The 144,179-nt window shown below is 40.7% G+C and overlaps 2 protein-coding genes across 2 annotated transcripts; one reads left to right on the forward strand and one right to left on the reverse strand.

Annotated features, from left to right (window-relative positions):
* Window positions 1–5,312: 5,312 nt before the first annotated feature.
* LOC139153114 (probable acyl-CoA dehydrogenase 6) lies at window positions 5,313–78,144 on the forward strand. Its single transcript, XM_070726699.1, is given in 11 exon segments — window positions 5,313–5,556; window positions 17,322–17,442; window positions 38,750–38,879; window positions 52,831–52,849; window positions 52,851–52,938; window positions 57,181–57,348; window positions 64,796–64,969; window positions 69,261–69,422; window positions 69,523–69,673; window positions 74,216–74,302; window positions 76,710–78,144. Coding segments are annotated over 11 exon segments (1,329 nt in total). The 5' UTR covers window positions 5,313–5,343; the 3' UTR covers window positions 76,726–78,144.
* Window positions 76,263–104,272, reverse strand: BET1 (Bet1 golgi vesicular membrane trafficking protein). Its single transcript, XM_070726704.1, has 4 exons — window positions 104,046–104,272; window positions 90,058–90,173; window positions 83,126–83,182; window positions 76,263–78,621 (listed from the first exon to the last, which is right to left on the reverse strand). The coding sequence occupies exons 1-4, from the start codon at window positions 104,062–104,064 to the stop codon at window positions 78,466–78,468; spliced, it is 348 nt and encodes a 115-aa protein (XP_070582805.1). The 5' UTR covers window positions 104,065–104,272; the 3' UTR covers window positions 76,263–78,465.
* Between the last annotated feature and the right edge of the window lie 39,907 nt (window positions 104,273–144,179).

Consider the following 144,179-nt stretch of genomic DNA (forward strand, 5'->3'; position numbering starts at 1 on the left):
CCAGAGCATGATGCCATGGTCTTTCGAGACTGAAGAATGCCAATGCATTAGCATACATTCAAAGTGACAATAAAGTTATTCTAAGTCAAAATCTCTAAGTCAAAGGTGGTTAATCTCCAACACTCATTGGCCTTTATGATTGGTCCTGCATAATCTAATACAGCCTCCCCTTACAATTTTTTCTAAATAAGAACCGAATGTTCAAAACTTTTTTGCCTCTTCTCAAGATCCATTTTCCACTTACACACCTGAGCCTCCGAAACAGTAACCGGAAAAGGCAGGGAGAAGCCTCTGTGGGGCCTATCTAGGAATCTCCTGGGAGGAAACAGGGCCGGGAAAGGTGGGGAGAAGCTTCCAGGGGCCTATCTAGGAATCTCCTGTGGTTTCCCCAATCACACGCATTATTTACTTTTACATTGATTCCTATGGGAAAAATTGCTTTTTCTTACAAACTTTTCTACTTAAGAACCTGGTCACAGAATGAATTAAGTCTGTAAGTAGAGGTACCACTGTACATCAAAACATGGAAGATCAGTGATGGGCTCCTCCGGGAACAGGCAGGAACGCAGTTCCGGTAGCAAAATTTGGAGCTTCACTCCAATTTGCACTGAAAGATGTTGAAACAAAATGCATAAGCCACGGCCACAGTGTGGTAGTAAAAATTTTGGTATCCCATCACTGTGGAAGATCTTAGATTTCTGTTATTCCTAAAACAAGTCCTCAACTTACAACCATTGTTTAACAACTGTTGCAACAGCACTAAAAGTGATTTACAACCAATCTGGTCCATCCTTATAACCATTACAGCATTTTCCTAGTTACCAGATCAAAATTCCAATAGCATATACTGTATCAGTGATGGCGAATCTGTAGCTACAGGTGGCAGGTGGAGCCATATCTGAGGGCACGTGAGGTGTTATCCTATCTCAGCTCCAACCCATATGTGCGCGCTGGCCAGCTTATTTTTGGCCTTCTTTTCAGTCCTTTTTGCCCTCCCCAAGCTTCAGGAAAGCCTCTTGAACCCTGGGGATGGCGAAAAAGGGCCCAACAAACTTCCGGTTGCCCCATTGGGTTGTCTTTTGCCATCCCCAGGTTTCAGGAGTCTGGAGGCTTCAGTAAAGCCTGTGCAGGATGGGGGGGTGTTGCATTTATATAGTTTTATGTATGGTATGCTTGTGTTGTATGGTTTTAAATGACGGGTTTTTAGATTTTTTTAGATATTAGATTTGTTACATTGTCACATTGTTATTATTATTTTTGTGAACCGCCCCGAGTCTGCGAAGGGGGGCGGCATACAAATCTAATAAAGTATTATTATTATTATTATTATTATTATTATTATTATTACTATTACTATTACTATTACTATTACTATTACTATTATTATTATTATTATTATTATTATTATTATTATTATTATTATTATTATTATTATATATGCAGGGGGGACAGGGGGGGCAGCAGGCAGGATGGGGTGGAACGCAGTTCCACCAGTGAAAATTTATTTATTTATTGGATTTCAATGCCGCCCCTCTCCAAGAACTCGGGGCAGCTCACAACATAAATGAAGCTGCATGCCCAGTTCCAGCTGACCATCCCCCCTCCCATCCTCCTCCTCGGAAAGTGGCAGGGACACCAGCACCGGCAGGAGTTGCAGGGGGCTCTTTTCCTCCCCCATCTATTCTCAACAGCTGATTGTCACCCGTTCACCTAGCTACGCAGCCTGAGGCAGGGAGTGACCCAGGAAGGAGAGCACGGGAAACGCAAAGCAAATTGTCACTCCAGAGAGCGACACTGGTGAGGTTGTAAGTTGAGGATTAACTCGTTCAAGCCACTCTCACTTGGTCACATGGTCGGCAAGCCACTCCTACCCAATCACATGCCCATCAAGCCACACCCACAAAACAATCCAAGATGTATTCTGACCATGATGGAGACTAGCGTTATTCTTAAAAAAGCAGCAAGTATACCAAGGGAGACTCTAAAACCTACCTAATGAAGTTATTTTAAGCAGGGGTCCCCAACATTTTGAACCTTTGGGACCAGCAAGACCATAATTTTAATCCCACAGATCATTAATAGGATTTTTTTTTAAAAAAAGATAAATACATTTGTAAAATAATGATCACAGAGCTTCCATTTTATTAATATGAAATGCACCTATTTAACATAACATAAGATATAATAATGCTAATTTAATCATAACAAAATCTTTAAAGGTTGTTTAATTGTAACAAAATTATTAAAATGTAGCTGTAGCCCCTTCCTTCCCAACTTTCCTTTCTTCTCCTTTCCTTTCTTTTCCTTCCCTTCCCTCTCTTCTCCTCTTCTTCCTTCCCTTTCTCCTTCTTCCTTTCCTTTCCTTGTCTTTCCTTTCCTTTCTTCTCTTTTCCTTTTCCTTCCCTTCCCTTCCCTTCCCTTCCCTCTCCTCTCTTCTTCTTCCTTTCCTTTCCTTTCCTCTCCTTTCCTTCATTCCTTTACTCTTCCTTTTCTCTTTTTGCTTTCCTTTCCTTTTCTTTCTTCTTCCTGGACTGGATTAATTGCTCTCTGCCATATCTGACCCAGGGGCCAAGATTTCTCCATAGACCACCAAAACCTTTTCGTCCATGGACCACAGGTTGGTGATCTGTGTTTTAGAGTCCTTCCAATGAGATATTAATTTTGTAGGACATTTATTTATTTATTTATTTATTTATTATTTATTTATTTATTTATTTATTTATTTATTATTTGGATTTGTATGCCGCCCCTCTCCGAAGACTCGGGGCGGCTCACAACAAGTGAAAAAACAATCCAATACATAATCCAATTAATTAAAATATTAAAAGTTTTTTTAAAAAACCCTATATTAACATACACACACACAAGCATACCATGCATAAATTCAGCGGGCCCAGGGGGAGATGTTCAGTTTCCCCATGCCTGACGGCAAAGGTGGGTTTTGAGAAGTTTACGGAAGGCAGGAAGAGTAGGGGCAGTTCTGATCTCCGGGGGGAGTTGGTTCCAGAGAGTCGGTGCCGCCACAGAGAAGGCTCTCCCCCTGGGGCCCGCCAACCAACATTGTTTAGTTGACGGGACCCGGAGGAGGCCCACTCTGTGGGACCTAATCGGTCGCTTGGATTCGTGCGGCAGAAGGCGGTCTCGGAGATATTCTGGTCCGATGCCATGAAGGGCTTTAAAGGTCATAACCAACACTTTGAATTGTGACCGGAAACTGATCGGCAGCCAATGCAGACTGCGGAGTGATGGTGAAACATGGGCGTACCTGGGTAAGTCCATGACTGCTCTCGCAGCTGCATTCTGCACGATCTGAAGTTTCCGAACACTTTTCAAAGGTAGCCCCATGTAGAGAGCATTACAGTAGTCGAACCTCGAGGTGATGAGGGCATGAGTGACTGTGAGCAATGAGTCCCGGTCCAGATAGGGCCGCAACTGGTGCACCAGGCGAACCTGGGCAAACGCCCCCCTTGCCACAGCTGAGAGATGGTTTTCTAATGTGAGCTGTGGATCGAGGAGGACGCCCAAGTTGCGGACCCTCTCTGAGGGGGTCAATAATTCCCCCCCCCAGGGTAATGGACGGACAGATGGAATTGTCCTTGGGAGGCAAAACCCACAGCCACTCCATCTTATCCGGGTTGAGCTTGAGTCTGTTGACACCCATCCAGGCCCCAACAGCCTGCAGGCACCGGCACATCACTTCCACCACTTCGTTGACTGGGCATGGGGTGGAGATGTAAAGCTGGGTATCATCCGCATATTGATGATACCTCACCCCATGTCCTTGGATGATCTCGCCCAGCGGTTTCATGTAGATGTTGAATAGCAGGGGGGAGAGGACCGACCCCTGAGGCACCCCACAAGGGAGAAACCTAGGAGCCGACCTCTGACCCCCCACTAACACCGACTGCGACCGGCCAGAGAGGTAGGAGGAGAACCACTGGAGAACAGTGCCTCCCACCCCCAACCCCTCCAGCCGGTGCAGAAGGATACCATGGTCGATGGTATCGAAAGCCGCCGAGAGGTCAAGGAGCACCAGGACAGAGGATAAACCCCTGTCCCGGGCCCGCCAGAGATCATCCATCAACGCGACCAACGCGACATCTGGGGTAGCACATAGCTTTAAAATATATTAAGTGCAGGGCTTAGATTTAAAAGCTTGGTGGAATAGAGTGATTTTAGCTGCTTTGTTTTAAATACCAAGATGGAAGGATTGGATAGAAACCCGAAATCTACAGTTCCAAAACATGGGAGGTCACATCCCTTTAACCTCTGATTAAGAGAAATTGGTAATATTCCACCCCTCTCCAATTGTTCTCATCCCCTGGCAAGATAGTTATGTATATTTTACCCATGTGCAACACTCTCTGGTATTCATTTTATATGTATACAGAGAAAGAGAGAGAGAAAGAGAGAGAGAGTTTTATATCTATCTGACTATAACTCTCTCTGTGTCTCTCTGTCTCTGTGTGTGTGTGTGTGTGTGTGTGTGTGATTTCACAGAAACATCGCAAAGACACTCAAAATATTACACGGGGGAAAAAACCACACACACACAGACACAGACACAAAATTTTAGGCTTCTGAATTAAAATTATAGATGTAAAAATCAACATATATCATTGAGAGGAAGCAGCCAATTACTCCCATAGTATCCACCCTGGTTAGAATTTATAAACATTGTAGCATAACTGGAAGGCATCAGGCTGAGTAATATTGATTAACCCTTTTATAAATTCATTGTACATGTAATTAACTGCAGTGTTTAATTTGAACATTTTAAAAAACATTCTTTTTAATAGAATCCAAAGTTGGCAGATAGTTAATAAAGCCAGATATCCTGTAGAATTCTAAGAATGGAGACTGTCAAGAGATGTGAATTACGAGGAACTATGGGGTGGAGTTGAATCAAATTACAGTATTTAAACTTATTTAAAGCCAGTAGAGTACTCCAAGCTTTGGTTGAGCGATCCACATCCACTTTTCACGGCTTTTGGAAATATTAAAAACCCATTAACACCTTTCCAGAGAAAGCATTCAGGAAAATTCGAAAAGTTGCATCGTATATCGAGTCTTCGGAGAGGGGCGGCAAACAAATCTAATAATAATAATAAAAAATTATTATATTACTTCTTTCTAAGAGATGCTTATATAATTGGGTAATCCTCCGCTGTCAATGACTGTTCTGCATATTTCTACATAAGTAATTGGGGTGCATTTTAAAGACCTAGAGCAATATAAATCCTTTGTAAGTAGTAAAATAGCTGCAGGCGGGGATTACCCACTGTCACAAATTGTTGTTTTCGAACGATGACGCATGCGCCGGTCGTATAGTATCCAACGAGCATGGCGTTCTTGCGGGGCTGTCCTTTCAGTGGTAAAGCGCTAACAAACTTGTTAAAACTACCGCTGCGATGTTTTGTTGGGGTCTCAATCGCAGGCTTTCCAGAAAGTTGTTCGCTTAATCCGAACCTCCGCCCTTATAGTAGTGGAGCCCCGTCCGGAAATCACCTATTATACACTGCAGACCATTTTGCTTTAAGAGCGTCGCTGAAAAAGGTACTTGTTTATTAGATCTATGTGGAAAGCAAAACTAGCTTTTATCCCTTTACTCCAGAGGTCTTCAAAATTGGCAACTTGAAGACTTGTGGACTTCAACTCCCAGAATTCTCCAGCAAACATAGCTGGATGGAGAATTCTAGGAGTTGAAGTCCACAAGTCTTCAAGTTGCCAAGTTTGGGGACCCCTGCTTTACTCACTTCGTTGGTTAAAGGGAATTGGCAGGGGGCAGAGCCTGGAATTAGGTTTGTCCGTGGTCAGATCGCCTCAAGATCAATTGGTGGAAAAAGTTTTGAAGTTTGTCAACTCCTTGAATCACTCTGAGTTTTATCCCTGTTCCTTCGTATTGGTGGAGAGATTCAGATTTAAAAAGACAAAAGTGCTACTTATAGTACTACAGTGGAACCCCGACATAAGAGCTGCTCTACTTAAGAGCAACTCGAGATAAGAGCTGGGAGGGGAGAGATATTTTTGTTCTACTTACAAGCCCAAATTCGAGATACAAGCGCCAAGGAGCTGTCTCCTGAAGCCAAACGCTAACTTCCGCGTTTGGCTTCAGGAGACAGCTGCGAAGCGGCGCGCGTGTTTTAAAAGGTTGCAGCCGGCCTGGGGGGCTCGGGGGGTGCTTGCAGCTTTCTTTCTTGCTCTTTTTCTTTCTCTCTTTTACCTTCCCTTCTATTTCTTCTTTTCTTTCTCCTTCCCACCTTCTTCCCTCCCTCCCTCCCTTCACTCATTCCTCTCTTACTCTCCCCTTTCATAAGTTTCCTTGCTTCCTTCCTCTGTTCCTGTCCCTTCCCCCTTTCTTTCTTTCTTTCTTTCTTTCTTTCTTTCTTTCTTTCTTGCTCTTTTTCTTTCTCTCTTTTACCTTCCCTTCCTCTATTTCTTCTTTTCTTTCTCCTTCCCACCTTCTTCCCTCCCTCCCTTCACTCATTCCTCTCTTACTCTCCCCTTTCATAAGTTTCCTTGCTTCCTTCCTCTGTTCCTGTCCCTTCCCCCTTTCTTTCTTTCTTGCTTTCTTTCTTTCTTTCTTGCTCTTTTTCTTTCTCTCTTTTACCTTCCATTCCTCTATTTCTTCTTTTCTTTCTCCTTCCCACCTTCTTCCCTCCCTCCCTCCCTTCACTCATTCCTCTCTTACTCTCCCCTTTCATAAGTTTCCTTGCTTCCTTCCTCTGTTCCTGTCCCTTCCCCCTTTCTTTCTTTCTTTCTTTCTTTCTTTCTTTCTTTCTTTCTTTCTTTCTTTCTTTCTTGCTTGCTTGCTTGCTTGCTTGCTTGCTTTCTTGCTCTTTTTCTTTCTCTCTTTTACCTTCCCTTCCTCTATTTCTTCTTTTCTTTCTCCTTCCCACCTTCTTCCCTCCCTCCCTCCCTTCACTCATTCCTCTCTTACTCTCCCCTTTCATAAGTTTCCTTGCTTCCTTCCTCTGTTCCTGTCCCTTCCCTCTTTCCTTCCTTCCTTCCCACCCTCCGTCCATTCATTCACCCATTCCTCTCTTGATCGCTTAAAGCCGGTCCCTGGTGCAAAAAGGGTTGGGGACCTCTGTCCTACAGGATTGGGTGGCAGAGAAGTTGAACATATGTAAATTTAAAAGTTTAAGAAAGTTTACAAGTTAAGTGAAAGAAACTTCATTATTCATTTATATGTACATGTACATTTCTTCATTAAAAACATGTCTTTCTGCATAATTTAGACTAACTTTGTGAGTTTTTTGAGGGCTGGAACCAATTAAAATTATTTACATTAATTCCTATGAGGAAAAGTCGTTCGAGATAAGAGCTGCTCGACTTAAGAGCCCAGGTCCGGAACGAATTAAACTCGTATCTCGAGGTACCACTGTACTGTGTAGCAGTTCCTTTTATTCAACCCTCGCCCTTAAGAAGCTTTCAAGTACAGAAATGTCTTTTTGAGACACTGCAGAAGGCTATTTGAATCCCTGATATTTTAGTAATGCTTTATACGATTGTTACATTTATTTATTACATTATTTATTTATTTATTACATTATTAATTAATTAATTAATTAATACCTGTAATCTTGTACATGTTTGACAAATAAATAAATATAAATTTAAAATAAAATATTTTAAAATTAATTGGATTTATATGCCGCCCAATTCCCAAGAACAGTTCATACATACACTTTATATAGTAGATAATGTGCCTATGTGTGTAATATGTATGTACACATATGGCATACATACATAAAGAACATCAAAAGAGCCATGCTAAATCAGGCCAGAGCCCATCAAGTCCAGCATTCTGTGTCACACATGGCCCACCAATTGTCCTTGGGGATCTTGAACAGAAAGAGAAGGCAAGACCCTCCCTTTCCCCTGACCCCTAACAAATGGTACTCAAGGGAATCCTGCCTGCCTCAACCAACATAGAGGCGGCACATAGACATCTGTGTTTCAATAACCATTGGCATCCATGAATCTGTCTAATCCTGCCTTAATGCTATCAAGGCTGACAGCTGTCACGACCTCTTCTGGAAGTAAATTCCATAAACCAATGACCCTCTGGGTGAAGAAATATTTCCCTTGATTTGTCCTCACTTTCTTACCTATGAGCTTTAGGGAGTGCCCCCTTGTCCTAGTATCGTGTGATAGAGAAAATAATTTTTCTCTATCCACCTTTTCTATCCCATGCATGATTTTATACACTTCGATCAAGTCACTCCTTAAACACAGTCTTTCAAGGCTGAAGAGACCAAGGCATTGTAACCTGGTATCATAACGGAGGTGCTCCATTTCCTTCTTCTCTTTGCAGCTTTTAATACTTGGTTTAACACTCAAATATTAAAACCGGGTTTAGTCCTCAAAAGTAATTGCAATCATTTTTCACTCAGGGCTATAGTTTATAATTAGGATCATTTGTAAGCCACTTTTATTTTATTTATTTATTTTGTCCAATACATAATACACATTGAAGAGAATAGATATGTAATAATATAAATAAAGAAAAGAATAGAAGAAAAAAATATAAAAGTACAGTATAGGTGAACATATTTGAAAGGAAGAAAAGGTAAATGAGATAAGGAGAGACAATTGGACAGGGGACGGAAGGCACACTGGTGCACTTCTGCATGCCCCTTACTGACCTCTAAGGAACCTGGAGAGGTCAATCATGGATAGTCTAAGGGAAAAATGTTGGGGGCTAGGGGTTGACACTACTGAGTTCCACGCTTCGACAACTCAGTTGCTGAAGTCATATTTTTTACAGTCAAGTTTGGAGCGGTTAATATTAAGTTTGAATATGTTGCGTGCTCTTGTGTTGTTGCCATTGAAGCTGAAGTAGTCATTGACAGATAGAACGTTGCAGCATATGATCTTGTGGGCAATACTTAGACCGTGTTTTAGGTGATGTAGTTCTAAGCTTTCTAGACCTAGGATTGATAGTCTGCTTTCGTAGGGCATTCTGTTTCGAGTGGAAGAGTGAAGGGCACTTCTGGTGAAGTATCTTTGGACATTTTCAAGGGTGTTGATGTCCGAGATGTGGTATGGGTTCCAGACAGATGAACTGTATTCAAGGATGGGTCTGGCAAAAGTTTTGTAGGCTCTTGTGAGTAGTGTGAGATTGCCAGAACAGAAGCTGCGTAGGATCAGGTTAACGACTCTAGAAGCCTTTTTGGTGATATTGTTGCAGTGGGCTTTGGCGCTTAGATCATTTGATATTAGTATTCCAATGTCTTTTACTGAGTGGGGGTTGGCTGTGAGATTTTGTTTATTCAGTTTATATATGAGGTTCGGATTCTGTTTGCCGATGTGGAGGGTAGAACATTTGCTGGTTGATATTTGAAGTTGCCATGTGTTAGACCAATGTGAGACAAAGTCGAGGTCTTTTTGGAGAGTAGATCTGTTGTCTGTGGTGTTGAAAAGTTTTACATTGTCGGCGAAAAGAACACAGTTGCTTGTGATATGATCGCAGAGGTCGTTGATGTAGAGAATGAATAGAGTAGGTCCTAGTACGCTGCCTTGGGGAATGCCACTTTTAACTGGGACCGGGGTGGAAATGGCGCTTCCAATTTTGACAACTTGCTGCCTGTTTGACAGGAATGCAGTAATCCAGCTGTGGAGGAATCCTGAGATGCCATAGGATTTGAGTTTTAGGAGTAGCTTGTCATGGACCACTGAATCGAAGGCTTTGCAAAAGTCAACTTTAGAGTTTTTGAGAAAAAATATCTTTAATTATGTGGCTGTTTTAGATGTTCTCTCTTTGTGGGAGAGGGGCTTGGGATTAAAGGTAGAGGGGAAATGCTATTGGCCTAGGCTGGTTCACCCAAAGCAGTATTAAAAAATACTACCAGTTGGACCAAAGGCTATCGATTCGGACTGGTTTGTCCAAGCCAGTATTAAAAAATGCTACCAGTTCAGCCAAATCAGTATGTCCACTAATCTAAATCATGCAGCACAGCTGATTCAATACACACACTTACCTTTGCAGACTCTGATGCAGTCTTGGGTTCCTACCTGGACAGAGGGGGGATAGCATTCCAGTAGCAAAAATAGAGCTGCGAGCACAACTCTGGGTGACCAGCGGGTGGGAGGGAAGCGAAATTTGCTTTCTGCGCATGTGCAAGAAGCAAAATCTTGCAGAGGATGCACGGGCGCATGAGATCTCAACAATTTTTGGTGATTTTCAGCCAAAAAAATTGCTGAAATCTCATGCACCCGTGCATCATTTTGCAAGATTTGCTTCTTGTGCATGCACAGAAGCCAAAATCTTGCTGCAACATGCGCCCCCACCCACCGGTCATGCAGAGCTCCCCGCACATCGACACCAGTAGCAGAGGTAAGTTGCACCCCATCTGCTCTGATGTCTTCAAAATGCTCCTTTTTCAGCACTGCCTGTGGCGCGCATACATGCACAAAGCAAACTGATAGCAGATTTTCAGAGGATTTCAGCTCTGATTAAGGGTCTGCGCTTTTCTTTTTTCTTTATAGATTTCACAAGGGAACCGAAGCTTGGAGTTAATTCAGACCAGACACATTATTTATAGAGTATAAACTCTATTTTATGATAGAAGAAGAAAAGTATTGTTTGGAGTGGATTACATTTATCCCCCATAGCCTTGCTAAGTGGCTTGGATAAACATTTGAGAGTTATACATTTTGAAGTGGTTTAAAGGACAAAATGGCTTCCTTAAGGCACCCATTTCTCCTCGTAACATTTCTGAAACTTTTTCCTAGAATAAGTCCTAATCCTGCCCTAGATTGTTTTTAGAATAATGGGTTTTAGTTACAGTTTTAATTATTGGATTTGTATCTGCATTGTTTTATTGTTGTTGTGAGCTGCCCCAAGTCTTCGGAGAGGAACAGCATAAAAGTCTAATAAATTATTATTATTATTATTATTATTATTATTAGTAGTAGTAGTATTAGTAGTATTATTAATTATGACCCTTGATGTCTCACATAAGCCATTACAGTGGTACCTCGAGATACGAGTTTAATTCGTTCCGGACCTGGGCTCTTAAGTCGAGCAGCTCTTATCTCGAACGACTTTTCCCCATAGGAATTAATGTAAATAATTTTAATTGGTTCCAGCCCTCAAAAAACTCACAAAGTTAGTCTAAATTATGCAGAAAGACATGTTTTTAATGAAGAAATGTACATCTACATATAAATGAATAATGAAGTTTCTTTCACTTAACTTGTAAACTTTCTTAAACTTTTAAATTTACATATGTTCAACTTCTCTGCCACCCAATCCTGTAGGACAGAGGTCCCCAACCCTTTTTGCACCAGGGACCGGCTTTAAGCGATCAAGAGAGGAATGGGTGAATGAATGGACGGAGGGTGGGAAGGAAGGAAGGAAAGAGGGAAGGGACAGGAACAGAGGAAGGAAGCAAGGAAACTTATGAAAGGGGAGAGTAAGAGAGGAATGAGTGAAGGGAGGGAGGGAGGGAAGAAGGTGGGAAGGAGAAAGAAAAGAAGAAATAGAGGAAGGGAAGGTAAAAGAGAGAAAGAAAAAGAGCAAGAAAGAAAGAAAGAAAGGGGGAAGGGACAGGAACAGAGGAAGGAAGCAAGGAAACTTATGAAAGGGGAGAGTAAGAGAGGAATGAGTGAAGGGAGGGAGGGAGGGAAGAAGGTGGGAAGGAGAAAGAAAAGAAGAAATAGAGGAAGGGAAGGTAAAAGAGAGAAAGAAAAAGAGCAAGAAAGAAAGCTGCAAGCACCCCCCCGAGCCCCCCAGGCCGGCTGCAACCTTTTAAAACACGCGCGCCGCTTCGCAGCTGTCTCCTGAAGCCGAACGCGGAAGTTAGCGTTTGGCTTCAGGAGACAGCTCCTTGGCGCTTGTATCTCGAATTTGGGCTTGTAAGTAGAACAAAAATATCTCTCCCCTCCCAGCTCTTATCTCGAGTTGCTCTTAAGTAGAGCAGCTCTTATGTCGGGGTTCCACTGTAGATGTTATACAACTGGGATGAAGAAGAAGAAGAAGAGAAACATTTTGCTAACTCAGAGGCTTCCTAGAAAGAAACTGAGAATAAGAGACTGCGCAGTCCCAGGTTGAATAGAGGAAGAGAAAGAACCTCACCAATAGCCACACCCTAGACTTCTCAAAATATATTTAGTGGGCTAAATTTTTATAGTTTTAGTTTGGAAAGATTTTGTCCACTAGGTGTAAGCAAATTTGACCTCTAAGACAATCATTAAGTGTTGTACCACATGATTCTTGACAAATGTATCTTTTTATTTTATGTACGCTGAGAGCATATGCACCAAGACAAATTCCTTGTGTGTCGAATCACACTTGGCCAATAAAAATAAAAATTCTATAAATCAAACATGTCTCATTGCCTCATCTCTGGTCATGGGCATGACAGTTGATTTATGATTTGGCAAACTATTTGAAGTAAACTATAATGAAAAAGCAACTAGTTTAGAATGGTGTCTTAACTAGGCAGTGTCTAAGGCCATGATGGCAAACCTATGAAAAGGGATCGTCAATCTGAGTATTGCATTGGCAGTTCTGTGTTAGCAAAAACTTCAGAAGAGAAGGATTTAGGGGTAGTGATTTCTGACAGTCTCAAAATGGGTGAGTAGTGTGGTCGGGCAGTAGGAAAAGCAAGTAGGATGCTTGGCTGCATAGCTAGAGGTATAACAAGCAGGAAGAGGGAGATTGTGATCCCCTTATATAGAGCGCTGGTGAGACCACATTTGGAATACTGTGTTCAGTTCTGGAGACCTCACCTACAAAAAGATATTGACAAAATTGAACGGGTCCAAAAACGGGCTACAAGAATGGTGGAAGGTCTTAAGCATAAAACGTATCAGGAAAGACTTAATGAACTCAATCTGTATAGTCTGGAGGACAGAAGGAAAAGGGGGGACATGATCGAAACATTTAAATATGTTGAAAGGTTTAAATAAGGTTCAGGAGGGAAGTGTTTTTAATAGGAAAGTGAACACAAGAACAAGGGGACACAATCTGAAGTTAGTTGGGGGAAAGATCAAAAGCAACGTGAGAAAATATTATTTCACTGAAAGAGTAGTAGATCCTTGGAACAAACTTCCAGCAGACCTGGTTGGTAAATCCACAGTAACTGAATTTAAACATGTCTGGGATAAACATATATCCATCCTAAGATAAAATACAGGAAATAGTATAAGGGTAGACTAGATGGACCATGAGGTCTTTTTCTGCTGTCAGTCTTCTATGTTTCTATGGCATGCATGCCACAGGTGGCACGTGGAGCCATATTGGAGAGCACGCAAGACGTTACCCTTTGTCAGCTCCAGCAAGCATCCGTGCATCGGCCAGCTGATTTTCAGCCTTGGGGGTGGCCATTTTGCCCTTCAGATGCTTCAGGGAAGCTTCCTGGAAGTCCTGGAGTACAAAAAGCAGCCCAACGGACAAACAGGAAGTTCGGAAAACACACTTCTGGTTTGCACACTGGGCTATTTTTTTGCACTTTGGGTTTGGGGCTTCAGGAACTTCCCTGAACCATTTGGAATGCATAAACAGCACAACAGACAAATTGGAAGTGTGCTTTCTGAATTTCCAGTTTGCCCATAGGGCTGTTTCTTGTACTCCTAGGCTTCAGGAAGCTTCCCTGAACCCTCCAGAATGTTAAAAAAAAAAAAAAAAAGCACAACTGGCAAACTGGAAATCTGGGGGGTTTTTTTGGACGTCTAGCACATTTTTTGCATGCAAAACAAAAAGGGTTGCCATCACTGGTCTATGGGGTTGTCCTCCTATGAGTTAAATAGTGCATTGCAAAGTTGAAGAATTTTACCCCTGTAATTTAACCATTTTACGTATGTGGATGTTTCAATGGATTTTAAAGGAAGGGGCCTCTCCGTATATAAATCCCTAGCTTCTCAGCAGCAATGCTATTTTTCCTGTTATTTTTAATAGAATGCTTTAATATAGATGATTTCATAATTGTCTTCGCCTGTTCCCCCATACTGTCAGTTATAGAAACTCATGATAACATTAACCATTAAGCTGCTAATTGAATTAGAAATATTAACACAATAACTGCACTTAGGATCATTCCCTGAGTTCATTAAAAAAATAAAACATTCTAAAGTGAAAATGTTAATAGAAGATCTTTTAAAAGTGGTTATTAGTATAAGTAATGAAAGAATGGGTAAGATATTTTGTATTGTTGCCTCTGCTCTATTATCATTCATTGATGTTAATTTTAGTTTTTACAAGGCTTTTTACATTATTCTCAAAGAACTCCAGTAGGATATGTTCTTTGTTATTTTTCACCCACAGATTATTTTGTCATAAAAAGAAATTAGCTTTCCAGACACAGAAGTACTCTAGTAGTAATATAACTTAAATGAGCTCTTATTTTTCTCAGGTAGTCAGATATAGTAAAACATGCGGACACACTGAATAATACAAAATATTGTACAGTGTTCCCTCGATTTTCACGGGGAATGCGTTCCGGGACCGCCTGCGAAAGTCGAATTTCCGCGAAGTAGAGATGCAGAAGTAAATACACCATTTTTGGCTATGAACAATATCACAAGCCTTCCCTTAACACTTTAAACCCCTAAATTACCATTTCCTATTCCCTTAACCATTTATTCACCATTATTACTGGTACTCACCATTGAATAAGACAATTAGTGATCCTGATATTTATAAACATAATTATTTATTAACAATAATTATTTTTTGGTTATTTATTTGCAAAAAGTATTCGTTTGGTGATGACGTATGACGTCATTGGGCGGGGAAAAATGTGGTATAGAAAAAAAACCTGTGAAGTATTTTTTAATTAATATTTTTTGAAAAACCGTGGTATAGGCTATTCGCGAAGTTCGAACCCGCGAAAATCGAGGGAACACTGTATTCTACAAATTCATTGGCCTCTTACTATACAGTTGCTAAAGTGGTATGCTCAATTGTGAATAGTGTCTGAGATATTTTTTAATAAAAATTCCCAACCATGTGGTCTTTAAATAAATCTTGCATATTGCTGCTGAGAATACAAGGTCTGAACTACAAGCATACAGTAAATATTCTTTACAATAAATGTCATCTATTTATAAATAAAAGGCTAAACTTGTAAGAAAATGTTTCCATTTTTGAAAAAAAACAGTATCAATTCTAACCTAAAATCTGACCACATATCATGGACTAGTTTCAGATCATGTATTTTAAAACCCCAAAGGAAGATTACTCCATATTTTGGGGGAAAGGAGGAAACATTTAATTGCGGTTTGTGGATATGTAAGAGAATTATTTGGGTTTCTTATAATTTGTGTCTTTTTATGTTATGTCCTCATTTCCTTTTTCTTTACTGTTTGGACATTCTAGAGTTGCAATTCCAATATATCTGGAGATAGATATATAGTTCATCTTGGAAAAGGCTGAGTTAGCTACCTAGAGATGTCCCCAAATGTGTCCCTAAACTTCAGAATCCAACACTGAATTCTTATCAGCTTTCTACATACAGCCACCTCCTGTTCAGACTCTTCAGATCATTAGTTTATGTATTTTTCTGTCTGTATTTCAGAGATGGGAAGTACATACTGTATTATAATGACACCAGGACACGAAACCAGTGTTGTTAGACTTTAGGAAAAAGGAAATCAGACATTAACTTTCTCTTTATGTGTAGTCTTTTATCTAAATCTCTCCTTAACAGCTTGTTCCTTCCTTCCTTCCTTCTCCTATTATGCACCTTTTATGTCTTCCCTAAAGTCAGCTCTCAGTTTGTTTACAGAGAGGACCAAAAGCACTACGGAATATCCACAAAGATGGATTGTGGCACATGGCACAGAAGAATACCATAGTTGGTAATATTAAAAGCTAACAAGAGGTTTAGAGAAATTAAAGGTAATACATATATGCTGGTCATTCCTGAATCTAGGGGGCGGTGCTCATCTCCATTTCAAAGTCGAAGAGCCAGCATTATCTGAAGCTATCTCTGTGGTTAGGTGGCTGGCATGACTAAATGCCAAAGGCATATGGAACGTTGTTACCTTCCCACCAAAGGTGGTTCCTATTTTTGTATTTGCATTTTTATGTGCTTTCAAACTGCTAGGTTGGCAGAAGTTGGGACAAATAACAGGAGCTCACCCCATTATGCGGCACTAGGGCAGCATAATCATGCAAACAAAGCACTTTTGATATCATGTCCTAGATAAAAATTCTGAAATAGGTTCCAGAAATCAAGTCAGGTAAATGTATCTAAAGTTGTGAAGCTGCTATTTTGTTGATCTTTCTTATTCAGACATGGAATATTTGTGATTGACCTATAATTAAACAAGATCTCTGGATCAAGGGAAGGATCTCATTTTCAATAGTGGTTTTACAACTTCCTCTTTAAAGCAGGCATGAACACATTCTGCATTTTAGAAATCATTAATTACTTTTCAAGAATGAACCTGTTCCTTAGATGATTTTGTTATATAAGAACAGGAGTTGATACTGTAATGTCTTTCAAAACAGACAGAAAAATTGAGCTGCTGTTTACTAAGCAATCTCAACATGGGCATTGAACTCATGACTTGAGAAAAAGGGATTGTTGTGCAGTTTGAACACTAATGTTTAACCTACATTGTCAGTTACACAAATGCAGTTACCAATGCTATACTCCAAACTGAGAGATGATTAAACAAAAATTCTGATTAGTGAGATGAAATTCCTACAGACTCTTGCTCACCTTCAAAAAGCAACCAACTGCATCATAAAGTAGCACAGTTAGGAGAGATTAGCCTCTCTTTTAGTTTGTCTCCACAATATCTCAGCACTTTCACCCACTATTAAATCATGGATAATAGACATTTTACCAACCGATGGTATAAATTATTTCTTGATTTGGTGCCAGCATCTTCTGAAATGAACTGATTCCTTTTTTTGTGTCTTGTACAACTTTGTAAATCATTTAAATATTAAACAATTTTTGAACAATTTGTGTCATTAAGTATCTATTTGAATGAAGAATTCAGAAAATTAAAACATAGTCAAACTTTTGTTGGCACTACAATATACTAATAGGTTGGTAACCAAATCTTCCATCCGGTTAACTCTAGTTTAAACTGGTTTTGAGTCAGTTTAAATTCATTAAATGTAATTAGAATTAGTAAACCCATTACTGCATTAATGCAGCATTCCATCATATGGTTTTAGATTTTGACTGCCTTGTATTGGCTGGAGATGATGGAAACCATAGATAGCTTCTGTCTAGGAAAGCATGGAATAAATTACTCCAATGCCTGCATTAGAATAATATTTGCCATATAGATGTAATTTTATTATTTAACATTTGTTCTACTTTCATCCTTCCCTTACTTTTCAAATGTAGATTATTGACAAAGAAATCAATCCATTCATGGACAAATGGGAACAAGAGGGACAATTTCCAGCACACCAAGTTTTTAAAACACTCGGGATGGCTGGGTTTCTTGGAATAGACAAGCCAACCGGTGAGAAAGGAATTTAATTTAATAATTGCCTGTGATTTAGAAAGCATATTTAATATTTGCCTGAAGCATTTAGAGGCTGGTCTTTTTAAATGCATACTAATTATAGCATTTTAACGTGAATGGGCTGGAATACAAAATCCGGCAAATACAATTCTTCTAAGAGCTAAAGCAGATTTTATGTGGAACATGTTTTGAATATAGTACTAGAACTTGTTTTTTACTTGATCTTTCCAACTCTATAATTCTTCATAACCTTCTTTAACAGATAATATTACTTGCTGTTTTAATTAATTGATTTAAATGCATTTATTTTTAACTTCAGTTATTCCTCTGCTATTCAATATTATATATTGTGGAAGTATGTTTTTAAAGTGACTAAAGACTGTTTGTTACTAACCTTTGCAAAGTGTGCAAGAAATAAAAGTCCTAAAGATATGCAAACTGAAAACTATTCTTATATTCAGATTCTGCAGCACTTAATAGACATCAGTTAACCTTACAGCCTGAAAATTGTACCAGCAAAATGTTAAACTGATGGTTGCATTTGTGTCCATTTTGTGGCTTTACTATCTCATTTGTATAATAGTATTTGCAGCCAAATAGCATATTGGATCATTAATGGGCTGTTCTGTGGAGATGTGTCTCTAATCAAATAATTTATGCAAATCTTAAACTACAGTACTGTCTTCCATTTACAGTTGGTTATACTACAAAGGAATGGTGTGGTTAATAATTCACATGCTCAGCAAAATTGGTGGTTTTATTGTTGAGCAGATCTTGAAGCATTAGAGCAGTGATAGCGAACCTTTTATTTCTAGGGTGCCGAAAGAGCGTGGATGTGCACTATTGCATATGTGCAAGTGCCCATACCCATAATTCCCCTGGACCCCAGAGGCCCTCTGGAGGCCGGAAATGGCCTTTTCCCCAACTTCTAGTGGGCCAAATAGGCTCGTGTTTTGCCCTCTCCAGGCTGGGCAAGGGTAAAAACGCCCTCCTCAATCCCCCTGGAGGCTCTCTGAAAGCCAAAAACGCCCTTCCAGAGTCTATGTAGGAGCCAAAGATCAGCTGGCTGGCACACATGTGCACATTGGAGCTGAGCTAGGGCAACAGCTTATGTGCCAGCAAATATGGCTCCACATGCCATCTGTAGCACCCGTGCCATAGGTTCGCCATCACTGCATTAGAGGGTGTGTTATCACCATGAAATTGGGTTTTTTGTACTTAAAATCAGCTAACTATAGAAGCCAGCTTAAGCATTTGGTTTCCTTACTAGAAGCTTTGAATGTGCAGTCTAATAGATTTTATGTACAGTTGTGTTGTTTGCGATTAAATTCAATTATATTAGATATTAACTTATTGTCAAATATTCGGCTGTCTTAAGTAGGAATCACAATTAAATTCAGAAAATAGCTAATAATTTTGAAATTTTGAATGCCACAAATGCTGAAAGATAGTTTTGGTCACTGAGAAATTATGGAATTCATTGAGAATTGTGAGCAAAGAAGACATGGATCAATCTTCAACTTTTATTTATTTATGTATGTTTATAGTCACTTTTAAGGAAGTTGAAGAGAGATGTTTGGAAGGAGGGCTTGGTTAAGGTTTTTTTTACAGGTTTGAATCTTTTGCTCTACTTTAAAATCTCTTCTTATGGACCGTTTACAGCAGGGGTCCCCAACCACCGGGCCGCGGACCAGTACCGGGCCGCGGGGCATGTTGCACCGGTCCGTGGAGTCAGCAGCTGCCTGCCCTCATGCCGCCACCCCCCTCCCTCCAGCGCTTCGCCTCCCGCCGGGCAAGAGGCCTCGGGAGGCAGGTTCTGCCGGCCACAGGACGATGGATGGGACAGAGGGGCGTGAAGGACCGAGAGGCTCAAGCCTCTTTTGGCTTCTGCTGTGGGGCGCTTTTGCGTTTTTGGCTGGGGGGAGGCAGGAGGGCCAGCCTGACCCCCTCTCTCCAGCGCTTAGCTCCCGCTGGGCAAGAGGGCTTGGGAGGCAGGTTCTGTCGGCCACAGGACAATGGCGGGAAAGAGGGGCGGGGAGGACCAGCACCCCCATGCTTAATCCCACCCCCAACCACGCCCCTTTCCGCCCCCACTGGGCCATAGAAAAATTGTCTTGCTGAAACTGGTCCCTGGTGGAAAAAACGTTGGGGACCACTGGTTTACAGTATTAAAAAAATTACTTTAGAGTTTTTTCATAAATATTCTTTTTCCTTATATCTAATGCTATATTAATGCAGCATCTTTGGAAATCAAATAGGGTTTAATTGCATACTTTAAATCTTGCTTTGAATTGTCAAAAGTGAGAATTTTTGTGAATGCATGTTATTAAATCATAGAACAAAATGGAACAAAAGCTAAGTAATAGTGTATTTTTGTCTCTTTTTTTCTGCCATTTTGGGAGGAAAGAGCTCCAGTTTTATATAACTTATTTTGAAAATATTCCACATCTTAATGAATTGCCATTGTGGTGTAGCCTTTATTTTCAAGTATAGTTCTCCTCACAGAATGGAATAGTTCAATATTTTATTCTTATACAGTATTCAGGTTCCGCAGCACTTAACATACATCAGTTAACTTAAAAAGGAAAAACTAAGCAAGGTCAAAAGTAAGTAGGAACTTTTAGGTCAAGCCAAGAAATGACCAAAAAAACAAAAATCAAATCAAGTTTCATTAATTATATTTAGTGTTGGGTGAAACAAACTCGCACAATTCGGAGGTGTCCATGGCATCATCGGGGAAGACCACGATAGATGATGATGAGACCCAGATCCCTGTTTCTGCAGCTTACTGCAATGTAGAGTCTGAGAAGGAGGCTAGCGGGGAGGAGTTGGTGGAAGAAGATGACGAGGTGCTAGATCCCACGTGGACCGAAGGCCGACAGAGTTCAGAGGATGAAGAGGCTGTGGTAGTCCCAGAACCCCAGGCAGCCAGCAGAAGCGGAGGGAGAAGGCTGCAAACCCTCAGTGCTGAGTCTGCTGGTACTACTGCCCACCGTGTCCAGGGGCCGAGCACGCCTCACGTGTCACAAAGAATCTCACCAGCATGGCATTTTTTCAAGCAGTTAACAGAAGACAAGAAAAAGGTCATTTGCAATCTCTGCCACAAGTCCCTGAAGTGAGGGAGAGATCTTAATAATCTCAGCACTAGCTGCATGACCAGGCATCTGATTTCAAAACATGACCTTCGGTGTAGACAATACCTTAAAAGTATTCAAACTCCTGGGTCTTCCTCTTCTGCTGTGGCTGCCTTGGCCACTGCCAATGCCCCCCCCCCAACAACGTCACCTGTCTTTCCCCAAGGGAACAATGATGGATCACCACCAACACCAACGGCAGCACCGGCAGCACCAACAGCAGCAGCACCATCAGAAGTACCACCACCACCATCGCCAAGCATGTCTACACTGTCCCAGGGAAGCATTCATCAGCTGTCCATCCCTCAAACTTTTGAGAGAAAGCGGAGGTTTGGCCCATCCCACCCATGAGCCCTGGCCCTAAATGCCAGCATTTCACAGCTGCTGGCATTTGAAATGCTACCCTACCACCTGCAAGAAAAATCCAATAGTGCTGTCTCTCAATTTAATTTGTGGGCAACCACAGGGCCGCCTTCTTTCTCTGCCTTTCCTTTTTCTATGCAAGAAAAAGCAACTAGCACTGTCTCTCAATTTAATTTGTGGGCAACCACAGGGCTGCCTTCTTTCTCTGCCTTTCCTTTTTCTATGCAAGAAAAAGCCACTAGCGCTGTCTCTCAATTTAATTTGTGGGCAACCACAGGGCTGTCTTCTTTCTCTGCCTTTCCTTTTTCTGTGTAATATGAAGCCTCAAGCTGTTACTACTGGTCACATCAGTGAGAGACCAATAGCGCCACAGAGTGCATGGCCTTCCATCACACAGGATTACTGTGAAAAAGGTGATGCCTGCCGCATATGGGATTGCTGGGCAAAAGCTGGTGGGTGGCTGCTGTTGCCTCCTCCTGCTACTCTGCGTCTTCATTCATCCTCTTGCAAATTTAATTTGTAGGCAACCACAGGGCTGCCTTCTGCTGCTCTATTTTTAAAAGTTTAAAAAGTTCAGGGTTTGGGTTCAGATTCGGGTTCAGGTTCAGTGACATCATCTGAATTTTTTGCAAAGTTCGTCCGAATCCGCCGAAACCGAACTTCGTTGGGTTCACCCATCACTAATTATATTCAGTATATGTATATGTTAATATAAGGGATTCAAATATAGAAACTTTGAAATTAAATACCAATAGTTCTCAGCTTACGACTGACTACAATTTGCATGGTTAATGAGGCAGTTAAGTGGGTTCACCTTATTTGACAAGACTTTAGCCATATTTCTTAAGTTATGTGAATCATGTGGTTGCTAAGCAAATCTGGCTTCCTCCATTGACTCTGCTTTAAAAGGTTACAGATTGTTGGGTTTATCCTAAAATCTTTTATGATGTATGAGCTTACTTCCTGACACATTCTTAATTCTTCAAAACTTGTTCTATTATTTCTTGTTAGGAAAAGAAAAATGGGAAAGATAGTAATTTCAAAAAAAAATTGAAAATTCCCAGATGCCCAGGAGTTTAATTCTCAATTCAAAATTCTTTCCTTTTTAATTTTTTTCCATGGTACTTAGAATATTTTTTTCTGTTAAGGATTAAAAATAAACTTTAGAATGCTGACGCACTATGAACCAAATAACTTGGAATACACACTTTAAAAATATTTGTCAGAAATGATATATAAAGGGTTGGGTTGAGTTGGGTTTGATGTGGTGTGGTTTCACCCAAAGATTTGACCCAAACTGTGTAATACAGAAATGCAAGCTTTAGCTCATTTCCTGGATTCAGCAGTGTGTTTGGATATTGTTTTGTTTTACAGCCACAATTTTATTATTCTGTGTAAATTGGCAGAACAAGTTTTTGCTAAAGGAAAGCCAAATGAAACAATTTACAGATATCATTGTCCATTGCCTATAGCCAGGTTTTTCTCCTGGTTTCAGTACCAGAAGTCAATAAGAAGCCATAAGTTAATTTTAATTCATGGTTCACAGATTTGAATATACAGTGATCCCCCGGGTATTGCGATCCCGATCATTGTGAAACGGCTATATGGCGATTTTTCAACCCGGAAGTCAAAACACCATCTGCGCATGCGCGCCCTTTTTTTCTATGGCCATGCATGCGTAGATGGCGCCGGGCAGATCAGCTGCTGGGCGGCTTCCCTGGGTCTTCCCCCTCTTGCTGGCGGGAGGGCGAGCGGCGGGCATCAGCGAGGAGTTTCCCCACCGCCCACGCAAACTCCTCGCTGCTGCCGCGCCCGCCGCTTGTCTTGTCTGCCGCCTGCCTGCCCGCGCGCCCGCCGCTCGCCCGCCCTTCGCCCGCCCACGCCGTTCGCTCGCACCGCTTCCCAGCTGAGTCCTGAAGCGAATTGGCTTCAGGACTCAGCTGGGAAGCGGCGCGAGCGAACGGCATGGGCGGGGTGAAGGGCGGGCGAGCGGCAGCGAGGAGTTTGCATGGGCGGTGGGGAAACCCCAATCTTCGGCTCCTCGCCGCTGCGGAAGTAAAAACACCATCTGCGCATGCGCAGATGGTGTTTTTACTTCCGCAGCGCTACTTCGCGAAAAACCGGTCATTGCGAGGGGTCCTGGAACGGAACCCTCGCAATGATCGGGGGACCACTGTACAGGCAGTCTTCACAAGACAGTGAGTTCCAATTGTAGGCAACACTAAGGGTCAAGTGCAGGCATATGATATACCTGCAAGATTTAATGTTCTCTTTTGGAATTGTCCATTTGCTCAGTTGGACAAGCCCTGATCTGGCCAGCTGTTGAATTCATGTGTTTATACTAGTTAAGTCCTGTAGCCTTATTTACTTAAACTCTTGGGGGGAGAATAACATTCGGCTATATAATTTGTTTTATTAATTCTTTTCTCCTATCTCTTTTCCTCCCTCCTTCCTCCCTCTCTTTATCTCTCTCCCTCTCCCTTCCTCTTCTTCTGAACTGCTATTTTTATTTCTCTTCTGCATCTTCAAGTATTTATTTTTTTCTGTAAAATGTACATCCAATTTTCAACATTTTTATTTATTCATGTGAGTGTAAAATAGTTTCTCTGCCTGTGAACTTTGATAAATGATAGACAGTTTTCAAGGAAACACTTGTGCATGGAAAGCAGTTTGAGATTCAACTGTGATGTGTTAGACGTGGCTCTTTCCAAAGGAACATTATTAACTTGTCAATCAAGATAACTTTGTTTTAAATACTTATGATTTTCCAACTTTCCACCAATTTAAAAAGTTTGAAAGTTCCCCGCTCCACCCATATACTTAAAAATTTCACAGGTATTTAAAAAAGCTTTGGACATTCAACTAACCAACCAACCAACCAACCAACCAACCAACCAACCAACCAACCATCAAATAAATAAATAAATGTAAGTTTTAATATACCAAGTACCTGGAATATCTTGCAGTATTAAATTAAATATATTTAATATAAATTCGTATTTCAAAAGACTTTAATAAATTTCTAGAAATATTAAGGTTGATACATCTTTTCATAGAATGTATGCATCTTAAAATGATTCTACACATACCATATCTTCTCCATCAGTATAATTCATTCTGCATTCTAAAACCATGCTACATTCTTGGTAGCTTAAGACAGATGTTTAAATTAAATAATGCTTGTCAACAGCTTTTTCCTTATGTGTATTTACTTTTCCACATAATCACAACATTCACTGGGTATTTCATGCAACAATGGACAAACTTCTTACAGTTGTTGTCAGTCTTATCAGCCTGATTCTGTTCACCCCTTCATTTGAGTTAAACAAATGCTGAAAAAAGTTTTCCTTCAGCTTTGGAAAAAGGTGAAAATTGCATTGTGCCAAGTTTTAACTACAGTATATGGCAGATGAAATAAGAGGATGAGGTCCGATTTTGTAATTGCCATTTGGGTAGCCTGAAAAGTGTGAGACCAGGTTTTAACACAATACAACAAATTTTCCTTTTTTGTGCTTCTTAATTCTGATTAACCATTGTTCAAAAGTTTTGAATATTTTAATTTAGCACTTTGAGTTGATAACAGCACTAGATTCATGGAAATCCATATGAATAGCAACTTTTGATTTAAAAAACTGGAACTGCTTTCCTCTGAATGATCTGATTGTCCTTAATTTATCATGTGAAACTTAACATGTGAAACTTAACAGTTGCTGTCATAGTTCACTCATTTCTTGATTACTCAAGTAAACTTTTTCCTGGCTTACGATCTTTATATTGTCAACAAAATAACAATCATAAGCAACCTGCATTGAGGGTAAACACGATGAACTTAAGTTGGAGGAACTATTTTCATAAGCAAAAATTCAGCCATTACATGTTGTTTACAGTACTGGATGCACTTTGTTCCATTTATGAATAGCAATACAATCTTTCCTCACAGTAACTTCCTACCAGCTGAAACGAAAGAACAGATGTTCAAGAACGCATCATAGTTTCTAGCATAGCAGAACTGCAATCTGTTAGTGACATGAGATTGAAAATATTATTTAATATTCAGTCTACATATAGACGCACAATCACAGATACATATGCACAAACTACACAAACACACACACTGTATATTGCATAATTAAACTTTTATATATATATATATATATATATATATATATATATATATATATATATATATATATATATATATAGTTTATAAACTTAGTTATACGAGCATTCATTAAGGTATTCCTTGACTTACAACCAGTCACTTAGCCACTGTTGAAAATTAAATATATCCGAGATACTTATAACCCAGTTCTGACAGATGCCCTTCAACACAATCACATAACAACATTCTGGACTGTTGCCAACCAGCCCAGATTTTTTCTGTTTTCAGCATTTATTTATTTAGTTTAGTTTAGTTTAATTAGATTTGCATGCTGCCCCTCTCCAAAGACTCGGGGCGGCTAACAACAATAAAGAAAACAATGTAACAAATCCAATATTAAATGTAACAAATCCAATATATATATATACATACATACATACATACATACATACATACATACATACATATATATATATTAGGTTTTGCCCTGTGTAATAAGATGAACAAAGATATAAACAGATAGAGGGAGCCCCCATGGGATCACCCCTCTCACCTGTCATCGCCAACCTCTATATGGAATATTTTGAAAATAATGCATTAGAGCAATCTAAACACAAACCTAAACTTTGGCTGAGATATGTTGATGATACTTTTGTAATTTGGCCACATGGAAGGGAAAAACTAGACAATTTCCTCACACATCTCAACAGCCTACACCCCAAAATACAATTTACTATGGAAACAGAAGTCAATGATCAACTTCCCTTTCTAGATGTACTAATCTATAAAAAACCCAATGGCACCCTAGGACACACCATCTACCAAAAGAAAACCCATACCAACCGTTATCTAAATGCACACTCCCACCACCACCCCGCACAAATCACCTCAGTAGCCAAAACTCTCATCACCAGAACCAAATGCCTAGCTGACCAGGAGCACTTAAAAACTGAATTGAACAAACTCAAAGATGTATTAATTTCTAATGGATTCGAAAGGAAAACAATCACAAACCTAATCAAAAAAGAGACACCCCCCAAAAATCAAGATCAAGAACTGGACAATGGTACCACCCTCCTCCCTTACATCAAGGGCACCACTGACAAAATTAGTAAAATCCTGCACAAACATAATATTAAAACTTCATTTGTCACTAACCAAAAAATATCAAACATCCTAAGGAACCCAAAAGATAAAATCCGACTAGAACACCAAGGAATCTATGAAATCCCTTGCAAAACATGTGCAGCCACATACATTGGACAAACCAATCGAAGAGTGAGCCAACGCATTGCAGAACATGTGAATGCAGTTAAAAAAGAAGAAAATACTTCCTCCCTTGTCCAGCACATTAAAAAAACAGGGCACGAAATTGACTTTGAAAAAACTAAATTACTTTCCAAAACAGAAAATGTATACAGAAGAATTACTAGAGAAGCTATAGAGATTGAGAAACGCCCCCTATGCATGAATAAAAGAGATGATACGTCCCGCCTACCAGAGATTTGGAAACCAGCCTTAAACAAAAAAACATATCAGAATAATCACCATATCAATCTTTCAAGTAAGTGTGGTTCCACCAACCAATCAAATCACTAAAACATAGTCACCCAATCTATTTGCTACATTCAAACCAAATCTCCACCCCCAACACTATATATAAGGAAGAAATTGCAGTTACAAACATTCCATATTTACAGCAACACAAAGCTTAAAACTTCAGCCTGATGATGGTGAATGTGATTTCACCGAAACGTCGCATAGACATGCAAAATATTACACAGGGCAAAACCCGAACTCAGAACAATCTACATACATATACCCGTGAAAATCTATGAAAACATATATATATATATATATATATATATATATATATATATATATATATATATTTATTTATTTGATTTATTTATTTGATTTATTTATTTGATTTATTTATTTATTAGATTTGTATGCTTTTATTTATTTATTAGATTTGTATACTTTTGGTTTTCAGCAAAAATGCCCCAAAGAGAACATACTGTTAGTGACCATGGAGTTTACTTAGCACCACACTCACTTAACCATAACAGCTTTCTTTTTAACAACTGCTGCAAAACTTGTAAAATCAGTTTAGCCATGTGATGATCATTTCATGACTGCCAGATCATGAGTAATTATGGTCACGAGTTCAGGACTACTGTACTTCTCCAAAAAGACGATCTGCCTTGAAAAGAAGCCCTATTGTGTTTTTGAGCGCAATGTGATCAATTAAGCCCCACCCACAAAATTAGCCCTACTTATGACCCACCCACTCCAGGATGCAAGGAGTGGAGTGAGGCACACAGATAAAAAAATAAGCTAGGGTGGGAATAGGGAGGTAGAGCTGTCCTATTTACCAGGCCTCACACACCCCGATATCTGCCTTGCCCTCTGCGGCTGCTTATTGCCACTTGCACACATGGCCCCGGCCTCCGTTACACCTTCAGATGCCTGCTGGGCAAAAATATCTCCAGGACCGCCTTCTGCCACACGAATCCCAGCGACCGGTTAGGTCCCACAGAGTTGGCCTTCTCCGGGTCCCATCGACTAAACAATGTCATCTGGCGGGACCCAGGGGAAGAGCCTTCTCTGTGGTGCCTCTGACCCTCTGGAACCAGCTCCCCCCAGAGATTAGGATTGCCCCCACCCTCCTTGCCTTTTGGAAACTCCTTAAAATCCACCTCTGCCATCAGGCATGGGGGAATTGAAACATCTCCCCCTTGCCCATGTAGTTTTTGTGTATGATTCGATTGTGTGCTTGTTTTTTATATATTGGGATTCTTTTGGATTTTTTAATTTAAAACTATAATTTAGATTGTGAAATATTAGATTTGTTACTATGTTTTGTTTACCATTGTTGTAAGCCGCCCCGAGTCTACGGAGAGGGACAGCATATAAATCCAATAAATTTAATCTAATCTAATAACAGAGTTCCGGATCGATCCGGGGCTCAGATACCTTCTAGCAGACATCTGAAGGTAAAATGGAGGTCGGGGCCATGTGTGTGAGTGGTGGCAAGTGTCCGCAGAAGAAGTGGACCAGCAGCAGTCTCCTGCTGGGTGGGGTTGTCAGTGCCACCACTCTGAAGTGAGTCAATAATTAGAACCCTCCAAAAACCCACACCGCATTTCGGACATGAACACTTTAAAAAATGTCCAGAGATACTTTACTAGAAGACCCCTCCACTCCTCCACTCACAACAGAATATCCTATGCAACCAGACTTACAATCCTAGGTTTAGAAAGCTTAGAATTACGTCACCTTAAACATAGCCCTTAAAATCATCTGCTACAATGTTTTCCTGTCAACGACTACTTCAGCTTCAATCACAACAACACACGAGCACACAGCGGATACAAACTTAAAGTAAACCGTTCCAAACTCGACTGCAGGAAATACAACTTTAGTAACTGAGTAGTTAATGCATGGAACTCACTACCTGACTCTATAGTATCACCAACTAACCCCCAAAACTTTACCCTTAGACTATGCACTGTTGACCTCTCCCGATTCCTAAGAGGTCAGTAAGGGGCGTGCGTAAGTGCACCAGTGTGCCTACCGTCCCCTCTCCTAATGTTTGTCTCTTACTTATCATGTATATAAACATTGTTATATTTTTGTATTCTACCAATGACAATAAATTAAATTAAATTAAATTAGCCAACCATTTTGGGGGAGTGAGGTGGAGGGTTCAAAAGAAAATAAGACCCTCTTTTTGGAGAGAGGAATAATTGTTCTTAACCTTTGTCATTTCTGCTATTTTAATTCTTTTAGTGTACAGCCTTTTAAAAAATGTAACATATAACTAAAAAGCGGATTATAGATTCTTTCGTAATTTATTTAATAAATAAATATGTTTCAATGAACAACTTATATTCTGCCTTGCCTTTTCTCTTTCCTTAAATTTTAAATTTATCTCTAACCTTTTAAATAAAAAGTCGGGGACATTTGTTTGACTCAGCATCCACTGTTCCAAACAAAACGAAGTCAGCATATACACATTGTCCTTTTTTTCAAAAAGAGCAATTTTTTCCTAATTGCCAGGAATTTTGTGTAACATAGGAAAGCCAAGATGAACTCTATAGTTTCCTTCAGATCTGGTCTTTCTAAGTATATATTGTTTTTCTGGGAATATGATGTGAAGAAAAGAGTTTATCAAACACTCAATAATATTTTTTAATGATCAAGAAGACCATGGCAAAACTATGGTGGAGTTGAGAAGAAACATATTTAATTAGAGGAAGAAACAAAAGTTATTAGACTGCCTTCCCAACTTCCTTCCACAAATTAAAGAATGGACTCAATGTTATTTCTTCTATTAGCTTTGTACATTGAATTCATTCCTGCTACAGCCCATTTACTAAGTTAAAGATATATACTTTGCAATTTTTTTTTAAATTCTGTTTTGTAAGATTGTTTATTTTGTTTATTTTTGTCCACCTCTACACAAACACAGAGTGAGTTTCTACTTTGTTTTATATGTGTTCTATATGTGTGTGTGTGTGTGTAGTCTCATGTCTGTATGCCCTGTTCGCCTTAGAACAAGGACAGAAACACCAGCCTGAAGATGATGAGTGGGACCTCATCGAAACGCCACCAGAAATGTCCAAATCTTACAGGGGAAGAAACCCGAATATTTTCAGAATGTTGTAAGAAGCTGCATTAATCTCTAGGGAGATATCTTTCAGAGGGTAAGAGCTGCAACAAAGTAAGCACATCTTCTGAGTCATTCAAAATCTCATTATTTTAAAGCAGAGATGTGGAATGTTGGCCTCTTTTTGACGTGTGGACGTCAACTCCCAGAATTGGCTGGCTCAGGAAGGCCATTGTACCTCACCCCTGGTTTAAAGGATCCAGAAGGCTCAGAAGGATTCTAGATATAGTCTGATACCCCGAGCCACAGGAGTTCTTAGACTTATATACCACTTCACAGTGCTTTGCAGCAATGAAGGGCTGCAATATTTTTTAATACTACCATGTGGGTGTGGCTTATTTTGTGGGTGTGGCTTGCCAGATATGTGACCAGTGATGGGCTACCAAAATTTTTACTACACACTGTGGGTGTGGCTTACGCAGGACGCCCTGCATTTTCTTTCAACATATTTCAGTGCAAATTGGGTGCTCTGGGGTGGACCTCCATTTTCGCTACCCCACTGCGTCCCCCCCCATCTGGGCAGCAGCCCACCCCTGCATGTGACCACGTGGTGGGCTGGCTTAAAGGTCATGTGAGTGGCTTAAAGGTAGCCAACTTGACGTCACTCATGTCAAAGGTTTGGGTTAGGGTTAGAGTGCTTGGCCTGTTCTTGCCTTAAAGAGATACAGTTTCCATATCTATTTACTATTACTGAATATCCAAAATATACTATTTAATTCTATGTATATATGCCATGTGTGTACATACATATTATTTAAATTTAAATTTATATTTATATTTATATGTATATGTATTTGTATTTGTATTTGTATTTGTATTTGTATTTGTATTTGTATTTGTATTTGTATTTGTATTTGTATGTATGCACACATACACATACACATTTGTTTTTGTATGCACACAAAACCACAAAAATTGTATGTGTATGTACACAAACACACACACGCACACATCTTCTAAAATTATAAACATTCAACCTCATTTACTGTGATAGGAAAAACATATCCAGAGCCCAGAAGGGGAAAAAAAACCCAAAATTTTTCTACTGGTTCTGCATAGTTGACCAAATTATACCGGTTCTATGTACCTGACTGTGCCTGTAAGAGCCCATCACTGCTTTACAGCTTCCTTAAGCAGTTTACAGAGTCAACATATTGCTTCCAACAATCTGAGTTCTCATTTTACTGACCTCAGAAGGATGGAATGCCTGAATTAACATTGAGTTTGTGAGAATCGAAGTAGCTTCCAGTACTGCATTCTAACCACTACGCCATCACTTGTATTTTTGTTTTGGTCACAAAGGGAAGTTTCACATGGATATTATCACTCTTTGATATAATTCTAAAAGAGTAACACTTCTCCCTTCCCCCTGCCTTAATCTTGTGATGTGGTCACCTTCAATGACTTGCCAACCCATTTCCTGCTTAAATCCTGCTCTGAGATATGTTAATTTTTGTCACTATAAAGTTAACATTCAAGTTTTCTTATTTTTCCCCTCAATCATCTGTATGCTGCACTTTTTGCATAAATCTAATCTAAAAGTTTTTAACTGCAGATATCTCAAAAATTGAGAAAAGTTGAAGTTCTCTACAGGAAAAATCTGCTATTGCTATCTTCAATCTCATTCAGAATAGAGCTGGAAGGGACCTTGGAAGTCTTCTGCTCCAACCCCTTGTTTTTAGAAACTTCTAATAAAATGCATAAAACTACAGTATAGCCATTTTCTAATAGCAAATAATCCTTGGATTTTGTACTCCAGGATTTTAAGGCAATAAAGACAACATATGCGTATAAGTGTTCCCATGTAGTGGCAAAGTGTTGCTTAAGTGTATCTATAAACATTTGCAAAGCCATTTATACTTTGCCATACAAATTTTATGCCAAATAGGAACAAAGTACAAAGCCGTGTCTCTTCTTTTTGAAAACATCTGCTTTGCCAAGAAACACACAATATGGTATAAAGTGCTATACCTGACATTATTTTTTTCAGCCTGTATAAAAATTATAGATGAAAATAGAGATTTCAGTGTGCCATTGCTAGCACTGATAAATCATTTTAAGTAAAATATTAAATGGACAATGCAAATTATTTTGAAGAGACTGTTGGTGACAAGTGAAATATAAAATTGTAAGCAAAACTGCAAATCTTTCTAAAGTAAAACTCTATGAGTATAATTTCAAAGAAATAAGCATACTTTTAATTTTCTCATAAGTATTAGTGCAATTCAGATTTGGTTGCTTAATTGGTTGAGAATAGACACTTCCTGTCCCCCAACAACAAACTTAAGCTAGTAATGTTAGCCAACTTTATTCCATATTCTGACAGCACTTTACAAACTGGCTCACTCAACACAGCATTAATATTATTCTTTATAAATCTAATTTCATTTGCATCTTTAAATTGCTTTCTTTACGAAGGAGCAACCCTGCAATTTGAATACCGGTTGTTCCTGAACCTCCAAAGAGAGAGTTTTATGCTACTTCACACATTCCTTTAAATTGATTTTCTAGTGTTTTGGTTACAATGCGGGCAAATAAGGCCCTAAATTTATTTACTGATGACATTTTCTAGGGTGATGAAATATCTACAGGCAAACAATGTGTTGTGATTCAGTCTGAGGCTCCTCAGGGAACGGCTGGAACTCTGCCGGCTCCATGCTCAGAGAGGGAGGACGAGGAACAGGAGGAGGAGGAGGACCAGGCAGACGGGGAAGAGGAATGTCAGGACGAGGAGGAGGGGGAACAGCCTGAGACCCCCGGGAGGGAGCTCTCCCCAGCGAGTAGCCTGGAGTCATTAGATGAGAACGCACAAGCCATCATAGATATGAGGCAGAGAAGGGCAGCACAAAGAAGGGGACAATTAGCCAGGTACTTCCATCCCTAATAGGCAACAGCTGGGTTTGGGTGTGGTTCTCCTCAGAAAGGTTGAAAAGGCAGGCCCGCCCTTCCTGTATTGTGGAGAGTTATCTTTTGGGAGTCCTGTGACCTTGCTTCGATCCTTGGCGTCTCTGATTCTGGCTTGTGGCCTCGAAGGCTGAAAACCTGGGGGAGGCGTGAGTTTTATTATCTACAGTGGTGTGTGTGCCAGCAAGAAGCCTGTTGTATTGTCTGGCCGTTGTGACTCTTCTGTGAAGCTTCACAGCATTCCAGTTTGTAAGAACAGTTTTTGTTATCTGTGTTTGTTTTCAAAGATATAAAATGACTTTGCTTTTTACCAGCGTGTCTGGCTACTCTTTTTAGTTGGTGTTGGCATCTGGGGGAACCCAGACAGAACACAATGAAGCTCAGAAAGCACCCAGGACTCCATAGCATTTCTTTTTCATAGTTTCCAGTGGGCATTATTAAACTATGGGGACACACAGGAGAGGTAATTTAATTTAGTTCGTAGTAAAACTATCTATCTATCTATCTATCTATCTATCTATCTATCTATCTATCTATCTATCTATCTATCTATCATCTATTAAATTTGTATGGCACCCAACTCCCGAAGGACTCTGGACTGCTCACAACAAAGATAAAAACATAATAAATATCAAGATTGTTAAAAACATCTATTAAAAACAATTTAAAAATACTGTATAAACATCTTTCATTCTGATATGATTTTATAAAGATATAATATTGAGATCAATGGCCCCAAGCCTGCCAGAAGAGTCAGGTCTTCACTGCATTACAGAAAGCCAATAGGGTAGGGGTAATCCTAATCTAGTGGGGCAGTGAATTCCAGAGCGTTGTGGTAACCATAGAGAAGGCTCTCCTCCACTGACCTGCCAGTTGGTATTGCTTAGTTGACAGAACTTCAAGGAGGTCGACTTTTTGGGATCCTACTGGTGATTGTGAGCTATGAATAGGAGGTGGTCCCGAAGAGAACCTGGCTCTGAGCCATGTAGGATTTTAACGGTAATAACCAACACTTTGAATTATATCTGTAGACTAACCGGAAGCCAATGCAGCTCACAGAGAATTGGTGAAATTTGGATGTATCTAGATTTACCTACAACAGCTTGTGCGGCTGCATTCTGTATGAACTGCAGTCTTTGAGCACTCTTCAAAGGTAGTCCCATGTAAAATGCATTTCAATAATCTAACCATGAGGTGACAAGGACATTGAGTGACTGAGGAGAGTCTCACAATCCAAATAGGGCCGCAATTGGTGTACCAGGTAAACCTATGCAAAGGTTCCCCTGGTTACAGCTGTTAGATGTTCTAATTTAAGCAGTGAGTACAGGAAGACCCCTAAATTTGGAACCTGTTCTAAGGGGGGAGGTAATTTCTTTCCCCCCCAGCACCAAGCATGGATGTAAACCTTTAACCTTAGACTATCTACAATTGATCTCTCCTCCTTTTTAAGAGGTCTGTAAGGGCATAAGCGCACCATTGTGCCTACCGTCCCTGTCCTATTGTCTACTTTTTATCATTACTTATCTAATGTTTTATATGCACAAACTATCACCCTATAATTGTTTGACAAATAAATAAATAAAGTAAATAAATAAATAAATAAAATAAATACAGTAATACCTCATGATACGAACTTAATTGGTGCAAGGAGGAGGTTCGTAAGACGAAAGGTTCGTAAGACGAAACATTGTTTCTCATAGGAAACAATGTAAAGTCAATTAATCCGTGCAACCAAACCCCCCCCCCAAAAAAAACGGCTTTCCGGCTGTTTTAAAAGGTCGCAGCTGGCCTGGGGGGCTTGCCAGCACCCCCCGCACCCGGGTTCGGGGTGCGGGGGGGTGCTGGCAAGCCCCTCAGGCCGGCTGCGACCTTTTAAAACACCCACGCTCTTCCCTCACCCCCGCCCCCGCAAGGCATCGCAGCGACAAGCGGGTTTTCCCGACGCGGGTCTTATGCGCCCGAGCCGCGTTTCCCCCCACGTCCGGGCCCACGCACCTGTTCCAGCAGGCTATTTTCCGCCGGTAGTAATGCAGCGCCTCCTGCCCATTGAGCAGCTTCTCGGCCGGCCTCTCGGGGGTGCTGTAGAGCGGGTGCACGAATAGCCGTATTCAATCCGGGTTGGGGAGACAAGGGATTTTTAGATCTTTTATTTCACCCGGACAATCACGAGATGCAAACAAACGCCCAACGTGTCCGAAAGCCAGAGACTTTGGCAAGCGGTCTCGCCGACGAGAACCGGAGCTCGTCGGAGAGACCTCTAGCCAAAGTCTCTGGCTTTCGGACACGTTGGGCGTTTGTTTGCATCTCGTGATTGTCCGGGTGAAATAAAAGATCTAAAAATCCCTTGTCTCCCCAACCCGGATTGAATACGGGTTGGGGAGACAAGGGATTTTTAGATCTTTTATTTCACCCGGTCAATCACGAGATGCAAACAAACGCCCAACGTGTCCGAAAGCCAGAGACTTTGGCAAGCGGTCTCTCCGACGAGCTCCGGTTGCTGAGCTGAGAAGGAGGGTAGTAGTAGGTGAGGCTGGTGGCGGCTCCCCTCCCTCCCTCCCTCTCCCACCCCGGACAGATTCATCCTTCCAGAGGCGGCACGGTCTGCCTACTCGGGAGAGGCCACCGGGCAAAGATGCAGCCGGTCGCCTCTTGGCCACAAGCGGGGCGCTGCCTGCTGCTTCCCCTGCCTCGGCTTCCCCCACCTGCTCCTGCGGCGGCAGCGGGGCAGAGGCCCTGCCGGGACTCGCCCGGGCTCTCGCGGCCAAACAGGCGCGTGGCTCGCCTTCCTTTCCCACCCACGGCCCGGCATCGCCCGTGCGCCGCTGCCTTCGCGCCCGGCCTGCTTCTTGCCCAGCCGCCGGCGCTGACCATGCTGGGGACCCGGCGCGACCGGCTGCTCATTCTGCTGCTTCTCGGGGCGCTGCTCAGCGCCGATTTCTACTTCCACCTCTGGCCCCAAATGAGGCGGCGCCTCGGTCCGGCCACGGAGACGGCTGAGCCCCGCTGCTCCTGCCCCGCCGAAGAAGCCACTGTCGCCGCCGGTCCAAAGCTCCGGACTCGGCCGCCCGCCAACCTGAGCAGCCAGGCCCCCCACACCAAGCTGAGGAGGCTATTCGTGCACCCGCTCTACAGCACCCCCGAGAGGCCGGCCGAGAAGCTGCTCAATGGGCAGGAGGCGCTGCGTTACTACCGGCGGAAAATAGCCCGCTGGAACAGGTGCGTGGGCCCGGACGTGGGGGGAAACGCGGCTCGGGCGCATAAGACCCGCGTCGGAAAAACCCGCTTGTCGCTGCTATGCCTTGCGGGGGCGGGGGTGAGGGAAGAGCGTGGGTGTTTTAAAAGGTCGCAGCCCGCCTGGGGGGCTTGCCAGCACCCCCCGCACCCGGGTTCGGGGTGCGGGGGTTGCTGGCAAGCCCCCCAGGCCAGCTGCGACCTTTTAAAACACCCGCGCCGCTTCCCATGTGTCTCCTGGAGCCGAATGCGGAAGTTCGGCTTTGCTGTTCAGCTTCAGGCTTTGCTGTTCGGCTCCGGGAGACAGCTGCGAAGCGGCGCGGGTGTTTTAAAAGGTCGCAGTCGGCCTGGGGGGCTTCCCAGCAACCTCCCGAACCGAACCCGGGGTTCAGCAAAATTTTGCCTCTTCTTAACGAGTTACGAACCGGCGTTCGGGAGGCTTCTGGGAAGCCCCGCCGCCCGGCTGTTACCTTTTAAAACAGCCGCGCGGCTTCCCAGCAGTCTCTGAACGCAGGTTCGTAACTCGAAAAAAGTTCGTAAGAAGAGGCATAATTTTTCTGAACCCCGGGTTCGTATCACGAGTTGTTCGTAAGACGAGGGGTTCGTATCTTAAGGTACCACTGTATAATCTTTTGGGGGCAAAACCCACAGCCACTCATTCTTGTCAGAGTTAAGTCTGAGCCTGTTTCCTCCCATCCAGACCCTCACAGCCTCAAAATACTGACATCATATCCACTGCTTCACTGAACTGACAAGGCGTGGAGATGTACAAACAGGTATCATTAGCATATCGCTAATGCTATGTGACTTTATCTGACAAAAACTGCACAAACTCCTCAGCTCTATCCTGTAAGGGCTCCTCTCCTCCCCCCACATCAAGGAGGGAATGTGTCACCTTAAATAGGGGGGCTGGGTGTGAATCAGTGGATGCAAATATATCACCACTAAATAAGACCTAATAAAGGCTCTTAAAAGTGTTTCAGTTGGACTTGGAGTTACTGGATCTCCAGCATCGCTCTAGATGTCTCTTCTGGTGCTTCATCTCCCAGAGCTCATCGGTAAACCAGAGAGCTTTCCTAGATCCATTGCCATAGAGAGGTCGCAAAGGCACAATTTGACCCAATGTCCCTGATGCTGCTTTATTCCAGGCAACCGGCCAGATTGTGGAGAGATAATAAGTCTCTTTATCTCTTAAAAGCTATAATACCAATAATACATGGGTCCTTCCAATTGGTCATTGCTTCCTTTATTAAGCAAGCATAATAAATCATTTGCTGGAAGTTATTGATTCTCCACATGTAGTGTTTGACAACAATGTTCAGTTTTTAGTCTTCAAGCATCAGTTTGATTCATTTGTTCATATATTCCCTCTGCCATATCAATGACTACCTTCTGGATCTAGATTTACCCTCTTGGAGTATGTGAGCAAATTTTTCTGTCCTCATTAACGTAGGGCAGAGATTTAGGTAACTGAATAAAAATAACTTAGGTTGTATATATAACGGGTTGGAATAATATGCTCTTGAGGTTTTTGTTAATAAAGTTTTTAATTATTGTAAAATGATTGCAGTGGTAGAGATTCTGCAATTCATGCTATTGCTCTAAGACAGGATCAGGGAGAGAAAAATGAAAAACAAGAGAGAGAGAGAGTGGGGATGGATAGACGGACGGATGAACAGATACACACACACAGCGACCTATTTCCTATGGAAAACATCCTAAGCCACGGGTAAGTGTAGCTCAGGCAGGTCATGTGACTGAGTGGAAGTGATGCTGAATTGGCCAAAACCCAGGTTTTGTGGCTCCCAGTGTTTTCTTTTCTGTGGGAAATGGATCTAAAATGGATCTTTCAGTGTTTAAGGTTGCAGACTCCTGCCTGAGATAGTAGGGGGTAGGAAGTAGTAGCAGCATACCTAGCTATTCACTTGTGCCTCTTACATAGAAACATAGAAGACTGACGGCAGAAAAAGACCTCATGGTCCATCTAGTCTGCCCTTATACTATTTCCTTAGGATGGATATATGTTTATCCCAGGCATGTTTAAATTCAGTTACTGTGGATTTACCAACCACGTCTGCTGGAAGTTTGTTCCAAGGATCTACTACTCTTTCAGTGAAATAATATTTCCTCACGTTGCTTTTGATCTTTCCCCCAACTAACTTCAGATTGTGTCCCCTTGTTCTTGTGTTCACTTTCCTATTAAAAACACTTCCCTCCTGAACCTTATTTAACCGTTTAACATATTTAAATGTTTCGATCATGTCCCCCCTTTTCCTTCTGTCCTCCAGACTATACAGATTGAGTTCATTAAGTCTTTCCTGATACGTTTTATGCTTAAGACCTTCCACCATTCTTGTAGCCCGTCTTTGGACCCGTTCAATTTTGTCAATATCTTTTTATAGGTGAGATCTCCAGAACTGAACACAGTATTCCAAATGTGGTATCACCAGCGCTCTATATAAGGGGATCACAATCTCCCTCTTCCTGCTTGTTTTACCTCTAGCTATGCAGCCAAGCAGCCTACTTGCTTTTCCTACTGTCCGACCACACTGCTTAAATATTCTTTGAACACTATCCAGCACCTCCTAAACTAATTAATGAGAAGAAGCAGAGAATTCCATCCTCTCATCAATGTTGAGATAAAAATGTTATCCAGGTCACCTTTAGGCGTTGGTCTGATGTGGTGTACTTAGTTGACAAAATGTCTTCAGCGTGCCTTGACCTTTCTCTGAAAGACCTATTGTGCTGTTGTTAATTCTGTAGGTGATAGCAGTAATTCATCAAGGTAATTCATTAAAATGGACATTGCATTATACAAAGAAGCTGTATAATGAATCTAGAATTCGTAACTTTTAATCAGTTTTGTAATGGTGATGTGTTTTCTTTCACTTTCAGAATATGGCGGCCTAAATTTGGATTTCTCCTACATCACTGCAGTGGCAGAAGAATTTGCAACAATTCGCTGTGGGGCTATTCCCATGGCTATTGGGCTACAGACCAGTATGGCTACACCATCTCTAGCAAGGTAAATTTGTGAAATCTTCTCTTTTTTTCTCCCATTGAGCTACAGAGATAGAGAATATTCAGGGCATTGTTCAATTTCCCACTTAGTTTTGTGAGTTTTTTAGATAATACTGACCCCCTCAGAGAAGGTTCGCAACTTGGGCGTCCTCCTCGATCCACAGCTCACATTAGAGAAACATCTTTCAGCTGTGGCGAGGGGGGCGTTCGCCCAGGTTCGCCTTGTGCACCAGTTGTGACCCTACTTGGACCAGGAGTCACTGCTCACAGTCACTCATGCCCTCATCACCTCAAGGCTTGTAATGTTCTCTACATGGGGCTACCTTTGTAGTACTGTAATGTTCTCTACATGGGGCTACCTTTGAAAAGTGTTCAGAAACTTCAGATCGTGCAGAATGCAGCTGCGAGAGCAATCATGGGCTTTCCCAAATATGCCCATGTTACACCAACACTCTGCAGTCTGCATTGGTTGCTGATCAGTTTCCGTTCACAATTCAAAGTGTTGGTTATGACCTATAAAGCCCTTCATGGCACCGGACCAGATTATCTCAGGGACCGCCCTCTGCTGCACGAATCCCAGCGACCAGTTAGGTCCCACAGAGTGGATCTTCTCCGGGTCCCGTCAACTAAAGACTGTCGCTTGGCGGGACCCAGGGGAAGAGCCTTCTCTGTGGCAGTCCCGGCCCTCTGGAACCAACTCCTCCCAGAGATTAGAATTGCCCCCACCCTCCTTGCCTTTCGTAAGCTACTTAAAACCCACCTCTGCCGTCAGGCATGGGGGAATTGAAACAACTCCCCCTTGCCCATGTTGTTTTGGTGTTTGATTGATTGTGTGCTTGTTTTTTATATATATTGGGGTTGTTTTTATGAACTTTTTAACTTAAAACTGTAATTAGATTGGTAAATATTAGATTTGTCATTATGTATTGTTTTTGTCATTTTTGTGAGCCGCCCCGAGTCTGCAGAGAGGGGCGGCATATAAATCCAATAAATCTAATCTAATCTAATCTAATCCTCTTTCCCCCTAAGCCTTTACAATTCTATGCATGGTATGTATGTATGTATGTTTGGTTTTTATATTAATGGGTTTTTAATCGTTTTTAGTATTGGATTACTACTGTACACTGTTTTATTGTTGCTGTTAGCTGCCCCGAGTCTCCGGAGAGGGGCAGCATACAAATCCAATAAATAAATAAATAAATGAATGAATAAATGAATGAATGAATGAATGAATGACAGCATAAGTGAAATAGTTTGAAATCTAGCTCTGATCAGAAGAGATTAAAAAAAAAATAAGTCTGCAGAGTAATTACGTTATCCTACATTTAATATTAGGATTGAAGTGTAACAAAATTCTAATTTTGGAGGTGTGCTTCTGGGTAATTCATCATTATTTACTTACTTGTATATTTATTTACTTATTTATCTTGCAATAAACTGCTGTATCAAATGAGGAAAAATAGTATCCTATCATCCTATCTCAGGCCAAGGAGACACAAAGAGAGAGAGAGAGATGGTTGCAACTTTCCTGATCAATTTTGTAACAAAAATGAATAAGTTTTGTAACAAAAATGAATAACCAAAAGCTGGTTTTTAAAAAAGAGCTCCTTATCCACAACAGTAGGCCCAAGAACGGTCAAACTTTAACTCTGCTGCGCTGTTCAAAACCACTATACACTTGTACTGTTTTCGAGTCTGTGTGACTTGCACCGAAAATTCTTTATTTTAAGTGCTGATATTTGGTCAATTTGAAAACTTCTTTCCCTTGGAAACTAGGTTGAACATTTCAGCACACAATGAAATGAAAATTGAAATAAAAAATAATGCTTATTGGTTTATTTTGCTCATAAAACCCGCCCCCCCATTTTTGTGAATTTTCTTTTTCAATTTATAGATAGTTTTGCCTGCAAACAACGTACAATTTTACTAAATTTGGTGTGGAATTACTAGTTTGAACATTTCTGAACATAATGGTATGAAAATTGAACTTTAAAAAATGATGCTTATTTGTTTATTTTGCTCATAAAAGTGCTGTGCCCCCCCCCATTTTTTCAAGCATGTCACTCTTTCTTTCTCTCTCTCCCTCCCTTTCTCTCTCTTTCCCTTCTCTCATTCCCTTCCTTTCTATCTCTCACTCTTTCTTTCTCTCCCTCCTTCATTCCCTCTTAATCTCCATTCCTTTCTCTCTCTTTCCTTTCTCTCATTCCCTCTTTCTCTCTATCCTTTCTATCTCTCAATCTTTCTTTCTCTCCCTCCCTTTCTGTCTCTTTCCTTTCTCTCATTCCCTCTTTCTCTCCTGGGGCTGCCTGTGCCTGCCCTGCACCCCCCACTGCGGAGGGAAAGCATTCGGCATCAGCACCCCCAACCCCCCCACTCCATGAGCAGCAAAAGCCTCAGCGTCGGTGCGCACCACTTGCCTTTTGGCATCGGTGCTCTCCCCTCCACGAGCAGCAAAAGCCTCAGTGGTGGGGTGCACCGCTTGCCTTTCGGCATCGGCGCCCCCCTCCACCAGCAGCAAAAGCCTTAGCGGTGGGGTGCACTGCTTGCCTTTTGGCATCAGCGCCCCCCTCCATGGGCAGCAAGAGGCTCGGTGGTGGGGCACGCCACTAGGCCGCTTGCCTTTTGGCAGCCCCTGGTCGGCACCCCCCCAGACGCTTAGAGGCCTAGTGGCGGGCCACCCCACTAGGCCTCTTAACTTTCCACGGCCCCCAGTCATGGCCCCCACCCCAGGGCCCCACCCCACGGATGCTTAGAGGAGAGGCCAGGCAGTGAGCTGCGCTGCCAGGCCCAGCCCCCCCCCCCCCCCCTGGACGATTTTCTTACCTTACCCGTCGGCTGCTAAACAACCATTTGACTGCCGGGGGGCAGGGATGAGAAAATCTGGGATTTAAGGGGCGGGGAAGAAAGCGGGCCTGCAATTGGCCCCTTTGTTTCCCACCTCTCCTTAAGGAACTGTTGCTGCCCTATGTTTGTAGAGCAGCAACACTTCTCATTTCAAATTCCAGCGCGGAGGTAAAAACCTCTGCGCCATAGCGCACTGTGCAGCTTAGAGGGAACTATGTCAGGGAACATGGAAAATATTTATAAAATACTATATAACTGACCCAAACCTATTTTTAATTCATTTTCTTGCTAGCCTATATTAGTATGGCAGATGGCATTCTTTTTTGGGGTGGGGTGGGTGGGGGGATATTGATGATTTTATTTTATTGAGGCAACGTCATGCTTGGATGAAAATGCAAAGAGCTACTATAGAAAATATCAGCAGAAGGGAGTGGGAATGATGAAACCATCCATGCATCAGAAAAGAACTTCTATTTATGGGAACTCATTTTTTTGATACAAGCTTTTAAAACCTGTATGTATCAAGGGAAGCTTTTAAAACCTGTATGGTTTTAAAACCTGTACAAGCTTTTAAAGCCTGTATGTATCAAGGGAAAAATTTGAACCCTTTAGATCTTTATCTTGTATTGTACAAGGTAAAATATTGTAGCTAAAGCTTCAAAAATCTGTCCTAATTTTTTCCTAATTTTTTATTAAATTAGACAAAAAGTTCATGTCTGTTTCACTCAGCCAGGTGCCATTCTTGTTGACATTGGACATCAATTTACATTTTATTTAGTTCATGTGCCAAATATCAAAATGTCTAAATGTCTAAAATCATTCATGATTGTCACCTCTCACAAAATTTCAGGTTTATTGTCTTGAAATTTCATAAAGATTCAGCATGCTTTACCGTAGTGGGGTAAACATTTCAGCATTCTTGTACTGATATGAGTTCTGTCTGTTTGCATTTGGATTCTCTGGGTGCAATCAAAAGGTGCTAATAATAGTGTGATGGCTATGGTCGGGCAGTAGGAAAAGCAAGTAGGATGCTTGGCTGCATAGCTAGAGGTATAACAAGCAGGAAGAGGGAGATTGTGATCCCCTTATATAGAGCGCTGGTGAGACCACATTTGGAATACCTTTATGGGGAAGGTTGTCGAGAAGGTGGTGGCACTCCAGCTCCAGCGATCCTTGGAAGAAGCTGATTATCTAGGTCCCCAGCAGTCGGGTTTCAGGCCCGGTTACAGCACGGAAACTGCTTTGGTCGCGTTGATGGATGATCTCTGGCGGGCCTGGGACAGGGGTTTATCCTCTGTCCTGGTGCTTCTTGACCTCTCAGCGGCTTTCGATACCATCGACCATGGTATCCTTCTGCACCGGCTGGAGGGGTTGGGGGTGGGAGGCACTGTTCTTCAGTGGTTCTCCTCCTACCTCTCCGGTCGGTCGCAGTCGGTGTTAGTGGGGGGTCAGAGGTCGACCCAGAGGTCTCTCCCTTGTGGGGTGCCTCAGGGGTCGGTCCTCTCCCCCCTGCTATTCAATATCTACATGAAACCGCTGGGTGAGATCATCCAAGGGCATGGGGTGAGGTATCATCAGTACGCTGATGATACTCAGCTTTACATCTCCACCCCTTGTCCAGTCAACGAAGCAGTGGAAGTGATGTGCCGGTGTCTGGAGGCTGTTGGGGCCTGGATGGGTGTCAACAGACTCAAACTCAACCCGGATAAGACGGAGTGGCTGTGGGCTTTGCCTCCCAAGGACAATTCCATCTGTCCTTCCATTACCCTGGGGGGGGAATTATTGACCCCCTCGGAGAGGGTCCGCAACTTGGGCGTCCTCCTCGATCCACAGCTCACATTAGAGAACCATCTTTCAGCTGTGGCGAGGGGGGCGTTTGCCCAGGTTCGCCTGGTGCACCAGTTGCGGCCCTATCTGGACCGGGACTCACTGCTCACAGTCACTCATGCCCTCATCACCTCGAGGTTCGACTACTGTAATGCTCTCTACATGGGGCTACCTTTGAAAAGTGTTCGGAAACTTCAGATCGTGCAGAATGCAGCTGCGAGAGCAGTCATGGGCCTACCTAGGTATGCCCATGTTTCACCAACACTCCGCAGTCTGCATTGGTTGCCGATCAACTTCCGGTCACAATTCAAAGTGTTGGTTATGACCTTTAAAGCCCTTCATGGCACTGGACCAGAATATCTCCGAGACCGCCTGCTGCCGCACGAATCCCATTGACCGATTAGGTCCCACAGAGTGGGCCTTCTCCGGGTCCCATCAACTAAACAATGTCGCTTGGCAGGCCCCAGAGGAAGAGCCTTCTCTGTGGCGGCCCCGACCCTCTGGAACCAACTCCCCCCGGAGATTAGAACTGCCCCTACTCTCCTTGCCTTTCGTAAGCTCCTTAAGACCCACCTGTGTCATCAGGCATGGGGGAACTGAGACATCTCCCCCGGGCATATACAATTTATGAATGGTATGTGTGTATGTATGTGTGTTTAGAAAATGGGGTTTTTAAAATGTTTTTAGTAGAAATTTAGATTTGTTATAAATTGTTTTTCACTTCTTGTGAGCCGCCCCGAGTCTGCGGAGAGGGGCGGCATATAAATCTAAATAAATAAATAAATAAATAAATAAATACTGTGTTCAGTTCTGGTGACCTCACCTCCAAAAAAATATTGACAAAATTGAAAGGGTCCAAAGACGGGCTACAAGAATGGTGGAAGGTCTTAAGCATAAAACGTATCAGGAAACACTTAATGAACTCAATCTGTATAGTCTGGAGGACAGAAGGAAAAGGGGGACATGATCGAAACATTTAAATATGTTAAAGGGTTATAAGGTTCAGGAGGGAATATGTTTAAATATGTTAAAGGGTTATAAGGTTCAGGAGGGAAGTGTTTTCAATAGGAAAGTGAACACAAGAACAAGGGGACACAATCTGAAGTTAGTTGGGGGAAAGATCAAAAGCAACGTGAGAAAATATTATTTCACTGAAAGAGTAGTAGATCCTTGGAACAAACTTCCAGCAGGCGTGGTTGGTAAATCCACAGTAACTGAATTTAAACATGCCTGGGATAAACATATATCCATTGTAAGATAAAATACAGGAAATAGTATAAGGGCAGACTAGATGGACCATGAGGTCTTTTTCTGCCGTCAGTCTTCTATGTTTCTATGCTTCTATAGTATAGCATCACTTTCCTGATCCTAAATGCAGTTTATAATTTGAAAGGGACAATCCCTTGTCTTTTTTGAAGCATATCATCTGATGAATCTGTATTCTTCATTTTAGGATTTGGGAATGTGTTATATTAACTAAACAAATTAGCTATTCAGTAATACCAGTAGGCTTGACATGATTATATTAAAAGTGATTTTGATGGTGATGTCTCACCTATGTAAGGTAGAAAGAAGCAATTGCTTATTTTGATCTTTGCACCATATTTCTGTTTATACAACCCAGGAATGAATTTTAATCTGCTTGTCCCAAGCTCAACAGAGGTTACCACATTTCCCTTGTATCCTCCTATGCTCAAAATATTCTTGGTGTAATTTACTGGTACATGCTGTATTTCACTCTGGTTTATCCAAGCTATTAAATATATATTTGGTTTATTTTCCTGTTTAGATAATAAATAGTACTTCCGACTTGACAGAAGCATTAACATGATTTAACAGTTACAATTAGAAAGATTAATGGTCCTAATTAAAATTGAGAAAGTCATGCATGAGAAGAAAATATTTATCATCCAGGTACGGAAATGAAAAACACTAGAGATTTGTTTATAAAAAGCATTTTTGAGAAAAAAGTAAGGATATAAGGAGAGATGTACATCAGACAAAAAACGTACATAGCTGAATATTCTCTGTGCAGCAATGTTATGATAATCTATAAATAAATCATGAGTTCAGTGACCCTTTACTAATAATGTATGCTATGAAAAATCACCTGAGAACTTGTATACTTTTTTACCTTGGAATGAAGACATGGCTGAATGAAAGAACAGATGCTTTTCATTGAAAAGATCTCACGTTCCATCATTAGCATTTCCAGGTAGGATATTCAAAAATTCTTATAGTTGACATTGCTTCATTGCAGAGGTTAATAAGCTCCTAACAGATTTTAAACTTTTTAAAATTAAGTTTTGGTTTGCTTGATAAAAGCGGTGTTTTGAAAAACCAATGGATTGCTGGGTTGTTTTCAATTTACCGTATTTTTGGTATATAAGACACACCTTTTTCCTCCCTAAAAGAGGCTGATAATTAGGGTGCGTCTTATACTCTGAATGTAGCTTTCCCCCCCCAGCCCTAACTAGCTGCTAAAACTCTCCCCATCTCTTACCTTGTAGGCTCTTCCATTGTTTCTCTCTGTGAAGAATGTTTTCCAAGCCCTAAGTCTTTGCAGGGATTTTTCCATTATTCTAACTTGCTCCGAAGAAGTTTCTTCCCAGCCCTAACCAGGTGCTAACAGTTGTCCCTGCTTTTACCAGCTTGCAAGCTCTTTCACTGTTACTCTCTGAGAAGAAGAATGTTTTCCAAACCCTGTCTTTGTAGGGTAGTTTTTTCATTGGTCTAACTTTCTCCAGATGTTTATTTCCAGCCCTAACCAGGTGCTATTAATGTTCCCAAGTTCTTTCATTGTTTCGCTCTGTGAAGAATGTTTTCCAAGCCCTAGGTCTTTGCAGGGGTTTTTCCATTATTCTAACTTGATCCTAAGAAGTTTCTTTCCAGCCCTAACCAGGTGTTAATGATGTTCCCAGCTCTTACTGGCTTGCAAGCTCTTTCATTGTTACTCATTGTTTCTCTCTGTGAAGAATGTTTTCCAAGCCCTAGGTCTTTGCAGGGGTTTTTCCATTATTCTAACTTGCTCCAAAGAAGTTTCTTTCCAGCCCTAACCAGGTGTTAATGATGTTCCCAGCTCTTACTGGCTTGCAAGCTCTTTCATTGTTACTCATTGTTTCTCTCTGTGAAGAATGTTTTCCAAGCCCTAGGTATTTGCAGGGGTTTTTCCATTATTCTAACTTGCTCCGAAGAAGTTTCTTTCCAGCACTAACCAGGTGTTAATGATGTTCCCAGCTCTTACTGGCTTCGAAGCTCTTTTATTGTTACTGTCTCAGAATAAAGGTTTTTTAAACCCCTTAACTAGGAAAGAAAATAAGGTGCTAAAACTGACCAGACTAAGGATGCTAGCCAGATGAATATATGGTAAGCAGATTCTTTCCCCTATTTTCCTCTCCAAAAACTAAGGTGCGTCTTATACTCCGAAAAATATGGTAGCTCTTCTGTTCTATAATATTTTTGCATAGAAGGGTAGCTATAGGCCATTTTTTTCTGATTTCTGTTTAATACTTTGTTGTGGTTGGCTCTGGCCCAGCTCCTGCCCCAAGGAATGTGGAGGTGGATGCAGGGGAAACATCAACATGTCATAGGCCTGTTTTATTGTCGACAGAGGCAGGTAGTGCAGTTTCTTCGGACGAAGAAGAAGGTGGGGGTGACTTGCAGCTGCGAGAGCTATCATGGGCTTTCCTAAATTTGCCCACGTCACACCAACACTCCGCAGTCTGCATTGGTTGCCGATCAGTTTCCAGTCACAATTCAGATCGTGCAGAATGCAGCTGCGAGAGCAGTCATGGGCTTACCTAGGTATGCCCATGTTTCACCATCACTCCGCAGTCTGCATTGGCTGCCGATCAGTTTCCGGTCACAATTCAAAGTGTTGGTTATGACCTTTAAAGCCCTTCATGGCATTGGACCAGAATATCTCCGAGACCGCCTCCTGCCACACGAATCCCAGCGACCGATTAGGTCCCACAGAGTGGGCCTTCTCCGGGTCCCGTCAACTAAACAATGTCGGTTGGCGGGCCCCAGGGGAAGAGCCTTCTTTGTGGTGGCACCGGCCCTCTGGAACCAACTCCCCCCGGAGATTAGAACTGCCCCTACTCTTCCTGCCTTCCGTAAACTCCTTAAAACCCACCTTTGCCGTCAGGCATGGGGGAATTGAAACATCTTCCCCTGGGCATGTTTAATTTATATATGGTATGCTTGTGTCTATGTCTGTTAGTATATGGGGTCTTTTAAATCTTTAAAATTTTAAATTTAGATTATTTATGATTTGTTTCCACGTGTTGTGAGCCGCCCCGAGTCTTCGGAGAGGGGCGGCATACAAATCTAAGTAATAAATAAATAATAAATAAATAAATTCAAAGTGTTGGTTATGACCTATAAAGCCCTTCATGGCACTGGACCAGAATATCTCCGGGACCGCTTTCTGCCGCACGAATCCCAGCGACCAGTTAGGTCCCACAGAGTTGGCCTTCTCCGGGTCCCGTCAACTAAACAATGTCGTTTGGCGGGACCCAGGGGAAGAGCCTTCTCTGTGGCAGCCCCGACCCTTTGGAACCAACTCCCCCCAGATATCAGAGTTGCCCCCACCCTCCTAGCCTTTCGTAAGCTCCTTAAAACCCACCTCTGTCGTCAGGCATGGGGGAATTGACATGTTCCTTCCCCCTAGGCTTATAAAATTTATGCATGGTACGCTAGTGTGTATGATTGGTTTTAATTTGTGGTGTTTTTTAAAGTAATTTAAATTTGGATTTGTCGTACATTGTATTGCTATTGCTGTGAGCCGCCCCGAGTCTGCGGAGAGGGGCGGCATACAAATCTGATTAAACTTGAAACTTGAAACTTGAAACTTGGAAGAGGGGGGCTTGGCACACATCCCAGGAAGCCAATCTCCATTATCTTCAGTCGATTCGGATGCGGAAGTCTTGGACCCACGCAGGCGCAGAGTTATGCGTAGAAGAGACCAATTGAGGAACTATTACAGGAGATAAGAGAGGCCACCTGTGTTTGGGTGGGGCTCTAATAATTAGAACTGCTGATACAAATAGCAGTGTGTTGGTTTGGCCGTTGTGGAAGATTATCTGATCGCAGTTCTTCAGGACCGTGTTTTGCTGTTTTCTGGACTTTGTTGATTTTTCACGCCTTTGAAACCTAAGCAGAGCAAAGTGTGTGTGTCTCACTTCGTTGGAAGAAGGAGGGCTGTGACATTTCTTCACAGCTGCTAGCTAAGTACTTAAGGACTGATTAAGGGAATTGTACAGCCTACAAGGTTGTTTTGGGATGAGTGCTCTTTGCAATACAAAGAGGGTGCTTTGTTTCTTTTGAATTTTGTGATAAAGAACATTGTTTTGAATTTTCAAACGTGTGTGTCTGAATACCCTTGAATTTTCGGGAGGCTCATACCAGAGAGCCCAGCAGAACAATACTTGTATATATGGTTTTATCTTTTGTTTGAGTTTGGCTTAAGATGGGTGGTCATATAAACATTTTAAAGTCTCTATGTGTATGTATGTTTGAGTGTGTTCTGCAGAATACATTTAACCCACAGCTATATTATGAAAGTCGTTTTGTCTTCTTTACTTCCATTTTGATTTGAATGAATATTACTATACATATGATTTTAGCTGGAGGACTGAGGACAGTTTTTCTCACCATAAAGACTCTTTTTTTGGATAAATCTTTGAAATAAAATTTTCCCCATGTATTTAAATATGCATAATGGAGTTCTCTATTTAATTGCATCTGACAGATTTCTAAGTCATTTGTAGCATTGTGTACATTAAAGTTATAACTTTATATGCTTTACATAATACAACTATTAGCAAGTGATCCAGAGAATAATCTTATTATGTTTATTTTTTCTCTGCAATTTAACACAATTCAGTACATAACAATCAGTCTGGTTGCAATCTGTCATTCAACAACTATTCAGTTACAACAGTATTAAACAATATGAACATACCACCAGCATAGTTCCCTCTAAGCTGAGCAGTGAGCAATCGCTCACTTAAAAATCATCATCAACTCAGAGTTTTCCAAACCTGCCCAGAAGCCGAGAGGGAACAAGTGAGAGGGAAGGAGAGAGAGAGGAAGAGAGGAAGAGAGAGAAACAGATAGAAAAAAGAGAGGAAGGAAAAGAGAAAGAAAAAGAATGGGAGTAAGGAAGAGAGAAAGAAAATCAAAATCTAGTTTGAAACTAGCTCAACTATTTAAGTGGCATTTTGATATTGATAGAGTTGCCTTATTATGAGCTCACTGATATAGACACACAGTACAGTATTTTATTTTAAAATTCTCTGAGGCAAAACAGGGTTGTTTGTTTGTTTGTTTGTTTGTTTGTTTATTTGTTTATTTATTTATTTATTTATTTATTTATTTATTTATTTATTTATTTATTTATTTATTTATTTATTTCTGTACCGCCCAGTCCCGAAGGGACTGCCACTCAGACACTATACTTTTCCGCCCACCCCCGAAAAAAATTAGAGGGAACACTGACCACCAGCCTATATTAGTTACAGCTGTTGCAGTATCCTCACAGTCACGTGATAGAGATCCAGGTGTATGGGGGCCTAACTTGTTTGGTCTAAACTGTGTAAGAAGTAAAGTATGATAAAAACGTCAAATTTGCCAACTCCTGCAAGATAGCCCTTAGCTAAACTAACTGCACTCTGATGTAGCTTATAGGTGAACCAGACTATTTTCTATTCAATAATCATACTGATTTTTCTTCTCTATTATTGTTTCATGATTTTGAACCTTGTTTAGACTCATGCTTTAGTTGGATAACTATATAAATAAATAATTTCTAAATATATAAGTAATAGCTGAAGGTGCTAGTATTTTGTTCACAACTTAACAAAAGTGTGGCCTTTAATATTCTAATCATGCCAACCTGCAAGCTACAAAGATTTGGTTGATTTATTATGTGCCATCAAGTCGATGCCTAGTAATTTGTGCCTAGAATGGGAACTCTGGATTGATTTGTTGTATGATTAATTTGTTTGTGTTCTTGGCTTTTCATGATGTTCTCAAGATATCTTCTTCAAATTCAAATGCATCAATACTTTTCCTAACCTGCTTCTTCAAATTCTGTCAGGACTCAGCCCAAAGACAGCACAGTGAGATCCGAATGAGTCTAGATCTTTATATTTGCTTACACTTAATAGACAGGATCTTACTAGACTAAAGCTATAACTTTCTGATGTAATAGATTTATTTATTTATTTATTCATTCATTCATTCATTCATTCATTCATTCATTTATTGGATTTGTATGCATCCTGGGAGATACCCTTTCAGTGACTCTAGGCAGCTTACATTGATACAAATCTAATATGCAAACAATAAAAAGCTAACGTCCCCTACGCCTGTCAGGATTTCAGTTTGATTCCAATAGCTGTTTGATGCAAACTGTGTCATTAAGCGTACACACAAAAAAGAATGTACACTATTTTAGTTACAGAATCAAATACAGTGATCCCTCGATTTTCGCGATCTCGTTCTTCGCGAAACGCTATATCGCGATTTTTCCACCCGATGACGTCACTCTCTTCCTTCCTTTCTCATCTTTCTTTCTCTCTCTCTTTCTCTATCTTGCTTCTTCCTCTCTCACACTCTCTTCCTCCCTCTCATCTCTTTCTTTCCTTCTCTCTCTTTCTCTATCTCTCCCCCTCTTGCTGGCAGGCGGCGGGCGGCGGGCGGGCGCATCAGCGAGGAGCCGGGGTTTCCCCTTTGCGTGGGTGGCGGGGAAACCCCGATCTTCGTCTGCTCGCTGTTGCTGCAGGCAGGCAGGCGGCGGACAAGCGGCGGGCGGACAAGCGAGGCAGCGGACAAGCGGCGGGCGGACAAGCGGCGGGCAGGCAAGCGGCGGGCAGGCAAGCGGCGGACAAGCGGCGGGCGGACAAGCAGCGGGCAGGCAAGCGGCGGGCAGGCAAGCGGCGGACAAGCGGCGGGCGGGCAAGCGGCGGGCAGGCGGGCAGGCAAGCGGCGGACAAGCGGCCGGCGGACAAGCGGCGGGCGGACAAGCGGCGGGTGGACAAGCGGCGGGCACGGCAGCAGCGAGAAGCCAAAGATCGGGGTTTCCCCTTTGCGTGGGTGGCGGGGAAACCCGGATCTTCGGCTCCTCGCTGCTGCGGCGCTGCCGAGCAGATCAGCTGCTGGGCGGTGGAAGGAACCTTCTCTGGGTCTTCCCAGGTGCGGAAGTAAAAACACCATCTGCGCATGCGCGGCCATGGAAAAAAAGGGCACGCATGCGCAGATGGTGTTTTTACTTCTGCACCACTATATTGCAAAAAATCGAGTATTGCGAGGGGTCGTGGAACGTAACCCTCACGATACTCGAGGGATCACTGCAGAAATTTGCCCTGGCTGCAGGTCTATCTAAATTGAAATCACTTTTTATTTTCAATATAGTATTAAGTGGAGTTTTCATTATACTGTTTGCTCAGTCCCTGTACAGATAGTCTTTGACTTACGACCACAATTAGAACTGGATTTTGGTTGTTAAGCTTCGTGGTCATAAAGTGAATATTGCTTAGCGGTGGATTGATTGGATTGCGTTTTTTGATGCATTCGCTCTTGGAATAAAGTTGGCCTCTTTCGCTCCTACGATGGTCTCTGCTTATTTTTTAACCTTTTCCCATTCTACAAGCTTCTTCAGCCTCTTATGGGAGAAAAAAAGTTGGAGGAAGCATCTTAGAGACAGCCATGACTTGGTCCTGGATGACTCAGAATCTCCATAGACTTTCTCCAATCTGTCTTCTCCAAAAGTGTTGGACCAAAAACATGTCTTTTGTGTGTGTGTGTGTGTGTGTGTGTGTGTGTGCGCGCGCGCGTGGTATGTTTAGTTTGCTTGTACAAACAACAGTAATAATAAAATTAGTCACACCCTAATAATAAAATAATAATAATAATAATAATAATAATAATAATAATAATAATAATAATAATAAAATTAGTCACATCTGATGATTGAGGGACTTCTTCTTTCTTAGGAACTGTTAACATTTGATCATTTGCCTTGCTAGCTTTTGCTGCCAAATGATACAAAGTTCTTTTTTCCCATGAGTTATTTTGTTCAAGTTCTATTGGAAAGACAGATTTATAAGTTATTTTATGTCATGCTCTGCTTTCTGTTCTTTATTTTAAAAGTTATACCTAAAAGTATAAAACATTTCCTCTTAAAAAAGGATGTAAAATACTCCTGAAGTAGATCTTGCGTTCGGAAATCACACAAAAGGTCCGTGGGAAAAAATGTTTGATTTTTGTCACCATTGCAGATTTGGTACAGATGAGCTGAAAAAAAGAATTTCTTGTTCCAACAATAGCTGGAGATTATGTGGCTTGCCTGGGAGTAAGTGAATCTGGGGCAGGTTCAGATGCTGCAAGTAAGTATAAATGAGTATAAAATTTGTAACCCATTTACAACTGATTATTGACTGTTTATTATACAAACTTATGTGGCTACTTATATAGCATCCACTTTAAGAACTCTAGATAGTGAGCAAAAATAAAACTATAATGCAGTGATGACAAACTTGTGGCATGCATGCCACATGTGGCACATGAAGCCATATCTGTCAGCACATGAGTTATTGCTTTAGTTCAGCTCCAGCATGCATATGCACGCCGGCCAGCTGATTTTTGGCTTGCATGCATGCACAGAGGGGGCATGGCATATGCAGGGGGGGCATTGAATTATGGGTGTGAGCACATGCATATGCAGGATAGCATGCGTGCTCTTTCTGCACCCAAGGGAAAAAGGTTTCGACATTAATACATTAAATTATAAAAGGAGGGAGGGAGGGAGGGCAATATCGAGGCTTTAGTTTTATTTATTTATTTATTTATTTTGTCCAATACACAATGAGAGTTTTAGTGGGTATATATATATACACATAGTAAAATACATGATAAAGGTTATAGAGGAGATACTCATAGTAAAATATATCTATGAAAGAATAGAAAAGAAGATATAGTTATAGAACATATCAATGAAAGAATAGAAGAAGAGATATAGGAATAGAAGAAAGGTATAGGAGATATAGGAGAGCAATAGGACAGGGGACGGAAGGCACTCTAGTGCACTTGTACTCGCCCCTCTTAGGAATCTAGATAGGTCAACCGTAGATAATCTAAGGGTAAAGTGTTGGGGGTTTGGGGATGACACTATGGAGTCCGGTAATGAGTTCCACGCTTCGACAACTCGGTTACCGAAGTCATATTTTTTACAGTCAAGTTTGGAGCGGTTAATATTAAGTTTAAATCTGTTGTGTTTTCTTGTGTTGTTGTGGTTGAAGCTGAAGTAGTTGCCGACAGGCAGGACATTGCAGCATATGATCTTGTGGGCAATACTTTCTAGTTAAAAACACATACTTGTAAACTACATCCAATCATGCCAAGCTTTATTAATATCCTGCCCCATGTACATTTTACTGTTCTAAATAACTCAAGAATACAGAGGTGGTGTCCCGTCTCCTTCCCTATACCATTTGTTTTGTTCTGCAATAATAACCAAACTAATGGAGGAGAATATTTGTAGCTCACGACTGAAATGAGAAGCCCTTGGTGCTCTGTAAGTCTATAACACAACTGTGAAGTTGCTAGAAGTGAAATAAAAACATTGGTTCGGAATGTTAAAAAAATGTCTCAACTGATCAACAGCAGCTAAGGAAAGGTGCTTTGTGAAAGCTCTATTAAAACAAATGGAGGAGAAAGAATCATTGTTATTATTACAATTTGATTGAATTTTGTGTGCTGTAATTAATTTTCCTGCTATGGAGTCATTGGTGGTCTCTGGGGTTACAGATAGTTTATAGTTTATTAGATTTGTATGCCGCCCCTCTCCGAAGACTCGGGGCGGCTCACAGCATAACAGTAATACAATATATTACAAATCTAATAATGAAAAATTAAATTCATTTAAGAAGGCATTAATAACATAATAAAACCCCTAACTATGCAGTCATGCACATTCAACATAATCTATCATACAGTAAGGCCAATAATAAAAAGGGGGAAAGATGGTAATTATCCCCACGCCTGGCGACAAAAGTGGGTCTTCAGCATTTTACGGAAGACGAGGAGGGTGGGGGCTATTCGAATCTCTGGAGGGAATTGATTCCAGAGATGTTTTGTTATTAGATTAACCTATGGATAATTCAGTGCAGTGGTGTCTAGTCTCGTAACAACCCTGAGCTACAGATATTCTATTCTATGGAAATTCTTATCCTCCCCACTGACTTTAATTAGGAAAATTACAATATGCTATTAAATAAGACTAAGTTTACTTTATCTTCTTATACATCCCCCATTTTAATAATCTACAGGGTTTATTATTTCCACATTGACAACTATTAAAATCAAATAAATAAGATAACACTTCCCCATCTTTCTTTATAGACTACAGTTCCATTAAATATTTGTGGAACTTCAGAACTAATGTCTCTATTTCTTTGCGAAGTGCTGAAAATCTAAGGCAGCTCAAATATAATGTTGATTATTTTCTGCATAAAGCACAATATTTTGTGAATAAAATAGGGCAATAGGGAGAAAAAAAGCATGGGATTGGATTAAAGGGTTCAAAGGAAGTTGGAGCTGGCAAAAAGAACCACTAAATTGAATTTAGCAAGTATATTCAAATATGAATCTATAGCAAGTATATTCAAATATTTATATGTTCATAAAATGCTCTGGATTAAAAATAAACTAAGATCCATTTATTTAAAACTTTTTATATATATTAAAAAGAATACAAATCCCTCTGGAAAATGCCTATGTATAAGAAAAAAATTAAAAAGGAACATTAGTGGCAACTCCACTTCTAAGTGTACTCTGTGTGTGTGTGTGTGTGTGTGTGTGTGTGTGTGTGTGTGTGTAAGAGAGAGAGAGGCGGGGGGAGAGAATAACATGCAGTAATGCTTAATAAATTAAAAACAAGCATAAATTGCAGGTAGTTCTCCACTCTGAATAATCAGTGAATCAACTGTTTTAAGTTTATAAAGGGAGACTAGTAGTACTGCCTAACAAGGCAAGTAGCCCAAGTTTGAATCCTAGAAGGGTATAGCTAGCTGATGAGAGCTAAATAACTTGAAATAGATCTAGTCTCCCTTTATTTCTTTATCAGTTCTTTGTAAGTTTGCAAAAAAATGGTTTGTTGTACTTGTGTTAAGACAGCAATTGAATTTGGGGGTGTTATAGATGACTACTGTTATAAAGCATGCCGTCATATGATTTTAATGCTTAGTGACAACAATTGAAGCATTCCTGGTTGTTGTCAACCCGCAAGGATTACCATGACCCATGGTGGCACAGTGGTTAGAATGCAGTATTGCAGGCTTATTCTGCTGACTGCCAGCCATTCAACAGTTCGAGTCTCACCAGCTCAAGGTTGACTCAGGAAGCCTTCCATCCTTCCAAGGTTGGTAAAATGAGGATCCTGATTGTTGGGGGCAATGTGCTGACTCTGTAAATCGCTTAGAGAAGGTTATAAAGCACTGTGGAGCAGCATATATCCGGGACCGCCTTCTGCCGCACGATCCCAGCGACTGGTTAGGTCCCACAGAGTTGGCCTTCTCCGGGTCCCGTCGACTAAACAATGTCATTTGACGGGACCCAGGAGAAGAGCCTTCTCTGTGGCGGCCCCAACCCTATGGAACCAGCTCCCGCCAGATATCAGAGTTGCACCCACCCTCCTTGCCTTTCACAAGCTCCTTAAAACCCACCTCCGTCGTCAGGCATGGGGGAACTGAAATTTTTTCCCTTCCCCCTAGGCTTATAGAATTTATACATGGTATGCTTGTTTGTATGATTGGTCTCTTAAATTGGGGTTTTTTAGATTATTTTTTAATATTAGATTTGTTACATTGTCTTTTTTATTGTTGTTAGCCGCCCCGAGTCTTCGGAGAGGGGCGGCATACAAATCTAATTAATAAATGAATGAATGAATGAATGAATGAATGAATGAATGAATGAATGAATGAATGAATAAATAAATAAATAAATAAAAGTGTAAGTGCTAGTGCTATTGTTATTACTAACTGGAAAGCAGCAGGAGTCACCGGAAGGAGTGTGTAGGCCTGCTACAGGAAAGTGTGAGATGCAGGCTCATGAGGGAAGATTTGGGATTTGTGCAACATGGGGGAAGACCAGGAGAGGGCTTAGGAGACAAGGCACAAGCCGCACGCAAATACAAGAATGCGGGGGATAGATGACACAGCAGGGTGTGAGAACAGAAAGGGTGACAAATGGGTGTGCAGAGGGAGCACAAGTACAGGGAGACTGGGGATAGGTGAGGGATTGCTAGAGCAACCTATGATCTTCCCAGGTAGCTTACCGTACTTTGCTTGTGGAAATGGCAATCATATGTTCACACAATGCTGCAACTGTGGTAAATGTGAGCCATTTCCAAGTGCCAGCTGTCAAGTGCCAGCCAGTTGCCAAATGCATGTGGGAAATCGGCAGGGATTGCAATCACAGTGAGCATGGAATATTGCAACTTCATTTAAATGGGAACCAATTGCCAAGTATTCCAATTTGAAATCACAGAACCAATGGAACACCACGACAGCTGGAACTTCAAGGACCAATCTAAAGAACTAGCACCACCATCACGTCATATGTGTGCATAGGTATCAAGACCAAAGCTGTAAGAGAAGGCGATGACTATGTTATAAATGGTAGCAAAATGTGGATCACTTCTGGATTTCAAGCAGACTGGATGTGCCTCTTGGCAAACACAAAGGATGGACCACCCCACAAAAATAAATCTCTCATATGTTTGCCAATGAAGTTGCCTGGTAACAAAGTTAAAATAAATTGACCCCCCCCCCCCAAGAAGTAATATCAAAGGGTGTAATTTATAAATTAGAGGAATGGAAGTTCATTTTAAGTTCCTAAGTCATCCAATACATCTTCTAAATAATGATTTATTTTTAAAGCAAAATAGTGTTGACTGTTAGAATTTGAAAAATGTATACAGTATTGTGACTGTGCTGTTCTTATACTAACAAAAAATCTTCAAATAATTGTCAGGCTTTCCAAATTAGAAACAGAATTCTTAATTGGAGCTTCATAGGGGTTTTTTGTTGTTTTTTGCTATCTTAAAAGTTGAAGCAACCAAGCAAATAAGTACTTAAGTGAAAAAGCTTCAATAACAATTAGATATAATTGATCATTATTTACTCAAACTTAAGGCATAATTAGGTTTTTGTGTGCTACAAAATTGTTGTGCTACCACTTCTTTGTTCCTAACAGAGTCAAGAAAGAAGAAAAAATTAAGAGGAACAGAAATATTTTATAGACTATTATTCCTATTTCATGCATTTTGCACAATATCTCTAATTAGTTGTAGCCTGCTGTAAGAAGACATAAATTAGAAACTGCTACTGATTATAACTAAAACTATCAGTGGAAACCTTGAAGCATAAGATGATTAAGGCTGTCACTTGCAATATTCCAAATGTTGTATGATTGGTTGATAATAGGGCATTTTGAAACTGTAATCTTTGTTTTCATTATAGTTTTTTTTTTATTATTCCTAACATGATGTTATTCCTCCCTCCACTTCACTGTGGTTGGACACCGAGTTAACATCTTCATTTAACTGTTTTTCATTATTCACAGATTTATTTATATCAAATTACTGCTAGCACTGATCCTATCAGTTTGCATGAATAGATTCCTTGGCAGCAAATGTGTGTTTCACTTCATACTTTCTCGTGTAGAATGACAGTTACTATTTTGACATCCATTTTCCTAATCTGCAGAGATCGTTATTAAGTTCTTTGCAATTTAAATGCAATTTTTACATCAGTCTGAACAATTTAATGTTTTCACCAACTTCACTATTTTATTCAATTCTTTTATAAATATTTTATAAATCATATATAAATATTTTAAAGGCATCATTCATAAAACAGAACCTGGAGGATCCTACTAGTTATATCCTTCTTCGTGAGAAATATCCATTTATTCCTCCATATTGTTATATATTATTTCTTAAACTCACTGAGAAATATTTGATAAAGTTATCAAACTGAAAAAAAAACCCTTAGTAAATAATGTCTAGTGGCTCATCCTTATTGCATGTTAATTAATAACATAGATTAATTATACAGGGACTTCCCTTTATGAGCATGTTGCATATACTTCAGCAATGCCTATGTCTCAAGGATGAATGTCAAGTTTTTTCCACACTAAGTACCCAGATGAATATCACTTAGAAATTCCATTAATAATGAAGACATTATGAAGTCAATTTTCCCAATATATCTGGGCACTGAATCTATTGAAGGAAGAAAGGTTAACAATACTAAATGGGAAAGTTTTATAGCTGCCTAAAAGTTGATAAACCCACTTTGGGAGATTTCATGAGAACTAGTCCTCGGAATCTTAAATGTGTTATTAAGTTCAATATTAGGGTCCTTGTTACTAACAAGTGGGAGTTCAACTAACATAGGAAGAACAAAAGCATAATTGAGAATGTTCTCTATCTAAAAAGGAACTACTGCTAGGTACCACTCAATCTTAATTGCAGTTTGTTGGTAGTTAAAAATATTAAACGGAATTTTTGGATTAGTGAAGTTACTTAAAAACAATCAAAGGATTATATTATTAAAAATGTTTTAAGGTCACTGATGAGTAATTCTAAAGAAAGAAATAAGACTGAAAAGTTTTTCAAATAAACAGCACTGATTAAGCTATGAGTGATTTTTTCATTGTAAGGGCTACAACACTTTTAAACACACAATTAAAAAAAATTGTGCTGTAATACTGGGTCATGTTGCAGTCCCCTTTGGTCTTAGTAAAGTCATTAATTCTGATATATACCATTAATCTATGTTATGCAGAAGAATGGGACAATTGCCAATGAAAAGTTTGTGGGCTTCTTAATTTATTAATGATTAAGATTTGATAAAACTGTTTTTACTAATTTTAAAAAATAGGTAGACCAGACATTGCCCATATTGCTGATATGGAATAGCACTCCCCTAATATCAGGGGTCCCCAAATCCTGGTCCATGGACTGGTACTAGTCCGTGGCATGTCAGCAACCAGTCTGTGCAAACAAGCAAAGCCCCATCCATGGTATGTAGGCAACTTCTGTGCAGAAAAATCTTTCTCCACAGAACTGGTCCCAGAAACGTTGGAGTCCACTGATGTATATAATCTAGGAAATACTGCTCAAACCTATTATTTATCATCTTTAAGAAGAACCATCCATCTCCCTCATGGAAAAACTCTGGGAAGTGTATAATGAAATATTAAAAACATAAAAACCAACTCCAGTGGTCCTTGGAAGAAGCCGATTATCTAGGCCCTCAACAGTCAGGATTCAGACCCGGCTACAGCACGGAAACTGCTTTGGTCGCGTTGATGGTATGTCCATGTTACACCTACAATACGCAGTCTGCATTGGTTGCCGATCAGTTTCCGGTCACAATTCAAAGTGTTGGTTATGATCTATAAATCCCTCCATTGCATCGGACCAGAATATCTCTGGGACCGCCTTCTGCCGCACGAATCCCAGTGACTGGTTAGGTCCCACAGAGTTGGCTTTCTCCGGGTCCTGTCGACTAAACAATGTCATCTGGCGGGACCCAGGGGAAGACCCTTCTCTGTGGCAGCCCGGACCCTCTGGAACCAGCTCCCCCCGGAGATTAGAACTGCCCCCACCCTCCTTGGTTTTCGTAAACTTCTTAAAACCCACCTGTGCCATCAGGCATGGGGGAACTGAGACATCTCCCCCGGGCCTATACAGTTTATACATGGTATGTTTGTGTGTATGTTTGCTTTTAATAATAGGGTTTCTAGTGTTTTTTAAAATTATTAGATTTGTTTTTACATTGTCTTTATTATTGCGGTGAGCTGCCCCGAGTCTACGGAGAGGGGTGGCATACAAATCTAATAGATAGATAGATAGATAGATAGATAGATAGATAGATAGATAGATAGATAGATAGATAGATAGAATGTAAAAGAGGAAATGAATGTTAAAAAAATAATTAAAAAGTGGAGAGGGGGCTTTTAGGGAACTAATCAACCCCATGGTAAGTGCTCCACTGCGCACCCTCAGGAAGGGCACACAGCCATGTTTTTAACAATTCATGGAAGGTCAAGAGAGTGGGGGTGCACCTTACCTCGGGCAGATCATGTTCCACATTCAAGGAACAATGGCTCAGAAGGTTTTCCGCCTGGACTCTTCCAGTTGGAATTCTTTGGTCAACACACCTTCCATGCTTGACAAGTAGGACAGGCTGATGTAGCAACATGAAGACAGATCCCTAGGTAACATGGTCCTTTGCCATGTAGGGCTTTAAAGATCATAGCCAACCCCTTGAATTGGACTCAGAAGCAAACTAGTACCCAATGCAACTCATGCAACAGAGATATTACATACACTATTCTTTGGGTGCCCCCAACTGCATTGTGTACCAGTCAAATTTCTGGATACTTTTCTAGAATAGAGCGCATTGCAGTAGTCCAGATGGAAGATGATTAGACCATGAAGCCGGGGTGGCAGTGCAGTACTGCAGGCCACTGAAGCTAACTATAGATCTGAAGGTCAGCGGTTCAAATCTTCTCACCGGCTCAAGGTTGACTCAGCCTTCCATCCTTCTGAGATGGGTAAAATGAGGACCCGGATTGTGGGAGCAATAGCCTAGCTCTGTTAAAAAAGTGCTATTGCTAACATGTTGTAAGCCACCCTGAGTCTAAGGAGAAGTGCGGCATAAAAATCGAATAAATGAATGAATGAATGAATGAATGAATGAATGAATGAATGAATGAATGAATGAATCACCAAACAGAGAGCTTCCCTATACAGGAAAAAGTGTAACTGACACATAATATGAAGGGGAACTAAGGCCCTCCTAGTGGCCATGAGCTGGACTCCTAACTTTCTATCAACACTAATTGAGATGAACTTCTGAAGGAAGAGTGAACCAGCACAGAACCATGCTTCTCTAAGTTGGCCCAAAAGAATTATTATTATTATTATTATTATTATTATTATTATTATTATTATTATTATTAAATATTATTATTATTATATTATTATAATTATTAAATTTATTAAGTTTTGTTATTTTATTTTATTATATTTCACTTTATTATTTTATTTTATTCCTATCTTACCACATGATAATTCTGGCTAGTTTACAATATTAAAAGATACAATTTATAAAACTTATATAAAATACAATTAAAATATTATAAAAATATAAATATTCTACTCTGCGTCAAAACTATCATATCAATAGTATTAAACACCATTGAGAGATTAATCACCTCCATTCTGTCCCCACTAGGAGTATCCATGAAGTATCAGAGGTGTTCCTGCCTTATGTTTGGATCCAGATAATTAACACACACACACACACACACACACACACACACACACACACACACACCGGAAGTTTGTCCAAAGATACTTGACAAGCATTATTTAGGAATTCCCACCTGGATTTATTTAAACTAAAATAACAAAATCATCTTCACAAGCTGCAGATGATTTATTCAAATGTCTTCTCAATATGAAATACAGTAGTCCCTCACCTATCGCTGGTGTTACGTTCCAGACCTGGCCGCGATAGGTGAAATCCGCGATGGGGAATTTATCGACTGATAGTACTTATTTAAGTATTTATATTCTAATTGTTTGATAAGTTTTCATTGTTTTAAGTGTTTATAAACCCTTCCCACACAGTATTTATTTTAGATACAGTATTTAAATACAGTATTTACAATTTTAGATATATTTTTTTAAAAAAAACCTGCCGATCGATTTCGGCGGGCTGTTTAAATCTGCCGATCGACTTCCTCAGAAACCTGCGATGAAGTGAAGCCGCAATAGGTGAAGCGCAGTATAGCGAGGGACTACTGTAGCTAAGTGATTATCATATGCAATAGTGATCAAATTTTATACATGTTCTGGTTTTCAGCAATGACTTTTTTTAATTTATCCCTTTTTCTTTTGAAAAGGGAAAAAAATTAAAGTTGTGACTCATAGAATGACGTTATGACCTCAGGGCTTCAGGCTGCCCACAAATAGAGGCCTAGAAAATGAGCAAAGTATTTTCAACTTTATAGAAGGGCCCCTGGGGAGATCCAGGAAATTATAGGCCTGTCCCTTCAAAAACTACTAGTAAGACAAAATTACCAAATATCTGAGACTTGGACCTTGTTCAGGCTCGTCTGCTTAGAATAAAATACATTGGAAGAAGTGACATGATTCTAATAAAGGGGAATATTTGTAGTTCAGGATTGAAATGAGGGGTCCCTTATGGTCTCTGAACTTGCTTGTTGTCTTGTAGATGTTTTATTACCAAACTAGGTAACATCATCAGATGACATGATTCTCCTGAATAAAATATATTCTGCCCCTCAGTTACTTATCCTTGATACAACAATCTCGTGTCTATTTAGAGAAGGAAAGCTACTTTGATTTAGAACACAGGTGTCAAACTTGCGGCGTCACATTACTGTCGTGATGTTTTGTGAGATTTTCCCCCTTCGTGAAGCTGGGGTGGGCATGGCCTATGTGTGATTCATCTGCCCCATGGGCTGCCAGTTTGACACCTCTGATTTGGAGTTGTTTTGTTCTAAATTATTTAGCCAATTTTTTGACACTTCAGAATACAGCATTTATCTATATTCCTCCTTCTTTCTTTTTTTAAAGAAAATCTGTAAATTTGTAAATTCATTGATACAGATGGAACTTAGACTAGCCAGTCAAAAATATCTGATTCTTTCAGACAGCACTGTATGAAAAGTCTCTAAATACATATAGAAGCATCACAGTGTATTGTGAGCATTTGGCAAACAGAATACCATTCCTTGTGTAAATAAATAATACTATCAAGTGACATCCTTTAGAATAGAATAGAATAGAATAGAATTTTTATTGGCCAAGTGTGATTGGACACACAAGGAATTTGTCTTGGTGCATATGCTCTCAACGTACATAAAATAAAATATACATTTGTCAAGAATCATGTGATACAACACTTAATGATTGTCATAGGGGTCAAATAAGCAATGAAGAAGCAATATTAATAAAAATCTTAGGATATACGCAACAAGTTACAGTCATACAGTCAACATGGGAGGAAATGGGTGATAGGAATGATGAGAAAAACTAGTAGAATAGAAGTGCAGATTTAGTAGAAAGTCTGACAGTGTTGAGGGAATTATTTGTTTAGTAGAGTGATGGCGTTCGGGGAAAAACTGTTCTTGTGTCTAGTTGTCTTGGTGTGCAGTGCTCTGTAGCGACGTTTTGAGGGTAGGAGTTGAAACAATTTGTGTCCAGGATGTGAGGGGTCAGTAAATATTTTACCCGCCCTCTTTTTGACTCGTGCAGTATACAGGTCCTCAATGGAAGGCAGATTGGCAGCAATTGTTTTTTCTTTGTTACAAACCAATCAACAAATTAACTGTTTTTGAGATACAGTGTTCCCTTGATTTTCGCGGGGGATGCATTCCGAGACCGCCCGCGAAAGTTGAATTTCCGCGAAGTAGAGATGCGGAAGTAAATACACTATTTTTGGCTATGAACAGTATCACAGGCCTTCCCGTAACACTTTAAACCCCTAAAGTGCAATTTCCCATTCCCTTAGCAACCATTTATATCATTACTCACCATGTTTATTCATTAAAGTTTATTAAAAAATATTTATTAAAGGCGGATGAAATTTTGGCGATGACATATGACGTCATCGGGTGGGGGAAAACCGTGGTATAGGGAAAAAACCCGCAAAGTATTTTTTAATTAATATTTTTGAAAAACCGTGGTATAGACTTTTTGCGAAGTTCGAACCCGCGAAAATTGAGGGAACACTGTATTTTTAAATTTATTGTTCAGGAAAAGAATAGGCATACTCCATAGTAAAAACAGCAACAATTCATGTTTATTTATTTGTCACACATAGAGAGTGCCCATGCGCTCTCAGAATGGTTCTTTATTTTTTGTCTTCTTCAAATCAGAAAGGATAAATTTTCAGGCTTATGACTAGAATATCTATTTACAATTTTTAGTATTCCAATTTTTAAAAAATTGACAATTGTTCCCCTCCCCCACAGATGGAAGCATTAATTTTACTAATACTTGCACATTTTAAAAATATGAATTTTAATGAGGTTAAAAAAGAAGAGATAATCTAATTGTCATCGAATGTCCCACATACGCAATTCATATTACTCATTTGTACGAATCATTTCCCTAGATCTATAAACATTCGTTTTCAGGTATTCACGTTGCTAGGAAAATCGACAAGCTTGGTATGAGATCATCTGACACAGCAGAAATCTTCTTTGAAAATGTCAGAATTCCCAGAAAATACCTCATTGGAGAAGAAGGAATGGGATTTAATTACCAGATGTTGCAGTTCCAAGAAGAACGAATGTGGGCAGTAGCCTCAAGTAAGTAATAAGCCACTCTGTCTAGCTACTAAAATGTTTTATTTTTTACAAAACAATGTGGAAAGTTGATTTTGGCAGTAAAATATACCAAACCTCTCAATTATGAATGTGGAATCCAAATTTTTGTTGAAGACAATATTATATGCATTTCCATAGATGCAGATTCCTTCCATATACAAATATGTGAAAAAGCATTTATTCCCAGTTTTTCAAAAGTTTGGGTATTTTTGCCACTAAATGTCAGCAAAACATTGTATGGGCCTCTGTGTTGTATAATAGTTTCTGTCGAAAAACACTAAACATTTGTTATTTTATAAACCAAGTTGTCTATTTTGATTTGCTTTGGCAAATTGAGCAGTGAAATTTTTTAATAAAATTTTATTTTTTTTTATTTTTTTTTAAAAAAACAGACAACTACTGGTAAAAAAAATTTATAAGTTACCCAACTCCTTTTTCTAAAAGCCCATAGAAAAAAAAAGAAAGTCATTCATATCTTTTCCAGCCAGATCTAGATGGTACCATTGCTCCTCATGAGTCAGAGGGGGGACCAGGTACATGGTTGCCATGGAATCCATGAATTCCTGCACCACACTTGAGGATTCACCGAGTGATGGTAAATTGAAGTCCCCCAGGACTATGAGCCTGGGGAACTCCACCGCCAGCCAGGCTACCACCTCTAGCAGCACAGGCAGGGCTATTGCAAAGCAGCTGGGAGGCAGGTACATTAGCATCAGGCCCACCTGAACTCCTAAGTCCAACCTCAAAAGGAGAGATTCACACCCAACAATCTCGGGTGCAGGGATCCCGTGACGGTTGAGAGTCTTCTGGACAATAATCGCCACTTCTCCACCCCTTCCCTGGAGTCGTGGCTGATGCAGCACCTGAAACCCTTATGGGCACATCTCTGAGAGGGGAAACCCCCCTTGTGGTCCAGCCTGGTCTCAGTTACACATGCCAGGTCAGACCCTCATCCAAAAGTAAATCCAGGATTAGGGGAGCCTTGTTGAGGATCAACCTGGCATTAAGCAGCAGCAGTCTGAGGCCAGGGTCCTGTCGCCAGCTATATGGGATGAGCCCAATGAACCAGGATCAGTGAGACCAGAACAAGTATTCGTTCTAAGCTAGTGAGTCCTAGTTCCCCTCGAGTAGCCTACCCCCAATTCCTGCCTCTATCCCAGTCATAACTATAATGCTCTAGCTCTCCCAAACCCCAGAGATTACACAGCCCCAGCCCTCCTCATCCCTGGCAGGCCTGACCCAACATCCATACCAAGTCAGGGGTTATGGTTGGGCCCCCGTCTGCTTCTGTTTGCACTCTCAGCGGGTGAGGGGGAGGGGGGGCTCCAGTTCTTGCCTCCAGCTTTGCCATTCTTCCACACATTCATGACAATGCAAGTACCCTCCCAATCCCCCCAAATAAAATATGCTTATAAGAAACCACAAGGCATATAAAAAGAGGATGTAACAATCACCCAGACCAGCCAAGTTTTGTGTGTCCTCTGCAATGTCAGGAGAATCAATAATACAGACTCTCTCTAGGCAAAGACCTGTGAATGTAATGCTGGTTGGGGCAATAGTGTCTTTCAAGGTTAGTATGCAACTGGAGGAAGCTATATAGGGTTGAAGGGAATTGTAGGAGTAACAGGAGCTCCAGTAAAGCTTCATTAAACAATCAGGATTAATTTAGGCCAGCTCGTCCCTATCTCCATTTCACAAAGTTTGGGGAGAAATACCTCCCCAGAGAACATAGGACAACCTCCATAATAAAGTCATTGGTGCTTATCAATCTGGATGATATTATAAGGCCATATGGAACCTCTGGAGTGCTGTTATTATAAAGTTAGAAAGATAATCATGTAGAAAGTTTGAAACAACAGAGAAACTTCTAATTTCAGCTTTTTAAAAACAGTCAAGCCACAAAAACTGACTCTTCTAGACAGATCAAGAAAGGCCTAGAAAACCCAAGCATATTATGAGATTCCTGGAAATGTTATCCTGTATTTGGGAATATTATTGAGAGATAGCCAGTTTGAAGTTCAAGCATCTGGGTGACCTTCTAGGGTCTTTTCAAGTGCTATTATGTTTGATGGAAATCAAATAATTCCAGGTTGGTTTTAATTAGTCAAATAAATTAATTCCAAATCTCATATCAGACATCAGAGGGGGCAAGTTTACAGCTTGGAGATGCTCTTCAATCTCAGAATCTGGGCCACTTGCTATTGTACAAAACATGTCATACAACTATGTCACAAGGTGTTGACTATGTCACAAAGGTGTTGGATCAAGGTGGTGCCGTGGATATTGCCTATCTGGATTTCAGCAAAGCCTTTGATACGGTTCCACATAAAGAGCTGATAGATAAATTAGTGAAGATTGGACTTAATCCCTGGATAGTTCAGTGGATTTCAAGCTGGCTGAAGCATAGACATCAGAGAGTTATTGTTAATGGCGAGTATTCTGAGCAGAGACAGGTTACAAGCGGTGTGCCACAAGGGTCTGTTCTGGGTCCTATTCTTTTTAATATGTTTGTGAGTGACATAGGGGAAGGTTTGGTAGGGAAGGTTTGCCTATTTGCCGATGACTCTAAAGTGTGCAATAGGGTTGATATTCCTGGAGGGGTCTGTAATATGGTAAATGATTTAGCGTTACTAGATAAATGGTCAAAGCAATGGAAACTGCAGTTTAATGTTTCCAAATGTAAAATAATGCACTTGGGGAAAAGGAATCCTAAATCTGAGTATTGCATTGTCAGTTCTGTGTTAGCAAAAACTTCAGAAGAGAAGGATTTAGGGGTAGTGATTTCTGACAGTCTCAAAATGGGTGAGCAGTGTGGTCGGGCGGTAGGAAAGGCAAGTAGGATGCTTGGCTGCATAGCTAGAGGTATAACAAGCAGGAAGAGGGAGATTGTGATCCCCTTATATAGAGCGCTGGTGAGACCACATTTGGAGTACTGTGTTCAGTTCTGGAGACCTCACCTACAAAAAGATATTGACAAAATTGAACGGGTCCAAAGACGGGCTACAGGAATGGTGGAAGGTCTGAAGTATAAAACGTATCAGGAAAGACTTAATGAACTCAATCTGTATAGTCTGGAAGACAGAAGGAAAAGGGGGGACATGATCGAAACATTTAAATATGTTAAAGGGTTAAATAGGGTTCAGGAGGGAAGTGTTTTTAACAGGAAAGTGAACACAAGAACAAGGGGACACAATCTGAAGTTAGTTGGGGGAAAGATCAAAGGCAACATGAGAAAGTATTATTTTACTGAAAGAGTAGTAGATCCTTGGAACAAACTTCCAGCAGACGTGGTTGGTAAATCCACAGTAACCGAATTTAAACATGCCTGGGATAAACATATATCCATTGTAAGATAAAATACAGGAAATAGTAAAAGGGCAGACTAGATGGACCATGGGGTCTTTTTCTGCCGTCAGTCTTCTATGTTTCTATGTTTCTAACTCTCCAGAATATTTATTTATTCATTCATTCATTCATTCATTCATTCATTCATTCATTCATTCATTCATTCATTCAATTTTTATGCCGCCCTTCTCCTTAGACACAGGGCGGCTTACAACATGTTAACAATAGCACTTTTTAACAGAGTTAGGCTATTGCCCCCACAATCCAGGTCCTCAAGTTGTATCTGTTGAAACTGAAGTGTAGATGGGTCTTGAACCAAAGCAGTGTTGCCAAATAAACAAACAGATCTGTGAGAGATTGAATGAAGAACTACGTTTCCATTTAGATTCTCTAGACATAAAAGCTGAAATATTATAGCATATTTATTTATTTATTTATTTATTTATTTATTTATTTATTTATTTATTTATTTATTTATTTATTTATTTATTTATTTATTTATTTATTTATTTATTTATTTATTTATTTATTTATTTATTTATTTTTGGATTTGGATTTGGATTTGTATGCCGCCCCTCTCCAGGGAACCTTGATGGAGCAAGTTAGAAAAATGTGAAATTTTACTGAGCATAATTTGTATAAACATTACTGCAGTTCAAGATGATGCAACCACTTACTAAATTTTAACGAAGTTGTTGACCAGACACATTGCATAATTTCCATGAAACAAACACAGAATATTGCTGCTACTCTCTTTGATTCCCTTTTAGTAACAGTAATATCCATGGGAAACTCTTGATCATGTTCTGTAGCAAAGATCTGGAAAAGTTCAGAAAAATCTGGAGGGAGAGAGGGAAAGGGAGACCTGATCTTCAGTGGAAATAATTAAATAAATTTATTTTCATATTTTATTACGTCAAATTTTTAGTAATGCCAATGCTAGAAATTCTGATAAAAGAAACTATCGATTATACTTCTCAACGGAAAGCATTTGGCCAACCAATACTTCACAATCAAATAGTGCATTTTCGCCTGGCTGAATTAGCCACCGAAGTAGAACTTCTTCGTGCATTGCTATATGAGGCAGTAGGTAAGTGCAATGAAAATACATTTCCAATAGTCTAATAAAAGGTCCATTATTTTTTGTAGGTATGGTTAATTTGACAGGCAAATTTGTACTTTTATTTGAGGTCTCTACATACGTGGTAATGATGTGACCAAACTTATATCCATGGCCAAGCTAAAGTGTGGTCGTCTATGTCGAGAGGTTCCAGATAGTTGTCTCCAGTTCTGGGGAGGAATGGGATTCACTAATGAAGTGCTTGTGAGTAGAATATACAGGTGAGGATTAATTTCCCTAGTCTATGTGGGTGTATCTGTATATGTAATGTCATAATCATTAAAATAATTCAGTTTTGGTATTGGAAACCAAATTAATGTTACGAAAAAAGATTTATTTATTTAATTATTATTTGGATTTGTATGCCGCCCCTCTCCGAAGACTCGGGGCGGCTCACAACAAGTGAAACAAATCATAAATAATCCAATTAATTAAAATATTTAAAGATTTTAAAAACCCCATATACTAACAGACACACTCACAAGCATACCATGTATAAATTAAACGTGCCCAGGGGGAGATGTTTCAATTCCCCCATGCCTGATGGCAAAGGTGGGTTTTAATGAGTTTACGGAAGGCAGGAAGAGTAGGGGCAGTTCTAATCTCCGGGGGGAGTTGGTTCCAGAGAGCCAGTGCCGCCACAAAGAAGGCTCTTCCCCTGGGGCCCGCCAACCGACATTGTTTAGTTGACGGGACCTGGAGAAGGCCCACTCTGTGGGACCTAATTGGTCGCTGGGATTCGTGCGGTAGAAGGCGGTCTCGGAGATATTCTGGTCCAGTGCCATGAAGGGCTTTAAAGGTCATAACCAACACTTTGAATTGTGACCGGAAATTGATCGGCAGCCAATGCAGACTGCGGAGTGATGATGAAACATGGGCATACCTAGGTAAGCCCAGGACTGCTCTCGCAGCTGCATTCTGCACGATCTGAAGTTTCCGAACACTTTTCAAAGGTAGCCCCATGTAGAGAGCATTACAGTAGTCGAACCTCGAGGTGATGAGGGCATGAGTGACTGTGAGCAATGAGTCCCGGTCCAGATAGGGCCGCAACTGGTGCACCAGGCAAACCTGGGCAAACGCCCCCCTCGCCACAGCTGAGAGATGGTTTTCTAATGTGAGCTGTGGATCGAGGAGGACGCCCAAGTTGCGGACCCTCTCTGAGGGGGTCAGTAATTCCCCCCCCCAGGGTAATGGACGGACAGATGGGATTGTCCTTGGGAGGCAAAACCCACAGCCACTCCGTCTTATCCAGGTTGAGCTTGAGTCTGTATTATAAGATGTCTTATAATCCAGGAAAAGTTATACAGTGATACCTCGTCTTACAAACGCCTCATCATACAAACCCGGGGTTTAAGATATTTTTGGCTCTTCTTACAAACTATTTTCACCTTACAAACCCACTGCCACTACTGGGATACCCCGCCTATGGACTTCCGTTGCCAGCGAAGCACTCGTTTTTGTGCTGCTGGGATTCCCCTGAGGCTCCCCTCCATGGGAAACCCCACTTCCGGACTTCCATGTTTTTGTGATGCTGCAGGGGAATCCCAGCAGCTCAAAAACAGGTGCTTCGCTGGCAACGGAAGTCCAGAGGTGGTGTTTCCCAGCGAGGGGAGCCTCAGCGAAATCGCAGCATCACAAAAACACGAAAGTCTGGAGGTGGGGTTTCGAGGACTTCCGTGTTTTTGTGATGCTGCAATTTCAATGATGCTCCCTTTGCTGGGAAACCCCACCTCCAGACCACCATTGCCAGCGAAGCGCTCGTTTTTGCGATGCTGGGATTCCCCTACTGGGATTTCCCTGCAGCATCGCAAAAACACAGAAGTCCAGAGGTGGGGTTTCCCATGGAGGGGAGCCTCAAGGGAACTCCAGCAGCGCAAAAACGGGCGCTTCGGCTGGAAAAAGGGGTGAATTTTGGGCTTGCACGCATTAATCGCTTTTCCATTGATTCCTATGGGAAACATTGTTTCGTCTTACAAACTTTTCACCTTAAGAACCTCATCCCTGAACCAATTAAGTTTGTAAGACAAGGTATCACTGTATAGTAATACTACGTATCCTGTGGGAGAATTATAGGTGTCTTCTTAAATTCCCCTTAAGCTCAAATGCATTCAATCCACCTTACCCTCCAAAAACCCTACAAATACACAGAGAGACCAGCTGAAGAAGAGTAAATTTTTATTTCATGTCATTGATCAATGTTTACATTAAATGCAAAATTAAAATATCCAGTTATACCAATTGCCACAGCTAAGTACAGTAAGAAAAATGAGTTGGAAATGTAGCCTTTTTGGCAAACAGGAACATTTCAAAACAATGCACACATATTCAATTTATGTATGTTTGTATATCCACATGTAATATACATAATATATGTGTGTGCGCGCACACACATACCTGGAATACTGTGTCCAGTTTTGATCAGCATAGCACAAAAAGACATTAAAACCCTAGAAACGATACAGAGAAGAGCAACAAAATGATAAATGGTCTGCAGGCTAAATCATGCAATGAACTGTTGAGAGAACTACCGCAGGTATGCCAAGGTGGAAAACCAATAAAACAAGATCCAACCTAGAACTAAGAGAACAGTAAGGACAGTTAATCAAGTCTTACCTTTGAAAGTCGTGTCTGCTCCATCACTAAAGCTTTTCAAGAAGAGACTAAACAGCTATTTGTCCAGAATGGTATAGGGCCGTGATGGCGAACCTATGGCATGCATGCCACAGGGGGCACATGGAGCCATATTGAAGGGAATACACAAGGCATTGCGATATTTCATTTCCAGCACACCAGCTGATTTTTAGCCTCCCTTTCAGCCGTTTTCGCTCTCCGCAGGCTTTAGGGAAGCCTCATAAAGCCTGGGGACGGTGAAAAATGGCCAACCAGGCCAACCGGAAGTTTGTTTCCAAACTTCGGGTTGGCCCACTTGATTGTTTTTCACTGCCCCCTGGCTTCTGGAATCTATTGTGAGGCCTGTGCACATGCACAGGGGCAGAGGGAGAGTGTGCATGCATGGGGGGCAGGACAAAGATTGTACGCATGTGCAGGGGGAGGGCATGGGCACATGAGCCGAGAAAGGTCCACCATTACTAGTATAGGTTCTCTTGGATCAGGAGATTTGGCTAGTTCCTTATACAGAATATATAATAACTATCTTGTTATTCTATGTTCTATTCTATATATGAGGTCTGAAATCCTTGCATAGCCTTATTTTATTCTGCATGAAAGCAGCTCCCCGCCCCAGAATGTAATATTTTATTTAGAGATTAAAAAGTACCCTAATCTATAATCCTAAAGGTAGTCCTTGGTTAATGACCACTCATTCAGCATCAGTTAAAAACCGCAATTTATTTATTTATTAGATTTGTATGCCGCCCCTCTCCGAAGACTCGGAGCAATAAATGATATAAGTAGTTGTCGACTTCACAGTTCAGTTAGTGACAATTTGAAGTTACAACGCTACTAAGAGAGACTTATAACCATTTATCTCACAAGCATTGCAGTACTCCTACAGTCACATGATTTACACTGGGATGCTTGACAAGTATTTTGTATTTTTATATATTGTAAGATGCCGAGTCTTCGGAGAAGAGTGGCATATAAGTCCAATAAATAAATAGGTGATTCATACAATTGAAGTGTCCCGGGGTCATGTGATCCCCTTTTGTGACCTTCTGACAAGCCAAGTCAATGGGGAAACCAAATTCACTTAACAACCATGTTATTAATTTAACAACTGCACAGATTCACTTAACAAACATGGTAAGAAAAGTTGTAAAATGGAGCAAAACTCACTTCACAAATTTCTGTTAGCAACATAGCATCTGGGCTCAATTGTGGTTGTAAATTGAGAGCTACCTGAACCTGAATTTATGACAATCCTTAGCATTCCAGCTGTTGCGGCATCCCACAACCATGTGATCCAAGAAAACACAAATGGTGATCATGAGATGTCCTCACTTAATGACCCACAGTGATTTACTTAACAATGGCAACTAGGACTGCCAGAATTGCTGTCACTAAGCAATACGACCACTTAATTCTTTATTATTTGTGGTGCTTAATTATGATAATTCCAACCCCAACTCCTGTTGTAAACCAAGGACTACACATATTTGCAAATGGAGAGCAATTCATTTCTAATTCAAAGAGGCATGCCAAAATGGAATTGAATAATCTCCCCGCAAAGAATTACCAAGCTTTTTTGAATAGAGGACTGGCTGGAATTCTGAGAAATTTTTCTGAGTGGCATTTTGTCTGATATATTTATAGAGAAAACATGCATCAGAACTATCCTGTGGAAATCTATGACTCCCACAACAATAAAAGTCATGGGGATTAATGCATGTGTAACAGGAGATTAAACCCTATTGTGATTCAAAACCGTGGTCTCTATTTTCCAAAATGCAGCAATAGAGTAGAAGTTTTGTTTCTCAATTGATGGCTGTTCAGCTTAGAAATGTTGGCAAGATTTACCTAGTAGCTTTAGTGCTATATATGCAGCCACTCAATTATACTTGCCAAGGATTGTTAGATTGCTGACCGGAACTAAAATGTCGTGCTTACAAATCTAATATATTTTAAGCGATGATGATGATTAGTATTAGTATATTAAAGCAGCTTGCAATTCACATTCACTTAAACAAGCAACACTTAAACAATATCACATTTAATATTAATAGTATTAAGTGAAAGGGGAAGGAGAATAGACAAATTTTACTTTATTGATACAGTACTTTGTTTTGCCTTTTCTATGATGGCAGAGATTTTAGATTGGGATCAATAGGAGGCGGTGCTGATGAAATCATGCTGTCCATTATATGCAAATACATGGGCATCTTGCCCCCAAAGTAAGCTTTATGACTATAGATCTTTACTACTTCTTTTAATTTGTATTAGAGCTTTTTTTATGTACCGTATTTTTGGAGTATAAGACACACCCACCCATAAAAGAGGGTGGAAATGTTGGTGCATCTTATGCACCGAATACAGTCATTTTTGGCTTCCCAAAGCCCTGCCCCCATTTTTGCAAAAATGGGGTGCACAAAGAGTTTGGGAAGCCTGCAGTGTGCTCCTGGGGACTGGGGGGAAAGCAAAAACACTAATTTTTTTTTTTAAAAAGAGCAAAAAACAGGCTCTTTTTTTTGTTGCAAAAACAGGCATTTTGAGCTTTCTCCAGCCCCCAGGAGCTCTGTGCAGGCCTCCAAAATCCTCTGCCATATCATTTTTGCAAAAAAAACCAAGTAAAAATGGGCAGGGTTTGTTTTTTTTTTGCAAAAACAAGGCATTTTTGCCTTCCCCCAGGCACTCTCTGCAGACCTCCCAAATCCTCTACCCACACCATTTTTTACAAAAATGGGTGAAAATGGGTCCATTTTTGCAAAAAACAGGATGCACAGAGGATTTAGGAGGCCTGTAGAGTGCTCCTGAGTGTGGGAGAAGTAAAAAATGGGCCCATTTTTGTAAAAAAACGGGACACTCGGAGGGTTTGAGAGGCTTGCAAAGTACTCCTGGGGCCGGGGAAGGCAAAAACTTTTTTTCTTACTTACCTCTTTGAAATCTTGATGTCTTATACACCGGTTCGTCTTATAGTCCAAAAAATATGGTAGGTACAGTAAATATATCCAAAGGAATGACCAAATTTTTAATGTTCGTAATGATTTTTTTTTCTTGCTTGGAAATTATACTTAAACTTAGGAGATACCATATATAAGGCTACTAAAATATGCAAATTTGTATGATGTTTTCTAAGAACCACTTATACGTAATATTTGGATATGAAGCAGAAAAGCAATTCTGAACTGATAGGTTATGCTCACATTATCTTTCTCTAGTACTTGAAAGAAGCTGTATTCTCTGCCCCTCCCTCTGCTCTTATGCATGGTGAATACATGCAAACCAGATATGAATCCCCTTTCTTGCTTTGAATGTGTGAATTCCTGTACATTTATACTTAGAACGTTTTTGGGAGTTTCTTTTAATTTCCAGAAACTGAATCCATCTATCGTTTGCTTCTGAACCATGCAAGGTACTGATATAATGTTAAAAAAATGTAATATAGGACTGACCTAGAATTCCTATCCCATCCATTTTATAATCAATATGTTCAAATATTAACTAGAGCTCTGTCACATCTACTAATTTATATAATTATTCCATGCATCTCATATATTAACATATGCATTAATATTCCACATCTTAATGTATATGGTAGAATTATAGTAATCTAAATAATTATTTAAATGTACAGTAGTCCCTCGCTATACCGCGCTTCACCTACTGCGGCTTCACTTCATCGCGGGTTTCTGAGGAAGCCGATCGGCAGATTTAAACAGCCCACCGAACTCGATCGGCAGGTTTTAAAAAAAAAAAAAATCTAAAATTGTAAATACTGTATTTAAATACTGTATCTAAAATAAATACTGTGTGGGAAGGGTTTATAAACACTTAAAACAATGAAAACTACCAAACAATTACAATATAAATACTTAAATAAGTACTATCAGTCGATAAATTCCCCATCGCGGATTTCACCTATCGCGGCCGGGTCTGGAACGTAACACCAGCGATAGGTGAGGGACTACTGTATTGTTTGTTCAATTCTGTTGATAACAGTTGAATAATATATAGCATGCATTCTATATTTATTTATTTATTTATAATATAATACACTATGTATTAAAGCCACCATTATCTTTTCAAAACATGTGGAAAAAATCCACCTGTAATTTACTATTTAGTTTAATTGAATATTGGGCCAGAAAAAGAATGGGTGCATTGGTGTACATAAAGTTATAGATAGCTTACATAACATTTTTAACTTTATTTCACATTGTTAATATTTCAAGTCTTCTATTATCCAAACTAAATGGAGTGAGGCTAAAGATGGTAAAAAAGAATTTCCCTCCCATACACTATACACACCTAATTTGGGGAAATTCATTGCCAGCAGTCGTGATAACAGCAAGCAATTTAGATAGCTTTCAAAGAGAATTGAATTAGTTCATTCAGAATCAAGCTATCAGTGGTTGCTAGCACTGAAGGTTTTTACTACCCCCTGGATCATTTGCTGCATTCTCAATTATAGGTTATTAGGAAATAATTGTGAAAGGGAACCATTTTCCTCCAGCTGAAATTTATGAGATTAGCAAATTCAGATATAATATCAGTATAGTATGAGTAAACAGTAGCCTTGTAGTTAGATACAGAAAATCTCTTTTAAATTGAAGCATTAATCTGTATTCTATTATTTTATAGGAACCAAAAGGGATAAGCCCTGGAATGTATGTGAAAAATTATGGTGAAAAAAATCTTAACCTCTCAAAAAAATTTCTGCATGCAAAAGAAGAAACTTAATACAACACCGAAATTTGCAAATGTGTGTTAAAAATAACCTAGCAAAAATAGTATAAAGTATTTAATATAGAGAATTAAATAGAGACTACTCCAAAATCAGATTTGACTATTGATATCTGCTGACTGTTTGATAAATCCACTGAATTTTCTTGGAAACATTTCAAAAGTGCCAAAGCCTTCTTCCTTAGCTGAAAGTAACTGGCTTAAAATCAACTAGCTGACTACCATGTATAAAGCAGAGTTAAAACTCAGGTTTTCCCACTATTCCAACATCTTAAAACAGAGGTCTTCAACTTGGCAACTTTAAGAGTTGTGAACTTCAAGTGAAGTCCAGAAGTCTTAAAGTTGCCAACTTTAAGGGGGCCTCTGCCTTAACCACTGAATTTTAAAAGCTGTGGTATAGTATTGCCTACAGCCAAGAATTTGATCTTGACCAGTTCAGGATTGACCCAGCCTTTCATTGTTTTTGAGGTTCGTAAAATGTATACTCATAATGTTGGGGAAAATGTGCTGATATTTGTAAACCTCTCAGAGAGTGCTGTAAAATACAATGGAGCCGTATATAAGTTCTGTTGCTATTGTTGTTGAATTGCAAGTTAAAAGAGATTAATTGAAACCTCTACTGTGAAGAAATCTTCATGTGAGAGAGGTATTCCTTATAGAGACAGAACGTTAGGTTTTTTTCCCAAAGAATTAAAACTCAGGTTTTAATTCTTATCACCAAACTTCATCTTTCTTCTAGGAAGATTATAAATGTCACTCATATTTTAAATGTCACATACTGTCAGATTCCATATTCTAGAAAATAATACTCTGCTACCAAATTAAACAGTGACATTGCTAGCTACTAGGGATATACTAATACCCAATAAAACAGACCGTTTATTTAATGGGGATTTAATATTTGTGGATCCCTTTCAATTCTAACCCCTAAATTCCTTATTTTAAAATAAAGAAACAAACCTATTTCACTATTACATTAAATGAAATCACAAACATTATAATAGCAAGTTGTAGAATACTGCACAAACTGCCTACTCTACGATAGTATAGTAAAATTAAAATTGCCAATTCTTGTCTATTAACCCCAAACATAATAGCAATGCAATCCCACCAGACATGTGGACAAAGAACCATGTTGATTGTGAATAATCTTTTTTTTCGTTTCCCTTACAACTGTATCTCAAAACTATTATATAGTTTATAGTAAATAATTAACTGCAAACCAAATTCAGAACATGGGCAAATATTTTACTAAAACAATAGCCCTTCAATTAACTTAGGTATGAAAAGAAGTATTTTGCTTATTATTATTCAATAAATTTATACAAAATTACTAAGATTATTTTTATTACTAGGAAAAATAGCGACTGTCATATATTATATAGTGTCATTTCTGAATAGGAAAATGCCTGTTTCAATAATGGAATTCATCCTTAGTAAACATGTGTTTTGTTTACAAAGTGTTCAGTTCAGGAAATTCTACAAAATATGGACTTTAAAAAAAAAAGACAATGCTTCTGGCTTGATAAGCATTTAAGAATTACGGAAGAGATTCAAATGCATTAATCCTAAATCCAGTTACAAAAATAATTTACCAATTTTCTCAAAAAAAGCTTTTAAAATGGTATAAATAATCTCATAATGGAGATCTGCATCACCTCAGTTTAATAATCCAGTAAATCACAAAAAAGACAAACAATGAAAACAGCATCATGTAGCACAACAGTTTTGTCTGGCTTCCTCTGGAGAGGATTTTCAGTCTGCCCATTGTTGAACCAAGAAATCCACTTGTTGAATCAAAATCATTGTCCTGTTGTTAAAAACATGCAGAATTATTTTACCGTATGCATTAACTTTTAACTTTTAAATACTTAAAGACAGAACTTGCAACTAGTGTATTTTCTCTGCTCATGGATCAGCAAGCTATATACAATGTTTTTCAACCTTGAGAGCCTCGGTGGTGCAATGGTTAGAATGCAGTAATGCAGGCTAACTCACTGCTCCCTCTAGCATAGGTGTGCCAAATTCAAGGCCTGTAGGCTGGATCTGGCCTTCGGGGTGCTTAAATCTGATCCGCAGGGCTGGGCTGGAAATATCAAAGGGATCTGCCATGGTGCCTCTGCCGGCCAAAATGGGCTACTGCGGGGTCGTGGGTGTCCCTTCCGCAGCCAACTTTTAGCTTCCGTGGCCTCCTGCAGCACTCTGCTAGCCAAAAATGAGCCACGTGGGGCCTCTGCGTAGCCCATTTTCGGCCAGTAGAATCTGCAGGACAACTGGATTGGACTGAATTATAATTATGTGGCCTCAAATAAGTGCCTAATCTGGATAGAAAACAAGTAACATCCTGTTAATACTACAATTTAATACCACATTTTTTATATACTGTTAATCAACAATGTATAATTGACAGCCATTTCTATTTACTATCTGCTGCTAAGATCTAACAGCAGAGGGAATTTACCTCCGCTGTTAGATCTTGAATTATGTTATTTGTGCTATTGTATTTTTATTATTAGTTGAATAATAAAAATTCAGTAATTGCCTGCAAAAGCAATTTACTATTAAGCAATGGAGTATAAATTTAGAAATAAATAGTTTAGCAGAGTATGAAGAATGAGTAATAAATGTTCGCCAGTAATATCTGGTAGAAGAGATAGGAAAATGGCTATGGTAAAGAACTGAGGAAAGAAAGAAGGGGAGGGGATGCAACTTAAGCCTTTGTTAAATGCCCACCCTGGCCACACACATTCCAGCTCTTCAAGGTCAAACACAACCCTGATGTGGCCCCCCATGAAATCATGTTTGACATCCTTGCTCTAGAATTTCAATCCTGACCAGCTGAAGGTTGACTCAGCCTTCTATCCTTCCAAGGTCAGTAAAATGAAGGCCCGTATTGTTGGAGGCAATATGCTGACTCTGTAAACCATTTAGAGAGGGATGTAAAGCACAATGAAGTAGAATATAAGTCTAAGTGCTATTTGTATTAGCAACTTTTAAGATGGAAAGACTTCAGCTCTCTGAATTGACTTCAAGCCCCAGCTTCCCATGCATTAGAACATGTTTCCTCAACTAGGGCTCCATTAGCATTTTAGAACATCCAAGTCTCATCATTACATAATCATCTTGAGAATTGCTGAAGAGTGTATACATCTAAGCACTATGGGTAGTCCTTGAGCTATAACCATTTGTTGAATGTCCACTTGAAATTACAATAGCACTGAAAAAAGTTACTTATGAACTTTTTGATACTTGCAACCGTTGTAGCTTCCCCTTTGTTACATGATCAAAATTTGGGGCCCCCAACAACAGCTGTGTATTTATGATAGATACACTGTCCAAGGCTCATCAAAATATCATCACCTGTAAACTTCCCAGCTAGCATCCACCAAGCTAAATTAATGGGGGAAGCAAGATTCATTTAACAACTATATGATTCACTTAACAACAGCAGTGGTCTGCTTAATTGCAGTAAAAAAAACATAACATGTGACATAATTCATTTAACTGACTTGCTAAACAATAAAACTTTTGAGCTCTGTTATGGTCATAAGGTGAGGACTATTTATACTCCAATTGTAGAAAGCTATGTCAGAGTTTTAACCACTATATTGTGTTCAAATTATCACTCAATCATAATATCTGCTGAGTTTATTTAGGTCTTTTATTAATTTGTTTTGTATACTGTTGTTAATTAAATGGTGAAAATACTGCTTGAATTTAAGAGAGAATATGTTAAATCAGTGTTTTTCAACCAGTGTGCCGTAGCACACTAGTGTGCTGCAAGACATGGTCAGGTATGCCGTGGGGAAATTAGCGTAGGAAATTTGAGCCACGAAGAAGGAAGCTCAGCTTCTGGTCTCACAACTTTTTGTGTGAAGAGCAAAAAGTTGCGAGACCGGAAGCTGGGCTTCCTTCTTTGCGCCTTCCATGTTTTTCTGGCAAAGTTTGGAGCAAAGCAGGGGAGCTTTGCAGCTCTCGGGCAGCAGGAAGGGCTTGGGCCTGATGTGGACCTGCAGGGGCAGCAGGGCCGGGCAGCTCTGGCAGGCGCGGGGCAGCAGGGCGGGCAGCAAAGGTGCCGCTGCCAAGCGAGGGTCGAACTAGGAGCGGGAGGGCAGTGGCAGCAGTGGCACCGGGCAGTAACCTAGCCCTCACCTGTTTTTGGAAAGAATGAGAAAAACCCCCCAGCCTTCGCCTGTTTTTAGAAATGGTTCAAGAGTGTGTATAAGACTTAGTCTTAGAGTGTCATTTTGTGTCATTTTGCTTGGTGGTGTGCCCCAGGATTTTGTAAATGTAAAAAATGTGCCGCAGGTCAAAAAAGGTTGAAAATCACTGTGATTCCTTTGATTCATTTTAAAATATTCAATGTAGACAGTGAAAGTTATGCAAAATATTTAAAAAATTATAATTGTTTTCACTTTTGCGGAAATAATTGTACTTCAGTGTCTACTTTCTCTTCCCCAAAAAGATGATAGTGGATATTTTTGTGTTTTTAGAAAATGTACCATGCATGTAACCTCATTCATTTAAAAATCCATAGGTAAAATTTTGATATTTTTTTGAGGGGGAAATAATTTTTTGCAATTATTATCAAAATTTATTCTGTAGAAAAATGCAAAATTGTATATCATTTATTTTATTTATTATTTGATTTCTATAGCCACCCATTTCTGTGAATATGTAACATTTTAAAATTTGACACTTTTGATGTTACATCTAGGGCTAAATAATTCAAACTTTCATTATGGTAGTCCTTGACTTAAGACCACAACTGAGGCCAAAATATGTTGCTAAGTGATACATTTGTTAAGTGAGTTCTGTGCATTTTATGACCTTTCTTGCCACAGATGTTAAGTGAATCACTGCAGTTGATAAGTTGATAAGTTAGTAACCTGGCTGTTAAGGAAACCCGGCTTCCCTGTTAACTTCACTTGTCAAAAAGTCACAAAAGGAGATCACATGACCTTGGGAAAAGCAACAGTCATAAGTATGAACCAGTTGCCAAGCACTTGAATTTTGATCACATGATCATGGGGAAGCTGCAAATTTGTAACTTTGGAAAATGGTCATAAGTCCACAAGGGTCTGTTCTGGGTCCTATTCTTTTTAATATGTTTGTGAGTGACATAGGGGAAGGTCTGGTAGGGAAGGTTTGCCTATTTGCCGATGACTCTAAAGTGTGCAATAGGGTTGATATTCCTGGAGGGGTCTGTAATATGGTAAATGATTTAGCTTTACTAGATAAATGGTCAAAGCAATGGAAACTGCAGTTTAATGTTTCCAAATGTAAAATAATGCACTTGGGGAAAAGGAAAATCTGAGTATTGCATTGGCAGTTCTGTGTTAGCAAAAACTTCAGAAGAGAAGGATTTAGGGGTAGTGATTTCAGACAGTCTCAAAATGGGTGAGCAGTGTGGTCGGGCGGTAGGAAAGGCAAGTAGGATGCTTGGCTGCATAGCTAGAGGTATAACAAGCAGGAAGAGGGAGATTGTGATCCCCTTATATAGAGCGCTGGTGAGACCACATTTGGAGTACTGTGTTCAGTTCTGGAGACCTCACCTACAAAAAGATATTGACAAAATTGAACGGGTCCAAAGACGGGCTACAAGAATGGTGGAAAGTCTTAAGTATAAAACGTATCAGGAAAGACTTAATGAACTCAATCTGTATAGCCTGGAAGACAGAAGGAAAAGGGGGGACATGATCGAAACATTTAAATATGTTAAAGGGTTAAATAGGGTTCAGGAGGGAAGTGTTTTTAATAGGAAAGTGAACACAAGAACAAGGGGACACAATCTGAAGTTAGTTGGGGGAAAGATCAAAGGCAACATGAGAAAATATTATTTTACTGAAAGAGTAGTAGATCCTTGGAACAAACTTCCAGCAGACGTGGTTGGTAAATCCACAGTAACCGAATTTAAACATGCCTGGGATAAACATATATCCATTGTAAGATAAAATACATGAAATAGTATAAGGGCAGACTAGATGGACCATGAGGTCTTTTTCTGCCGTCAGTCTTCTATGTTTTTATGTTTCTATAAGTCACATTCTTCAGTGCTGTTGTAACTTTGAACAGTCGCTAAATGAACTGTAAGGTCAGGTAAGTCGTCTGCAGGTAAGCTGTGGACTAACTGTATTCATTTATTTTATTAAATTCATTGATATAATTTAAGCATGACTAAAGGGATTAATTAGTATATTAAAATTTACCTGAATGAATTTAAAACTAAATTGGTATATCTCAAAGTTTGGCGCTTAGCTTAGCTTAACTGTTTCCATGCTCATCCAAAATAAACTGCTTAAGTAAATACATACCATATCAGTTAATAATTTATTATGATTTTTAACTTCTGTTCCAATTTCAATGGAAAGCTGTGAGGAAAAAAAGACACACAAGGTATATTACAATGCATAATAATAAATCGTCAGATAACAGCTTATTTAAGGTATTTTCCAGATAATTCTAAAAGGTCCCAGGTAGGAAGTAGTATTGGGTAAGATAGTATTATTTTTTTCAGTCACTTCTTCATTTTCAAATATGAAATCTCTCCCTTCTATTAATTTTTTTCCTTATAGTAGGAAAAAACCTGATGGCATTCCTACAGTTTGCTCTGTTCGCCAAAGCTTTTAACTAAAGATATGTTGTGTACTTTTAAATCTATTTCAATTCATATTTCTATTTTCTGTTTATATAAATTCTGTAGTTATGAAAATCTTTGAAAGGCTAGTTCTGTCCCACTTGAAAGCCATCATGAATAAACAGATCAAGAGAGGATGCTGTTAATATGGCTCTGCATTATATCCTATAACATCTTGAATTTCGAAAGACTTACACAAGGGTCCTCCTTGTAAACTTTAGTTCAGCATTCAATACCATCATTCCAGACCCTTCTAACTAACCTGAACCAGCTAGCGGTACCTGAACACACCTATAAGTGGATTATAAGCTTCCTAACAAGCAGGAAGCAGCAGGTGAACCTGTACAATTAGTACAGCCCCCCGCCAAGGCTGTGTGCTCTCTCCACTTCTCTCTAAATACCAATGACTGCATCTCTTATGATCAAACTGTTAAACTACTGAAGTTTGCAGATGACACAACAGTGATCTGACACATTTGAGATGATGAATCCACATACAGATGGGAAACTGAATAACTATGAACAATATGGAACTGAATACACTCAAAAACATAGAAATTGTGGTAGACTTTAGAAGAAAACCATCCATACTTCCACCTCTTACAATACTAGATAACACAATATCAACAGTAGAGATCTTCATATTTCTAGGTTCAACCGTATCACAATATCTATAATGGACACCTAACATCAAAAAGTTATCAAAAAAGCACAACAAAGAATGTTCTTTCTGCGCCAACTCAGAAAGCTCAAACTGCCCAAGGAGCTGCTGATACAGTTCTACAGAGGAATTATTGTGACTACCATCTGCACCTGTATAACTGTCTGGTTTGATTCTGCAGCCCAACAGGATAGTCAAAAGATAATTAGAACTGCAGAGAAAACAATTGCTACCAACCTGCCTTCTATTGAGGACCTGTATACTGTGTGAGTCAAAAAAGGGGCTGTGAAAATATTTACAGACCTCACATCCTGGACACAAATTTTTTCAACTCTTACCCTCAAAGTAATGCTATAGAACACTGCATACCAGAACAACTAGGCACAAGAACAGTTTTTTCCTGAACACCATCACTGTGCTGAACAAATAATTCCCTCAACACTGTCAAACTATTTAAGTCTGTACTACACTGTTTCCCCGAAAATAAGACGTACCCCGAAAGTAAGTCATGTCAGAGGTTTTGCAGAATTTGCTAATATAAGGCACCCCCCGAAAATAAGGTGTAGTCAAGTTTACATATGGTATGGTGGAAAAACATACGGTACCATTCAAAGCTGTTCATAGCGGTACCGTAATAATGTGGCGTCCCCTGCTGGCCCCTTCCATCACTTTGTACTATCCAGTACAGCAGACACAGTCTGCTGCTGTCTCACCGCCATTACAGTCTCCAGTACAGTGCATAGACTGTAGTTCCTCTGGTGGCCGGAAGCTGCAATAGCGGGAGTATACTGTTGTACCATATAAGTGCCGTCGTTTGTGTGTGTGTGTGCCATACTGACAGGTACCGTAACGTAATCAGTGTACCGTACGGTACACTTTCTTTGGGGGTGTCAGCTTTTCTGCCTGTGAATTTGTCTTATTTGAGAAATATAAGGCACCCCCCGAAAATAAGACATAGCACAACTTTTGGAGCAAAAATTAATATAAGACATTGTCTTATTTTCGGGGAAACACGGTACTATTAATCTTCTCCTTGTTCCCATTACCTATCTCTTCCCATAAATGACTATTGCTTTTTCTTGTATTCTTACAATTTATATTGACTGGTTCCTAATGTGATTTGATTGCTTATTTCTACCTAGACTAAATGATAGTCCAGGTACAAATAAGCAATCAAATCATGTACCTGTTGTACCTTATGATTCTTGACGAACTTTTATGTACACTGAGAGCATATGCACCAAGACAAAATCCTTGTGTATTCAATCACATGTGGCCAATAAAATTCAATTCAATTCAATATTCTATTCATTAGATATTGGTAGGCTTGGATAATGTCTTTCTTTTTTTCAGTTTTTTATGTGTTTCGGTATTTAAAAGCCCATACGTCAGAACTACAGATAGCTATGTTGAGCAAAAAATGATTAACACAGCAGATGAAATTACATAAGATTATGAATAGTATAGTAGCTAATTTGGGTAGTCAATTACTATATATCTCATTTATTTCATATATATTCCTTTGAAATATAATAATTCAACATATTTGGTACTCAGATCAAATGAGCCACTGGGCTGCTCAAGAATTGCTACTCAACAAAAGGCATTTTCTTAGTTCTTCAAGTGCTTTCATCTCATAGACTTTGATATGGATAAACAAGCATATATTTACCGGATATGTTAGAACAAGTAAAAAGTTAAGAGCAGGGGAGAATGTTGACTATACTTTAAAAGTATAGAATTTACAGAAAGCCTGCAGATTTGATAGCTCAGCTCACCCATTTTTGCAGCCCCTTGATAATATACTTTAAATTAAGCTACAAATGTTGAACGTTAGCTATACAATTTTTCGCATTTTAAAAATCCATACAATTTGCTGTTTGGCACTGAATCCCTTCCTCATTTCTTTAAAAAAAAGATCAAACATTTTTGCTTAGTTGCCTTCACCACGTCACCATTATGCCTCTTAAGCAATTGATAAAGCACCCTCCATCCTGATGTGTAGAAACTAAACAGGAATGAATCAGTAAAGAGTCATGTAGTTTAAACCAGCAACACGCTACTTATAAGATATTATAGTCAACTGTGTCATTTCATGCTTTACAAATAAAAAAGTCCTCTAGGGCTATCATTGTTTCCTGAACTTTTCCAGTTGTGCATCTTCCATCTTGTGACAATATGGATTCTCTCCACCCCCAAATAATCAGATCAGACAATACAAAAATTTGTAGGAAATGAATTGGCAGGACAACTCTGAAAAACAGATGTCAAAGTGAAGGTAGGCAGCTGAGGAAAAACATTCGTGTAATTTGGTTGCTGTTTAAAAAAACAATATTTAAAAAATGCTTGGAATTATTAGGAGGGGAATTATAAAATATTCAATATTAAAATTCCCTTACACAAATCCAAGATGAATCTGTGTTTGAATACCGTGTATGTTTCGGGTCACAAAATCTTTTTTAAAAAGATTGTTGTGCAGCTGAAGAAGGCATTAAAACAACTACAGGTTGCTTAGTCTTGTTTAACTCTACAGTTATCTACCTTAGGTATCTACCTAAGAACGCCTCTACTTACGAACTTTTCTAGATAAGAACCAGGTGTTCAAGATTTTTTTGCCTCTTCTCAAGAACCATTTTCCACTTACAAACCCGAGCCTCCGAAACTGTAACCGGAAAAGGCAGGGAGAAGCCTCTGTGGGGCCCCTCTAGGCATCTCCTGGGAGGAAACAGGGCCAGAAAAGGTGGGGAGAAGTCTCCGTGGGGCCTCTCTAGGAATCTCCTGGGAGGAAACAGGGCTGGAAAAAAGCGGGAAGAAGCCTCCGTGCAGCCTCTCTAGGAATCTCTTGGGAGGAAACAAGGTCTCCACCCTCCCTATGGTTTCCCCAATCGCACGCATTTGCTTTTACATGGATTCCTATGGGAAAAATTGCTGCTTCTTACTAACTTTTCTACTTAAGAACCTGGTCACGGAACGAATTAAGTTCGTAAATAGAGGTACCACTGTAATTTTTAATTGTTACTCCATAAATAAGCAAGGCATCACATGACTGCAACAGATGTATGTCAGAAAGGATGTTGAGATTCTAGAAAGAGTACAAAGAAGAGCAACAAAGATGGTTATGGGACTGGAGACTAAAACATATGAAGAATGGTTGCAGAAACTGGGTATGTCTAGTTTAATGAGAAGAAGGACCACATGATAGCAAACAAGTGACTCCACAAGTGACTCCACAGAGCCCTCCTGACATCTAAATTGTACCACATTTAAGTCCATGAGATGGCTTTGGACAGAAGTCCAGCAATATGATTTCATGTGCTCTGTGGAAGCAGGAATTAACCTTGGTTAAAAAGGGAGTGTTTAGGCACAGTACTACCCTGTTTCCCTGGAATACACACGGGTTCTCCCTTATGAAGAGGGCTGCCAGTTCTGAAATTTGTCTGGCTGAAGTAATGGCCACAAAGAATACTACTTTGCATGTGAGGTATTGCAGGCTAGTCTCCTGTAATGGTTCAAAAGTTTTCATGCAGAGTGCCTGCAGGACCTTGAGTAGGTCCCAGGTGGAATACCTGTGAACCACGGGAGGCTTTAAATAGGTTGCTTCCTTAATGAAACTTGCACCCTAGGGTGATGCACAAGGGAATCTAGATCCCTGCATGTCAACACTGACACCAGCACTGCAGCTTGTCTGTGTATGGTATTAGGAGATAGTCCCTTGCCCAGTCCATCCTTAAGGAATTCCAGGATCTGTCCTACCATTACTGAGATGGGATTGACACTTCCCTTGAAACAAAAGATCTTCCAAGTCAAATCTTAGATCCTGTTCGTTGATGGCCTCCTGGAGGCCTGGATTGTTGTGACTACTCTGATAGACAACTTGCCTTGTGTCAGTCAGGGCTCTCTGCTCAAATGCCAGATGGTCAGTTGCAACCATTGTGGCTCCAGATGTCCTAGAGCAGGGGTAGGCAAAGTTGGCTCTTCTATGACTTGCGGACTTCAACTCCAAGAATTCCTGAGCCAATCATGCTAGCTCAGGAATTCTGGGAGTTTAAGTCCACATGTCATAGACGAGCCAAGTTTGCCTGCCCTTGCACTAGAGTCCCCTGGCTGAGGGATAGCTTTCCCTACGGGATCCTCCAGGGTCTGGCTATTGATAGGCTGACCAGATCTGCGAACCATGGCCTCTTGGCCAGTGAGGAGCTAGGAGTAATACTTCCGCCTTCTCCTCCAATACTTTCCTGATTACCCTTGGGATCAATGGAAGAGGAGGAAAGGCAAATAGGAGGCCTCTTGGCCACAGAGTGCGGAGTGCATTATCCCTCTCCCTCCGTGTCATGAACCTTGGCAGCTGGCTGTTTAATTGTGTTGTGAACAGGTCCAGGATAGGAATCCCAAACCATTCTGTCCCAAATGCAGGTGCCACTCTATGTGAATTACTGTGGTCCTGTTGAACCAGTCTGCCTGAACTTTCATTATTCCCTATATCTGTTCTACTCTGATGAACATAATATGAAGGCTATTTATCTTCTCCTGAAACCCTCTCAGGGCCAAGCGAACTGCTCTGAGTTCCAGACAATTGATATTGTTTGCTAGATCCTCCAGGGACCACTGCTTTTGTGCCATCTGTGCCTGAAAGTGAGCAGCCAGCCGAAGAGGCTGGCATCTGTTGTGATGGTCGGGCGTCTTAGCTTGGGACATCCACCAATGGAAGGACTGTAGTACCTTGAGGAGACCGGAACCTTGGTGTTTGAATTGCTTGCTCTGGACAAGAAGGAAGATCTGTCTCTTTCAACTGCTTTACTTATAGGGACCAGACTAAACAACTGGGGTGGTTTTCAGTTATAGTTATAGTGATGCCTTGTCTTACAAACTGAAGTGGTTCCGGGACGAGGTTCTTAAGGTGAAACGTTTGTAAGACGAAACAATGTTTCCCATAGGAATCAATGGAAAAGTGATTAATGCGTGCAAGCCCAAAATTCACCCCTTTTGCTAGCCGAAGCGCCCTTTTTGCGCTGCTGGGATTCCCCTGCGGCTCCCCTCCATGGGAAACCCCACCTCCGGACTTCTGTGTTTTTACGATGCTGCAGGGAAATCCCAGCAGGGGAATCCCAGCATCGCAAAAATTAGCGGTTTGCTGGCAACGGAAGTCCGGAGGTGGGGTTTCCCAGTGAAGGGAACATCAGTGAAATTGCAGCATTGCAAAAACACAGAAGTCCTCGAAACCTCACCTCCGGACCTCTGTGTTTTTGCGATCTGCGATTTCACTAAGGCTCCCCTTGCTGGGAAACCCCACCTCCGGACTTCCGTTGCCAGTGAAGCGCCCGTTTTTGCGCTGCTGGGATTCCCCTGCTAGGATTCCCCTGCAGCATCACAAAAACATGGAATTCCAGAGGTGGGGTTTCCGATGGAGGGGATCCTCAGGGGAATCCCAGCAGTGCAAAAACGAGTGCTTTGCTGGCAACGGAAGTCCAGAGGCGGGGCATCCCAGCGGCGGCAGTGGGTTTGTAAGGTGAAACTAGTTTGTAAGAAAAAGCAAAAAAATGTTAAACCCTGGGTTTGTATCTCAAAAAGTTTGTATGACGAGGCATTTGTAAGACAGGGTATCACTGTATTTATTTAACATAACAATTTAACTTTGTGGCTTATAAGTAGACTGACTTACTCATCTTTGCTGATCTATCACTCCCTTAGGAACACAATTCTTAGTGACAATGCCAAACAACAACAACAAAAACTTCTGCCTGTTCCAACTTGTAAGTAATACTTTGGCTAAAAACGGCAGCTGAAAACTCAAATCCAATTATTAGGTAGAATCCATTCTATGAACAAACGTACCATGCTCTCTTATGGACAATGTGCCTCAATTCAATTAAACTGCTGCTATACACAGACAATTCAACCATTATGTACTACAATCAATTTGAATGCTGCTAGTATAATGACATACTTACAGATTTAATGGCGGTGACTTTTGAACGCAAACTTTCTGTTAACTTTTCATTTTCTTCCTCATATACACTATAGCCACTATTGGTATAACCATAATTGCTGCCAGCAGCTCCTTCACCTGGGGGAAAGAAAAAAAAAACCCACAATCAAATTAAAGCACCAGAAATTCAGGTGGGAAAATATAGTTTCTAGAGGAAAAGAACAATTTAGTTTTATTAAATCACCCTGTTTCAAAAGAACAGGCAAGTAATGTCATCATACAGTAGGAACAACCTAAACCTTTCATAATCTAAAATTGAACAGGGTCAAAGTAATGAATAAGGGAAGAAAGCAGACATACAATGGTGATTAATTCATGTTGCCCTCAGGGCCTTTCAGTCTGCAGTCCAATCCAATGGGTTGCAAAGAAAATTCAGGATTCACATCCATCACCTTGAAAAAATAACTGATCTGAACGGTCCAAAGTTTCTGTATACAGTACTGGTTAACATTTTTCTAAAGTACAGTGATCCCCCGCTCGTTGCGAGGGTTCCGTTCCAGGACCCCCCGCAACGAGCGGGTTTTCGCGAAGTAGCGCTGCGGAAGTAAAAACACCATCTGCGCATGTGCAGATGGTGTTTTTAACTTCCGCAGCGCTAGCGAGGAGCCGAAGATTGGGGGGCGGCGCGGCCGCCGTCATGGGGGGCTCGCTAGGTGCTAGCAAGCCCCCCATGTCGGCGGGGATGTTTTAAAACACCCGCGCGGCTTTCCAATGAGTCCCGAAGACAAACACGGAAGTTTGCCGTTTGTCTTCGGGACTCATTGGAAAGCTCCGATCATTTTAAAACAGTTGCGCCGTTCTCCGCTGACTCCTGGCGAACTTCCCCGCTTTAGGAGTCAGCGGAGAACGGCGCGCCTGCTTGGCTTCCCTCGCCAGCGCAGCCAACATGGGCTACGATCTTCCGGGCGAGCCAGGCTCAGTGACGGAAGGCAGCCGCTTGGCCCGGGATGCTGGGCCGAGAGGAGCCGGGCTTGATCCGCTGAGCCTGGCTGGCCCGGAAGATCGTAGCGCGCGTTGGCTGCAGCGGCGAGGGAAGCCAAGCCGGCAGCAATGTCGCCGCCGCTGCAGCCAACGCGCGCTACGATCTTCCGGGCCAGCCAGGCTCAGCGGATCAAGCCCGGCTCCTCTCGGCCCAGCATCCCGGGCCAAGCGGCTACCTTCCGTCACTGAGCCTGGCTCGCCCGGAAGATCGTAGCGCGCGTTGGCTGCAGCGGCGGCGACATTGCTGCCGGCTTGGCTTCCCTCGCCGCTGCAGCCAACGCGCGCTACGATCTTCCGGGCGAGCCAGGCTCAGTCACGGAAGGCAGCTGCTTGGCCCGGGATGCTGGGCCGAAAGGAGCCGGGCTTGAAGATCGCAGCGCGCGTTGGCTGCGGTGGCGAGGGCTTGCGATGGAGGGTGGAGGAAGCGGCCATGGGAGGGCGAGCTGCCTCAGGGAGGAGGATCGGGCGGGACCAGGTGGGGGCTGGAATTTCTCCGCTGGGAAGAAGCGGCCAGGGCGAAGGGCGGGCGAACGGCGAAGGGCGGGCGAGCGGGTGCTGGGGAGGGCTTCTCGCCCTCCCGCCAGCAAGAGGGGGAGCGAACGGCGTGGGCGGGCGAAGGGCGGGCGAGCGGCAGCGAGGAGTTTGCGTGGGCGGTGGGGAAATTCCTCGCTGATGCCAGCAAGAGGGGGAAGACCCAGGGAATCCGCCCAGCAGCTGATCTGCCGGGCGCCATCTACGCATGCGTGCCCATAGAAAAAAGGGCACGCATGCGTAGATGGTATTTTGACTTCCGGGTTCAAAATTCGCAAATTACCCTGTTCGCAATGGTTGGGGACGCAATAACCGGGGGATCACTGTAAATACATTAAAGTCCATCTCTCCTCCAGTTCTTAGATTTTCTGAGGGGTGTACCATAACTGGATCATGTATTAAATTGGATCTGTTATTTTCTTTCGTCTTGCACTTCATGGCAACACAAAATTTATTTATTTATTTATTAGATTTCTATGCCGCCCCTCATCTTCTCCAAAGTGTTACGATCTATTCTTTAAAAGTTAGAAATTGTCCTTTGTCTTTTTCTTCAGTAAGAATAGGCAGTTTTAGTTTTCAGGGAGCAATTACAAAACAATTGGGTAATTTTGGATCCATTGCTCCCAGTGATATCTGACTGTCTAGCAAACATTTAGCAAGGGAGACCTTTCAGACTCCTATTTAGCATCAGAGGCCACATGGATGGATTTTTTCTGTGTCAACATCACTTTTGGGGCATCCCGAGATTAGGATGGAATACAAAGGCAGTACTGTAATGCTCTCTACATGGGGCTACCTTTGAAAAGTGTTCGGAAACTTCAGATCGTGCAGAATGCAGCTGCGAGAGCAATTATGGGCTTCTCTAAGTATGCCCATATCACTCCAACACTCCACAGTCTGCATTGGTTGCCAATCAGTTTTCGGTCACAATTCAAAGTGTTGGTTATGACCTATAAAGCCCTTCATGGCACTGGACCAGAATATCTCCGGGACCGCCTTCTGCCGCACGAATCCCAGCGACCGGTTCGGTCCCACAGAGTTGGCCTTCTCCGGCTCCCGTCGACTAAACAATGTCGTCTGGTGGGACCCAGGGGAAGAGCCTTCTCTGTGGCGGCTCCGACCCTCTGGAACCAACTCCCCCCTGAGATTAGGATTGCCCCCACCCTCCTTGCCTTTCGCAAACTCCTTAAAACCCACCTCTGCCGTCAGGCATGGGGGAACTGAAACATCTCCCCCTTGCCCATGTTGTTTTGGTGTTAAGATTGATTGCGTGCTTGTTTTTTTAATATTCTGGGGTTGTTTTTTATGAATTTTTTAGCTTAACATTGTAATTGGATTGGTGGGTATTGGATTTGTTATTATGTATTGTTTTTACTTGTTGTGAGCCGCCCCGAGTTTGCGGAGAGGGGCGGCATATAAATCCAATAAATCTAATCTAATCTAATTTTGCATCATTATGGTCCACAATCGGAGCTAAGATTCTAGTCCCAGTTGTGATCATTCATTCATACATAAGTAATACACAACAAATACGATAGGAATCAAAAGAAATTAAACTAAAACTAACCCTAACAAAACATTTTTTAAAACCTTATCAACCCGACTCATCCAAACATTCAAGCCATTCATCCAATCTCCACTCTTAATAGGGCTGGATCAGTATGTCTGGGTTCAACGGCCCTAGGCCTGTCGGCATAAGTGCGTTTTAAGCATCTTCTGGAAAGCCAGGAAAGTGAGAGTGGTGCGAATCTCCGGTGGGGGGGGGGAGTTCATTCCACAGGGCTGGCCTCCCCACATAGAAATCTCTTAACCTGGGGCCCATTAGCCAACATTGTTTGGCTGACGGGATCTGGTGAAGGCCGACTTTGTCAGCCCTAATACCGTTTCCCCGAAAATAAGATGTACCCCAAAAGTAAGGCATGTCAGAGGTTTTGCAGAATTTGCTAATATAAGGCAACCCCCCAAAATAAGACATAGTCAAGTTTACATACGGTACGGTGGAAAAACATACAGTACCATTCAAAGGTGTTCATAGCGGTACCGTAATAATATGGCGTCCCCTGCTGGCCCCTTCCATCACTTTGTAACGTCCAGTACAGCAGACACAGGCTGCTGCTGTCTCACCGCCATTACAGTCTCCACTACAGTGCATAGACTGTAGTTCCTCTGGTGGCCGGAAGCTGCAATAAGCGGGAGTATACTGTTGTACCATATAAGTGCCGTCGTTTGTGTGTGTGTGTGCCATACTGACAGGTATTGTACCATAATCAGTGTACCGTACGTTACACTTTCTTTGGGGGTGTCAGATTTTCTGCCTGTGAATTTGTCTTATTTGAGAAATATAAGACACCCCCCGAAAATAAGACGTAGCACAACTTTTGGAGCAAAAATTAATATAAGACAGTGTCTTATTTTCGGGGAAACACGGTAGGTTGCTGGGATACATGAGGCAAGAGATGGTTCCATAGGTAATCTGGACTTAAACCATGTAGGCCATCATAATCCAAGCACTATATCTGTATTATTTTTATAAATAACTCAAGGCGTCCAATGTATCTTCCTCCTGCTATATATCTCACAACAACCTTGAGAAGTGGCTGAAAAAGAATGATTAGCCCAAAGTCAAACAGCTGTCTTTCATGTCTAGAGTGGGATTAAGATTCGTGGCCCCCTGGTTTCTAGACATATTCTCCTTAACCACAAGATTAAACAGGCGCTCTGCCTCTTTGCAATTTTTTTCAAGGAAAAGTACAAGAGTAAAACCAAGAAAATAATTAAATTTAACTGCATTTAAATTTAAATCTAAAGGTTATACAATCACTGCAGGCTAACATCTATTCTTCAGGTGCTTAGGAAGAACTATTAAGATGTGACTACTAGAAAAGACTTGTTGAAATAATTGAATGTCTCTTCTAATAAATTAATGTTACAGGGACTTTTACACTGTAATTTAGGATAGATTGATGACATAATATTGTCCTGTTTACATCTTTTTCTTGTAAACTGAAAATGTAAGTTGTTTAAAGTCAGTTTCAATTGAAGCTACCTGTAAGTATAAATATTCACACCTACCCATTTGTGTTTGTAATTAATTATTTCATTTATTTAGATCTTGGTTAAAAATAATCTTGAAGTGACATACAAAGAAAGCCTCAGGAATCAAAGCATTACAAATTGTCTTCATTTAGCAACTTCAACTAAGTCATTAAGTAATCACTAAGTGAAAATACATGTGACCATGACTATGCTTACGATTTTACTTCAGTTTTCCTTCTGGTTGCAGTAAAAGTATAAATGTGGATATTGGTCAGTTATTTTTTCATCCCCATCATAGACGTCACTGTCTAATTGCTAAAAGAGGAACTACCTGTGCAGTACAAAATGGCATTTATATAGGGACTACAGAAGCCAAACAAAACACACTAAGTATAATATGCTGTAGAGCAGTGGTCCCCAACGTTTTTTCCACCAGGGACCAGTTTCAGCAAGACAATTTTTCTATGGCCCGGTGGGGGCGGAAAGGGGTGTGGTTGGGGGCGGGATTAAGCATGGGGGTGCTGGTCCTCCCCGCCCCTCTTTCCCGCCATCGCCCTGTGGCCGGCAGAACCTGCCTCCCAAGCCCTCTTGCCCAGCGGGGGCTAAGCGCTGGAGACAGGGGGTCAGGCTGGCCCTCCTGCCTCCCCCCAGCCAAAAAAGCAAAAGCGCCCCGTGGCAGAAGCCCCTCTGTCCATCGTCCTGTGGCCGGCAGAACCTGCCTCCCGAGGCCTCTTGCCCGGCGGGAGGCGAAGCGCTGGAGGGAGGGGGTGGCGGCATGAGGGCCGGCAGCTGCTGACTCCACGGACCGGTGAAACATGCCCCGCGGCCCGGTACTGGTCCGCGTCCCAGTGGTTGGGGACCCCTGCTGTAGAGCAATTGCTAACTAAGGTAAGTCTTTGATTTTATGATGCACTTTTAATAAAACATCAATTGTTGTTGTTTTGATATGTTATGAGCCACCCCGACCCCGAGTCCTCGGAGAGGGGTGGCATACAAATCCAAATAAAGAAATAAAAAAAATATTCTTTGAACTGCTGTTTCCACAGATCGGTAGGATGGGACAATAATTCAGCCTGTATTTAATTTACTGTTGAAAACCTACATTTGAAATTATTTATATAAATATAAAATTGAAATTTGAAATTGTTTTCTACACATTGAGATTTGTGGAAAATTTTGCAATTTGCATTTTTGGATTTTCCTATTTAATTTTTATCCTTTTCCCTTCCAGTTGCTTTTTTAATGTTATTTTTAACTCCTTTTAGCAAACTGCTTTTCCTGATTTTTTCCCTTTGCTTTTTAAAGTTAGCATTGTGTAGTTTTTTAATTTTTACATATACTTTATCTCTTAACAGATCTAAAGATGCTCATAATCTTCGGAGAGGGGCGGCATACAAATCTAAATAATAATAATAATAATAATAATAATAATAATAATAATAATCATCATCATCATCATAATAATAATCATAATAATCATAATAATCATAATAATAATCATAATAATAATAGCTATATAGAAACATAGAAGACTGACGGCAGAAAAAGACCTCATGGTCCATCTAGTCTGCCCTTATACTATTTCCTGTGTTTTATCTTAGGATGGATATATGTTTATCCCAGGCATGTTTAAATTCAGTTACTGTGGATTTACCAACCACGACTGCTGGAAGTTTGTTCCAAGGATCTACTACACTTTCAGTGAAATAATATTTCCTCACGTTGCTTTTGATCTTTCCCCCAACTAACTTCAGATTGTGTCCCCTTGTTCTTGTGTTCACTTCCCTATTAAAAACACTTCCCTCCTGAACCTTATTTAACCCTTTAACATATTTAAATGTTTCGATCATGTCCCCCCTTTTCCTTCTGTCCTCCAGTCCAGACTATACAGATTGAGTTCATTAAGTCTTTCCTGATACGTTTTATGCTTAAGACCTTCCACCATTCTTGTAGCCCGTCTTTGGACCCGTTCAATTTTGTCAATATCTTTTTGTAGATATTGATATAATTGTAATTTTTTAAAACAAACTCAATTATAATATGTTGAAAGTTAACAGGTAAGATGAAGGAGTCCCTGAGTATTTTATTCCATTAGTTGTCGCCAATTCTAAGGTACGGTGTTCATTTCCATCGTGTTTTTTTTTTAATTGGCCAAGTATGATTGGATATAAAAGGAATTTGTCTTGGTGCACATGCTCTCAGTGGACATAAAAGATAAGTTTGTCAAGAATCATAAAGTACAACACTTAATGACAGTCCAGGCACATATAAGCAATCAAATCATATTGGGAACCAATCAATATAAATTGTAAGGATAAAAACACCAAAGTTACAGTCATGCAGCCATTAGTGGGAAGAGATGGGTAATGGGAATGATGAGAAGATTAACAGTAGTGCAGACTTAGGAAATAGTGTTGAGTGATGATCTTCAGAAAAAAAATTGTTCTTGTGTCGAGTTGTTCCGGTATGCAGTACTATATAGCGTCATTTTGAGGGTAAGAGTTAAAGCCGTTTGTGTCCAGGATGTGAGTTGTCTGTAAATATTTCCATTTCACGGGTCATTGAACCAGGGTTGTTTGAAGACATTCCCATCATCATGTGTCGAGCATGAAGTTACAGAGCACTGTTACCCTACCATTGAAGAGGGACATATTTATCTACTTGCATCTGCATGCTTTCAAACTGCTAGCCTGGCAGTAGATAGAGCAAGGCAGGAGTTCACCCTATCACGTGATGCTTAGGTCTCAGACCCAGGCTGCCAATCTTAATCGCTGAACTCTAGCAGCATCACAATGTTTGATGCAAATACAGTAAAAAAAATAGACCTATCATATATCTGGATGATTGTCATGGGATGCAGAAACCTAATAATTCAGTGATAGCCTAATTAGTATATTATTTAATAATTTATTTACACACACACAGACAAACAAACAGTCATTTGCCATTAAATTTATCTTAGAGACCTGCACTAACTTACAACAATTTAGTAGGGTTTTTGGATAGTTTTTAGGGTGCTATAATACACTATTTAACCCCACTTTGATTAAGTGGACATGATCCACGAAAACCTGAGGATATAAATCTGTTACATTTCTAAAAGTCTACAAAACTTTTCTTCACCCACCCATCCCCAGACTAATACAGTGATCCCTCGATTTGCGCGTTCTCGATTAGCGCGAAACGCTGCAACGCGGTTTTTCAAAAAATATTAATTAAAAAATAAGTCCGCGTTTTTTTTCCTACACCACGGTTTTTCCCGCCCGATGACGTCATACTGATTGCTGATTGGCCAAAATCTCGACCAATCGTTGCAAACGCAAAAAAAAGCTTTGCAACTGTTGGAACTTGTTCAGACTTGTTGGAAGATGCCTCCTAAACGTTGCACACGGAGTGGAGGCGGCGACGCTAAAAAGACCAGGAGGATACTCACAATTAAAGAGAAAATTGACATTTTGGACATGCTGAAAGGGGGACGCTCTTATGAAGGAGGGAGGGAGAGAAGGGAAGGAGGGAGGGTTGCCATTGCCATTGCCGCCAGCGCTGCCCTGTGGGTAGCGGCGAGGAGCCCGGAAAAATCACCATTGCATTGCCAGCCTCCGAACTTGCGTCGCTCCACCTTCTGCGCATGTGCGGCCATGGAACAAAGGGCGCGCATGCGCAGATGGTGTTTTTACTTCCGCATCCAGTATAACGCGGAAATCGGTTAGCGCGGGAGGTCTTGGAACGTAACCCCCGCGCTAACCGAGGGATCACTGTACTGTATTTGGAAACAAAAATAGGAGGTAAACTTTTAGATTGAAAAATATGGTTTGAAATAAAGAAAGCTATATTTTGCTGCAACCAAATCATTTCAAATGTTCCTTACAATTGTAATCCATTGCTTCTTCTTTGGAAAACAATAGTTTTACAAGCATACTAATTTCACAAACAAAATTAAGCTTTTCCATCATTAACAGGAATGTAAATTTTAACAATGGAGCTATAATAAGGAAACAGGTCAGGATATTTGTTGTAATCTATTAATGTAGTTAATTTTAATAAATTAGAAATACACACACACACAGGTATGTATATGTTTGTGTATATATATGTATGCGTGTACACACACACAAAATATCTATTCAGAAACATCTCTTAAGTTTAAAGCAGATGGAAAATTTGCAGCCAGAATCCTATCAACACCACTAGGTCAAGATTATATCCCATTTCTCTGAAACTGCAGCATAAGATTTTGATTGATTAAAAAAATAAATACATATATCTATAAATGATAAAATGAATTACAAACTATTTGCAAGATATGCAACTTTTATTTAGATTTAGGGCCATTTTCAGGTCCTGTAGAACGTGTTGCACAAGGGTGGGGCAAGTTGAAGTGGTTATGTTCAAATACATGCATGCATATAGCATCTCATCCACACATAATTAATATACACCTGTCTCTTACTCAACAGCCCACAGGTATATCAAATTCATGATAAATTTGGCAGATGACTAGACAAGAGAAGAAAGATGGGGGTTAGGTAAGAGTCAGATATGGTGATGGCCTAAAAAATCAACAAATTACAAATTATTTTATTGAAAACATGGCCTAGAAACTGAGTATTAATATCTCAAGTAGGAAAATGGATTTATAATTTTCATTGTAGTCCAGGCATTTCACTTCCAAATAGTTAGAATAATAGAGCAACGATGGAACTATGTCTACAGCGTGTTGGCTATCTAAAAGTTGTACAGTGACCATTTATATGGACATAATTCAAAAGTTATACATCATAGGCTGGAAATGTTTCTTGAAATTCCAGATGTCTATTTTATAATTGATGCAATACAGAAAAACAGCGAGTTTCTTCCCAGAATCCCAATTCATCATTTTTACTCAATGATGCACTTTAAGATTCTTCAGAAATCCATTTACAACACTATCATAGGGAAAAAGCCACTACCCTTTTCTTCAAGAATTTTGGGTAGAGGTGCTATAAAGTATGCACTAATTAAATTTTGTTCTACTCCACCTTTTCATCTGATAGACAAAGCAGTGGAACAAGTCTAGAAATGTAGAACACTAATGGGAAGACTGAAGGCAAATGAAGTTTAAACAGGTAGAGACAAACCATTGTCAATGGGATTTCATTTCCCCAAATAAAGATATGCAACATTTTATTCATAATTCATGAAAAGCACTCTGGCAGGTTTATAGGAGGGCAAAAAAACATCCATAATTTTGAATGCCATTACATCTTACAATCCCATTCAGGTGCTTTATTCTAATAACCTGCAGCATTAATAAATTAGTGATGCAGTAGCAATTTGAGGATGCAACTGGGGGCTCTACACAAGATTTGGGAAGCCACATACCTAAGCAAATTTATCATTAAGGGCATGCCTATAGCTTATGGTACAGTATACGGTATATTGTATGCAATATATTATCATTGGAAGACCGTGGCTACCATAAAATGCAGAAATAGATTACCCCTTTGGAAAGTGAGATTATTTGAAACAGTTTACATCTTTTCAAAGTGAGATTATTTGAATGTCTATTGTTTAAATTACTACTGGTAGCATATCATCAATTTGCCTTGTTGGGAGAAATATCCATCTGGTTCCGTTCCAAGCAGGGAGAAAGACACTGAAAATATGGAAGCTATTGAAAAGATAGTTTGATGATACAGAATCAAATCATTTTGAGATCCTGAGAAGCTAACCACACAGTTATGAGCAGGGTGGTATTTATACCTTTTCTTGGGCTTTGAACTTAAACTTCCTGTTCCTGTGAAGACATATATTCTATTGGCTGTTGAAGGGGTCATAGCTAGCCTGGTAGGTTGTCTGAAAAGTTTGGCTGAAGTTTGGACTCTGATGCAGTGTACTTAGGAGATTGTGCACTACATTCTTTAGGAATGTGGTGAACTCTGCTGCTAGTGAGTTAATCTTATTATGTCCTGGAGGGTCCTATCTTAATCCCTTCACCCCGAGCTGAAGGTCTTTTACTTTTTAGATAGACTGCCCCGATCTTTCTCAATGGGCACAGAAGTCTGCCGGGGAGAGGGAGATTGAGTCTGCTTTCTGCCTTTTAAGTGTTCTGTCTGGGTCACTCCAGAAGCCAATACCAACCCAAAAAGAGAAGCCAGACACACTGGTAAAAGGCAAAGGCAGTTTATATAATTCAAGGAAAACACCGGTAACAGAAAATGTCCTTACAAACAGGAAAAACGCTGGAACTGCAAATATATACACGAAGGGAATAGTCCATGAAGCAATACCAGATTCTTGCTGCCAAGGCGAAGCTGTAGATAGCAAACATACGCCTCCCACGAGTCTTCCAGACTGCTAGGCCACAAGTCAAGATCAGAGACGCTGAGAATCAAAGCAGGTCACCGCAACTCCAATTGATAACACTCCACATGGCTTCAAGGCCTTGCCTGCCTTTTAAACCCTGCTGATGAGGACCACACCCAAACCCAGCTGTTTCTAATTCAATGGTGATAATATTTCTTTAATTGCTCCTTTCGTTGCTCTGCACGTCTCTGTCTCATGTCAATGACAGCTTGTGCGTCATCACCTAATGACTCCAAGCTACTGGCTGGGGAGAGCCCCCCCCCCCACTGGGGCTCTTATGCTGTTCTCCTTCATCCCATTCCTGACTCTCCTCTCCCCCGTCCGACTGTTCATCCCCCTCCTCTGCGCTGTCATCCTCCTCCGGGCATGGAGCCAGCAGAGATGCAGCCGGTCCCTGAGCAGCCTCAGGCTGAACCACAACATTAAGCAAAACATGTTTCTCCACTTCTCATTTAGGGAAATATAATATTCTGCCTTTATAAAAAAATAATCCTCAAAATATTTCATTCTTCGGGAGGGGGTGCTAACTTTCTACAGCCTTTACACTTTTTCTTAAAATTTCAGATACCCAGCCAATAAATTATTACTTAGCCCAGCTAAAAAATTAAGACATTGCCAGTTTCTGAATAGTCTTCGAATTGGTAAAGACCACTTATACAGTTGGTAATAAATTAGAGCATAGATTTCAGAAATCCTATTTTTAGAACCAGAATAGGTGCCCTGGAACAAGTCTACTCGTGGAATATTGCCTAACATCTAATTCAATGTCCTTCCAGCCTCAAATGAATGCTGGAAATCTATGTTCTTATTTTTACACATATAACTGATAATTACCTGCTGGATTTTATTGTTCATTCAATGCACAAGATGTGAATAAATTGCTCAGAATTTGGATTGGGGTCGGAGAGTATCAAGCACTTCTAAATTTTAGAAAGAAAACTGCTGCGGTGGCGCAGTGGTTAGGGTACAGCTCTGCAGGATACTTCAGCTAATTGCTAGCTGTAGTTCAGCAGTTCAAATCTCACCACCAGGTCAAGGTTGACTCAGCCTTCCATCCTTCCGAGGTGGGTAAAATGAGGACCCAGACTGTTGGGGGGCAATACAGTATGCTGATTCTGTAATCTGCTTAGAGAAGGCTGTAAAAGCACTATGAAGCAGTCTAATTGTAATTGCTATCCACTATTGTTCTCTATTTTCTCTAAGTTTTCTATGTAAAACATAAAAATATGGTGATGCTTTTAATCAGTCAAAATGCATGAGACACAACTTATCCATATAAAATGGAAAGCATGTTTGACAAGAGCGAAAACGAGTTCATAAATAGGAGAAAGTAAGCTATTATGCAGTATAACAGAATGCCATTGAATTACTTTGCAGAAAATTAATTTATATATTGTATGGTTTTATGACTTGGTTTTTTTAGATTAGTTTTTATAATTGGGCTCAGAATTGTTTTTGTATTGTTTTTATATGTTGTGAGCCTTTGGATAAGGGCGGCATATAAATCCAATCAATCAATCAATCAATCAATCAATCTTAAATTTCTCATTATTTTGCATGGCCCAAATGCTTTCAAAATATACAAGGTTTCTAGGAGTTTTTTGAAAGCTGGTTAAACTTTGCAAACTGTCTGCATAATGTATAGTGTTAACTTTGTCATAGTAAATGATATTTCTAGTCCTAGGTCTACAATTAGCATTCAATAAAAGATATCTGATAAAATTAAGTTATTCCTAAATGTCATAGGCCAAAGAATGGAAGCTTTTGATGGCAGGGTTACATACCTCTTTTAAAAGTTAATACCATTTTTCATTCTCATTAATGTAGTGAAAACTGGACTGAATATTAAACATCCACAGGAGCTCAATATTAATGCCACAATATTCATTGCTGTCCAATGTTTTCTTGAACCTCTTGATACAATTCCTTGGTTCTGCCTATCTATCAGCCCATCCTTTTATGAATCTCCTCCCACATATCCTGGGAAAGAGACTGATAGATGTCATTGAAGCATGTGGGAAGATAGACAGAACAAACAAGTTAGAGGTAGTATTTTATCAGTCTCATCACAGTCTACAGTTGGCTTCAACTTTATTCAGTATTGCAATGATTTCTGCATATTCATGATGAAAGAACTCATAAATACACCCTGAGTCTCAAAGTACAGTACATGGCTTTAAAAATCTGAGATATGTGTCCATCCAATTATAATAGGATGACTGAGTCAGTATACTCAGGATACTCCATCTGTATTTATTAGAATTAGAATTCTTGATTGACAAAGTTATAGTAATTAAGAAGGAGATAGGGAATAGGGAATATGAGAATAATGATGTTAATACTGCTTTTCTAGATAGTTTGACAGTGTTGTGGGAATTATTAGTTTAGCAGAATGATGTCATTGGGAGAAAATTTTCCTTGTGTTGTTTGGGTGTGCAATGCCCTATAGCTTTGTTTCGAGGGTAAAAGGTGAAAAAATGTCCAGGATGTTTTTCACAGTCCTCTTTCTGGCTCTTATTTCCTAGATTTATTTAGACCATCAAACGATGTGCATAAAATTATTTATATTTTGTTCCCAACCACAGCCCAGAGCAGTAGACTAAGCTGAGTGTATCTGGCCCCCCAAACCATCCTTTCAGTCTAAGCCTAACCTATAGGATGCCCCTACTCTTACATCCCACTTGCTCTTTGCATCTCTGCCATATGTTCTAATATCCAACAACGTGGCTTAACTCCTGTTAGCAGACAACAACCCCACAGATAGATAGGTTTATCTGTATCCACATCTGCAATTGAACGTTTTCAATTTTCAGGCACATTAAGTTTAAATCCCATTGACAAGGAAAAGAATTAAAGACATCGGTAGGAAGAAGTGTATCACCAGGCCTCTGCTATTCGCTTTAATGAATAAGAGGAAGGCTGAAAGATCGGGGGTGGATGGGGGGAGCTTTCCCAAAGACTGTGGCAAAGCAAGGGCGCTGTGAACCCGTGAACACGGGTTTCCTTCTCAGGCACCAGCCCCCCACAACAAACTTCTCCTGGTTGATCCCCACTTACCCAGCCCAGCCCTCCTCATCCTTATTCGTCACAGGAGAGGCGAGATCAGTCCTTCCCCTGAGACTCACGGACACCACGGGAAAGCGCCGTTCACACACTCAGCGGCAAGGAGAAAACGGGGCACACTTTCAGGCATTCCCACTGAAACCCCGAAACGCCACGACAGCGTTAAGTTCCTGAAAAGCCTTCCGGGAATTGTAGTTTCGCTATTATTAATTTTTTGCCTCGCGAAGCCTTCTGGGTAACGTAGTTTCCTGTAGTACTCCCCGAGATTTCTGGATAATGTAGTTTTACAAGCCTGCCTGGTTATTTCCGCGCGTTAAGGGCTGGTTATAAAGTTATGAAGTCTAGAATTTTTTTTTTTAAACCGTGGGCCATCACTGTCACTTTTATATGTGGGAGAGAAAGGGGGCAATTGGATAAAGGGAATTGTCTTCCCCAAGAGGGAAGCAATACTGTATTTCGTTTCGTTTCGTTTCCTTCTGCGGCTTTTCAGGCTTGAGAAAAAGCTGGCAGGAGAAGCCAGGCTGAAAGTCCTTTCCGAGCATCAAACCCAAAGGGTCGACAAAGCTGACAGAAGCGGCGTCTACCGCAGTTCCCTCTTTCATTCAAGGTCCTATAAGGAGATGGAAAGGTATACGGGTAGTCCTCGATTTCCAACAATTCATTTAATGTCTGTTCAAAGTTGTAATGGCACTGAAAAAAGTGACTCAGGACTATTTTTCACACACACTTACAATTATTGCAGCATCCCACATGGTCATGTGATCAAAATTCGCCCGCTTGACAGTGACTTGGGGTCAGTTTTTGTGACCTTCTGACAAGCAAAATCAATGGGGGAGCCAGATTCACTTAACAATTGTTTTACCGATTTATCAACCGCAGTGATTCACTTAATGGTGGCAAGAAAGGTCATAAGGTCATCTGCCGCACGAATCCCAGTGACCGATTAGGTCCCACAGAGTTGGCCTTCTCCGGGTCCCGTAGACTAAATAATGTCGTCTGGCGTAGACTAAACAATGTCAATTCTCCCATGCCTGATGGGTCCCAGGGGAAGAGCCTTCTCTGTGGTGGCCCCGACTCTCTGGAACCAGCTCCCCCCGAAGATTAGAACTGCCCCCACCCTCCTTGCCTTCCGTAAATTCCTTAAAACTCACCTCTACCATTAGGCATGGGGGAATTGAGGCATTCCCCCCCCCTCTCCCCCGGGCCTATACAATTTATGTATGGTATGTCTGTTTGTATGTCTGGTTTAATAAATGTTTTTCAAATCTATTAGATTTGTCATGAATTGTTTTATTGTATGCTGTGAGCCGCCCCGAGTTTACGGAGAGGGCGGCATAAAAATCTAATGAATGAATGAATGAATAAAATGGGGCAAAATTCACTGAACACATGTTTCACCGAGCAACATAAATTTTGGGCTCAATTATGATCATATGTTCAGGACAACCTGTAGTATTGTATGAAGTATGAAGTTTTTGTTCTATATTGTTTTATTGCTGTACGCCTCCCAGAATCCATCAGGAGTTAGGCATCCTATAAATTTACTAAATTAAATTAAAAACTGGATAAGACAGAGTGCCCAATGGGCGCCCAAGGAAATTGCTGGGCAGGCCTTGGGTGTCATTAGCCGGTATCTGCAGCAAACTGCAATGATATCAAACAAAGCATGATATGATTACTCAAATGTTGCAATTAGATAATTGCATCAAAATGCCTGACAGAATACAGTATATAATTGCTATGATTGTATCATCACACTTGTTATTTACCATTACCCTCCTCTTCCTGCAGATGCCCTGGCCTTGTATCTTGCTGCCAACCTCAAATCTTATTTGCAGAGGACTGGTCACAAATCTGAGAAAAGAGTGACAATTTCAACCCCTTACCTTCTGTCTAGGTCATCTGCAAGAAGACAACCTGTTCTATCATAAAATAATCGCATATAATTTGTACAAAAGACTTAACTATCAATTGGACAAATGGGGCAATCATTAAACATGCAGGTAATAATCATAGCAATTTCATGTTTTCATCAAATTTTTATTTAAAGGTTAGTACCTTTTTAAACTAGCACATACAGCTGTGGATGAGAGGTTGGCTCAAGTGTGTTTTTTGACCTCAAAAGTTTTACATCTGTTCCCAGCATGATTGCTAGCAAAGAGTTAAGAAGAAAAATACGTTTTTCTGCTGAAGATGTTGCAGGAGGAAAGTCATGTTTGTCTAATGACAAAACATCACACAGGAGACCAGCAGTATCTTTTCCAACTCTCAATGCTAGCACTTTTTTAAAAAAATCAGGCCGCCCTTTTCGGTAGACTCAGGGCGGCTTACAGCATAAGTAAATCCAAATTCAAAAAGAACATGTTAGAAATCCAAACTTAAAATCTAATCTATAACCCAATTATTAAAATAATTCATCCACATTCATTCATAACAATCATACATTTTTATTTATTTTATTTTATTTATTTATTTTGTCCAATACAAATTGAAAGTTAAGGAGAATAAAAACGTGTAGTAGTAAATATCAGGAAAGGGATAGAAGAAGAGATGTGAGAATAGAATACATCAATGAAGAGTAGAGGAAGGATATATGGATGGGAGAAAAGATATATAAAATATAGGAGAGACAATTGGACAGGGGACGGAAGGCACACTAGTGCACTCATGCTCGCCCCTTACTGACCTCTAAGGAATCTGGAGAAGTCAACCGTGGAAAGTCTAAGGGAAAAATGTTGGGGGTTGGGGGTTGACACCACAGAGTCTGGTAATGAGTTCCACACTTCAACAACTCGATTGGCCAGAGTAAGATTCCAGTGCTCAACAGCCCCAAGCTGTAGACTCTCAAAATCATTTTTGCATCATGGCAACCAAAACTGAATGCAGTATTCCAAGTGTGGCCTTACCAAGACCTTAAAAAGTGGTATTAACACTTCATGTGATCTTGATTCTATCCCTCTGTTAATGCAGCCTAGAATTGTGTTGGCTTTTTTGGCAGCTGCTGCACACTGCTGGCTCATATTTAAATGGTTGTCCACTAGGACTTTAAGATCCCTCTCACAGTTATTACTGTTGAGCAATGTACCACATATACTGTACCTGTGCATTTTGCTTTTCTTGCCTAAATGTAGAACCTTACTTTTTTCACCATTGAATTTCATTTTGTTAGATAGTTTTGCTCAAGTTTGTCAAGATCCTTCTGTATTTTGCACCTATCTTCTGGAGTGTTGGCTATTCCTGCCAGTTTGGTGTCATCTGCAAATTTGATAAATTCCCCATCTATCCCCTTGTCCAAGTTGTTGATGAAGATATTGAAGAGTACTGGGCCTAAAACAGAGCCTTGGGGTACTCCACTGCATACATTCCCTCTATGTAGGTGTAGTTCCATTGAGCACTACACGTTAAGTGTGGTTAGTTAGCCAATTTTGAATCCATCTGGAGGTGTTGCTGTCCATCCCACATTTTTCTAGTTTATTTAGTAGTAGGTTATGGTCTATTTTGTCAAAAGCCTTACTGAAGTGCAAGTAAACCACATCAACAGCATTCCCCTGGTCCACTAATTTTGTCACTTTGTCAAAGAATGCTATAAGATTAATCTGGCATGATCTGTTTTTGACAAACCCATGTTGGCTTTTGGTTACTAGTTTGTTGGCTTCTAGGTGTTTGTTGACTCCTTGATTGATTATCTTTTCCAAAATCTTCCCTAGTATTGAAGTCAGGCCGGTAAGTCTGTAGTTTCCTGGATCTATTTTTTTCCTTCCTTTTCTTGAAGATGGGAACTACATTAGCTCTTTTCCAGTCCTCTGGCAAGTTTTTTAAAGCAATTCTCTAGGTTTGATTGGGGACTTTTAACGCAGGATTCATGGATTCTATCAATCAGCTGATACCATGCGTATGATATTATTCTGGCTTCTATTGAGCATTTACGTCTTCCATAGAATAAAACACAGCAGTAAGTATCTGCAGATTCTATAGTATCACAGCCTACATACTATTTTCTTTTTCTAAGTCTTCTCTCCTTGATAGATTTGCTTGGTATTATTACCAATTTAACAAGCTGTTATTGTGGCTTTTTATGTCTTTGAATCTAAATTTGCAATTGGCTTGGTTTTTGAATCAGAAATTACTTTCCTCTTCCTTTATTTTTTATTTATTTTATTTATTTTATTCTTTGTCCAATATACAATACATATGGAAGAGAGTAGGCATTAAGTAATATATATAAAGATAGAAGGAAAAAGAGGATATATATGATATAAGAAATAAGGAGAGAATATATATGATATATGTATGTATATACAGATAGATAGATATATGTAGATAGATAGATAGATAGATAGATAGATAGATAGATAGATAGATAGATAGATAGATAGATAGATAAGGGAAGGGAAGACAATGGGACAGGGGACGATAGGCTTCTTAGGAACCTGGAGAGGTCAATTGTGGAGAGTTTAAGGGAGAAATGTTGGGGGTTGGGAGTTGACACTATTGAGTCCAGTAATGAGTTCCACGCTTCGACAACTCCTTCCCTCCTACCCTTAAAGATGGTTTTCCTCTTAAAGGGTGATCTGTCACTTTTATGAGTTGATGTCTTCCAGAGATTTTGTGAGCACAATCTGCTGCATCACTACATAAAAGCTAGTGTCCACCCTTGTGAAAGAAGCACTTAGTGTTTCCAAGAGGACATAAAAAGCAAGTTTGGCTCTCCTGCTATTCATTCAACACTTGACAGCCATATGAATAGAATCTAGTAATCGCAAATGTGTAAATTGGTCGGCCATTGGAACCAGAATTACATTTGAATGCCTGCTGGGCTGGTCTTCACTTAGGTGAAATTGACCTTGTGGCAGCAGAATGTTTCAGATGTTAAAAGCTGTTATTGAAGTTTTCTGCTACATTCTATAGGATTTTCTTTCTTTGTGCACTTTTTAAAGGCATTATTTTAAATAAGAAAATGCACATGCACATTTTTTAACTGTTTACATTCTAAGCATTCTTTGCAGATGTTGGCAATCTGTTCTATGTTCTTTTTCAGAATGCTCTGCAGCTTCCCCAGAATTTAGCTTTTACCCAGAATCTCATTTTGCTCTCCCCGGGCACTATATTTCAACTTGGCATATCTTTTGCCTGGGAGGGAAAAAAGACAGTATCTTTTTGCTCTCCTAATCTATCTTTAGAAGAACATTACAGGTGCTTTTTTATTTTCAAGAGTTGTGTTCTCTACATGGGGCTACCTTTGAAAAGTGTTCGGAAACTTCAGATCGTGCAGAATGCAGTTGCAAGAGCAATTATGGGCTTCCCAACTGGCTCCCGCCACAACTGGCTGGAGAATTCTGGGAGTTTAAGTCCACAAGTGTTAAAGTTGCAAAGTTTGAAGACCCCTGCTGTAGATTATTTGTCATGCAGATCTCCTCCACAACTGGATTACCGCATTCTTGTCAAACAGACAACAAGTTGTCAAAATCGGAAGCGCCATTTCCTCCCCTGTCCCTGTCAAAAGCGGCGTTCCCCAAGGCAGCGTACTAGGTCCTACTCTTTTCATCCTATACATCAATGACCTCTGCGATAATATCGTAAGCAACTGTGTACTTTTTGCCGACGATGTGAAACTCTTCAACACCACCGACAACACACTCACTCTTCAAAAAGACCTTGACTTCATTTCAGATTGGTCCAACACCTGGCAACTTCAAATATCAACCAACAAATGCTCTACCCTCCACATCGGCAAAAAGAATCCAAACCACATATATGAACTGAATAAACAAATCCTCACTACCAACCAACACTCAGTAAAAGACCTCGGAATACTCATTTCAAATGACCTAAGTGCTAAAGCCCACTGCAACAATATCGCCAAAAAAGCCTCCAGAGTTGTTAACCTGATCCTACGCAGCTTTTGCTCCAGCAATCTCACACTACTCACAAGAGCCTACAAAACCTATGCCAGACCCATTCTCGAATACAGCTCATCTGCCTGGAACCCACACCGCATCTCAGACATCAACACTCTCGAAAACGTCCAAAGATACTTCACCAGAAGAGCCCTCCACTCCTCCACTCGAAACAGAATACCCTACGAAAATAGACTAACCATCCTGGGCCTTGAAAGCCTAGAACTAAGGCGTCTAAAACACGATCTAAGTATTGCCCACAAGATCATACGCTGCAACATCCTTCCGGCCAACGACTACTTCAGCTTCAACAGCAACAACACAAGAGCACACAATAGATTCAAACTTAATATCAATCGCTCCAAACTTGACTGCAAAAAATACGACTTTAACAATCGAGTTGTCGAAGCGTGGAACTCATTACCGGACTCAATAGTGTCAACCCCCAATCCCCTACACTTCTCCATTAAGCTCTCCACGATTGACCTCTCCCGATTCCTCAGAGGCCAGTAAGGGGCGTATATAAGTGCACTGTTGTGCCTATCGTCCCCTGTCCAATTCTCTTTTCTTACCTCTTTTATCTTATATATTCTCTCCTCTATATATATTCTCTTCCTATCCACTTCCCTTCTTTTTACTTCCTATCTTTATATATATATTCCTAATGTATATTCTCTCTCATATGTATTGTATATTGGACAAAGAATAAATAAATAAAAAAAAATATCTGAAACTTGTGATTAATTGACTTTTCCTCATTTGGGGAGTTGTTACTATGAGTACAGTGTTCCCTCGATTTTCGCGGGTTCAAACTTCTTGAATCGCCTATACCACATTTTTTAAAAAAATATTAATTAAAAAATACTTAGCGGGTTTTTTTCTATACCACGGTTTTTCCCACCCAATGACATCATACATCATCGCCAAACTAACAATTTTTGCAAATAAATAACAACAACAAAATAATTATTGTTAATAAATAAATATGTTTATAAATATCAGGATCACTAAGTGTCTTATTCAATGGTGAGTACCAGTAATAATGGTGAGTAAATGGTTGTTAAGGGAATGGGAAATGGTAATTTAGGGGTTTAAAGTGTTAAGGGATGGCTTGTGATACTGTCCATAGCCAAAAATGGTGTATTTACTTCCGCATCTCTACTTCGCGGAAATTTGACTTTTGCGGGCGGTCTCGGAACGCTTCCCCCTCGAAAATCGAGGGAACACTGTATATGCTGTATATGCTGTAAGCCGTCAGTTACTGTGGATTTATCTACCACGTCTGCTGGAAGTTTGTTCCAAGGATCTACTACTCTTTCAGTAAAATAATATTTTCTCATGTTGCTTTTGATCTTTCCCCCAACTAACTTCAGATTGTGTCCCCTTGTTCTTGTGTTCACTTTCCTATTAAAAACACTTCCCTCCTGGACCTTATTTAACCCTTTAATATATTTAAATGTTTCGATCATGTCCCCCCTTTTCCTTCTGTCCTCCAGATTATACAGATTGAGTTCATTAAGTCTTTCCTGATACGTTTTATGCTTAAGACCTTCCACCATTCTTGTAGCCCGTCTTTGGACCCGTTCAATTTTGTCAATATCTTTTTGTAGGTGAGGTCTCCAGAACTGAACACAGTATTCCAAATGTGGTCTCACCAGCATTCTATATAGCGGGATCATAATCTCCCTCTTCCTGCTTGTTATACCTCTAGCTATGCAGCCAAGCATCCTACTTGCTTTCCCTACCACCTGACTGCACTGTTCACCCATTTTGAGACTGTCAGAAATCACTACCCCTAAATCCTTTTCTTCTGAAGTATTTGCTAACACAGAACTGCCAATACAATACTCAGATTGAGGATTCCTTTTCCCCAAGTGCATTATTTTACATTTGGAAACATTAAACTGCAGTTTCCATTGCTTTGACCATTTATCTAGTAAAGCTAAATCATTTACCATATTACAGACGCCTCCAGGAATATCAACCCTATTGCACACTTTAGAGTCATCGGCAAATAGGCAAACCTTCCCTACCAAACCTTCCCCTATGTCACTCACAAACATATTAAAAAGAATAGGACCCAGAACAGACCCTTGTGGCACACCGCTTGTAACCTGACTCTGCTCAGAATACTCGCCGTTAACAATAACTCTCTGATGTCTACGCTTCAGCCAGCTGCAAATCCATTGAACTATCCAGGGATTAAGTCCAATCTTCACTAATTTATCTATCAGCTCTTTATGTGGAACCGTATCAAAGGCTTTGCTGAAGTCCAGGTAGGCAATATCCACGGCACCACCTTCATCCAACACCTTTGTGACATAGTCAAAGAAATCAATGAGATTAGTCTGACATGATTTGCCTTCAGTAAAGCCACGCTGATTTGGGTCCAATAAGTTATTGTTTTTTAGGTGCTGATTTATCCTCTTTTTGAGTAGAGTCTCCATCATTTTAACTACCACTGATGTCAAGCTAACTGGCCTGTAGTTACCAGCTTCTTCTCTACTGCCCTTCTTGTGGATAGGCACAACACTGGCCATTCTCCAATCCTCAGGAACTTCTCCTGTTAACAAGGATTGGTTAAACAAATCAGTCAGGGGGGTAGCAATGACAGATCTGAGTTCTTTAAGAACTCTGGGGTGGATGCCATCTGGACCCATTGCCTTATTTATCTTTAATCGTTCAAGTTCTTCTAAGACATCGGCTTCTAAGATCACTGGAGCTGAATCCGTACAGCTGGAAGCAATGCTATATCCCTCTATAGTATTATTTTGTAAGGTGTCTTTTGAGAAAACTGAACAGAAGTAGCTATTGAAATGGTCAGCGATCTCCTTATTCCCATTAATGCATGTATTATTCCCGGTACTAAGCTTCCTGATGCCGCAGTTTTTCTTCTTCTTATCACTAATATATCTGAAGAAGGTTTTATCCCCCTTCTTTACAGATTTGGCAATTTCTTCCTCTTTTGAGGCTTTAGCAGCATATATTATCTGTTTTGCCTCCTTCTGTCTCATTTTATACACCTCCCTATCAGCTATACTTCCAGACTCTTTATACCTCCTATAGGCAGCCTTTTTTTCATTGACTATAGCCCTTACATCATTGCTAAACCATAGCGGTTTCTTCTTCCTTTTACCTTTAGTTATTTGTCTTACATACAGTCCAGTGGCTTTTAAGATGGCCTTTTTTAATACAGTCCACTGGGTGCTCGCTCCTGCCATTTTATCCCTCCCCTTTAATTCATTACCTAAATATTCCCCCATTGCATTAAAAATTTGTTTTTCTGAAATCCAATACTTTGGTTGCATTATAGGATTGCTCACAATGAGTTTTTACATCAAACCACAAACATAGATGGTCACTGCAACCTAAATTTTCTCCCACCTTGACTTCTGAAACCCAATTCCCATTTGTAAAAACTAAATCTAGAATATTCTCCCCTCTAAGAATATTCTCCCCTCTAAGAATAAGTTAGAAAGTTGCTCAGCTATAATTTCTCCAACCATAAGAAGAAAACCTTCATGTATTTAATCTTTAAAATTTTAGGTGCTATTAAAAATATAAGAAATGAACCAGCAGGTAGAATTGGCAATCCAACATATACCTGATTTAAACAGACAGATTCTGCTTTTCCCATTTCAATAACGAAGAGGAAGTTGAAATGGAATGAGGAGGGAAAATAACTGTCTCTGTGTTTAGTTGTTTTGGCATGCAATGCCCTGGAGCGATTTTCTGTGGAGAGGAGTTGAAACAGTATGTCCAGGATGTGAAGGTCTATAAATATTTTCTCAACCTTCTTCCTGACCTGTGCAACATACAGGTTATCACTGGAAGGCAGAGCTGGCTGTAATTGTTTTTTCTGGAAGTTGAAGTCTATACCTCTCCTGTTTGTTGCTATACCAAACTAGACATAGATAGAAGTGCAGATGACAGAATCAATATATTCTTCTGTAGATCAACAGCGTCTGGAGCATTTTGAACTTTATGAGTTGACACAGGAAGAACATTCTTTGTTGTATCTTTTTAATGATGGTTCTGATGTTAGATGTCCATATAATAGGTGTTGTGGTTGGCTCAGGCCCAGCTCCTGCCCCAGGGAATGTGGAGGTGGAGGCAGGGGAAACGTCAACATATCCTAGGCCTGTTTTGTTGCCGGCAGAGTCAGGGAGTGCAGTTTCCTCGGACAAAGAAGAAGGTGGGGGTGACTTGGAAGAGAGGGACTTGGCACACAGCCCAGAAAGCCAATCACCATTAACTTCGGTCGATTCGGATGACGAAGTGTTAGACCCACGTAGGCACAGACTTATGCAATGAAGAGACCAATTGAGGAAATATTACAGGAGATAAGAGAGGCCACTTGTGTTTGGGTGGGGCTCCAGTAATTAGAGCTGCTGCTATAAATAGCAGCGTGTTGGCTTGGCAGTTCTTCAGGATCGTGCCTCTCTGTGTCTGAACTTTGTGGATTTTTCACGACTTTGACACTAAAGCAGAGTAAACCTTGTGTGTGTTTCACTTCTTGTGAAGAAGGAGGGCTGTGATGTTTCTTCACAGCTACTAGCTAAGTACTTAAGGACTGATTAAGGGACTTGTACATCCGACAAGGTTGTTTTGGGGAGAGTGCTCTTTGCAATACAAAAAGGCTGCTTTGTTTCTTTTGACTTTTGTGATAAAGGACATTGTTTTGAATTTTGAAACATGTGTGTGTCTGAAATTTGTACCCGTTAATTTTCGGGAAGCTTCTACCAGAGAGCCCGGCAGAACAATAGGACTGAATGGACATTTCTTACTACAAACAAATAGCAGAGAGAATGGGACAACTTGCCACAGCCAACTCATTGTGACAAATTCACTGTGGCCAAGTCACCACAGCTAACTCACCATGGGCAACTTGGAAGAAATGACAACTCACCATGGCCAGTTGACCACGAGGCAACTCATTGTGGGACAATCTAACCATTCTATTTACCGTACTTTTTGGAGTATAAGACGCACCAGAATATAAAACGCACCTTAGTTTTGGGGGAGGGAAATAGAGAAAAGTATCTGCTTACCAGGTATTCATCTGGCTAGTGTACTTAGTCTGGTCAGCTTCAGCATATTATTTATCCCCTGGTTAAGGGCTTAAAAAAAACTTTATTCTGAGACAGTAGCAATGAAAGAGCATGCAAGGTTGAAAAATCAAGAAGAATCAGAATTTTATGCGGTTTGGCAAAAGGTATACATCTGGTGGGATACAAAGAAACAGAGATAACCTTATTTTTACACTATTTCAAATATATTTCTATCTAGTAGTTATATTGTATTAGACAGTGATTATTTACAATATAAAGATAAACTCCTTCTTTCTTCTTCTACCATTTCTCTTTTTTTTCTTCATAGTTCATTTTAAGTTATAATTTTAAAATTTCTATATATTTTTAAATGTTTTAGATGTGCTTTTACTTATTATTTTATAATTGATATATCTAAGTATTTTATAAACAATGATAGTTAGGTTTTTTTCCTTTTTTCTTTTTTACTTATTACAAATATAATGATGACTTCTACTTTGAGAGGAGCGATTGTTGCTCCACTAAATGTTACATGTAATGTATGTTTTGTCGTCTTTGCAATTTAATAAAAAATATATTTAAAAAAAAGAAAGAGCTTGCAAGCCAGTGGGAACATCATTAGCACCTGGAAAGAGACAGTCGGAGCAAGTAAAGCAATGGAAAAAACCCTGCAAAGACTTAGGGCTTGGAAAACATTCTTCGCAGAGAGAAACAATGAAAGAGCCTGCAAGGTAAGAGCTGGGAAGATCGTTAGCAACTAGTTAGGGCTGGGGTGGGGGAGAGCTACATTCAGAGCATAAGACAGAGCCTAATTATTAGCCTCTTTTAGGGAGGGAAAAGGTGTGTCTCATACACCAAAAATCTGGTAATTACTTAAAATAAATAAAAAAATATTTAAATTTTTGCCATTCACATTTTGTTATGTTCCTCCTTTTGTATCCTTTCTTTAATGATTCTATTCTACCATTTCTTTGATATTAGAAATGTTCTGTAATGAGTTGTCCAGCAATGAGTTGTCCTGCAGTGAGTCGGCTATGACAAGTTGGCTGTGGCGAATTGTCATAGATCTGTGGCAGAATGTGATCCCCTTATATAGAGCGCTGGTGAGACCACATTTGGAATACTGTGTTCAGTTCTGGAGACCTCACCTACAAAAAGATATTGACAAAATTGAACGGGTCCAAAGACGGGCTACAAGAATGGTGGAAGGTCTGAAGTATAAAACGCATCAGGAAAGACTTAATGAACTCAATCTGTATAGTCTGGAAGACAGAAGGAAAAGGGGGGACATGATCGAAACATTTAAATATGTTAAAGGGTTAAATAGGGTTCAGGAGGGAAGTGTTTTTAACAGGAAAGTGAACACAAGAACAAGGGGACACAATCTGAAGTTAGTTGGGGGAAAGATCAAAGGCAACGTGAGAAAGTATTATTTTACTGAAAGAGTAGTAGATCCTTGGAACAAACTTCCAGCAGACGTGGTTGGTAAATCCACAGTAACCGAATTTAAACATGCCTGGGATAAACATATATCCATTGTAAGATAAAATACAGGAAATAGTAAAAGGGCAAACTAGATGGACCATGGGGTCTTTTTCTGCCGTCAGTCTTCTATGTTTCTATGTTTCTAATGTCGCAGTGGAGAGGTATTCCCAGGATCCCTTCAATATTGTCTTTTGCAGAAATGAGTAGTAGTCACCCATTACATTTGGATAAGAACAGAAGCTTCATATTTTTATATATGGTGTGCTTGTGTTGCATGGTTTTTAAATGATGGGTTTTTTAGGTGTTTTTAATATTAGATTTGTTTACATTGTAACACTGTTATTATTACTGTTGTGAGCCGCCCTGAGTCTTCAGAGAGGGGCAGCATACAAATCTAATAAATTATTATTATTATTATTATTATTATTATTATTATTATTATTATGTCAATACCACACATCAAACAAGATCACTATGCTGGATTTCTTCTTCTTCTTCTTCTTCTTCTTCTTCTTCTTCTTCTTCTTCTTCTTATTATTATTATTATTATTATTGTTATTATTATTGTTGTTATTATTATTATTATTATTATTATTATTATTATTATTATTATTATTAAGGTTCAGTGTTTTTAATAGGAAAGTGAACACAAGAACAAGGGGGCATAATTTGAGGTTGGTTGGGGGAAAGATCAGAAGCAACATGAGAAAATATTATTTTACTGAAAGAATAGTAGATGCTTGGAACAAACCTCCAGCAGACGTGGTTCGTAAATCCACAGTAACTGAATTTAAACATGCCTGGGATAAACATATATCCATCCTAAGATAAAATACAGGAAATAGTATAAGGGCAGATTAGATGGACCATGAAGTCTTTTTCTGCCGTCAACCTTCTATGTTTCTATGTTTATAATACTTACAGTAAATATATCGTTCTCTTGTTCCCAGCCAGATGGCTCAGTTTGTCCCAGCTGGAGCTGCCGAGAACTTCTCAACCGCATTTCCCTTCAGGTAGCATGTGCTTCAAAACTGAGATGTGACTAAATGTGAATAATCAGAAGCTGTCATTTCAAAACAATTTTCAACCATTGCATTACCATAGGACACAGTGGTATTTCTTCCTGAATGATGGAAATGCGTGAATCAAGACACAGTATTTAGTCTTGAACTGATATCTAGGCTATTCTTATATGTACTTTTGGAAAACCCTTAGTATTCACTGGGACATGTTCCATGTCCACCACTAACATCTGTTTCTCATTATGATGATACCAGACTGATGGAATAAGCACATCACTATGAAAACTCTGTTCTATCATGCTTACATCACAATGCTTGTATTATGTCAAGGCTAGAATTCATGACATAACCTCATATAAACATATACCGTATTTTTGGAGTATAAGACACACCAGACTATAAGATGCACCTAGATTTTAGACATGGAAAACAAGGAAAAAGATATTCTAAACCAAATAGTTTGGTAATACAGTGTTCCCTCAATTTTCGCGGGTTCGAACTTCGCGAATAGCCTATACCACGGTTTTTCAAAAAATATTAATTAAAAAATGCTTCATGGTTTTTTTCTATACCATAATTTTTCCTGCCCAATAACATCATACGTCATCGCCAAACTAATAATTTTTGCAAATAAATAACAAAAAAAATAATTATTGTTAATAAATAATTATGTTTATAAATATCAGGATCACTAAGTGTCTTATTCAATGGTGAGTATCAGTAATAATGGTGAGTAAATGGATGTTAAGGGAATGGGAAATGGTAATTTAGGGGTTTAAAGTGTTAAGGGATGGCTTGTGATACTGTCCATAGCCAAAAATGGTGTATTTACTTCTGCATCTCTACTTTGCGGAAATTCGACTTTCGCAGGCGGTCTTGGAATGCATCCCCCGTGAAAATCGAGGGAACACTGTATATTATTTAACAAAATAACAGTGTGGCAGTATACGTTTACAAACATATATACTTTTTACAGACATGTACACTTTTTACAAACTTCAAACTTGGCAAGTTTTCAAAAATGTGGGTACCCAGGAGCTCTCTGCCGGCTTCCCAAACCCTCTGTCCTCCAATTTTTGTGAAAAATGGGCCCATTTTTCGCAAAAATGGGATGCGGAGCAGGGCTTCCGGACAGCAAAATTGGCTGTATTCGGTGTATAAGATGCATCAACACCCCCAGATGGATTCAAAACTAACTAACCAACCAAACTCAATGTGTAGTGCTCAATGGAACTGCATCTACATGGAGAGATTCATGCAGTGGAGTACCCCAAGGCTCTGTTTTAGGCCCAGTACTCTTCAACATATTCATCAATGGCTTGGGCAAGGGGATAGATGGTGTTATGAAGGAGTCGGAGTAGATAACAAATGCAGTTTATTAGTCGGAACACAGAATACAAGAACAACCCAACAGGTAACTGACAGGATATTTATATACCCAGCCCCCACAATAGCTGGCCAATAGGAGGCTCCAGTTTCTCCCGCCTCCTGGCACAACCAATCACCTCACTGGGTCTGTATTGCTAGGCAAGTATACTACACCCCTTCCCCCTTACGTTGGAGACCACGTAATCTTGTAAATAACTGGGGGTACGCCTCACCCGCTCCAAGCGGCGGGGTAGTGGAACTTCTGCTGAGGGATGCACGCCCTCCAGGCCCTCATTTCGGATCCCAGGGCTCAAGAAATCTTGTTGTATGGACTCCTCTGAGGGGGCCGGTTCACTAGCATGAGGAAGCACGGGGACGTTCTCCTCCCCTACATTCTGCCCCAGGTCGCAGATAGGGCCATTGGTGGGAGGTGTACCTGAGCGATTCCTTAATTGATCTATATGGCGATGCCACACTCTCCCATCGGGGAGTTCCACCTCGTAAGACCTGGGTCCCTTGATTCCCGTGACCTTACCAGCCACCCAGGGGGCCACACCACTGTAAGACCGAGCAAAAACGGGTGCATTAATGCCAAACGACCTCCCCGGGGCTGGCCACGAGGGTTCCCTAGAGTAAGTGGGGTTTAACCTATCCAAGGCGATTCTTAGCTTACGGCCCATGAGCATCTCGGCTGGTGACTTGTTTGTAGGAGCGGTTGGAGTGGTATGTTGGGCGAAAAGGAACTCTGCAAGCTTTTCTTGCCAAGTGCCCCGGGTCATCTTCTTCAGGGCCTCCTTCGTGGTGCGCACCATGCGCTCAGCTTGCCCGTTGGAGGCGGGGTGCCAAGGAGCTACGAGGGCGTGGCGGATTCCCCCCTTAGCCAAGAACCCCTCAAATTGGGCCGAAGTAAATTGAGGGCCGTTGTCGGAGACCACCAAGTCCGGGAAGCCGTGAGTCGCAAACAAAGTGTTAAGGGTGTGGATAACTGCCTGGGAAGTTGTTGAATGCAATATGTTGACTTCTAGCCAGCGAGAGTACGCATCTACGGTGACAAGGAACATCTGGCCCATAAAGGGTCCCGCTAGGTCAACATGAACCCTTCCCCAGGGGCCTGCGGGCGGTTCCCAAACTAACGGGGCTTCCCGGGACGGGGAAGGTCTATGTTCTTGACAGGGCCAACACTGGGATACCTTTTGCTCCACGTCTCGATCGAGGCCGGGCCACCAAACATAACCCCTGGCCAAGGCCTTCATTCTCACCACTCCTGGATGTCCTTTATGCAACAGGGAAAGTACTCTTTCTTTTAAACATGGGGGAATGCACACCCGGCAACCCCGCAACAAACACCCTTGGATGACCGTGAGTTCAGCCCTACAACGGAAAAATGGGGTAGACTCCACAGAGGGGGCAGTTGGGGGCCACCCCCTTAAGACCCACTGTAGGACAGTGGACAACAAAGGATCCCGAAGGGACTCAGCGGCAATGACGGAAGCTGACAAAGATAAGGGCTGATCCGTGATGGCTAATACGGATGATGCTGGGGCTGGGTCTTCCAGCAATTGTGGCGAGGGACAACGGCTCAGGGCGTCCGCATGGGCAATATTGCGACCGGGCCAGTACCGCAGGTGATAGGAGTAGTTGGCCAAGAACACGATCCAACGGGACATCCTAGGCGACAAAATGAGGGGGCTCTGGCGGTCGCCCGACAAGAGGCCGAGTAGTGGCTGGTGATCCGTTATGATGTCAAACGGACGGCCGTACAAGTAGTCATGAAAGCGCCGAACTCCGGCGATTATGGCCAGGGCTTCCCTATCAATATGACCGAAATTCCTCTCGGCTTTGGCCAGTGTCCTCGAGAAGAAAGCCAATGGTACCTCGGAGCCATTAGCCAGCTTATGGCTGAGCACGGCCCCGACCCCGTAAGGGGATGCGTCACAGGTTAATAATAAAGGTAAGTATGGGGAATACTGCGCTAGAACCGTGTTGGACGTGAGGACTTCCTTTACAGCCTTAAAAGCATCAGCCTCCCGGGGGCCCCACTCCCATTTCCGATTTTTGTCTAGCAGCCTATGTAAGGGCTCGGCCAAAGACGCTTTATGGGGGATAAATACCGCGTAGAAGTTCACTAACCCTAGGAAGGCCTGGAGCTCCGCTTTGGACTGTGGGGTAGGGGCCTCCCAAATAGCCCTGGTCTTCTCGGGAGTTGGATGGATTCCCTTCCTGTCTATGATGAATCCCAAAAATTCCACCTGCGGCACCCCGAACATACATTTGTGCGCCTTGAGTTTAAGACCGGCTTCATGGAATTTTGAGAGGACCATTTTGACCCGTGTCAAGAGTTCGGACTCGGACTGGGCGGAGACCAAGACATCATCGAAGTATGGCACCGTGCCAGGGATGCCATAAAGCAACCGCTCCATAAGTGCCTGAAAAATACCCGGGGCCGTGGACACTCCGAACTGCAATCGTTTGCATCGGAATACCCCCCTATGAGTGGAAATTGCCTGTGCGTCAGCAGCTAGGGGGTCCACAGGGAGTTGCAGATAGGCCTGGGAGAGATCGAGTTTAGCGAAAATCGTACCCTCCCCCAAAGAGTGCAACAGATGTTGCACCACGGGCACCGGGTAAGAGTGGTGGCCCAATGCTCTATTGATGGTACACTTATAGTCACCGCAAATCCGTATTCCGCCACCCGCTTTTACAGCCACCACAATAGGGGTCTCCCAGGTGGCTTGGTCAATTGGCTCGAGAACGCCCTGGGCTACGAGGCGGTCTAGCTCGGTGTCCACCTTGGGGCGTAATGCAAGGGGGACCCTACGTGGCTTAATTCTGACCGGGGGAACCAATGGATCCAGCCCAAAAGAAATAGGGGACCCCTTATAACACCCCAAATTATCATCAAACACATCTGGGAAAAGAGATGCTAACTCAGAGAACGCCTTCCCCCTGGACACCTGATTAACACCAGCGACCGACAACCCCAAAGGTCCAAACCAGTCCAGGCCCAGCAAGTTAGAGTAAGGTCCATCCACAATAATAAGCGGCAGTCGACCCGAAAATTTCTTGAAATGAACAAGAAATGAGCCCTGCCCAACAACCGGAATCTGGGACCCCTGGTAATCCCGAAGATTTACAGGGCAAGCAGAGAGCGACCGTTTTGCCAGGCGAGGAAAACATCTCTTAATGGTTGACCATGGCACCAATGAATGGGCCGAGCCCGTGTCCACCTGGAAAGAACACGGGGTTCGACCCACAACGACGGACATGCAGATCTTCTCCCCCGATGGGCCGGTAGCGGCAATCTCACTCGGAGCTCCCGACGGACGGCTGCGGCAGGACGAAGAAGCTGAGGAGTAAACGACATTACAATCATACCGTCTATACGTTTGGTCCCTTGGAGGCGCCCTGGACCCCGAAGGGAACTGATCCTTGGCGGAATTGGCCAAAGCGGAGTAAGGGCGGCGAATCCGGCAAGCTCGGGCGATATGACCACGGCCTCCACAACGACGACACGTCACTTCCGCAAAGGGACAGGCGACCCGGAAATGATCGCCGCCACAGCCACGACATGGAGAGGGAGGCGGGCGGGGCCGGCCAGGAGGAGCGTCACGGGGCCTAGATGACGACAGGCGGCAAACCTCCTCCTCTTGAGTCAAAGCCGATTCCAAGTCCTGCGGCAATTGAGCGAGCTGTTTAGCCGGGGCCGCGGTAGTAGCGTTGACAACCACATCCATAGCGGCCAAGGACTGTGAGGACATTTCGAAAGCCCTCGCCTCAGAGAGGGCAACTTTGAAAGACAGATCTTGGATGGCAAGAAGGCGGCGCTTCAGGCGCCCGTCCCTCACGCCAAAGACCAAACGGTCAAGCAGGTAGTCCTCTAAATCAATGAATTCACAGTAAAGGGCGGCACGCCGGAGAGCAGCTACAAAATCGTTCACAGACTCGCCCTCAAGTTGGTTCCGGTGGAAAAATTTGTACCGGCGGGCGCAACGGGAGGGGGCGGGGGCGTAATGATCTTGGAGGGTAGCAAGAAAAACATCCCAAGGCACGTCGTGGATGAGGGTTGGGGCAAAAATAGCCCGAGCAGTCTCGAACATTTCCGTGCCGCAAAAGCTTAAAAAATATGCCCTCTTCCGGTCGCCCCCAATTTCTGTGTACCCGTTCGAAATAAGAAAACAGTCAAACCTTGCCACGTAGGAATCCCAAGTTTCGGCTTGGGGGTCAAATGGGGCGAACGTGAGTTGAGTGGACATGTTACTCACGATTAATCTGTCCTTAGGTAAGGAAGAAGGTATGGACAGAAAAAGAAATCCTCGTCGCCAAATGTTATGAAGGAGTCGGAGTAGATAACAAATGCAGTTTATTAGTCGGAACACAGAATACAAGAACAACCCAACAGGTAACTGACAGGATATTTATATACCCGGCCCCCACAATAGCTGGCCAATAGGAGGCTCCAGTTTCTCCCGCCTCCTGGCACAACCAATCACCTCACTGGGTCTGTATTGCTAGGCAAGTATACTACAGATGGGGAACTCATCAAATTTGCAGATAACAACAAACTGGCAGGAGTAGCCAACACTCCAGAAGATAGGCTTAGAAGGACCTTGACAAACTTGAACATTGGGCGCTATCTAACAAAATGAAATTCAGTGGTGAAAAAAGTAAGGTTCTACATTTAGGCAAGAAGAACAAAATGCAATGGTGGAATATATGTGGTCCATTGCTCAACAGTAGTTACCCTGAGAGGACTGGGCTGGGCTGCAGCTCTTCTTACCTGCAGTGAGCTATCCGATCTTTTCTTTTCCGAATCTTTGGAAGAAATGCTAATTTGATAGATCCACCTATTTTTATTGACAGTGTCCAATTATTCTATAACATGTTTTGAGTATTGTTCCCTGTCTTAATCTCATAGTCAAAAGGCAGAGCATATATTATATCTTTATTAATGAGCTATTTTTATAAACAACACAGAAATAAAATCATCTTTATTTGCTATGCAACATTAGCTTTCTCTTATTAATTTTCTGTCATTGCACTCACCTACGTTTTCGGGTTGCAATCCTGTGCATCTTTATAAGCACAGTCTAACTTAGAAAACATGCATAGACTGTTTCATGCTCTGATGTACTTTAAACTACCTGCTAGCACATATAGCTCAGAAATCAAGAAATCTATCACGTTTCCACTCTACTTGCTATCTAATTTCAATTACTAAATCTTGATGGAATGTTTTGTGTTATCTTAACCTTCAAGACAAACCATATCAAACTCTAACAAATGCACTACCCCTTATCCAACAGCATTAGTTGAGCCCCCCCTCCCACCTTAAGCTAGTTCAATGAGGCAAAATAACTTTGACCTCAGTTGCTTTTTTTAATCTCAGGCTAAGGCAGACATGCTAGGAATTTTCATTGTAATGGAGAGTTCTAGTCACTTACATCAGTATTGCTAGAAAAGGATTTGAAAACGGAATTACTTAGTGTAAATGAAAATGTTCTGTGAGGTTAGAAAAATAAAATGCATTGTCCCAATTTTATCTTTGGAACATCCTGCAATAAATAGCATATGCAGCATTTTCAGCTTGATCACATTTTTTCTTTTTAGAAAGCCATGTTTCTTAAAAAGCATATTGTGTTAATACTATAGGATCCCTTTGAAATATTATTCAGTGTACTTAAAAGTTTCCTTAGACTTGTTTTACTTGGGAAAGTAAATGCACAGCACTGTCCTTTTAAAAAAGGTCTAAGTTCTAGCCCAGGGATGGTGAACCTTTTTTGGCTCGGGTACCAAAAGAATGTGTCTGCGCATAATAGCGTACGTGGGCCTCCCCCATGTATGGGCACAACCTCTGCACTGCCCCTGTGCATGCACATAACCCCCTTCCCCGTGCTGCCCCACACACATGCGCACAGATCTCATGAAACCTCCAGACCTCCATGAGACCCGTTGGACTGTTTTTCACTCTCCCCAGGCAACGGGCCAACCAGAAATGCATTTCTGAACTTTCATTTGGCCTGTTGGGGTTTTTTTTGCCATCCCAGGGCTTCAGGAGGCCTTCCTGAAGCCTGGGGAGAGTAAAAACAGCTGAAAAGAGGGATGAAAATCAGCTGGCCAAAGTGCACATGTCCATTGGATTTGACATAAGGCAATGCCTCGCATGCCTTCAGATATGGTTCCATGTGCCATAGTTTTGCCATCACTGGTCTAGCCAATCTGATATTTGCTGGCAGAATCGGAGCTAAATCCAAATTCAGCCCAATGAGGAAGATACACTTGGGGGTTTATTTACAAATATAATACAAGGTACATAGAATACATAAAAAGGAAAGATAACCATAGAAAAAAGTCCAGAATGTTTCCTATGAGGGATTATACACCAACAACTTAACCAACACCACATTTATCTGATTATTCATATTACTACCGCAAGAAAAGCAAGACTAGCTTTTGCTCAAACGTGGAAAAAAGCAGAAATCCCCCAAGACGAATTGGTATTAGAAAAAATAACTCAATGTGCAGAAATGTCTAAACTGACCCTAAAAATTAAAGGCAAAGAAGGAAAGAGCAAGTAAGATAAAGTTATGATTTACTAAATGAGCTGAATGTCTAAAAAAGTCAAACTGTTTTCCTTTTTTGATAAAAACTGTAACTGAATCTAAAGAAAATTTACATAGTTTTGGAAAAATATAGATACTGATCCTGTACACACCTTTATTTTATTATATAGGGGGGTGGGTTGTTTTTGTTTTTGTTTTTATTTTTCTTATTGGATGTATTGTTTTAATACGTACTTTGGATGTGTGTATTGGTTTTTTTTCCTTTTTCTCTTTCCTTTTTATGTATTCTATGTACCTTGTATTATATTAAGAAGATACACTTGGATCTTCCATTGTATTCTGTAGTTGGAATCAGCCAAAGAACTATCTCCAGCTAGCTTGATTTCCTGCTAGCTCTGAGCACATCAGCATTTTGTAGACATTTATAAGCTAAGGAGAAAATCCTGACGATGATGAAAATCCTGGTAATGAAACATTCAAAAACTAAATAGAAAGAAGCTTGGAGAACAAACCACTGCCAACATCTAAAATGCGAGCTACAAGTATTTTCTGTTAATTCAAATTCAACATTTCCCTCCCTTGACTCTCACTATTCCTGCTGATAGATTTCAACTTTGTGCTGATGGAGCTCTCTGTCAATGGATTTTGGAGTTGGTCAGCAGAAATGCTTTTGGTCTTAAATAAACCCCACTGGTTAATGCATCTTTAATTGAAATTGGACCATAAGACAAGACATACGAACAGGCTATGAAAATGGCTTAGTTACTGAAGTACACTCAGCTTGTTGGAGTGGAAGATCCTATTATGTCTTTGATAATACATACTACTACTAAAAAAAAGTCAAGGAATCCTAGAATTTCTGTACAAAGTAACTAAAATAATGGATAAGATGAGCCTACTAACTGGGCACTCACAGAACTCTTCTACACTCTGAATAGCTACACTTATCTTAGTTATACTAGGTTATCATCTTATGTCCCTGAGTATGCTAAGCTATAAATTATCTATCACTTGTTGGTCAAGTGTCAAAGTGCTTTTGAATTAGTAAAAAAAAACAAAAGACAAGAGACTATTTATACATTATGTTTAGCTATACTGTATTTACTTTGCCATGGTTTGGTGATCAATCACATTTGGCTTGGTCCTTCAATTTATTAATCCATCTGTCATGATTTACAAACCATATATATTAGGTTTCACAACAGGTGCCAAACCAAAAGCAAACAAACCATGTTGCAGGAAGCTAATCTGGGTTAGTTTACCATTTGCTTCCAAATTTGAATGCAAATGAAAAACATCAATTGGTAAAAAGAATCCAAATACTAAATACACACTTGGACAAACTGAACTCACAGAAGACCCTCACTCAGTCAAAGACCTTGGAGTACTCATTTCCAATGACCTAAGTCCCAGTGCCACTGCAACAGCATTGCCAAAAAAGCACTAAGAATCACAAACTTAATTCTATGCAGCTTCTTCTCTAGAAACACTGATCTACTAACCAGAGCATACAAAACATTTGTCAGACCAATTCTTGAATATAGCTCATCTGTATGGAATCCACACTGCATAACAGACATTAATACAATTGAAAGAGTCCAGAAATACTTCACAAGAAGAATCCTCCACTCCTCCTCACGCAACAAATTACCTTACTCCTCCAGACTTCAATTAGTATGTTTAGAAAATTTACAGCAACGCCACCTCCCAACTGATTTAACTGTTGTTCATAAAATCATACATCACAATGCACTCCCTGTTAGCGACTACTTCACCTTTAACAGCAACAACACAAGAGCACGCAATAGATATAAACTAAATGTAAATCACTTCAAACTAGATTGCAGAAAATACGATTTCAGCAATAGAGTAGTCAACGCCTGGAATTCACTACCGGACTCTGTTGTTTCTTCCCCCAATCCCAAAATCTTCAACCTTACATTATCTACAATAGACCTCTCCCCTTTTCTAAGAGGTCTGTAAGGGGCGTGCATAAGTGCACCTTTGTGCCTACCATTCCTGTCCTAATGTCTTTTTATCTTTTCCATCTCTACTTTATACTTATATTATGTTAAACATACTACAATACAATACTATATTTATATGACATGAGTGAATGAATGAATGAATGAATGAATGAATGAATGAATGAATGAGAACAGGAATGGGCCCTATTTTACTACAGGCAGATCTCTGCTTAAGGTATTTTTTCACAATCAGTCCTAATCTGGTAAAAATGGAAATAACTCTATAAAGGAAGGATAAGATAATGTCTTGAAGTTACTCTTCACCTCCTTGGACGAAGACTGTTCAGTGAGTAGGAATGCAACTATAGCCATGTTGGTTGAGGAACTCTAGTGATAGAGAGTAGTAATAATATTTACACACAGTCGTGGTGATTTCTGCACTGGTTAAGAGTATGCTGAATAGCATGACAAAGGAATGCAGAGCTAATTAGTCATATTCAAAAGATGGCCATTCTCATCAAACCGCAGATCCAGAAGAAGGTTTAGAAAGTCAAACCCTCCAAATTATTACTTAATAATTTTCTGTCCTGGTGGGAGTCTACAGCCATCTGGATTAATGGAAAATGGACAATTGCAATGTAACATGTAATACCCAATAACTTTTCTCTTCCTCTTTGACAATTTTCTACACAATTTTCTAGAGTCTCTGCTACCCCTGTTTTGATAGAATTGTTAAAGAGACATTTTCCAATCGGCTTTTTAAAAGATGACACCAAGATGCACATAACGCATAAACATTAATCAGTTTAATGCATATGAAAAGAATAAATAGCAAGTAATCATAGTATTATCTTTCCATTAGTGGTGTTCTTTTTTCTTGGAAATGTAGCCAGTTACATCACATTTCTGAGAAAAGCTCTGCTTTGAAGCTATCATCAGTCTTAAATAATATAAAAATAAATCCCTAAATACCATAAATATAATTTGTAAAATGCATTTGCTTATTTTTTTCTTTTTTCAGTTTTTTAGTTTTAGCATATTTAGCATGTGTTGCACTGCAAGAAAAAATATTTTTTTAAAAAGTATTTCTTTAAAATTAAGACATCATCCATTTCTGAATATTTAAGTTTCTTTATCAGATTGTCTTTTATGTCATTTTATCCTCTCTGGACATTATTATCTTTTTATCATTATAGTTTATAATTACAATTTATAATTATAATTTTATAATTATAATTTATAATTATTAAAGATAATTATAAATTATCTTTGATCATTCAAAACTTATTTTATTATGTTTAGTGGGCAACATATCAAGTATTAGTAAATTTATTTATTTATTTATTAGATTTGTATGCCGCCCCTCTCCGTAGACTTGGGGCGGCTAACAACATGTAACAAATCTAATATTTAAAATAATTTTTTAAAAAACCCTTATTTAAAAAACCAAACATACACACAAGCATACCATGCATAAATTGTATAGGCCTAGGGGGAAGGGAATATCTCAGTTCTGCCATGCCTGATGACAAAGGTGGGTTTTAAGGAGCTTGTGAAAGGTGAAGAGTGTGGGGGCAATTCTGATCTCTGGGGGGAGTTGGTTCCAGAGGGCCGGGGCCGCCACAGAGAAGGTTCTTCCTCTGGGTCCCGCCAAACGACACTGTTTAGTCGACGGGACCTGGAGAAGGCCAACTCTGTGGGACCCAACTGGTCACTGGGATTCGTGCAGCAGAAGGCGGTCCCAGAGATATTCTGGTCCGATGCCATGAAGGGCTTTATAGGTCATAACCAACACTTTGAATTGTGACCAGAAACTGATCAGCAACCAATGCAGACTGCGGAGTGTTGGTGTAACATGGGCATAGTTAGGGAAGCCCATGATTGCACTCACAGCTGCATTCTGCACGATCTGAAGTTTCCAAACACTTTTCAGAGGTAGCCCCATGTAGAGAGTGTTACAGTAGTCTATGCAGGACTCTATAATAAAATGCATGTCTTTGTATCTAGTTTATAGAAATCTACCTTAATTTATATCAACAATATTATATAAATGAGCATAGAAAATAGTGGATATATTATTTTACAAAAATGTATCATATTTTTTTAAACTTTTCATTATGAAACTCAAGGCAGCACAGTTAGGTTTTCCACTTATTCCCCCAAGCAGGTCATTTAACCTCTGCACCATATGAATGTTATGCTTCCCCCAAGCAGGTCATTTATCATTCTGTACCATATGACAATCATAGGGTCTGAGGCATCGTAACATTTTACTGATACAACTACACCTCTATTGGCCCTGCAGACATCGCAGCCAACACCTGTGGGAAAAGCCAGAATTTCATAGGCTTTTCAAAGGCCAAAATGATTGTCTTCCAGATCTTAGTGAAATCCTATTCCACAGGCAGACATCATAACAGTGAAGGAATATTTACTTGGTCTCATCAGGGACCCTGGTAGAGAAAATCTGGAATGCATCTATCCTTTCAAATCTGATGTGATAGGCAGAAACCCTTGGGTAGAGACAGTTCCACAAGCAATATGGTCCTGAGCCATTAAGGGTTTTAAAAGTGATAAGTGGAGTTTTGAACTGTAAACATACTCATCCCACAATCATATAGCTGATACGTAATAGGGTATGCTCAAAGCACCACATCCTGTAGCACACCAAGACAACTAGACACAAGAACAGTTTTTTTCCAAACGCCATCACTCTACTAAACAAATAATTCCCTCAACACTGTGAGACTTTCTACTAAATCTGCACTTCTATTCTACTAGTTTTTCTCATCATTCCTTTCACCCATTTCCTCCCATGTTAACTGTATGACTGTAACTTGTTGCTTATATCCTAAGATTTTTATTAATATTGCTTCTTCATTGGTTATTTGACCCCCTATGACAATCATTAAGTGTTGTACCACATGATTCTTGACAAATGTATATTTTATTTTATGTACGCTGACAAATTATGCACCAAGACAAATTCCTTGTGTGTCCAATCACACTTGGCCAATAAAAAATATATTCTATTCTATTCTATTTTGAATTGGATGAAGCTTCTGAGTGAACCTTAAGAGCAAGTTCATATAGACCCCTTTGCAATAGTCTAGTCAGGAAGTGACCAAGTTATTGTGTCCAGCAATAGACACAGTTGTCACACACAATAGATTTGTATAAAAGCTCCCCTGGCAATGGATTCAGAAACAGCAAGTCTTAGAAGCCTCAAATTTTGCAACAATTTTATCCAAGAAGTGCTACATCACAAGTATTGAAAACAGAACATTTTCATATCCTTCCAGGAAGCCAAAACCAAAAAGCCATTCTAAATTGAGTCACAAGTGTGAGGTAAATCCCCATATCTGAGTAAGCATCTCAGCAGTATCACTTGTCTAGCCATGGATGGAGATATTTAACTGTATCATCAGCAGAGTGATGATATTTCAGCCTGTGTGATGAATGACTTCATCAGCAATTTCTTCTTTGTAACCAACACAAAAAAATGCAATGCTGTGTTACAAGGATTATGCTGTGCTTGAATTTTGGCAGCTCTCAACAGACGGCTAAGTTCCTTTTACAGTCTACTAACTTCTGTGGCTTTACTATGTAATGTACCTTCAACTGTATTAACAATAGTTTTGTCTTCCCTTAGTAATGAAAAGTATTGACCTCTCTATTTTTTTAAACTCAACTCCGAATCAGTAGGCAAGCTAAAACTTTCTTTTACAAAATGGCAAGTAGTTTTTTTCAGAAATATAATCAGCTGCTTTGAAATGTAGGTGATTGTGTTTTTACATCTAACAAAGTTTTTGAGCTTGAGGAAATTTCTTGACATTATTTACAGTCACTGAGACAAACATGATTAATTTTGTTGTAAAAAATATTGTGAATCTCTGCCACAATTTTAAATTATAGTTCACTTTAAAAACAAAAGCAGGCGATGTTTTTCCTCTCTTTTTATAGATTTAACTGACTGCTTTAATGGACAGTCTTTCCTTATAATTCCCAACACAACAATTTGAAATGGCCGTAAACATAAATACAATCCTCGAGTTTTTTTAATGTGCACAATAACAACCAGCCAGAGCCTGAGTAGTCATTAGTTAGTGCAGAGCAACATCTGTAAGGCTAAATATTATTAGTTGCTATAAATATATTTACAATATTTCTTTCAGCTAATGAGAGAAAGTAACTGGGGCTTAAACTGGAGAAATGGAATCCACAAACAAATTATAGTATGGACTCCATTAAGAATTTAGCCATTTGTAGAATTCTGCATTACATCCTTAGTCATAACATAACTTGCATTACGCCCACTACTAACAACTAATAAACTTTCTATAACCAATTGTAGCAGTGATTTCATTATGGTTTTAGACATAGAAACAAGACAATAAAAGCCACAGAGCAGCAAAAACAATTAAAATAATGAATCCTATTTGCACACCATTTAAAGTTAAAAAGCACTAAAAGTATCAAGGCTCCTATGTCCAAGCACAAGCTAAGATATAAAAAGCCATTGAAAACATCCTTTCTGTGTCTACTGAAAGGCTTAGTGAGTTTCTGCCTCCCCTTAAAGCATGATTCCCCTATGCTCTTTCCCACTTTTGGCACATGAGGGCATGGTAGGCCCATTCTTCATCCTCCCCAGGCTTCAGGGGCTTTTCTGATGGCTAGGGAGGGTGAAAACAGCCTCCCTGCCCCCAAAGGCCTTCCAGAGGCCAGAAACCCCTCCTAGAGCTTCTGCATGAGCCCTTTACGTACTTCAAAATGGACCACTGGAGAAGTAATTCAGAGAAGTTGGATCCTTCAGCCAGATCTTCCTTTAACATCTCATACAAGATCAATCCTGGGAACTTCTCTTTAAATACCTCTATAAAAGGAGAGTCCACTGCAGACACAAACACCCAGACAGTTCTTTCCATTGTTGAGCAGCTTATACCACTAGGAAATGTATTATTGTTGTTGTTGTTTGTTTGTTTGACTTCTATGCCACCCAATCCCTTGGGACTCAAGGCAGCTTACAACAATACTTGAGGTTTTTCCATCAAGATGTTCTTATCATCTTGAATCTTGATTGTTTTCTTCTGAGTATGAACTGGTTCAGGGATTTCCAAGCTTGGCAATTTTAAGACTTGTGGACTTCAGGGCCAGAACTCCCCAGCTATGTATGGGCTGACCAGTACAGAAAAGACAGGAACAGTCTTAAAATGATATTACTGTTGATGAAACCTAAAATGCTATTTCTTTATTTCTTTATTTAGTCTCTACAATGCATTGTTGTCTTATGTTCAATATAATTTGTCAAGATATTCATCTTTTCACAACTCCTACTGCATATTAGGGCTCTTTTTATCCTATGTTCATATCTTTTTTACTTTCTATTTGTTCTGCCGGGCTCTCTGATAGGAGCCTCCCGAAAATTCAAGGATACAAATTTCAGACACACACACGTTTGAAAATTCAAAACAATGTTCTTTATCACAAAATGCAAAATAAACAAAGCACTCTTTTTGTATTGCAAAGAGCACTCTTCCCAAAAACAACCAGGTAGTCTGTACAATCTCCCCTAAGCAGTCATTAAGTACTTAGCTAGCAGCTGTGAAGAAACTTCACACCCCTTCTTCTTCCAAGGAACATTGCTCTGTTTTGTTTTCCAAGGCATGAAAAAGCAACAAAATCCAGAAGACACAGGATTCCTAACGAACTCCAATCAGATATTCTTCCATAACGGCCAAACCCACATGCTGCTATTTATAGCAGCAGCCCTAATTACTGGAGCCCCACCCAAACACAGGTGACCTCCCTTATTTCCTGTAATATGTTCTTACTTGGTCTCTTCTACGCATAATTCTGTACTTGCGTGGGTCCAAAATGTCATCATCTGAATCAAGGAAAGATAAGGGAGATTGACTGCCTTGGCTGTGTGCCAAGCCCTCCTCTGCCGAGTCACTCCCACCTTCTTCTTCGTCCGAGGAAACTAAACTCTGAATTGATTCTGTCAGCAATAACACAGGCCTGTGACATGTTGAATTTTCCCCTGCATCCACCTCCCCATTCCCTGGGGCAGGAGCTGGGCCAGAGCCAACCACAACACTATTATTGGCTTCTATCGCCTGTTCCAACGTGCAAAGGTCCTCATGAATCTTGATATTGCTTCTAAAATATTTGCATATTTCATTATTGTCTTTATCCTTTTCTTTTGATTAGGTCATGGTATATTTTTCTTGTGTTAAACTATTTAAACGCCCAGAAAAGGAATATTTAGAAAATTATGTGTCAGCTTTTTTAAAAATTTGTTGCAGTCAAAAGCCCCTATGCATAGTCAGAGCCATCACTTTTGTTCTCTTTCAGATTAAGAACATTATGGAAAGCATATAAAAGTTTGGCATATTATAATTAAATCCCTGAATGCTTCAGATTTTTTTTGTCATGTGCTTACCTCTTAGCCTAGATGCCTAGCACAGAGCCACAGTGAAGCAAAACAAAATTGACAGACTATTGTGTTAAATATTTGATTGAGAATGCCATTCACCTTGATGGAAAGTAAGCAAACAAAAAGATTTAATGGTGAAGGAAATATGTTGTAGCATTTCATTTCTAGACCTCATTCTAGGTAGAATTTCCTTGTCTAGACTGTTTCAGCTATCCATTAGTTTTTAGAAATTCGGATTGATATTTAATTTAACTTTAATCAATTGAAAAGGAGAGCTAGTGTTTACTTTTACTTTTCAATTATCTTGCTAAAATTGATAGCCTGGTGTGTGTGTGTATGTTTGTGCGTGCCCGCACGCACACACGCTTCCACATGCATGCAGGTGTTGTGTATCTATGTAAATTATAATTTAGAAATACCCTGTTTCCCCGATAGTAAGACACCCCCGATTGTAAGACGTATCGGGAGTTTCAGGGGGGTCGGCTAATATAAGCCATACCCCGAAAGTAAGACATATGTCTTACTTTCGGGGAAACACGGGGGTATTGCCGGGGGGGAGCCCGATGACGTCGCTTCCAAGCTCCCCGCGCGCCCCTCGCCTTCGCCTTGCCGCGGCGCCACTGCCTCTTCCCCTGCCGAGGCTCGGCTGCAAGCGGCCAGCGAGGCCGACCGGCTTCGAGGCGAGCGGCCGGAGCTGCGCCCTCCTTCGCCCGCCTCCTTTCCGGCAGCTCCCGGCGCGCCCCTCGCCTTCGCCTCGCCGCGGCGCCACCGCCTCTTCCCCGGCTTGGCAAAGCGAAGGACGGCGCTGGTCCGAAGCGAGCCGAGCGGGCAGTGGCTTGCAGCGAAGGCGCTCGTCCCAGCAACCGAGTCCTGCCGAGGCTTGGCTGCAAGCGGCCAGCGAGGCCGACCGGCTCCGAGGCGAGCAGCCGGAGCTGCGCCCTCCTTTGCCCGCCTCCTTTCCGGCAGGCAGGTGGGGCTGCCCAACTGTGCAGAGCGGCTCCTCCCCTCCAGACACACGCTTCCCCGACATGCGTCTGCGGCTCCACGCGTGCCCTTCTGGACTCTGGGGAGATGCCTTCGGGAACGCGACCCTTTCATTTTTTTCCCAATGTAAGACATACCCCGAAAGTAAGACGTAGTGGGGCTTTTGGGGGTAAAAAGAAAGTAAGACACTGTCTTACTTTCGGGGAAACACGGTATCTGATATGTGACCGTAATAAAAATTGATTAAAATTATAATTTAGCACATGCGTGCGCACACTCTATCTCACACACATATATATTTAAGTCAATGTCATTAATTATTAGTAATTCGTAATATCATTCCTCCCAACAAGGGTGGTTAAATGCAGGAGGGGGCTACTGCCTGGACGGGGGCGGGGGGGGATGCAGTGGGGTAGCGAAAATGGAGCTCCATCCCAGAGCCCCCAATTTGCACTGAAAGATGTTGAAAGAAAATGCAGGGTGTCCTGCATAAGCCCCGCCCACAGTGTGGTAGTAAAAATTTTGGTAGCCCTTCACTGGTTAAAAGTGTCACGATGCAACTGTGATGGTACCCTTGAGGTTCTGCCTGTTTTTATTTTATGCTTTGTCCATTAGTTTTATCCATTAGTTATAATGAAAATTTATCAACCAGCTTATCACCCAAGACTGACATCTGTTGATCTGTATTCAGCTCAGCATCATCAATGCAGTTTCTAGTAGCTTTAACAAGGAGGAACAGATCTCGCACAGCCAAGACCTTGAAATTTTTGGCTATAATTTAAATATACCCCTGCTTCCAGTAACTTAATGGAAGTTTCCTGAATTTTAATGTGCTTGTAAACAATATCTTGTTACATAATAACACAACATAACACCTTTTAATAGTATCATAATGAAGAAATACTGATACACAGTAATATAAAAAAATATGGGCTGTAAGAGGGGTTTTTTTCCACCAATGGGATAGATAGGAAAGTATAACTTTATCCTTTAACTTTTGAATATTGTTATTACTGAATAATAAATATTTGCCTTAGCAAATGGAAAGAAAATAATTCATAGCTGATGTAAAATGTACTTACCTTATAAAGAGAAAATGGATCGGGGTTTTTTTTGTCCAAGGTGAACTACAATCTGATTTGATAATGAACAAATAGTTATAATTGCTCATTGAACATCATATTATTTGTTTTATAGTTAGGTAAATGAAATTTGCTTATCCTTCTTTGCTGTTTATATGTGCAAGGCACTTATTTTGTAACAAATAAGTAATGTTAATAATGAGTATGTTCACGCATTATTGCTTTCCAAGATGAGTTTCGCTCATGACTTCCCATGAGAAAAACTGCAAATAAATCAGCTTTTAACAGGGCTGATATAAAAAGAATTATATTTTCTTATATTTATTTTATGTTTCAGTTACCATTGAACAGTGCCTTAAAAGGTAACTGAAAATAAATGATTGATCAGATATGACCAAATCAGTTCTGATAGATTTCATTTTGCTAATAATTGAAATGTATGAAATGCCATAAAATATTGAAATATTCCTCATTGACCCCCTGAATATAGGGTGAATTAATGATTATATAAAGCTGTTTAATTAAATGAGAGGAATATTATTTTCCTATAGATTATCCATGGATCTTAATTAAAAATAATACTTATGTGCCTCTATTGGCAATAACGGCTTTTGCTATTCAACAAAGCTAATTTTTCATTCGGAGTAATTACACCAAATGTTCCTCTTATGCAATTCAGAAAAGCTTGTATTCTCCATCATTACAAAAATATCATATTTTTAACCAACAGTTACATAATAAAGTCTTCTCTTTCCTCTTCTCTCACAATTTTTCTACCCGAAGAAAGGAAAATGAACAAACAACACATCAAAACCATGAAATAGCACTTAATCACTACACTAAGAAGGCTACATGAAATTAAATATTCTCAGTCTCTTTTAAAAATTTACATTTAAATTAAAAAAAAATGGGGAAAGAAGGCAAAAGAGGTATAAAGGTATTAATATATCTTCTTGTTTCCATGATGCTAAAAAAAAAAAAGAGCCAAACTCACTCTGAAGAATAGTTTTCTTGGTTTCAGCAGTTTAATTAACCAAGTGATATGGAGGCAGGGCACTTCAATGCAGATAGACCAGGAAAAAGCATTTTGAAGGAAGTCTTTCAGTGGGGATCCTGCTTTCCACAACTCAGTGTAAATGGCTACCAAACTGTGTTTTAATAATGCTGGAGTTTAACTGGTTAAAGGCTGAGCTGAAGATTTGCTTCTAGAGGTTATCTGAGGGACTGTCTCTTGCTGGTCACAGCTACAAAATCCATCAGAGCAGGAAGGTAGGGAATGTTGCGTGCCCCATCCCCGAGGGAGGTGCACCTGGTGGGATCCAGAAGAAGGGCCTTCTCCATGGTGGCTCCCTCTGACTGGAACATCATTCCCCCAGAGATTAAAATGGCCCCCACTCTAATATGCTTCCAGAAGGCCCTGAAGACCTGGTTCTGCCAGTGAGCCTGGGGAACCAACCAGAGCCCATTAAATAGGTCTTGTGATCTTCTGTCGATGGAGTGGGAGGTGGGAATTGATTTTGTTATATTGTACTATATTAATTCATTTGATTGTTTTTTGTTAGCTTTTATTTTTTTTTAATGTGGTTTTATATTCTGTAAGCTGTCTTGAATTGCCATGGGCGAATAGCTGGAAATATTAAACAAATAAACAAACAAACAAACAAAACACACACACACACACACACACACACATACATGCATACAGTAAAGTCCACCCAAAATTTTTACTGCCACACTGTGGGTGGGGCTTATTTTTGGGTGTGGCTTAATGGCCATGTGACTGAGTAGAAGTGGCTTGCCAGCCATTTGACCAGTTAGGAATGGCTTGAAAAATCATTATCGGTCAAGTGAACTGTTAAGTCCTTGACTTACAACCTTACCAGTGTCGCTCGCTGGGGTGACAATTTGCTTTGTGTTTCCCGCGCTCTCCTTCCTGGGTTATCCCGCCTACCTCAGGCTGGGTAGCTAGGCGAATGGGTGCTGCCAGAAACATAAATGCTGCCAGTGCCGCTTCCACCCACACCTTCTGCTTGCACTTCAGGTGGGAGGTGGCTTCATGAGGCTGGAGCGGAGCCAGTCAGGAGAGAGGGAAGCTTGTCCGAGGCCAGGAAGGAGGAAAGAGGAAAAAAGCAAGGAGTGCAGATAGAGCAGCAGGAGAAAAAAGGAGAGCCGAAACAAGACCAGTAATCCAGGAAGTGACAGCTGCCCATCAGCTGGAGCTGCACACGCATCTTCATTTCCGCTGGTGGAACTGCATTCCACCCCGTCCTGCTTGCTGCTCACCCCTGCATGCATACACACACACACACACACACACACACACACACATACAATGCTACAGGAACAAGGAAGTATAGCTTAGATCCTAAATGGTATAATGCGATGGCCGACCTATGGCACAGGTGGCGCGTGGAGCCATATCGGAGGGAATGCGAATGTCACACTATGTCAGCCCCAGTGTGCATGCGCGTGTTAGCCAGCTGATCTTTGGCCTTGGGGAAGGTTGTTTAGCTCTCCAGAGCTTTCAGGGAAGCTTCCCTGAAGCCCGGAGTGCAAAAAACTGCCCAACAGGCAAACCTGACTTCCGGTTTGCCCGTTTGCCCATTTTTCACCGTTCCAGGCTTCACTGAGGCTTGCATGGGGATGGGGGGGGATTGTGTACATGTGCAGGATCAGCATGGAGGGTGGGCATGTGTGGGCATGTCTGGGCACATGCGCGTGTGTGTGTATGTGGGCACACATACACTTTCCTTTTTAGCATGTGAACCAAAAAGGATTTGCCATCACTGGTCTAGTTGCTATTTGTGCTGGATTCTTCAGATTGCTTTTCTGTTTCTTTCCTTGTTATTAGTGCATTGGAGGAAGGGGCTGGAAATCTATATGGACTAACCAGACCCTGAAACTGTTTTATCCTATCATACCCTAATTTTTACACAAGTCTGAACATTCACCCGGGAGCCCTGGTGGCACACTGGATAGAATGCAGTATGGCAGGCAAATACTGCCCACAGCCTGGAGTTCAATCCTGGCTGGGTTCAAGGTTGATTCAGCCTTCCATTCTTCTGAGATCAGTAAAACAGAGACCCAGATTGTTGAGGACAATATGTTGACATTTGTATGCTCAGAGAGTGTTGTAAAGCACTGTGGTGCAGTATATAAGCCTAAGTACTATTACTACTGTTGTGGTTGGCTCTGGCCCAGCTCCTGCCCCAGGGAATGTGGAGGTGGATGCAGGGGAAACTTCAACATGTCATAGGCCTGTGTTATTGCTGACAGAGTCAGTTCAGAGTTTAGTTACCTCGGACGAAGAAGAAGGTGGGAGTGACTCGGAAGAGGGGGACTTGGCACACAGCCCAGGCAGTCAATCTCCCTTATCTTCCATTGATTCGGATGAAGACATTTTGGACCCATGCAAGCGCAGAATTATGCGTAGAAGAGACCAAATAAGAACATATTATAGGAGATAAAGAGCGGCCACCTGTGTTTGGGTGGGGCTCCAGTAATTAGGGCTGCTGCTGTTATAAATAACAGCATGTGGGTTTGGCCGTTGTGGAAGAGTATCTGATCGCAGTTCGTCAGGAATCCTGTGTTGCTGGTTTCTGGACTTTGTTGATTTTTCACGCCTTTGAAAACAAAGCAGAGCAACGTGTGTGTGTGTGTGTCTCACTTCGTTGGAAGAAGAAGGGGTGTGAAGTTTCTTCACAGCTGCTAGCTAAGTACTTAATGACTGCTTAAGGTTAATTGTACAGACTACCTGGTTGTTTTGGGACAGGTGCTCTTTTCAATACAAAAAGAGTGCTTAGTTTATTTTGATTTTTGGGATAAAGAACATTGTTTTGAATTTTCAAACGTGTGTGTGTCTGAAATTTGTTCCCTTGAATTTTCAGGAGAGCCTGGCAGGACAACTACTGTTATTTAACTTATTTACTAAAAATCACAACTTGCAAACTCGCTATGAACTACCTGGAATTAAGATGAAAAACCATTTAAATCGAATGAATGAATGAATGAATGAATCAATGAATGAATCAATCAATCAATCAATACTGACATTTAGTGTTAATGTCAAGAGTGCTAAATCATAAACAATATTGTGCTTTCTAAAATCAGATCAAGTTTTCGATTCTGTTTTACTTTATACATTTAAGGAGTAACATTCCTGTTGCATAGTGAAAGAGATAACATCATTACTGAATTCAGCAAGGTAATAATCTCTCTTAATATACTTCCTGAAACTTTATGTATAAATGAGACAGGAAAAGCTGGCTGAAATTGGCATATGTCAAGGGCTGGTTGCTCCAAGTGCTAAATAGATGAAATGTTCAACAAGACTAGTCTAATGTAAGGCTGAAGTGCCAAGAACATCTGATGACTGCCACCGAGGACAAAAATAATAGCAATTAATAGAAATAAGTATACATTCGACTATGAAAACCTCTGCTTCAATTAAATCAGTCTTCCTCAATCAGGATCGTTCCATGTCTGCTAAGGTTACAGCTTCCTGCATCTTAATATTTTGGACTTCTATTCACTCAAGTAATACAAGGATTTTTGGATAATCACTTACTGTGCTACCAGAATGTCCTAGTTTTATTATTTATTAAATGATGCCAATGTCACTCAGAACGCAGCTCTGTATTTCTGTATCCCCCTCTTTATTTTCCCCTGGTGATCAAAATAATGTCACAAGTAACCTTTGATTTATAACCAGTCATGTAGTGGTCATTAAAAGTTATGATGGACCCCAAAAATGGGAGTTGAGAACTGATTTCAAAGTTATAGTGTCTGTTTCTCCTGCGGAAACTGGCCTGAATTTATGGCAGTGTATCATGGTCAATTGACCATGATTTATGACCTCTCCCCTCCCCTGAAACTAGTATTTACTTCTAGTATTTGTTTATGCTTAGATGTATTGGTGAGGTAGTTATGAATGAGTAGCAGTAAACTCGATTTATAAGCACAAAGAGTTAAAACTACCACAAGATATCACAATACTGTATTTCCTTTTCTTTGAAATACAGTGACACCTTGTCTTACAAACTTAATTGGTTCTGGGATGAGGTTCTTAAGGTGAAAAGTTTGTAAGACGAAACAATGTTTCCCATAGGAATCAATGGAAAAGTAATTAATGCGTGCAAGCCCAAAATTCACCCCTTTTGCCAGCCGAAGCGCCCATTTTTGCGGCTGCTGGGATTCTCCTGAGGTTCCCCTCCATAGGAAACCCCACCTCTGGACTTCTGTGTTTTTGCGATGCTGCAGGGGAATCCCAGCAGGGGGATCCCCAGCATCGCAAAAACAAGCGCTTCCCTGGCAATGGAAGTCTGGAGGTGGGGTTTCCCATGGAGGGGAGCCTCAGGGGATTCCCAGCAGTGCAAAAACGGGTGCTTCGCTGGCAATGGAAGTCCGGAGGTGGGGCATCCCAGCGGCGGCGGTGGGTTTGTAAGGTGAAAATAGTTTGTAAGAAGAAGAAAAAAAATCTTAAACCTCAGGTTTGTATCTTGAAAAGTTTGTATGACGAGGCGTTTGTAAGATGAGGTATCACTGTATATAGAAAATAACTATTCATTTAGCTACACAGCAATCTATAAATCAATCCATGCACCTTGATGCCATTTTAAAAGTTTTAGAACAGCATTTATGAAAGGGGGTCATGGAAGATGGCTAGAGGGTTTTCCTTGTGAATCTTTCCAAGGAGACTGACAAGCTTAATGCAAAAATAAGCTGTAAAGCTGCAAAGAGAATGCTTTGGGACCAGATATAACATTCTTCCATCTGGGTTTTAAAAAGATAAATACTCCAAAACTCATATGGATAAGGCAGTTTATTCATGTGTATCCAAGGGAATCGAAACAATAAATAGGTTTTATTATACTGTCTCTTAGAAGTCATATGAAAAATATTTTAGCTTTCTACTGCTGAAGTATCTGACTAGATAGATGAGCTTTATAGCACTCTGTTCCTTTTGGGTGTGAATTATTACATAATTCTCAAGGTAACTAACTTGAGTTGTTACTATGAAAAAATGACAGCAGATGATTCCGTCATGGTGTCTAGGATAGGAGGAATTTATGTTGGAATAAAGCTGTACATAAAACCCCAAACTCCAAAACTTTTATGAAGCTGGGTGCTCTTTTTTATTGTTTACTTTACCACTTTGCCTGGAGCATATTGTTATGTACTGACATACAGAATATGAATTTGCATAGCCACCACTGATTGGCTAATCCAGTGGCGGGAGAAATAAACTGTTGTCAGTGGGTTGCAGGTTTCAGGGAAGATAAGACAAATAGGCAAATATTTATATATGCTGCTCAAAAAATAAAGGTAAACACTTAAACAACACAATATAACTCCAAGTAAATCAAACTTCTGTGAAATCAAACTGTCCACTTAGGAAGCAATTTCATCTGCTGTTGTGCACATTCAACTTTGTACAGAACAAAGTATTCAATGAGAATATTTCATTCATTCAGATCTAGGATGTGTTCTATGAGTGTTCCCTTTATTTTTTTTTGAGCAGTATATTTCTGCCTGTAAATTCTAAGAATTTATACAATTACAGTGGTACCTCGTGATAGAAACCCCTCGAGATACGAACATCTCGAGATACGAACCCGGGGTTCAGAAATTTTTTGCGTCTTCTTACGAACTTTTTCCAGTTTACGAACCCACCGCAGATCGCAAAATGGCACTCTGCTGGGCGCCGCCACCCGGCTGTCACCTTTTTAAAAAGCCAACCAGGAAGGACGTCTTCGTGACATCAAAGCTCCGCCCATGGAATTCCCTATTGGGATTCCCCACCTCCGTTTCAGCCTCCAGATCTGCCGAAAACGCCGCTGTCGATCGCAAAAACGGTGCTCTGCCGGGCGCCGCCACTTGGCTGTAGCCTTCTGAAACATCCAGGCGCTTCTCGGCGACCTCCAGAACCCGAGCCCGAACTTTTGCCAAACTTCTGGGTTCGGCATTCAGGAGAACGCCGAGAAGCCCCCCGGCTGTTTCAGAAGGTGACAGCCGGGCGGCGGCGCTTCTCGGTGGCCTCCCGAACCCGAAAAGTTCGGGTCTGGGTTTGGGAGAATGCCGAGAAGCCCCCCAGCTGTTTTAAAAGGTGACAGCTGGGCGGCGGCGCCCAGCGGAGCGCCATTTTGCGATTTTTTTTCCCCCTTGCACGCATTAATCGCTTTTACATTGTTTCCTATGGGAAACATTGTTTCGTGTTACGAACTTTTTGCCTTACGAACCTCCTTCCGGAACCAATTAGGTTTGTAAGACGAGGTATTACTGTACTTGTGGCCACTTCGGAAGATGATATATTAACATTCTTTATTTCTCCTGCTGAATTATGACCTTAGCTAGTGTCACTGTAGTTTGAAGGTTATATATTTTAGATGGCTGTTTCTATCTACGTACATAATTAAAGAAACACCTGGTTGACTTGCTCTGAGCTTGGAAATTAACCAGATCCCAGAATGTTGGTGAAAACCCACTAGCTAAAGATGGAGGTTAAAAGAAAAAGAAAGAAAACTAAAAAACATTCTACATGTTTTTGCTAAAGAAACTGCATGAATATCTGCACCCAGCACTAAGAGTTGATGTTAACTTAAATGTGCCTTTACTCTTTATTTCAGGATAATAGCAATAAAATTGCGTTTCTACCAGTCTCTTGAAATCAATTTTACAAAAGAATTACTTTCAGGCAGAGATCTAATTTTCTGTCAGAATTCCCTTTTTTCTCTTTTCTTTTGATAGATGCAGAGCAATTTGCCCCATAAATCTAAGGAATACCGCTACTTAGATTTCTTTTGCTTTATGAGAATCTGTTTTCTTTCTTCTTTTAGCAAAATTGTAAAGCCACAACAGGTAGCAAATGCTAAGGAGAAACACAAAGTGTGTATTTTTGCGTGTGTGAAGAATCTCAGCAATGTGAGAAACAACTCATACCGTGTTTCCCCAAAAGTAAGACAGTGTCTTACTTTCTTTTTACCCCCAAAAGCCCCACTACGTCTTACTTTCGGGGTATGTCTTACATTGGAAAAAAATTGAAAGGGTCGCGTTCCCGAAGGCATCTCCCCAGAGTCCAGAAGGGCAGCCACGGGACAGGAGCCTCGTGAGCCCTTTTCCAAGTTCAACCTCAGGGCTGCAAGCGGCGTGCACGCGTGGAGCCACAGACGCGTGTCGGGGAAGTATGTGTCTGGAGGGGAGGAGCAGCTCTGCGCAGTTGGGCAGCCCCACCTGCCTGCCGGAAAGGAGGCGGGCGAAGGAGGGTGTAGCTCCGGCTG

This window comes from Erythrolamprus reginae, chromosome Z, assembly GCF_031021105.1.
Source record: "Erythrolamprus reginae isolate rEryReg1 chromosome Z, rEryReg1.hap1, whole genome shotgun sequence".
NCBI classification, from domain to species: domain Eukaryota; kingdom Metazoa; phylum Chordata; class Lepidosauria; order Squamata; family Dipsadidae; genus Erythrolamprus; species Erythrolamprus reginae.

Bases quoted from the DNA above. Each gene is read 5' to 3' on its own strand.
- BET1 (XM_070726704.1), bottom strand. The intron at 83,183-90,057 runs GTAAGTATGTCA...TTTTCCTCACAG, and splicing joins AAGTCACCGCCATTAAATCT to CTTTCCATTGAAATTGGAAC. The intron at 78,622-83,125 runs GTATGTATTTAC...TTTTAACAACAG, and splicing joins ATAAATTATTAACTGATATG to GACAATGATTTTGATTCAAC.